This window comes from Hirundo rustica, chromosome 5 (assembly GCF_015227805.2).
Source record: "Hirundo rustica isolate bHirRus1 chromosome 5, bHirRus1.pri.v3, whole genome shotgun sequence".
Lineage (NCBI taxonomy): Eukaryota > Metazoa > Chordata > Aves > Passeriformes > Hirundinidae > Hirundo > Hirundo rustica.
The window spans coordinates 29,864,987-30,009,165 of record NC_053454.1 but is presented as its reverse complement, the minus strand read 5'-3'; the positions used below and the strand labels follow the sequence as shown (position 1 = coordinate 30,009,165).

Genomic DNA, 144,179 nt, shown 5'->3' with positions numbered 1-144,179 from the left:
AAGCCCTGTTAGCACACATACCTCAGTTAAATCAAGTTAGACTAATTTATACAGCTGTGCAGGTCCAGATGTAAAATGAGCAGTGTCCATGAAAGTTGAGACTAGAAACATTCACAACATGTAAAACATAGAAAAAGTATGGTTTTTAACTTCCTTCACAGGTTAGTTTACAACCTTAATCACTCTTTTTGGAGAAAGAAGCACTTTAACAGACCCACTGCAAACTACCACAGGAGAAAATGAGATAGTAACCACAAACACTTCATTCTTTCAGTATCAGCGAAGACCATTTATTTCTAGTGAATGAGTGCAACAGATCTTTGCTGTCTTTCAAAGTACAACACCTTTTAAAATTTAACAAAAGTTTGTTGATTTTTCTCTACTTTATATACTAATGTACATCAACACTGTGGTATCTGAATACGTTCCTCAAAAGCAGGAAAATAGCTACCAGATCCTATTCACCCCAAAATTATGTATAAATATATAGGATTACAAATGTACTGCTTAAGCTTTATGGAACATGAGAAACGCTCCTGAGGCATCCAAATTCACAGTTCCTGAATTAGTTTATTTCTTACCACATCTTGGGAGTATTTGGGACAACACTCGCAGCAACACAACAGGTCATAATCGTAATGAATGGAACATAGAGTCCAATTCCTAGCAATGTAAGCACAAAGATTTTAGCTATTCTTTTTAGAAGAATCAATGATAATTAATGTAGCCATTGCCAGATTTTATTAATCCTCTCCTAGCCGTTGTCTCTCAATATTGAGGAGAACAAAAATTTCTCTCAGTTTCTACTACCCAATATATATTTGCAAAGACATACATAGAAGAATGAGCAGTTGTTAAGAATAACTCCCAATTATCTGCCATTGTATTCTCTCTAGACATATTACTTACCTAAGGGAGTAAAGAGAGCAAAGTGTGAGTTTACTACCTTTAACACTGCTGGTTCCAATTTATACCTGTCAAAGCCCCCTGTATTAATATTATTATAAGGATAGTAAAAGGCAGAGAAAGGATGGAAGCAAATCCTCCCCTCAAAAGTCATAACCAAAAAAAAGATGAAATTGCAAAGAAGGAATGAAGAAAAAACTTATGGGGGATACCCATACAGGGGGGCAGCAGAAAATAAGCAAAAGCAGAAAGAGCAAAAAAGCATCAAGAAAGTATCCATTCTTATGATTCCCATTTAAAAAATCCTGTTCGAGACGTTGTGTAAAGTCCTGATTCCACTTTCATTCATTTGTTCAGTAAGGTCTGTGTTCTGGAGAGTTTTAGGATAGAAAACCCATTACTTCTACCCCCAGGGCTCAGAGGGGCTGAGCTTCAGAATACACATTAATTCTCAGAATATCCTTTCACATAAGCCTGTACTAAGGCCCTTGAATTGGGTTCCTGTCCTTGTATTGGTAACTCCTCATGCATATTTGCCTGGAAAGTATAATGTATATCAACAGCCTTTTGATACACAATTCCATATATTTTTAGATGTTGTTCTATTTAGATATTACTGTATATTACTTAGCATTAAATTGTATATACTGAAACTGCACAAACTACTTAAAAACTCAGACAGCATTAGTCTGGCCTTTACGCTTTTTTGTGCTAATTACCAGACAAACAATACTTTCCCTGCCTAACTATTTTTTGGCATGAGGCAGATATCCAAGACCAAAGTACTTTCTAAATATTAATTGGATATTACAACTACACGACTGCTGTGTGGACAATGAGCAGTGCTTGCTCTTCTTTTGTTAATAATGCTAAGCTCCCAGGAGCTCATTAACAATCTTCATCTAGACAATCATTTAAGGATCATGTCTGATGAACAGGATATGGGTCAGTGAATAACCAAGTAGTCTTTCACTGAGACATCGCTCCATAGCTACAGCATGGCTTGTCAGGCCAAGCCAAAAATGAATGTACACAGATCTTCATTTGCCTCTGGCTCAAAACACAAGTTCTTCCATTTCTTATTTCCAGAATGGCACCATATCCTCCACTCTACTCCATCAGACTCTAGTGCTTCAAAATTTCCCAAAACAGGGAAAAAAAGGATTATACAGCATGCACTTATTAACAGTTTCTGTAAAGAGACCCTTATTTTTCAATCCATACCTAAGATTGTTTCTAATAGGTCTTATCTGACTGTACTGGTTGAAAATCTTGAAATAGCTTTTACAAAAGGAAAGACCATCTTCTTGTTACTTACATTATAATACAAAAGCAGTTCATTAGTACCTAAAGAATTACTTCTCTGCAGGAGATTAATACAATTCTCTTTCTGCTGTAGGCCAGATAATCTTCGCCAGAATTTCAAAGCTCCTCCTAGCATCCTGAAGAGGAAAAAGTTCCTTGTAGGTAAATGGAACTGAGCATTTCTATGTCATTCAACCATTTCCTTTGTTCAGAAATTTAAAAGACATTGCTTTAGACATTAGATAACTTTAGAAAGTTATCTAATAAATCTTTCATTTGCTATATTATGTTCTATATATATAGACTTTATCTTTCATTATGCAGAACTAAAAGGCCAAAAGTACATATTTGTGTGTGCCCATCACCACAGAAGAAAAAAGAACAATGAGGTAACTTTTCCCAGGGGAAAGAACATTGTCAGAGAACATTGTCATCTGCCTTGGAGAAAAACCAAAGGATTTCAAAACCCATCCTAGAGAGCAGTTTAGAGTGCAGACATTGTAACAGATAATTCAGAGGAACTAAACCTGCAACTTTCTGTATATATTTTATTACTATTTTCTGCATCTTGTAAATATTTGATGGTTCACTTAGTATTCTAATGTTATTTGCATCATAAGTGAAAGGGCAGACATATTCTACATTTCAAATTCCCGTGTCTTGAAGATTGCATTGCTTCCAAGGGGTTTAGAGATTCTGAACTCCAAGATAACACATACTGTCCTATTGCAACTGCAATTAGACTGTAAAACAGGAAAGAAATGCTGGTGGAGCCAACTTACCTCTGTTTGAGAAAGGCTTTTTTCTGTCTCTGAGCGCATTACTAAACCAGGCATCAATATGTATTTGTGGGAAGAAGAAGAAGCAGGAGTACCTGTAATTGGACGTAGTGCAGACAACAGATGTTGAGCTAACCAGGAAATAATGCTGGTGATGCAGCAGGTGAAGACAGCCAGAATTTTGATAGCCTTGCCATCAAACACTGAGACAAAACACCCAGCCATGCCAGGCTATGTCAAACAAAGCTTGGACTGAGCCAGTGCAAAGGGGAAAAGATGGTGCAGTAGCTTCACAGTGACACTATGCTACTTACGGTCCTGTGGTTTTATTTCATCTGGTTGAGCCATTATTTTCTTCACCAAACATCTGTTTGTCATCTCTGCCTCTCCTTATGATCTACACTGGTATAGTGCTGATATGGGAGCGCTCAGACCGAAATTAGATACTGAGTTCCTGGATATCCTTCTTAAATAATTTCCTGGCACTACTGCATGAGCTGCCTACAGTACAGATCTAATGCCAAAAGTAGCTACTGCTTTCTGGTTTATATTGCTCTGATAGTTGTCAGGGAACAGAGCAAGCAGATATTAAAGCTGCAGGTAACTACCTTAAATTACTTGCTAGGGAAAAAGGATTAACCACAACTATCCTACAATACAATGACAAGAACCTTGTACATATAAGCCTGCACATCAATACACAGAATGGAAGATTAACCTAAATCTGAAACTTTACTATCTCTATTTCAGTCTTGGGATCTATTCTAGCATTTGCAGGAGAGGGGAGAGGAGAGAGTAAATAAAAGCCTTTGCCCTCCAAAATCATCTTTTACCAAGGGAAAAGAAGGAGAGATTACAGCTGTGGGAATAATTGATCTTGTCAACAAGGGTTCTCAGATAACAGCTTTGGACTTGTTTAAAGTACCATAGATGAGAAACCTGGATGTTTGCATTTCTCTGAGGAAGAAAAAGTAGTAAAGAGAATGGTTTAAGCGTCCCTGACACATAAAACTAAACTCTGCAGTTTAAAGACAGATTGCTTTGATTCCTTGCGGCATCACCCTGCCACTTTTAAAGATCAGAGGAGCTTGTGAAGCTGTGTGGTTGTTGGCATATTCACCACATATGACAACTGACTATTAAGCAACAATAAAGAAGAACACTGATTTATTGAGTGTTATAGGAATACTGGACTGAAGACTGAGAATGGGGAAGTGAACAATAAAAAGCTGATTTCTCATAATTCATACCTCATTTTTTTTTCCCCTACATCCTGCTGGTCCTCTGTTTTTCACCTTCTCATATGATGCCAATCCTTATGCACTCAAAGTATTGAGAAACAGGTGGGAAGAGTAACAAAACATGGGGCAGAATACAAGTCAGGGAGCAGCTAAGAAACCAATGGTAAAAATTGTTTTCAAAACTAGGAATACTACAGGGAAATAGAAGTTCCTCTCAAATTTCTTCTGCAACATCCCATTACCATCTAACTGAAAGTAGATCCAGTGTTATATTTTTATCTACTACTTTTTACCACCAGATTTCTCAATTGTGTAAAAACACCCTCTGAAACCACTGGGTATCCAGTCATTATTTCCCTTTATCTTCATATGTTAGGAAGGAAAATTTTCATATGCTACGAAACATTTCTTTTCCAAGGATAATCAAACACTGAAATGCATTTCCAAGAGAGGTGGTCGATGCCCCAAACCTTGGAAAACACACTTAATGATATGCTTTAAATTCTGTTCATCCCTGAAGTGGTCAGGCAGTTAGACCAGACGACTGTTGTCCCTTCCAACTGTACTATTCCATTCTACTCCAGTCATATTTCAAGGAGCAGACCACATTATACTTTTTATCTTTTCTATCTTCCCTCTGTGCAACTTTTTCTAAGTCAAGCACAGTTACTCTAGGCAAAGAAAATAACCCTTTTGCTTCACTTAAATAAAGTAAATATAGAAAACTGCCTCCCTCTACATGTTTTTCATATGTAATCCTAAATTGGTAAAGAGTTCGCATCAAGTCATGCCCTGCACATATTTACAGGATGTGGATATATCCATGCACTCACAGGCACATTGCTGTACTAATCTGTAAAAGCAGTGCCTCAAGCTAAATTAGAGAATTTAACTTTTGCCTTGTGAGACATAGAATTATACAATGGGTTTGGTTTGGAAAACACTTTTAAAAGTCACGTACTCCAACCCTCCTGCACTGAGTAGGAAAATCTTCCAGTAGACCAGACTGCTTGGAGCCACGCCCAATCTGATCTTCAATGTTTCCAAGGATGGGGCATCCACTGCCTCTTTGGGTAACCTGTTCCAGTGTTTCATCACCCTCATTGTAAAAGTCTTCATCCTTAGATCTAACTTAAATCAACCCTTCTGTTTAAAACTATAACCTTTTTCCCTATTGCAAAATCACCCTGATAAAAAGTTTGTCCTACCTTTCTTATAAGGCCCCTTCAAACACGGAGAGGTTGCAGTTAAATCCCTCCAAAGCCTTCTCTGCTGTAGGCTGCAGAAGGCCAGCTCTTTCAGATTATCTTCATGGGAGAGGTGCTCCATCATTCTGATCATCTCCATGGCCTCCCTCTTAACCCAGCCCAACAGGTCCACACCCTTCCCTTGCGGAGGACTTCACAGCTAGACTCCGTAATCCCGGTGGCATCTCACACCAGTAAAGCAGAGGGGCAGAATCCCCTCCCTCACTCGGCTGCTCACACTGCTTTGGATGCAGCCCAGAACGTGTTTGGCTTCCTGGGCTGCAAGTGCATATAGCTGAGTCATATCCAGCCTCTCATTAACCAGCAGCCCCAAATCCTTCTCAGCAGGGTTGTTCATGATCCATTGGTACCCAAGAGTCAAACAACAAATTATGCCTAAGAGAAAACTAAAGGTGTGTAGGAGCAGACTACTGTGAAAACTAATAAATCAGGAGCAACCACTGCTTTAGTTCAGTTTGTCAAGTACTCTTTTTAAGTGACCTTTGAAAGACTTCGATGGGCTGAATAGCCTGTCTTTGAATGCAGGGGATGAAGCTCAATCTATTTTGCACAAAGTTTAAGTAGCAGAACACCTTCAATGAAGCAAAAGGAGAGGTGTGGAGGACTTGGGATAAAGAGAAGGTCTTCACAGAGCTAGCTGTTATCAGACTGTGATCCATACCATTATCCTTTATATGGGTACTGCTCATTCTCTCATTATCACAGGATAAATTAGTGTGCAGAGTGGGCAACAGCAGCTATGTAGTACCTGTTCATTAACACAGTTGTAACCCAAGATCTATGCTACACAGGTGATCACCTAGTGACAAAATAAAGTTGTCTTACACAAGATTCAAGGTACAATATTAGCAGCTTGTCTGTGTGCCTGCACTTGCAAAATAGTACCCCTTTTCTTGTTTGTTTTCAGAGACAGTCAGCTGTGGAAGCACAGAGTCCAGAGCCCTTCTGTGTCCTATTGCATTGTCTATGCAGTTTCCTCAAATGGCTAAATTATGTAACCTTGGCAGATTTAACATCTATTAACTCAATTTGTTAATTGTTTTAAAAATCCTGCTTGTATTACTGAAAGAGTTTAGAATAATTGTTACTGAATAAATGGTGAGGGTGCATTTTCCAGGCTCTTTTATGCCTGATTCACATCAATCACATCCAAAGACAAATGGACACAAGCACCAGTAACAGAATTGCGACTTGGTGATCAAGTTGAAGTAGTTCATGCATTCAACTCTGAAAACCCTCTTATCAAATACTACCTATTGGCTCAGAGCTGATTACCTAACAAAGCAAGCAGGATTTGGCCCATCATGTGCTCCATTTTAAAAGCACACAGCTGGGACTGCGAGCATAAGCAAATGTTGGCAGTGTTTAACTCTGACAGGAATGCTCTGTTACATATGCTATGGGACTGTCCAAATCCCTGACAGAAAATAAAGTGCAGTGTTTAAATCACCAAATCTTTAAAAAATCCACAATTGTTTATTTTAGAAGCTCTAAGTGTGCTCCCAAGGATAGCTACAGCACTGGAAGAAGGCTGTTCTAAGAATAATCTATTTCCAAAAGAAAAAGTCTTATGAAGTAAAAAGCAACTAGAGAAAATTCTCACATTCCTTGCAAGAATTATCTCTGAACTGAAATTTTTAGTCTTTAAAAGAAATTGCCCTCCATCTAGAGTCCTGGATCTCTTATTTTTACTGAAGACTGTACCATCCTCACTTTATCACCCTAGGTAACTTCTGCTACTGGCTGTAAATCACAAACTCAGAAGAGAAGCTGCATCTATACGAGGTTTACTGTGGCTTGCTTGCCTCCATTTGTTTAAATTGCCTCCTATTACAAATTGGCTGAAATTGGTCCAGGAATGCTGAAGCCTAGCAAATACATATATATCTGACAAATTGGGCTGCAACTAGATAAAAGTTATGAACAAAATTATATTTATCATTTATCTTTCACAAGCTCACATAAACACTCTCCCTTCTTTCTGTACCTTATGATGCTCTGGAACAGAAAAATGTTACAACTGAACCAACCATCAACACTAAAAAAGACATAAAAATCTAAAGTAAATCATAAAATTCTAAAGCAGTATCTGCTAAATCTCGTTTACAATGCATCTCAATATAACTCATTTATCTTCTCATCTAAACTTTCTAACCACACAGTAAATATTTAAAGAAACTTTTTTGTCCTTGTTGCTAAAGCACTTCATACAGTGTTGGATTTCAACTACTAATATCAATAAACCATAACTAATGTTTACCTAAATGCAAGTATCCAAAAGACTGACTTGGAAATGGATGGTCTATTTACTTAACATGTGATGAGTACAAACATTCAATCTTTAAAATTGATTTATTTCTAAACACTCATTCTTCCCCATTTGATTTTCTGACAGAAGTTACCTGTAGGTTAATAGAAAGGTAAAGCTGGAGTAGTCATCTGCAGAATACTGTGCTGCAGGAATTTTACTGTAAATGCAGTTTCAAAGACAAAGTCTTGCACAAGCTCCCTTTTCATTCTTTTCTAACATTTACTTGTCTTCAATTGCTTTCAGCAATATTCCAACATAATGAGTTTTGCTCAACTTATATTCAAGATTTAATACTCACTGAAGAAAAAATTCACAAGAAAGGCAGATAATGCCCCTTCTCCAGCCCGGAACTCCAGCTCAGGAATCATCATGCAGCAGTACGCACAGCTCTAAGGCACATATGTGTCTTGCACAGAACCAAAGCACCCTTTCCCTCTTCAGGGATCCTCTGCAGCACTACAGAAACCCTTTCTTCTCTAGAGATCTACAGTTTTAAACAGAAGATATGGCAAATTTTCTGCCTTTGAAAAGGTGTCACTCAACACTGTGGTCCTCTGATATGGTCAGCAGCAACACCAATGCATGGAATTAACTCAGAACCAGGGACTAGAAGTCCTTAAGTTTCACTTAAAATTAAAGTTCTGACTGCAATTATTCCTAAAGATGGAGATTTAGGAGAAATACCAGACATGGTAACAGCTAGCAATGCTGTGTCAGTCTCAAAAAGCCTTTCTACCTCACCTCATCCCTCTGAGCACATGGGTGGCCTACGGCTGCCTGAAGAGATCAAGGGCTGACCTAGAGTGTGTGCTGACACAACCAACCTATTAAAGACTCAAGATAAAAGTACAATACCAGGGATTGATGACAGAATTTGCTCTAATCACTTCCACCTACCTTGATAAAAGAGAAGAGGAAATACCTCTGTCTCAATCATTCAGTTTGGAGAAACTGACTTGTTGGTGAGAGAAAACCTGCAAAACAATGCTTTAAAATATCTGTTAAGAGCCTCTTAATATATCCATGTACGTCTTCAGTATTTTTACCTGAAGGTTGGAAAGAAGAGTAACCAGCGATTTTTTAGGGTTTGTTGTTGTTGTTGTTGTTTGGGTTTTTTGTTTTGTTTTGGTGGGTTTTTTTGTTTTGTTTTGGTGGTTTTTTGTTTTGTTGGCTTTTTTGTTGTTGTTGTTTTTGTTTGGGGTTTTTTTTGGTTTTTTGGTTTTTTTTTTTTTTTTTTTTTTTTTTTTGTGGTGGTGGTGGTGGGTTTTTTTTGGGGGGGGGTTAATTTTTTTTTATTTATGGTTCAGGTTCACAAATCATTCTGAAAAATAAACTGTTGTCCAAACATTTCAGTTTATTCCCACAACTGAAAAAAACCAGATGTGTCATAACATAGGAGAGAGCTTGAAGAATTTTTGGGGGTAATCCTTTTGAGAATACCAACTATTCCCTTTAGCTGAGAATTTGTATACTTTGTACTACTGCATGAAAAGCAATTTTTAAACTAGAGTTTACTTTAAGTAGATAAGAGACCAAAGCCATGTTTCAAAGTGTTAGGACACATAAGTATGATAACTGCCTTGCCAAACAGAGCTTATCCAAATGACAGTGTTAAATCCTCACTGTTTGCCTGTATTAGTTTTAAGTGCCTTCTAACCCAACTGTCATAAAAACACATATGACCAGAAGGATGAATTTATTTATTTATTTGTTTATTTATTTATTTATTTATTTATTTATTTATTTTAAGATGCGGTATGTTTGGGAAAATACATACTACATATTGTGTTTGTGGTCATATTTGTAGTGGTCTCAGCTGTTTCCCATCTACAAAACAAGTTACCAAGATGGGAATGGAACTTCATTTGCAAAGTAATAGCTTTCAAATTAAGAAAACTCGAGTCCTTCATCTTATTACTATTGCTATATGTTCAAGTGCCACAAACTCTAATAGCACTAGAGAGAGAGATAAAGAGAATATCCTAGACTTGAAGAGACTACAAATCGTGAAGGAATTTCTGAGAGTGTTACATAAAATAAGTCATCAAAACTACTCCTGCGTACGAAAAGAAAAATAAAGTTACCTATTATTTTGCCAGCCAAGAAATGAACTGAAACTGATTAATGCCAAAAACTGTAATAAGGACCAGAAAAAGCATTTAATTTCCTTCTTTTTCTAATAAGGTTCAGTAGTTCAGTTCAGCCTAATTTTTTCAGGCTATTATTCCAAGTTGCTTTGGTTTTATTGCATATGTCAGAGGTTTGAGGAGATGTTCAGTATTGGTTTCACATGGCAAGGGGTGTGAGGAGAAACCAGTGCCAGCTCCAGACCCACTGCAGGACACAGCTGAGGATATCAGGCAAGCTGGGGGCACCGCTGTAATAATTTATTTAAGAAATGATTAAAAAACCATTGCACAGTAATTATGAGACAGAAGTGAGGAAAAAAATCCCACAACCAGGACAGTGGAGAAGTAAGGAAAGGTGCTCCAGAGCTGGAGCAGAAATCTCCCAGCAGCCTGCCCAGAAGACCATATTAAAGTAGAAATTCCCTGCAAACCATGAAAAGCACCAGAGTAAAGCAGGTAGCCTCTACAGCACATGAAAGCCAACTGAACTAAACTGCAGCCCATGGAGAACCCCTGGTGGAGCAAGGTACTGGCAGGAATTGACACCCATGAAGGTCCCAGGCTGGAGCAATCTCTTACTGAAGAACTTTAGCCTGTAGGACAGAAAAGTGTGAGAAGGGAGCAGCAGCAGGGGGTTGGGAGGGGGTGAAGTTGAGCCTGACAAAGAGAGGGAACTGGGGAAGGTGGTGTTATATCTGTCTTTTTTCCAAGCTAAGTCTGTTTTGCCCATGATGGTATTGGGTATGTGGTCCCCAATTTTTATCTCAGCCACAAGCTTTTCCATCTTTTTTAATTCCTCTGTACTAGAATTGAGAATTTAGAGTGCAAGAGCAGCTGGGAGGGCATCTGGAAGTCTCCCAAGGTCACTTTGTCAGATCTTTAAGAACTTTCACAGGCTAGATTTCTTTGGACACTTCACCATCATGGATCCTTCTTTTTGTATTAGCAATAGAGAACAACCCCAAAAATGGCATTTTACTGCATATTCCTTAGACACATCATGACATTTCCTTCACTAAATACTTTCATTTGGAACATATTTAGCATTTACTGTGATTTACATCATTTTACAAACTTTTTTTCTCATGTAGCTTTACCTATAATACACATGCTACACAGGGCTGCATCATTAAACATGTTTATTACATTTACTGCTTACTTTGAGGAGATAAAATAGTGAACATCTGAAATTGCATGCAGATCTTCCAGTAATTTTTGTAGTTGAATACAGGTGATCTATGGATACATAGCATTTTTCTCACGTGCATCAAAACTTTTAGGTGTTTTATATGTACCAAATCCCCATTCCAAGTGTTTATAACTTGGTTATAACCAAGAAAAAAAAAAATCAGAAAAACTCATCTTCCCATTGTCTATTCAAAATTTATTACACAGAAAAACAAGTCATTTAAAATAGTAAATTCTAAATTCAACTAAATTCTTGCTATAGCTATTTTGCTTTCTGAAGAATTCACATGTTATAACATTTTTTAAATCATACATGTAGGTGTTACCAGATCAAAATGATATTGTTGATTAAACTGCGAAAATGATGGAACAAACCTGTAATGCCCAACAGCCTACTTGCCTACTGGTACTGATGTGGAAAACAAAATGAGATATTTCTCTGCCAATATTCTCATCAGAATCATATATGTGAACACAATTGGGTTAAGACTTACCCAGGGTAATTAAGTTCATTCCTTTGATACCATGGGTGTCTCACCCAGGAATGCTTTCTACAAACTCAAACTCCAGCTCAAAGTATGTTAATTTTTCTTCTGATTTCCACTTAATTACATTTCATGTACATTTACAGGCACTGCTATTTAATTTCTAAATTCTCTCCAAGGTGCTTCATCCAGCTAAATACCTATACATTCTCCTAAGTTCTCATTCAAATTCCTGAGCTCTGGAGTTGATTGGCCTGAACAAAAGGAGGCTCAGTAGAACATTATTGTTCACCACCACTACTTGAAAGGAGGTTGTAACAAGGCGGGGGACAGCCTCTTTTCCCAAGTATCAGGTGAGAGGACAACAGAAAGTTGTGCCGGGAGGTTAAGATTGGATATTTGGAAAAATTTCACTGAAAGTATTACTGAGAATTGAAATGGGCTGCCCATCCCCAGAAGTATTTAAAGCAGGTGTAGAGGTGGCACTTGGGGTTTTGTAGGGAACTTGACAAAATTAGGTTTATGGTTTCTCTTGATGAGCTTAAGGGTCTTTTCCAACCTCAATGATTCTATGATTCTACAGCTGAATGTACTATGTATTCTCTCCTGTAATTGATAAAATCACTTATTTTATGATTAATTTAAACTAAATTTACTCATGATAACATGAGCCATAGTTAGGTTTTCTGGCCTCTTGTTTAATAGTCCAAGAATCATTAAATTCTGAAGGGATCTCCTGAGATCCAATCACTTGAGTCCAACCTGCATGCTCAAGAAGGCTGAGCTAGAGCATGTTGCCAGGACCACAGTGGATTCATTCTCAACAAAAACAAGTGGAAATAAAACAATCTCTTCATCTTACAGTGCTATCAGGCAGCAAAATTATCCTAGAATGCAAGTACTAATAAAAGATAATATAAAACTCACTTTAAATAATTTTGTGTTAGTCATAGCTAAAAAAATTCCCAGATTCTGGAGCCTCTAGCCAAACCACTCTACCAATAGCACAGTGAAAAGTATCTGTGCTGAGTCTAAAAACCTATCTGTGTGTTTGGAGCTTTATTAAAGCCCCAAAATCACTGCAAGTCATATCCAGACTAAGTTGCATTTAACTTACTCTCAAATTTATCAGCTTCAGAGATGAGGAAAGTTAGACACAAAAGCAGGCAGATACTCAGACAGTCAACCTGTTAGAAGTTGCAGTCATGGCAGTATGCCTGCTGCAGACAAATGCAGCAATGTAAATTCAATGTCGTCTTAGCATGTACCTGCCTGCTGGAGAGAGCAGAACTGATCAAACGGATGACCACTGCTCAATCTAACGTCACATATGAAGCCAAAACTGCTTTTCAGATATTCCTTCAAAACACACAAACTCCATCTAGTCTTTCTTATTGTAAAGAAAGTCGTACAGACAGGGTTATTTAAGTTTGTGTCAGAGACTGGGTTTTGATTTTTATATTAGGAGTCAGAAACCACATGAAAAACCACCTTTTCTTCATGTTGGTATATTAGTTCTCTAAACCTTAGTTAAAAACAAAGTTTTGATTTTTCTATTTGAAACAGAAGATGGCTTGTAGAGTTCATCTACATGCCTGTCTGTGCACAGAGATGCACACAGCTTCCCTCCGTGAAAGCCTAGCATCACACAGAATACAAGAGAAACTAGAAGGGAAGAAGCCTAAAACTTTCTTCTGCTGCTGTGTTGGCATTGACAGGGTTAAATTGAGTGTCCATTTGTACTGTTGGTTCAGATAAATGGGTTTCATTTTATTGTTCACTTGTACTTGATAAGGTTCTTGGATTGATTCCGGTGGCTCACAATGCCTTCCAGGCACAGGATGTTACTCACAGTACCGAATCCAAAGCCTTTCACAACACAGTTTGCTCTAAGAAAGACGGGCATTACAAAACTAAAATATCAGCAAAATCAGTTTCTCCCTTTTCGTAAAATGAAGAAAATTCTGTGAAATGAAATCAATTTTGTCATAGTACAATAACCATGACAACCAGAAATATCAAGAGAATTGGGAAAAAGAAATTCCCTCTTCCATCAGAATTGGAGAATATTAAAGCAGTGTGGGACCATGATTCACCTTAGTAACCCACAGCTATAAAACTATCTAAACATGTTTCAAATCATAGAAGCTCCTCTTACAGAGCAGGAAAGTATTTTTAACTGAGTCAATTAGCAGCAGCAGCAACTCAGGTTCTTATAATTGAAAAAGTATGTCTCTCTCCTCATTGATCTTCATCTCAAATACAGTTAATAATAATGTCCAATGAACCCCAAAAGGATTTGCATTATTTAGCACTGGGAAGTGAAGTGAATCTGATTACTTCACAGAAGGCTAAATTCAAGAGTTTTTGCATCACTGCCTCACCTCATCACTGACTTGCATAGTCTCAAAATATCTGTACATCTATGTATGCCTTCATTTAATGTACTGTCTGCAATAAGATGTACACTAACATCTAATTACCTAACAAAAATGCCACTAACATTCCTCACTAACAATTAACTATTTTAAGAACCTAATTTTTCAATTAATTCAAAGAAGCCAAAAAAGTCAAAGTAGTTATTTTTTTATTCCCCACACCCCCCCCCCCACCCCGCCCAGGTCTGGTGATTGCATTGAACCTCCAAGGCCCAACATTTTGGAGCACAGAGAAAATTTTTACTACAATAGCAATGTAATGTATTTTTACTATGATCTATTTTTACTTATGATCTTATCAAGAAAATGCAGAGGCCATTAAAATAACTGTGTTAAGTATTTTTCTGCTTTTCATATTAATTTGGAGAATACTTTTACCAACCTGAATTTGCTCGTACATTGCAGAAATAGAGAACCAGCTCTGGTTTTTTTATACATATACTCTGGTCAAAATCTTCTAGGATGATTTTAAACTCCTCCTGACATTTTCTTGAATCTCATCCAGCTCCTTCCTCCGTGTTAGCCTGCTGTGAACTGGAGCTTTGGGACTGGCTGCACATAGGAAATCCAACACATTGCAATAGCAGTTGTCTCAACAACACCTGTCTCACACATTCCCAGGGAATCCTACTCCATGGAAATCATCCAAACACTAACTGCAGAAGTGCTCAACACTGACAGCAGTACCTGTAAGTGGCAGGTCCTTCACCTGTTACACAGCTTACCAATTTTGTGGCTTAGGGAACAGAGCAAATCACGTTATCTCCTCTGCTTTCCTAACTCGGTAGCCTGTAGACTCGCAGGATGTTAAGGAGATGTTTGTCAAAGTCAATATTCTCATCTTTGAGCCATCACTCGCAGCAACTGCTACAGGAACACTACAATAACCACAGCAAGGACGACACAAACCACGAATCAGAACAGAATTCACATCTCTGTATCCTCCATATGTATGTAGAATAGACAGTAGTAACTGGTGTTCCTCAAATCAAATTGCTATTAGTTTTTGTGGGCAATCTGAATAGCATCATATGGAAAAAATTAAAGACCTTCTCAGAGCACTGTTCTCACTAGGACTCAAATCCTGGAACCTGAAGATACATATTTGTGGCGGTGCGAGAATTGTTTTATTAGGTTTTTATAAGAAAGTTTATGTTATGGTTCGGTTCACTGTATCCCCAGTTCTGTAACCCTTTTGTGTTTTCTGTATAATAAGGTGTTTTGTGTCAGTCCTCCCACCCCTCATCTGACTGGGAACATCCCCCCTGCCCCACCTCGCTCTGGGGCAGCCTGTCTATCACTTCAGGACCCCTCCCAGATTGCGAAATCTCAGGGAGAGGGCTTCAGGTGATAGTTCCCCCGGGGGGAATTCTTTTCCTCTGGAGGTGGTTGGTCAGAGGCCTGGAGGTGGGCACACCTTGTTACCCCCTGAATCCCCTGATTTGTTGCCTTGTTGTAACCCCCTTTGAACCCCTCCCCCGCTTATAAGGTGGAGGAGGGAGATTCAAACGCTCTCTGCTCTGCTCTGCTCTCCTCTCTCGCTCTCTGGCCTGAGGTTTGGACCAGCTGCGGACTTCCCGCAGCTGGGCCTGAATAAACACCTTTTAACCTGCTAAGCTGAGAGCCAGACTTTTCGTACTGCCGCTGCTGTCACAACACTATTTGGTCCAGCTGCTGCTGAGAAGCCGAACCAGCAGGTAAAGATAGCCTGCGTACCCATCCGAACTGGGAACATCTGTGGCTGTGCAGAACTGAGCTAGCCGGAGGCCGGCGTCCGCCCGGTGCGGGGACAGAAACAGCTACAAGACATACTCAAAACCAGACAGAGTAGGGTATCAAATCCTGGTCTCTGGCATCCTGGATGATCACTTAAATGGTATGATAAAAAGGTGAAGGATGTTTGAGTCAAAGGATTTATGCCACATGTGCTAGTTTAGAAATATTTAAACAAGAATCTCTTTGCCTTACTGTAGAGCAATATGTTCAGCACCATCTTCTTACGTTCAAGGCCAATTCTCTTACACCCATGAGGAATTTCACACCTGTGCTTGAGCTTTCCTTTCAAATTAGCTGCTCATCAACTCTATTACTAAACAAACATGAAGCAGCTGTAGCTCTCAGACTATGATTAAAATTAAACCCTTCAAATCCAGCCTAGCTTAGAGAACCTCTGTACAGTTGTTCTCCATTGATTAACTCCAACCAGCTCACTACTAAAACTAATCTATTAAGTCTAAAAAAAAGTTTCAAATAAAGCCTTTCACATAAATGGGATCCAAATTATATTTCAAGTAAAACACAAAAAGATGCTGCCACTAAAATGTTTTAATAAAAATAAATAATTTATAGGTTTAAAATGCTTTTTCTTTGCCTTAGTGCAGTTAAACTGTGGATTACTTTATTGATTCAGCATTCATTGTTTTGCTTTGCACAACACTGGAAAAACAGAATAATGCCTTTATTCATCTTCTGAGGGAGGTAATGGAAGATGATAGAACTACAAACCAATCAGCCAACTATCAGCTGCATGCACCACCTGTGGCAAAATACTGAGTGCTTACTAGAGGGCTGTGTTCCAACCAGGCTATAGAATAGGTTTTCGATCTGAACTTCCCAGCATACATACCCTCTCCGTGCAGTCAATGATATACAGGAAAAGACAAATAGGGGTGATCCACAGGTTTGCATTATCCTGTTTAGTCATGATATGGTACATAGAATTAGAAGCTAGAAAGTTACCTACACGATAGGCAAATAAGTCTTCCTAATGAAATCTCAAAACATTTCAGAAAATTGTTCTTCACCCTTATGTTATCATTGTCAAGATGGCCACAGCACCCAAGAGTGCTTCTTTAAAAGCTTCAGGGGGCCTCAAGCGTCAGTACCTTGTTACCTAAAACACCTTCTCTATATTGCAGTCCCGTGTTATTTAAAAAGTCTTCCGTGCCTTTGCTAAGTTGCAGTTCCATGAGTTGCTTCACACAGCTCCAGCTCTTTCTTCTGCACTTTGAGCTCGCTGCTTCCTGTCCCTCACACGGCCACCTAGCCCTTGTACGATGACTTAGCCTTTCTGCCCCACACACGACCTCCTATCCTTTCCTCTTCACAGCACAGCCAGCAAACTCCAACTGAGTCTGACTGGCTCACTCTTATCACCCATAGCTGTGAGGGCAAGGCTGTTCCCACCCTTTGGTAATTAACACATTAGGGGTAAGAGTGCCTTCAGCACTATCTCTGTCTGTTCTCTCACACCTTTACAACTTCTCTTTAAGAGAAAATACATATACAGGGTGCTTTTAAATGAAACTCATAAATATGAGCAATACTAACCCAATCACATTCTGTCCTTTCCTTTGTCTCTATTTTAGGTTGAAACCTTTTGCCTCAAGACCCATGTCATTTTTGCTGGCATGATTAAAGGGCTGAATCCTTTCCATGTAATGTTCCAGTTAAATTACTGGTATTTCACTAGAACCTAAATAGCCCTATAAACATTCCTTCATTAGTATTCTCATGACTCTTTTCTCCACCTGCTTACTGACTTCAGCATTTAAAGTCTGCCAGTATCTTCCCTTCAAGAGGGGGCTGGCTGCTGATTCACTTTGACAGTAACTGCATCTCCACTTGTCCATTACACCCTATGCTACATACAACCTCTCAAAAACTCAAAAGCTCACGATACCATTTAACCATTTTGAGATAATAGCCTGATGAATTGTATGGTCCCAGCACTAGGGATCTGTCTCTGAGTCAGATGCACACATCACATTCTCCAGAAACTGGCACGCAGCTGAGGAAATGCCTGATTCCATTCCCAGGTTTGTAACAGATTTAAAATCTGTGCCAAATTAATGTTAAAACAATTTTAAAAACAAACAAAAAATTAAGATGTCTGTAGCTTTTTGGAACATGTGAATACATAGAAGGCAAAATATTTGAGAGCTTCAGGGATGAATGAAGGCACCATAGAGCATGTAGCCTGTGTAGAGAATCTTACCACATGGCCTTCCTCATGCCAAGAACAGACCACAATCCCAGCAGTAGCCAAAACCACATCATCAATCCAACCAGGATTATTCCCCAGCCTTTCAGTAGAGAGATGCTTTGTGAAGGCATCAGACAACACATGAAATGACATCCAGGTCAAATGAGGGCTCTGTCAGCAATATCAAAGGAGGCATTTGCAAAAATAGCCTTCTCCAGCTGCACCGCCTTCTTCCATTAGCAAGGGACTCACAGGTAATCTTTAAGAAACCCCAGCACTTCCAGGTTACTTTCACCTAAATTGCACTCCCACACTGACATGCCCTTCCATGAACATATCACTGCTACCAAGGCTTAAACATAATTTACTTCCAAGTTCATCAACTCCAGAGAAGAGCAGAGTAAGGTACAAAAGCAGGTGTCAACCTGTTAGAAGTTGTAGTCACAGCAGTAAGTCTGATACAGACAAATTCAGAATTAACACAGGCAGTGTAAATTCGATAGCCAGTCTTACTATATATCTACCTGTTGGGGAGAGCAGAACTAATAAAATGGTTGACTGCTGCTCAATCCAGCATCACATTTGAAGCCATAAATACTTTTTAGATGCTCTTTTAAAAATACACATCACTGGCAACAAGCTGGGGAGTTCTGTCACATGCCCCCACATGCAGGAGAGGAAACAAGAGGTGTCACCTGCAAGCATTCTTAGCATCTCTTATCAGCACCCACACCCTGAGAAGCAGAGGGAGTAAAAAACCTAGCACCTTCCGGTGGGAATGGTGGGATAGTTGCTGGTAAAGAAAGGAAGGGGGTTTCACACCGCAGAGGACTCTTTTCATTTTTATCCTTTAAGTATTGTCACTGTTATTTGGTGGACAAAGGCTCTACTTGCAGGAGGGGGTAGGGAAAAGCGGGGTCTTACACTGCTACAAACCATTGCTTTTTAATAGATGTCATGCCGTGGACTCATTTCGATCCCACAGGGTGCTTTTGTTTCTCATTGCCTTTACCATTTCAGGTCACAATATGATCAGTGTTTGTGTTTGTTGTCTTCCTGTGTGTAATCTGTCTCTGGCCATAACCCAAGCACGACATAGGAGTGCAGCAAGTCTGAACTGATGTTGAAACTTTCCAGACTGTTGCAGTAAACTGCATGAACAGTGTTTGAAACAATATTTGAAAATATTATGTGGTTGTGAATCTTGACTATTCCACACTCCTAGTGAAGGACAAGAAGGACAGTCCTTTACACAGTCTGCCAGTCCCTGAGTAGAAGACTGACCTATACACAACCATCCTCTCTTCTTTTTAATGCCCAGCACAGCAGAAGAGCTTTGAGGAGCTATTAAGCAGCCTGGCTTGCAGGACTCACTCCATGTCTCATACCACAGGACTTCAAATGTTATTTTTACACTACAAACTTGCTCTACTTCAACAACATGACCATGTTCCCTAAATTCCATCACACTGGGAGGGGTGAGGAGGGGACAGGTGAAGGACCCATAGCTCTTTTCTGTTTTCACTAACTTCAACCAGATGCAATTGTTGTCCTCTTGCATCCTGTCCCCAGGTGAGGGGACCTCTGCACTTGCTGGAGAAGGAGGACTGTTCACCTTGCTCAGGGTACAGGGAATCTGTCTTTCTCCCTGTCTCCAGGGGAAAATGAGGAGCAATGCTATGTAGTGCATAACCTACATCTCTGACCACAGATACACAGATTGACTGTTGCTATCGCAGGGCAGAATGTTTTGTTGTTGTTTATTTTAACTAGACTAATTGTGGCTTTCCACTAGATATTGGGGGAAAAAAAAAGAAACATGTCCGTTCATGGGTGTGACAGAGCTAGATATTTTGTACCTCCTAGAAAAGGCAGTTTTGGGCACCTCAGGCAGTGATGAAACCTGAGCTAGAACTTGGCCATCTGCAACAAAGGCAACCGCATCAATGGACATTACTAATGTCGAATTTTTCCCCTGGACCCCATCGTAACCAGAACTGAGAACAGTTATGATCCATCACAGGACTAAACACCTGAACAGGTCAGGGAGAATTTCACATCCAGTGTTCTGGTCCAGTTACAGCAAATCCTCACACATATACTCTCACACTCCTACAGATTCCACCCTCCAAACAGACCTCAACATAGTAAGCATACAGTTCAATACTCTGTTAAGAAGTTAACAGGATAAGTTACACCCCATCTACTGTACATGTCAGAAATCCTTCCTGGATTATTCCCTATTACTCTGGGATGCACTGAAGCACCTTAGCCAGCCTCACAGATTTCACCTTTAAGATCTAAACCAGATCACTCCTTGTCACAACATAGTTTCATGAAGCTGTGACAGCAAAAATATTATTTTTATCTTTGCCAAATTAGAGTTGGGGTTTCCAAAAGCAGTAGCCACCCCTTCAGCAAAATAAAGCTTAATTGGGAAAAAATATCTTGTGCTGCACCACAAGAAAAGCACTGATGTACACCAACAGTATGCTGTGGGAAAACAGCCTGAAAACAGGTGATGCATACTGAAATGTTCCCTTTCCTTTTCTCTCAGGATCAGAACATGGAAACATCAGCACTTTCAACTCCTATTCACTTACCTACTGTGACAAGACAAAAGCCAACAGATGTTGCCAACACAAAGCACTCAAAAATCATTAGTCAGGATCCAAAACTCACAACAATGGCTTTTGATGCAGAATTTAAAAGAAATATAGGTGTGCTCTTCTTTTGTTCTGCCTTTCAAATTTTTAAACCTTTACAATCAGGTTTTATGTCTGATCATATCCATGGGGGACAGGTATTCTAGTTTGCATTGTATTTTTTCAGTGGAAGCTAAAAATTTTACATCATTCCTCCAAGATACTGAAGCTTTAAAAAAGAAAAAGTCAAGCAGCATTAAGATGGTGAATGCTGCCACCTCTGGCTGCTGTATTTCCAAACAGCTCCCATACTGTGTTATGGGTTAGAAACCTTAGTTACCTTATGTCAGAAAAGAGGTGATGACTGCAAACCTGTTTTGTCCTGCTTGTGCTGCTTTTAGAAAGTATAAGACAAAAATCTGGACAAACAAAACTTACTAGATATGTGATGGGCAAAATTAAAAAAAAAAAAAAAATATTACAAGACATTGGCGATAGTCCTGATGAAGGCAAGGACTAGGAAGTTCTACATTTTCCTTTCATCTCTAACTGCCTCATAATCTAATAAACATTGTAAACATTTGGAGGCTCTCTGGATGAGGAAACAAGTAAGAGTCTGAGTCAGACTGAACAAGAGTTAAGTGTATTTATTCACCTTTTATATTTGGCCCAGGAGGGGGAAAAAAACCCCACAAGTGGTTTCATTGTAACTTAGATTTTACACACTTAAAAGGAAGTGAGTGGACAAAGATAATGGATAACTCAGAATTCCCTTCAGAGCAAAAAGCTTTTTCTGTCTTTACCTAGACTATATCTATTCTACATGCAATGGTCTACAGGTCTCCCTTTCACCTCCAAAATTTGTAAGTCCAAAAGCTTTTTTAACAAGATATTCACTGCCACTGCATTAGGAGCAATTTCCTTTTTCTGAAAGAGCGTCTGCATTCAGGACAAATTACACAGAATCAGAAGCTATGGACAATAAGAGAAGAAAATCACTCGTAATAGCTCTTCAAATTCAAATGGGCAATGCAAACAATCATAACAGGTATATGTTCCAGTTAGGGGGGAAAAAAAAGCTGAAAGAAACTATAAGGCAATCCTGAGGGAGAGGAAACATAATTTATAAAGAGAAAGGGTACAGGTTTATGGCTATGAGGATAGCAGCACTGAAAATTAATACTCTGCCACAGGTTCATTCTTCTTTTAAGTCCTGCCAATCCATACCTCCATCAAAATTTTAAAGGACTCCCATGTAGTCTCAGAGGAAACAGAGTAAGAAAAATATATAGCCCAAAAGGAAGCCACATATTATTGTGGAGTTGGGTGGATTACCCTTGGTAAGTCCCTTCTCAGAAGAAATGCTGTGAAGGTGAGTACAACCTGCCCAACTAGTCACAACCACCTGTTTATTTCCTACTAAATCACAAAGTACAAAAAGGAAGGAAACATTTTTTAAACATTGAATTAAATAAATAAAAAATGCACTAGTTAGAAATTATATTTAAATTAAACTTGATTATAGGCTAACAAAGAACAACCACAACAGTGCTATCTTTCCCCATGGATCCTGTGGTTTTCCCGATGGATCCTGTGGCTTTCCTAATGAGATACAAACTCAGCCACATATAACAAGGGAAATAAGGCTCACTGGAGACAAGAAAAAATGTGTTCCAGAGAGGGAACAGTCTGCGTATGAACACATAGCACAAAGCAGGTAACTTGCCACAAAAATTCTGTTATGTTTAATTTATAGTCTGCATTTCACTCTGTTTTCCATACAGTATCAGTGAATAAGAAAAGGAGTTTTCAGCTATATTTGCATCAAACATGCCAGCAATTTGTCAGGAAATGTCAAAAATCATACACTCAACTTACAGAAACAAATTTCCATCCCATAAAAAATGAAATTACAGTACAGAGATATAGGATGCTTTTTTAAGCATTGGGAGTAATGCAGTTTGATTTTTCACTCATTAGTGCCTTAGACTTACTAGGAGTTTTTTTCTCATAGACTCATTTTTGCATGGGTGTTCTCTCCCATCTCTAGTAAGATGGGAATTTATATTGCAACCTTTCCCCTTGTCAGGGAAGTTACAGATCTTTTTCTTACTTATCTAACAATAGTTCAGAACTCACCAGATTTCAACCATTGTACCTGTTAAAAAGGTACAAATCTGGCCAGTCTAAAAAAAATACTGATAAAGAAACAGACTAACAGACGGAGAAAAAAAAAAGTGTTTATATGCATATAAAAATTTTCTTTAGTACATCAGGATAAAACCTAGAGCACTTAGTAGAAAAGAATAACAGAATTTGAAGACGTACACATGCATCATTTGGGATGACAAGCAGAAGCCAGAGGGTCTGAGTTCAAGAAAACACCATAGAGATTTGGCATCTGCATGAAACAACTGTACATTTGTAGTTTTTTTCTCATTTCTCTTTTGCATTCCCTGAGTGTCCAGCAGAAAGGGATTTTGGTGAGTGCTCACTGACACACTGTACAGCAGGATTTCAGTGTCTGGAGAAGCAGATATTGAGGGTCTGGCCAGCTAGAAAAACCTCACTACAAAACTTTACAGAGTGACAGCAGAGGAAAGCAAGGGAGCGATCAGGCAAAGCGGAAGAAGTTGAGAAGCCAGAACCAACACCCATTTTCTGTTCCAGGGATACTGAGGATTGGGGGATCTGAGCTGGGGCTCCACCCCGCCCTGACAGGCTGAGAAACCTTTCTTATTTCCCAAATACTCGGAGTACTGAACCATAACCTGAGTAGGAGAAATGCAATTTTGAAAATATCTATTTACCTGTGCTAAAAATCCAATGCTAACATCTTCAGTTAATATATATATATATATATATATATATATATATATATATATATATATTTCTGGTCACATTTAAAATTTGGAAGTTATAATAAAACCTTTTCCAGCATTCAGTATTAAAAATGCTAAGAATCACATTAGCTTTTTATTTACATCTGTCACGCCACTGTGGTAGGCACAATCATGTCCTGGGGATGCTTCAATGCTGACACAACTGCTGCTGAACATTATGACAAACCACCATAACCTTCCAGAGTACGTATTTTGTCCCACTGGGGAAAAATTAAAATATAGTTGCTCTGGTTCTAACTCACATCAGATTTCACTCCACCTGTAAATGAGTAAACAAAACTATATTGATCTTGGCTGTTACATCAGTCAAAAGCTTTGATATTTCACAAGGGGCCCACACTAATAAACAAAAAAAGAGGAAAAAAGCCATATAATCTGTCAACTTGGCTATCAAGAGAGCTAATTCAAGTTTCTCTGGTTTGGGGTAGTATTTTAACATTTCCTAGCATAACTAAGCATGATGGAAGAAAACTCCAAAGCACCCAAGTTTGGGTCCAGGCTCTTATGATACCAGACTATGTCCATAGATGGTCAATCTCAGCCCTTCACTTCCATCAGTCCTGAGTTTCTATTTCATTTTTGTAATGATCCCCTTCAAACTTGAATGATGAAAGCGCACATTTTGCAAATGACACCTCAGCCAATCTGCCCCATCTGCATGAAAGACGGCAAATGATTTCACTCTTTAGGCATTCAAAATAAAATGCACATGCGGCAAATTCCAAGCTGGCAGGAAAATCCAGTCATTAAAAAAGTGATTTGTTTTCTAGAATTGCAAACACAAAGGCTCCATTTATTTCCAATGCCATAAAGAAAATGAACTGTTATATTTTTTTTAAACAACCACAGCCCAGACATATTGGAAATGTTTTAATTTCGAAAATACTAACTGGCAAGTTAGAGTCTAAATAGCTTTTCTAAAGTGGTACCATTTTAGATACAGTTTTCAGATTGATCTCATCACTTTGCCCTGCAGGAAGAGGTTTTATCATCTTCTGCATAAACTGTAATGATACCTATTTGTTCCTGGTGTCACTAAATTTAAGAAGAAACCTAAGATATGCAAATTTTAAATAAAATTATACTCATTAACAAGAAAATATATCGCACATTATGGGAGCCTGAAAAAAATCTACATTTCTATTAAAATGAGATATTTATTGTCTCTGTCATTCTGTCTTTCCTACTTTCTCTTCATAAAACAGAAGAAGGGAAACAGAACAGCAAATTAAGAAAATAGCAAACATAATTGATATAGCCCCATCCTAAGAAAACTTGCAATCACAATCAACTTTACACTGCTTAATTGGACTCACCAGGACTATTCCCTATACAAAATGTAAGCATATACATAATTCTTTCCAGGATCATGATTATATAAGGTTCATCTGTAATGAAAATAAAACTACCTCCTTTTTTTTTCCTCCAAACTTCTTAATCTGAATTTATTTTTGTGGCTATAGTAACATCTGGTGGACAAATAGCAAAATGCACATCTAGCATATGATAAAAAATATATGTATTTTAAATTCTAAAGTGCTTTAATTGCTCTTGCTTTTTTTAAAGTTTAAAAGAAAATAAACACAACAAAAATCCAGTTTAGATACTCCATCTTAGATAATTCTTAATAACTTTAAAATTATTACAACTCTTAAAAATGCTTTATATTCTTACCTTTTGTTACCTCATTTGACATCTCAGGTAGGTGCTTGTGTACTATGAAGTGCTGGTCATATTCTATCAGTGAACACATGTCCACTTCACAAAAATGTTCAAATACCCCATAAATACTAAGGTTGCCCAGTTAAGCAGTCAAAAAAGAACCTATCGTAAATAAAGCAGTAAAGTTATAGTTAAGAAAACAAAACAAACTCCTGCAGGTTTTCTCTTGACAGAATCAAAGCCTAAGGAGAACTCAGGTCCCCAAAATAACCACTGAAAAGCAAGTTAGCATGCTAGGGTGGCTGACAGACATTCTCTCCTTCTTCACTCATCTCCTCTATGCTTTGTTCTTACTTTGATGTAACTGCTCTCTCCTCTTTCATATTCCTTTTACTAAAATTCCTTTTACTGCCTTATAGGAATATATGTTTAGAACCATCAAAAAAAGTATTTAATGATAAGAGTCAAATAAAGCTGTAAGTGTATTTGCTAAAATTTCTCACGGCTGAAGTTGGCTTGAAGTGAATCCCAAAGGGTTGGAGACATATGAATATATTGGCTAAAATTACAGCTTCCTTCTTCAAGTGAAAGAGGAGCCAGGAAGGAGAGGGGCTATGCTGGATCCTGTTCTCACCAACAAGGGGCTGCTGGGGAACGTGAAGCACAAGGGCAGCTCTGGCTGCAGTGACCATGAAATGGTGGAGTTCAAGATCCTTAGGGCAGCCAGGAGGGTGAACAGCAAGCTGACTTCCCTAGAACTCAGGCAAGAGGATTTACATCTCTTTGTGGATTTGATTGGCAGAGTACCACAGGATAAAGCCCCAGAGGGAAGAGGCACCCAAGAAAGATGGTTAATAGTCAAGGATCACTCCTAAGCTTAGGAGTAATGCATCCCAACAAAGAGGAAGTTGGGCAAAAATGTCAGGATGCCTACATGGATAAGCAGCTCCTGGACAAACTGGAACATAAAAGAGAACCCTGCAGAGGGTAGGTACTTTCCTACTTACGAGCAGGAAAGTAGCATATTCAACATACAACCACACACAAAAACTATTCTGAATTTACATGGACCAGCAGCTTGATTCCAGGTATTGCTTTTGCTGGCAAACTCAATGCCCCCAAAGCTCCAAAATGGGGGACTTGCCAAAACCTCCCTGAAGTTTATTACTTTTGTTTTCATTTTACGTGGCATTTCATTTTACTCCAGCTTCACAAATAACAACAGGAGTGTCATCTTAGGCACACAGAGAGACATTCAAAGCATTTTGGTGAGAAGAGGCAGGGTTCTGGATCCAACCAAAGTATCTGTGGGAGACACCTGCAGTCATCCACCAACTTCAGGGTCATTCACTGGGACACTGTACACACCAAGTTGCTTTATCAACTGGTCATGCTTTCAAAAATTACTTTAAAAGCTTTGACACAAACATGTGTGAGACCCTCATGTCTTACTTGTAGAAGATACCACTGAGGTGCTGAAAACTTGCAAGCATAGATAGGAAATTAACTTGGAAACCAAGAAGCAATCCAATGCAAGCATCTCTGTACCTGTACATGAGACACATACAGCAAACCGTGACAGGTGTGAAAAACGCCAATCACTTGTTTTAAAATTTTAAAAGTTTAATAGTAAATAAGATGGTTATAAAAATAGAATTAGAGTAAAAAATTGAACAATTTTAGAGCTAGGACAATACAAGACAATAAAAAACAAAGTTACAGATGTCTGGGTGCCTCTCCGAGCAAAAAAGCTCCGAAGAAGGACCCCTGTTAACAAAGGATTATCTCTTAAAAGCAATAGCCTGTTGAATATTCATACATTTCATACATGATGTATAAATTCCATTCAAACAAAGAATTGTCTCTGGTTAGTATCACTTTCTTCTTTTAATCTCCATGGAGTCAACAGGGCTGAGCAAGGCAGGAGAAATTGGTCTCTTCTGATAAGGAAGTAGTAAATTCTTTTTTCTCTGAAAGATTTACGTTTTCCTGTGGTTGGTACATAAAAACTACATTTTAACTACAAAACTTCATTTACTATACTATCAAAATATTAATACAACACCAACAATTAACACAACACTACACTTATAGTAAGTATCTTGCGTAGAGCCATATAATATGCACTTTTCACAATAGGGATAGCAATTTTCATTTAACCAGGTAGCATAATCAACAGGCACCTTTTGTTCACAAAGCCCTCCCTCTCATGACTGTGAAGTAGGAACAATTTCTTTGAAGCCTAAGCAAAAATTACTGCTGTAATTGGGATTCTAATTACACTTGTGTTAGTGAGGCTGTTCCCCAAGAAAAGAGTAGTGGTACCTATCTAGAAGGTGATAGGTTAATATGTGAAAGAGGGAAGTATGAGGCAGATTTTATTCTGTGGAATACCAAGTGGCTAACAGGATACGGAAAAAATTGTCACACCTCATTTCACCCCTAGCATGGCTTACTTGTGAGCTGCATTTCCCCCACCAGTCTTCACAGGCGTCCCTGGAAGCTTTTCCTCCTTCACCAGCACATCCACGTGTGCAGCTCCCGTGTAACCCTGCTAGAGGCAAGGCCTGCTGCCCTCACGTCCGAGGGCTCTGCTGACGTCCGTGACGTGTTTTACAATACACGCGCTCAAGCTGTAGAAGCCGTGGGTTCTTCACTCTTTAGCGCTCTTCGCCCGTAGTCTGGCAAAGCGCAGGCACTGCACCCATGGAGCCCAAGCCAGACTTAGAAGGGAAAGGTGGCCAGGGACAGAGCGTTTAACTGCAATTTTAAAGTCCTCTTGTTTAATTTTCCCGCTCAAATTCCGTAAGCGGCACTCCCCACGTGCGGGGTGCTGCCCGCCCACAGCCGGGCGGAAGAAGGGCCGCGGCCTCAGGGCTTCCGCCCGGCCGGGGGCGGGCCCGGCTCCCAGCGCCCGCCCCCCCCGGAGCCCGACATGGCGGAGTATTCCTGCGTCAAATCCACCAAGCTCGTCCTCAAAGGGTCGAAAGAGAAGAGGTGAGCAGCGGGCTGCCCGCCGCGCCGTCCGCGCACCCGCGGCAGGGCCGGTGTGGGAGGCTGGGCAGGCATGAGCCGGGCTGGCAGCCGCCGGCTCCCGCCGGGGTCAGTGACCCGCTCCCGCGGGGCCCGGGCGGGACAGGGGCTGCGCCGGCGGCTCGCTCTCACTTCTTCGCATCTCCCCTTGCAGCAAGAAGAAGCACAAGGAAAAGAAAAGGAAAAGGGAAGAAGATGCGGCAGAGCAGCTCGATATCGTTGGTGAGCTGCTTTTCCGGGAGTTTACGTGACAGTGTGGAAACTGTAGGGGATGTGGTAGAAGCCAAAGAGGGCGTTATAGGGCCTTGTAAAGCAAGTGTACCCCCTGTAGAGATATGTAACTGTTTCTCACAACATGTTATTTGTGTCTTGGGATCTTCCTAGATTACAAACGGAACTTACGACGCCAATGGGATGGATACGGCTTTTTATAAGTAATAATAATAAAGTGTTACTATCTTAATGAGATAGGAAATACTTGTAAGACCGTATGCAAGGAGAAAATTTTACTGTTCAAAAAATGTAAAAGTCATAATTCTAAGTTGTGCACATGGGAAGGGCTACCTTTAACTTTGGTAGAAATGTGTAGGAGTCGAATGTTCAAACCCAGATTGATTTGATCAACTGAGGTCTAAGGATTACAATTCACATATTTAACAGCAAGGTGAAATAGTATCCCTGTTTCTCTTGTGCTGGAGAATCTAATAAATTCGTAGGACCCCAAAACTGCAGGAGACAGATCCAGAAGGAAAAAATATTTTCCTTGTGAGGTGTATCTTTGCTGCATCAGCTGGATGAATCAGCTTGGTCTGTGGACTAACACAAAGGGATAGAACACAGGAACTTGTAACTAAACTAAAAGCAGCAGCACCACCATTAAATTGGCTCTGGACTATAAAATAATGCACAGAGATTGCGAGATAGCTATAGGAATTTTATCTTTAGAATTTAAAATGTCAGAGAAGACACAGAAATAAAACCTCTTGAGCTACTGTAATCAGAAGTTGTGATTACTTTGTTAATAAACTGTCATGGTTTTGTATTACAGGAAACTGGTGGGCTGTCAGTAATTTTGGTGAAATTACAGGAACTATAGCTATAGAAATGGATAAAGGAGCTTACATCCATGCCCTCGACAATGGCTTGTTTACACTTGGAGCACCACATAAAGGTTTGTTCCAGGAAATTTGAAAATAATAGAGTTTAATAATGAAGTGCCTAAAAGCATAGAGCTAACATCACTAACATCAAGCAGTGTTACAACTAAAACCAGTTTACTACAAAAAATGCAATAATTCTAGGCGAAGCATGCAGATGACTTAAAAACTAATGACTAGCAATCAGTTTCACTCACCTGGTTTCATGCTGGCTTATGTGTGCAATAAATTGAACTGCGCTGGAGATGATTACCAATTAAAGGCCATACCACTTGGTGGATATAAAGCAGTATAATATTTATTAAGACCTATAAAATGTTTACGGTGTCACTTGAAGAGTGAAATTCAAGGTAGATGAGTTTTAATGCTTATTGCTGCATCCTTGTCTTAACATACTTGTTTTGTCACTGCACAAGAGGATTACTAAAGTGCTGGGATAATTAGCTTGTTCTTTGAATTTGGGAGCAATGAGTCTGACATGGACTGGTCCAGAACCCTGACAGTGCATGTGTTTCATCTTCAGAGTGAGATCAGAGCAACAGTGGCCATATTCTCTTGGTTTGGTCTTGAGGGATAGTAGCTTTTAGGATACCAAGTTGAGTTAGCATAGCTGAACCATAATGCATTTTGTTATGAAAGAAGTAACATTACAAGGAGATTAAGGTTATCAAAGCCACCAGGAGAATTACAGAACATTCTCAGTTATAAATTTTGTTAAATGAGGATCATCTTTATTTTGTGTCTTGTTTTAAACACTGTGAATAAGGAACATAAATGAGCACCTGCATTGCTTTTTTAGAGGCGAATGCTCAAAAAGGAATTTTTAACGAAATAAATACTTTCCATAGTATTTAGAAATGGTCAGTGTTTAATTGTTTTTTATACTGCAGTATTTATAGGCTAATATATTTTATGTTTATACTTCATACTTAACTAATGGGAAATTGATTCCTCAGGTGATGAAGGCCCTAGTCCTCCTGAGCAGTTTACAGCAGTAAAGTTGTCTGATACAAGGTAATTATTGTAATGTTTCAAGTTTTGATACTTGTTATCTTTGGATTTTGTGAGAGGGCATTTTAATACTCTTGTAAAGTACATTGTCTACTACTAAAAGTGTCTCTGATGTGTTGGATATTGTGGATTGCATAAATTAAAAATACTTCTTATTGTTTTCCTACATTTTCTCTTGGAGGATTGCTCTCAAGTCTGGTTACGGCAAATATCTTGGTATAAATTCAGACGGACTTGTCGTTGGACGTTCTGATGCAATAGGATCAAGAGAGCAATGGGAGCCTGTCTTCCAAGATGTAAGCTGTTTGGAATAGTTTATTTGATGTTCCTAGTGTTTGACTGTATTTTGAGTTAATCTGTGTAGATGGGTTTTGTCTATGAAGTAAAAGCCTTTTGCAGTCTCTTTCATATTGTAACTTATGATTTTCCAACTCCAATGCATTTGCCGTAATTGAAAGTTTTTAAAATACATCAATAGCTGCATTTTGGCAGCTACAGGCATCTCAAAAATGAAGGATCCAGCAGGTCTGCTGCCTAGCTATTAAAGTATCCATACAAAAAAGAATTAAACCCATTTACAGGGACTTTTGGTGTATTGTAGAAGAGAAATATTACAAATCAAGGATTATATACAACCTCATTTTACTTACAGTGTGTGGTATTGTTTCTGCAGAGGAAAATGGCATTACTAGCAGCAAACAGCCGTTTTATTAGATGTAATGAAGAGGGGGACATAGAAGCCAAAAGCAAAACTGCAGAGGAAGAAGAAATGATAAAGGTAATCTATAACTTTTACAATTAATACAGGATTGGCAGGAATACTCAAACAAGCAGGTGTCTGTGTGCTATGATTTTCTTTTAATACAGTTATAATTGCTTCCTATAAGCTGTCAAGTGATCTGGCCAAAAAAAGGTAAGTGAGTTCCAGGGCTGCATAAATTCTCAGTATTTCCTGTAGAGATAAGAAGGTACTTTACTGCTCAGGAGTTCAAAAGTCTGTGTGATCTTCCAGGTAGTTCTAAACAGCTTGGGAGACAGGAGAGGAATTATGACTGAATCAGGGACAGAGAAGCTTTTATCAGAATGATCCAGAATAGGAGGTCTTTTAAGAGAATCTAAAAAGACCATCTTGACTCTATCTGACTATGGAAAATATATGTGTCTCTCCAAGTAGAGATAAGTGTCTTAACAAGTCAGAACAATCGTATTTTTAAGTCAACCTCTGAACTGTCCCTGCCAAAATTAAGAACTGCAATAGTCTCCTTTCAGATGAAGGCAATTATGTCTTACCATAGTATCAAGGATTGCACTTAATGTTCCCCTTATTTCAGGCAGCTTTTACTTATGCATTTGTCTCTGGTTAACCAGTTTGAAATCTGTGAACTTAAAAAGTCACTGTGACTCTCATACTATTATGAAGGATCATCTTGAACCTGTAACTTACAGTTTTTAAAATACAGGTGTTTTCTCTTTGTGTTTTGGTTGTGTTTTCTTTTTGCTTTCAATTATTAGATTCGAACTTGTGCTGAAAGAGAAGCTAAGAAGAAAGATGAAGTTCCACAAGAAGACAAAGGAAACGTTAAGCAGTGTGAAATCAATTATGTGTATGTACTTTAGAGCTGGTAACAGGCTCAAGTATCTTTTTTTGCTTCTAATTGAGGCCATCTCTAGTGGAAGGGCCCAGCTCCCATCCAGCCTTTCATTCACTTTTCATTAGCAGAACAAGGGAAGAAAAAAGGATGAGAAAGTTCATTAGTTGAGATAAAGGCGGGATACTGTGCCAGATACTATCCCAGGGTTAACTGTGAAAATTTTATTTCCTTTAAAATGGGTGTAGATACTGAGAGATAAAAATTAAAAACACCACCTTTCCTTCTCCCATCTCCCAAGCTCAGCTTCACTCTAGACTCTTCTGCCCACTCCTCCAAGCTGGATAGGCTATAGGTCAATATGCAGTGGGTTTTTTTCTGCCACTCCCTTCCTTTCCCACTTTTCCCCTGCTCAGGTATGGTCTTATTCATGGACTGGAAGATAACATTTGCTTCTGTGCCTAAAGCATCTCCTTCCTCTCCTCTGCTTGATGTTCACACTGCCATTTTGCATTTTGAGGTTTTTGGGGTTTTTTTTCCTTCTCTGTCTGTGTGACATTTTGCATTATCTTAAATATGTTTTCATGGGGATGCCACCAGCTTTGCTGGTGGATTTGGCTGTGTCCTGTCGTGGGTGTCTTGAGAGCCAGCTCTGTCCAGCCCCTGGCCTGTTCTCACAGAGAAAGCCCCTACAGCTTCCCTACAGTCAGCACCTTGCAACTACATCCAGTACACTCTTGCTCCCTGATTTCTTATGCTTGTAGTTGAAGAAGGGGCTCTTTAGACATTGTAGCCACTTCATGCTAGTCACATAGGGGTTCATTCCTACTTAGACTGCCAAAAAAATAAAACTGCAGAAGCCTTGGTGTAACCTTAGTACTGGGATGGTTTGCTGGATTTTATTAGGTGAGTTATCTGCTGCTTTAGTAGGAGCTCAGAATCTTACAACAGCTGCTATTGTGTTGGAAAACAAAGTTTTTTAAAAGTTTCAGTTCTTTACTGCTTTTCTTCCCCCTTACAGGAAGAAATTCCAAAGTTTTCAAGACAAAAAGCTTAAAATAAGCAAAGAAGATACAAAAGCCCTTAGAAAAGCCAGGAAAGAAGGCACTTTTCATGAAATGCTACTTGACAGGTACTTCAAAGTGCTAGAAATAATGTATTGATTCAAAAACTACTGGGAAATGGAATTACAGTAAAACCTGGCGTACATAAGGGGGCTAGATTTCAGAAAGATAAGTTCCTGAGCATTTTTGCACTGGTGGGTGTTGTGCCTGAGTCTTGGGGGTTGCCTTTTTTTTTGTTTGTTTGTTTTTTTGTTTTGTGGGGGTTTTGTTGTTGTTGTTGTTGTTTTTTAAATTGATCTTACTTCTAACATTTTTCAATACCTATGGTACCAGAAGATTTTGGAGAAGCAGAAGTTGCATTTTAACAAGAAATCGTGTTTATTAAGGACAGTTCATGTTATCTAGTGGGGATTTTTTTTCCCCCTGAGCTGAGACTAAAGAAACTGTCTTGAATTTTTAAAGCCTTTTATGTTAGTATATAGTATAAATATTTGCATTAATTTAGTGGGTGGAATGCAGAAAACTATTTCTGATAATTGCAAGTGATGTGAGAACACTCCTGGGCTCTCACAGGTGGTCAGCTTCAGATCACAATCTGAATTCCATTCCTCAGAGGAGACAAAACACAATTACGATGATTTGAAAGGAAAATCAAGGTTAACTTTAGACACTGCAGTTCTATCTCCTTAGGAAAACAAAGTTAATTAAGAAATCCAATGTGTTGTTAGGCCTTTAAATGTACTTTGAAGCAAAGTTTAAGAAAAATTGCTTTCAATGCATTCTTAACACTGAGGCAGATAACACACAGTTTTAATTATATCTGGTCTTAATCTAAATCTTTTTTATTCACTCTTTCCATACAGGAGAGCTAAAGTGAAAGCAGATAGATACTGCAAGTGACATCCAGCTGGTCCATTTTCTTCTGCAACTTTGATGGCAGCATCAAATTGAGAAAGAGTAAACTATTTTGTAATTTTTTTTATTTAAGGCATTTTTTAAGTATCTTCAGAATTGTATTAAAATTTTCTCAAATATTAATAACCCAGTTATAAAACCTTGTTAACTGTATCACTTGTGAAGTCTTTGCTTGTATTAAGAGAATGGCTCCAACAAAAATTAAAGGTATATCACTTAACAATGGTGAGCTATTTGCCATGTAACTTAAGCTCTGGGAGACAGACTGTACACTGATGAAGTCCAGAGAGAAAGCTCCCTGGCTTTTAGTTGCCTTTAGGACAAAATCTAGAAATAAACAGATGATTCTTGGCAAATGTTCCTGGCCAGAGTCAGGAATTCTTGGATAAAAATGCAGCATAGCTGTAAGTTCTGCTGTGGAAGAGGAGAAAAGTTAGTAATTTTTATCCAGAGCTCCTTAGTTTGGTCTAGGACTGGGGATCAGGGCTCATTAACCAGTTGTAGGTACCACGCTACATGTCCCTCCCCAGAAATGGAAGTGACTGCTGTACAATGAATCATTGGAGTATCACAGTCCTGCAAGGGATTGCTGCCAAAACTATTCTCTGAAACACAGAGAAAAAGACAGTAGTGCAAGGAGCAGGCTGCAGGCCAGAGTAACTGTTTATTAGAACTTTATTGGAGATGTCATTGATCCACAGTCACTGTGAATCTTAAATACATCTGAAATGAATGCTGATGGTGGAAGTAGGTTGGTATTACAGCTCCTGTTTTTCTTTCAAAAATATATTGTTTGAATAGCAACTTGCCTGTTAGACCCTACAAAAATGATTATTGAAACCTGGAAGTTTTCAATACACCTGGAAGCAGAAATATATTCTCTGGTGGGAAAGGGTGCTGAAAGGACTGCTCAGCAGCAGAAGTAGAGCCTGAGAATTACCCCTGAAAGGGCATTACCCATTTTATATCAGTGTAAATAGGAGAATACAGTGTGTTGCAAGCAGCTGTAAGTGATAGTAAGGGAAAAACGGAACTGCAGGGTTTGTCACAGAGTGGTGAGTTAGTGAAGTAAAAAGCAATGGCAAAGCAAATGAAATGAGACTGTCCCAAGTAGGAGAGGAAGTACTAAAACTGGCAAGGAACTGGCAGCCTTGCAAAGAATAAGGGTATTTTTGTAGCAATGGAGTTGCCCTGTTATGTTGGGAGTAATGCTGCACCAGAGTCTTGAGAAAATGTGTTCTAGGAGAGCACAGAAACACGGATCTGGGGAACTCACTGAAATCTGGTCCTAAGAAAATGAAATCAAAAGTATAAAAAAACCTGTGAAAATCAGTGTCTGTATTTAACTGTTGCTGTAAGGAGTCTTTTTGGATGTTTTCCCAATGGAGGTATTCACGGGGTCATCTTGAAAGTACAACAACCTGGCAGTAGTGTTAAAGTGTTAATACAAGGAGCTTTAATTCAACTGAAACAGAAAAAATGGGGAAGTTATTTCAACAGCATCTGCTTAGAGGGGAAAGAACAGATCTGGAGAGTGGTAATACAGTACTGGATAAATGAGTATGAGAGAGCAGAAGGATGGACATAAGTTCTAAGTATCAGTGAGACCAGCTGTCAGTACAGTTAGCAAGCTAACTGTACATCTTAAGAAGCATTTTCCTTCTTAGATTTTTGAAAACCAACAGAAGAAACCTAGACTAAATGGAGGACCTAAGGTGCTGGTGTGGACCCTGAAGGCAAGGCATTGTGATAGGAACACAGCAGAGCAGCCATAGTCAGAGAAGGTTACTTGTGCTCGAAGAGAAATGTTTCTTAAACTGCAAATTTTTTTACCAGCGAAAGAACTAAACCAGAACCACAAAGAGGCCTCAAAAAGTACACTGTGTAATGTGACAATGGCATCATTTTGTCTTCAGAGCATTTGGAAAGAGTTTTCAAATTTCCAAAGTCATTGTTTATTTTCTCCTGTTAAAAATGTACTAAAGATGGTAAAGCATCTAGACAAAGATAATGAAGTCCCCAACAGCTGTCTTCCCCAGATATAAAAGATGAGCAAAAGGGTTTGCAGATGTTCAGAAAATAACAGGAGCAGCTTAATTAGACTCTTTCTCACCATAGCCCATAATAGTATATTCAGATATCTGGAAGTAAACACAGAATTATTGTCTTACATGTACTTGTTTTTAGCTGAAAATATTTTCCACACCCTATAGAAACTGCCTGGTCTCCTGGTTTTTAAGGACACTCCCATGAAAATCTCAAGGTTTATCCTGTTACATTGTAATTTTCCTCAGTTTCTAAATCCGCAGATTTGGTTCTGTATCTTCTTTCGCCAGTGCTTAATGGTTTTTTGCCTTGGTCTCTAAAGCTCTGTGCAATTCCCACCTTCGGCTCTCAGCTGGCTCCTTCCTACACTGTTGCATGCTCCCCTCCCAAGGCTTTCCCACGCTACAGGACATTTTTTATCCTTTCCTGTTTCCTAATTTTTGCAGTTCCATGCAGCTTTCCAATCAACCTTCTGCCAAGGACTTCCCCTCTTTTTCTTGCCACCCCCACTTGGTTTTGTAAGAGAGTTAATTGCAGAGGCAATTAAGTCATGATGTAAAGACTGCATCACTTCTTTTCTGCATGCCTAAAAACACATGACGTGTCTTAGGCACTGCACAGAGCACGTGAGAAGCTAGAACACAGGCATCCTGGTAGGCTTTGAATACTTTTTCATGGTGCTTCCACCAATGTATGCACTCGTGAAGCATTCATTTGCTCGCACTAAAATGATAATGCTCATACTAAAATGACAGTACACACCTAAATTGGCTGCTGGTTTGTACAACAGCCTGGTCTAGTGGAAGGTGGCCATGCCCATAGCAGAGGGCTTGGAACTAGATGATCTTTAAGGTCCCTTCCAACTCAAACCATTCCCCAATTCTATGAAATAGATACCATTTTAATAATAACTAGAAGGCAGGGTGGTTATAGATGGATGCATCTCATGCCGTGTTTTTCTCATATAGTCTGTCTCCCCAGTTGCCTGTTTTCCTGCGCTCATAAGCCACAAGATGGAGAAAGATCCTTCCTCAAGAGCTTGCCTGCCTGGCAACCTTTCATTACCACTGATGCTCAAAAGATGGGCTGGAAATAAATCCCCATAGACTGGTGTGTGTAGAGCAGGTATTTGTTTATTGCAGTGCTGGTAGTGAGGGGGATTTCTGCACCTTACTCACCCACCTCTGTCGAGTGCTGTGGTCTGTTTATACAGTAAGTATTGCTCAGTATCACTATGTCACTATAGCATCATCACAGATGCACTGCAACTAACTTACATAGTATGGTCTCATGGGTATTAGATGGTTCTTTTGCACTGTGCTTGCGCCTCCCCAATTCAGGGATCATCAGGGGTCTTTGATGAAGGCTTCCAAGGTCATCTTCACATCTGAACTTTTCAACTTTGTCTTTGGAGCATGCCCAGTAACGGTGTTCCTTGGTCTGTCGGGTTCCAACCAGTCTAAATTCTTTGTTTTGTGGCTAATTTGCTTTGCATTTGACAATTTCTCATTAGTACTATACTTATCTATCTCGAAAGCCATCCACCTGGTGGGGTTTTTCTTTTTTTTTTTTGTCTATTCAGCATTAAGCAACTAGTTAACCATAAATTAGCCATTACATTCTATAGGAAGTTATTTATACTAGATTATATAGGTATAAAAAGCTATGATTCAGGTTATATTGATATCTTATAACCCAAGCTATATAAGCACCATGTAACTTTGACCCAAGTTATACTGAGTTTTATAGGCATCATCACACAGCCTGCATAAAATCCCTGCAGGACACAAAGTAATTAAAAATCGCAGTACTGCCAAAGTGAAAACTGGTGCCACGGGTTTTCTGTTAGCGTTGCCAAACAGAGGCGATTTTATTTCAGACTCTCCCGTGCGGAAGTTGCCTTTTGTGGAAGCGCGACTGGAAATGAACTGCTGCGCTTTAGCATAACTGCACCGGCGGGGCGGTGGCGGGAGGGCCGGGCCGAGCCGAGCCGAGCCGAGCCGAGCCGAGCCGAGCCACCGCCCCCGGCGGGCGGGGCGCTGTCATGTGGCCGCCGCTCCGGGAAGCGCCGTTCGGAGCGGAGCGGGGCAGGAGCATGGCGGGCCAGGGCTGGGCGCTGCCGGCGCTGCTCGTCCTGGCGCTGCCCGCCTGGGCGCCGGACCCGGTGAGCCTGGCGGGGGACGGGCCGGGGAGAGCGGGGCCGGCGGGAGCGGATCGCCCCGGGGCTGGCGGGGGGGATGCGGACGCTGCCCTTCCCGACGCGGGAGGCCGGGCGATCCCGCGGATGCCGGGATCTCGCTGCCCCCACGGGCTCCCGATCTCGGGCAGGGCTCCGGCGCGGCGGCGGGAGGGGCCGTGCCGCGGCGCTGCTGGACGCGTCCCTGCTCGCTCCTCCGCTCGGTTTCGTGCGCGTCTGTAATGTCAGTGTTGTCCTGTCACAACCGCAGCAGGGATTTCCAGAAGGAAAGTTAAGAGGGGCTTGCTAAAAAAGCTCACGGTTCGGAATCTGCTGAGCGTGTTTGCTGTCGTTCACCCGAGGGGAGGAGCGTAGAGCAGGTGGACTTGGTGTGTCGTTTTTTGCTCTTTCGGCCGTTTGGTTTTGGTTTGTTTTTGGTTTTTTTTTCCACCGAATAAGTGAAATATTTCCTTTTTAGTGGAATTAGGAAGCTGGGAAGTTGGAGGTAGTCGTTTGGAGCAGGCTGGCTTCCATCTCCGGGCATGTAAACAGTTGCTCTTGCTTTCTGGTGTATTCCTGAAGCAGCAAAGCATTCTTTCAGTCTCTTGAAGTTCCGAAAATTAAATTGTCCTCTCTTAAGAGTACAGGTTTTAAATATCTCTAGATTTCAAAGTATTTTTTGCAATCTATTTTTAAATATTTTAGGAACATACTATCTCTCCTATTCTTTGGTTTGCTCCAGTTTGCTTTTGGTTTTTTAGCGAATTACATTGATTCTGGGAAAACTAGTATGGATTTTGCGAAAGGGAAGAGGTGCAGGAAATTACTGTGGACATCTGGATGGCCAGTGTTCCCTTAGAGTCTTTTCAACACGGAATTGGGCTTTTCTCTCTCCTCTCTCTTCTCTTCTTCCAGTCCCATCCTACCAGCCAGGAGCAGCCTCCTAACACTATAAGCTATTTGCAGCTTAAAACACCTTCAGAATTTTAGCCAAAAGTATCCTGGAGTGTGGAGTCATAGGAGAAAGTGCCAGCTGTCATCAAAGTAGTAGCATTAGAGCTTGATTTGCATTTGATTTCACTTGGTACATCTTTGCACTTTCACAATATCTGCTGTGTATCCAGGCTGCAGGCTGTGCTATGTGCAGCCAGCTGTTAGGCTTCGATATTTTACTTTTGTTTGAGATGCAGGAATGCATCATTTGCTGAAGAATTCTTCCTAAGTGCCGCTGGGCTCATCTCATTAACAAAGGGCACAGAAGATAAATGCCTTGGGTTACATCTCAGAGGGGCAGACTGTCCGTCCCTTTAGCTTTCGTTGAGGCCCCCTCAACCATACTGACCTTGCTGTCCAAACTGTGATTTAAGTTGTATTGCCAGTGTTTCTTCAGTACTGCAAGAGTACTCAACCTGTTCAGGAAGGTGAACAGCACTGGGACTCCTGCAGCACAATAGTGTTGCATTGGCATCATCCCATCAGGAAGTGGAGCAGAGAGAAAAATGTGTCAGATCACAGAGTTCATAGACCAAAAGATCCTGAGTATAACAGATTGACCAAAAATATGGAATTATATTTAATAGCTCAAAGAGATAATTTTCTGTTTGTTTTTACATAGGAAGGTGAAAAATATAAAGTACATTAAGGAGGGATGCCAGAGATGGCCTTCCTGAAAATAAATAAAGAAAGTGCTGGTATTCCTTAGACTGGACAAGGTACATTCAGTCATACATTTCATATTCCTGTAATCAGGCTAGTTGTCAAAATATTTACTCAGCAGTCATTAAACCATGGGTTAATTTTCTGTACTGCAGTCAATAACTGTTAGTACTTGATATTTTTTTACAGTTCACCCAATTAATCTCAACAGCTAGCTAGCTATTTGGTTTCTGTTCCACTTTTCTTTTTTTGATACAGTCAGTCAAAATATTAATCTTCTGTGCTACTTCGACTTTTTATTTCCATCTTTCCCCATACCATGTTCCACTTCTCCTCCACTGTGTTATCTTCCTGTTAGTGTTTCGATCCTGTGCTGCCACACGTTTTTGTGTCATTACATATGTCTCAGTTTGAAAGTTGGCAGTATGTAAGATAATCAAGATATGAAACCTACTGGTAACAGATTTTAAAAAGCAAAACAAAGGGAGCATTAAATCACCAGTCAAGAACAGCTGTATTGCTCTTTCATTGCATGTTTGAAAAGCACATTTATAGTGGTAACCTGCTGTTTGGGTCTAGCTTCCAATAGCTTTTTCTAGGGGATGAACTCTGGCTTGTCACATTAGAAACCGAAGGTGGTTCTGTCATGCTGGAAGGATGTTCTTGCATTTCTTGGACAGCATTTACTGTTCTTCCAGTGTCAAGCCTCTGTAGAGAGGAGAACCCTGCTGACCACTGTAGTAACTTCATAGCTGCTTGTTTTACTCTGGTTGTAAAAAGTGCTTGATATTTTTCTGCTGCTGCCAGAAAATTCTTTAGGTGTCTTTTTTGGTTTTGGTTGTTTTTTGGGTTTTTTTTTTTACCTTCTCAGAAAGCTTTGCAGTTAGCTGGTTGCAAAAGACAACATTTTTTTTGTTCCTTGTTAGAACTTTGTGTAAAAAAACCAAAAAAACCCAAAACAGCCCCCTTCTGGTTTTCTGATTGTCTTGCCATCTATTTAAGTTGCTGCCTGTGTGCCGGGGGAAGCCATACACGAAGCTGTGCAGTCACTGGGTTTGTTCTCATTGGAGAAGAGACCGAGGGGGGACCTCGCTGCAGCCTGCAGCTCCTCTCAAGGGGAAGCGTGGGGCAGGCACTGATCTCTTGTTGCTGATCGACAATAGGACCTGAGGGAATGGCCTGAGGCTGTGTCAGGGGAGCTTCAAACTGGGTATTAGGGAAAGGTTTTTCACCGAGGGTGATGGGACACTGCCTGTCAGAGATCAAGATGCATTTGGACGTGTTCTCAGGCACAGGGTGTCACGTTGGACTTGTCCCATGCAGGGCCAGGAGTTGGACTTGATGATCCTTGTGGGTACCTTCTGACTGGATATTCTGTGTATCCATGATGTAATAGTTAACCTAAAGAAACAGTTAATAAGCTCTAATTTCTTAGATACCTCAATCGGTTTTGAAAGACATACAGATTGTTTTAGGAACTACTGGCTTCTTTACCTTGCTTTATACATAGACAGGTTAGAAATCAAAAAATACTACATGTAAGGAGGGACCATTTTCTCTGTTCTCTCTCCCTTTAACTGTTGCTTTCATCGCTCTATTTTTTGGGTTAGACTTCAAAGCACTGAGAAGATAAAAATAGCTGCAGATAGAGGATTAAAATCTCAGGGGAAGGTGCCAGGAGTGACATAATGTTTAGCACCTTTAGCTTAAAATCCTCTGAAATCAGTTTTGCACAGGTGTCACTGTTTCCTCTGTGACCATGGGCTCTGCTGACAGGGCAACTGAATTCTTATCCACGTTGGATAACTTTTTTTTAGAAGCTTTGTCTGTCAGGAAACATACTTTGATGGAGGTATTTCCTGAAAGTCCAAATCTATACGTCCATTGTAGTAGGATGTATATGTAATGTCACTTTTTTCTGATGGATTTTAGTATTGCAGGATGGAAAATTGCACAAGGCTGTTGCATCAATACTGTTAAACATTTGTCTGTCTTTGCACAAAACCTCTGACTTTTATTGCCTAATTAGTCATCTGATATCCCTCCTACCCTCCTTGTTTTGATACTTCTTCACTTTGAAAATTAAATGGCCTTTTGTGTTTGACTTTTTGTTCCAGCTATGCAAAGGCTGTAACTGCACTGCAGTGAAATCTAGGAAACACAAAGCTGCTGGTGCTATACCTTCACCTCACATGTCGGAAAACCAAATCTCATGCTTTCTCCCACCAACTGGAAACAGTAGAAAGAGATAACATTATAACACACAGAAATCAATTTAGAATTGCTGTTTCCAGTTGTAACAAATTAGGCTAGTGTTTAAAGTCCGTGGCATTGTGTAAGACATTCTGTTTTCTATATTAATGCATTAAAAACAGATAATGAGATTAGCCCAGAGAGAACACTGACATTGGTTAACTTCTTTGTCCCAATTACATAGGTGCTGGAGATGTTGCCACAGTTTTCACTGGAACCAGGATGCATTATAAGGACATGCTTGTAATTTAATTAATGCAGCCTAATAAATACTGGAAATCACTGCGGGGGGGGTGGGGGGGAAGGGAAATGGTGGAAGGATCACTCCATATTTTGTTTATGTTCTGTCTCCCAAACGATTGTGCTTTGGGAGCTTCTCTAAGGGCTCCCAGGACAGCACATGTACCTTTCCTTTTTCTTAGTGAGATATATTATACTCTAAGGAGCTTACTGAACTTCTCACATAGATTCAGGACCAAATCTGGCCTGCTGTCAACTGTCTTGAAGCACAAGTGTGGGTGGCCAGTAGGCATTTGCTTGTATGTCACTGGGTAAAACATAGAATTATAATTGTGGCATGTATATGCATATGTTTATATATTTATATGCATGCTTTATGTAATTGATAGGAAAACAACCTTGCATTCACTTTGAGTATGTAAAGTAGTTCTCAAACTTTCATTTGTAACTAGCCATGCACCCAGGAATGAAGGTATATTTTTTAGTTCCATTCCTGAGTTGCACCCCACATAATGTTTAGCACCACCTCAGCAGCACTTCTCCACACTGAATCCAAAGTTGTGCCGTGTATAGCTCATTCCACCAGCTGAGGGACTGCTCAAAGTTCATGATGCTTTCCCTGCCCCAGCTGCACAGTGCAGCTAAACACTAACCATAATTAGGAATGACCTTATAAAATGCAATTATGAATTGGACAAATGGAACAGACTGGTCCGTACTGAGACCTAAGGTTCCTGAACTTGTATAAAGAATATGCTTTTGAAGTGGCCTTCATTAAATCACATGGAATAAAAATATATACAGTTTGTTTATTTATCATACCCTTGTGCTTGCCCTGGACTACATTGGACAAGTTGTCTAAAGGTCTGTCAGGCAGCACGGAGAAGTTGCTGCTGGTCCCTCCTCTTCTGTTTTCCTCTTTCCAAAGTTCCAGGATTTTGATTTAACTGGCTAGTCCTAAAGGTTTAATTCGAAACTAAGTCTACTAGAATAAGAGTGTTTTAACAACGAAGCTAAATAGTAATGTTTCACTGTCTTTGCAGTATGGAGAAGAGTGCAGGAGTAAAATGTACCCTCCTTCAGGACCAACGTAAGTAATCTGATTGAACTTGTCTAGCAAATTACAGAGAAGTTGTGATTTGCAAGTCTGAACAGGGTTGTTTTTTGGTTTTTGGTTTTGGTTTTTTTTTCAAACTTGTTCCTGTTGCAGGTCTACAAAATGCTAGTTAGAGGTGGGAAGCACCTATTTTGTCAAATGTTTTTTGAGAGCCTTATTTAAAGTTGATCTCTGGTGTTTATCTCTCAGGTTCAAAGGGAATATACCCACATATGTCATAAATCTCGATCTACCTCCCAGCAGAAGGTGGGATGACTTGATGCGTGACAAAAAAACAGAGGTAAGAAATGCAGAGCTTGCTCTGAAGCTTAGCAGATATAAAACTAGCACATAGCCTTTTATTTTGAGAAAAGTTTTTAAAGGAATACATGTGCTAAAAGTACATGTATCTGAAAGGGATAATATTTCCAGTTGACTTTTCTAACTTGATTCCAGTGTAAAATAATTGCTTGGGTAAATGTTTTTTTCTGTTTAACACTTAAGCTAGCAGCGTCAAGTGTAGAGACACTGGTGTTTGGGATGTAGAGTGTAAAAACCAGTGTGCCATAAAGAGGTGTGTGCCATTCCATTTATCAAATCTCCTTAGCTGTGAAGTGGTACAGAATGAAGAGGGAGCAATACACCAAAGGAGCAGCCTTGGCAAACTCAAGTGAAACTGAGGCAGCATCTCTTCTCCCTACTTCTCTCAAAATCCTGCATGAGATGATGAAATGACAAGGGCGAAATTTAGAATTCGTGACTTTTTCAGGAATGCTGGTTGTAGCACTGGTGTTTACATAACACAATTAAAAAAAAAAAAAAAAATGAGCTTATTTAAAACACCTGTTCTGAAGATGGCTAAAAATTCAGTTCAGTAATTTTTAATTTCTCAGACAAGGCCAGGGCTTTTTGCTGTATCTCTTGACTTTGGCCATTCCACTCTGAAAGCCAGACAAATTCTACTTACATGCTAATACTTATTTTAAAAGTCTTATGTAAGCCAGTGGGTGTTGGAAACTTCAGGTTTCACCTTAAATTCTGAAGAGTTTTATCTCTTGTGTACTTTGGAGTTAGATCACATGGAGTGGAACTCCTATTTGCCTGACATTTACCTGTTGCAAATTGAAAACATGTGCTTTAATAAGAAATTTATTGAGTGTTTTAGTCTTCAGTAACATCAATGCTTAAGCAGAGAGCTTGAAATTAACCTTCTGAAGGATAGGAGAGTGCAGAGTATTAAAATGTGTTCAAAGGAGCAGAAGATGAGAATGGCTTTCCTGTAATTTTTTATTTCTGGGAGAGAGACCTTTGGAATTAATCAAAAAAGTTACTTGAAGAAAGCTTGAAGAGTGATTCTAGTGGAGAGTTGGGGGTATTTGTTTCACCAAGAACATGACATTTACCGTTTTATTTAAATATGTGTTTTTCTCAACAAAGTGTTTTTTCTAAAAGTCTGTCAAGGAGTTCTGTTAGTATTCTAGCAATTCTTATGCTTAAGATCTATTCAACAAAAGCTCTTGCTCTTTTTAGCTGAAGACTGTGGTCCAGAATATTAAAGATATAGCAAATACCTTCTTCCCCAGTGGCAAAGTTGTTGACATAGTGGATAACAAAATAGTAAGTATTTTCAGTTTAATTATTTTATTACTGTATGCTCTGACTACAGAATTAAAATGCTTCTTAATCTGGCAGTTAAGAACTTTCAAAGTTATTAATTTATAAGTTCTTAATTCCACTTCCAGAACAGAACAAAAATGCTATTTCAAACAGTCACTCTGAAATTTTGCCTTCTTGTCTACTCTGAATGACTGAAACCATCAAACAAAAAATGCAGGTCTCCTCCTCCCCTAATTTTTCCTAAGATTTCCTTTTCAAGCTTGGATTAGTAACACTAAACAAATATGCAGCAGACTTAGTTACTGTAGCAAAGCACTTGACTGAATTTTTTTACCATGTTCCACTTCTTTTAAACAGTAGAGTAAAATCAGGTTTTGAAAACTGTAATAAATGTCTGATTACAGAGACAACTTTGACCAGGCCTCACCTTAAAAATTAATGTGATTCCAATTAAAGTAAGCTTTGGCATGGAACAGGGGAAAGCAGTGTAGGGTTAGAGACAGCAAAAGGTCAGATCTCTACCCCATCTTTAGTTACAGCTTATGTGCCTGAGTGGAGAGGACATAAGGGCAGCTTTTACAGGTGCCATGTGTGAAAGTCAGGGTTGCCCATAAACACTGACATTGAGCTCCATTGCAGTTGAGCTTTTCATATATATGAGTCCTACTTCACTTTTCTGTCTGTTGGAGCTAAGACAAGCAGTGCTCATGTTCGTTGCTCACGTCAGTGTTTTGGTAGGAGTTTTACTTCCCTTGAGTGTATACTTATCTTCAAAGGGCTCTGCAAACATCCTCAAGTTCTATGGGCTGCAGAAAAGTTAAACACTCAGTAGTTGTGAGAAAAGTTTGCCTGTTGAGGAGACATTTTTATAAGTTACAAAATATTGTTAATTTAAACATTTAGCGTACAAAACTTTTCCTTTCAGGCTCATCTGACTGCCACACTTCCTTATCCTTTCAATGAAGAGCTCCAGGGGATTGCAAATTCATCTGGGATTCCTTTGGGTAACAGTTTCCAACACTTTATTAACATAGTGGAAAGCTAGGAATATAGACTCATTTTAAATTAGTGTGTTTAGTGCAGTTAGTTGTAGACATGTGTGACTTTAACAAATCATTAATTAAGTAGTTAAAGCAATAAATTACATCTCACACTAAACAAAAACAGTGTTTTGGAGGAGGATGGAATAAATCACATAAACCTTTTATCAGGCTGGGTCTTCCCCTCAGAGCTGTAAGTTCTCACTCCTAGATTTTGGGAAGTGGAGCAAGTCTCAGCTCCTGTGCACCAAAATTTGAGGCAATCCTTTATTCTTTTGGTTTTGCACTCTGCTGTGTGTCTGCTGTTGACATAGAAAGATGCCAAAGCTCAGCTTCCTGCTGTGCTTTCTTTCCCCTGTGGTCCTTGCCACGTCCTCCTGCCTTGCCTCTGTACCTCCTGCAAAAGAATGCCATTCTAGGTGAGGAGTAGGCACTGACTTCCTCCAGAGCTGAGACAGAGAAGAACCTCTGCCTATTTGCACTGCTTCCCTCACACAGGAGCAGTACACCTGCTGCTAGCAGCAGCTCTTATGTGGCAGTAGTAGTACATCACATGGCAGCTGTCTTCTGTAAAGTGAATTTTATAGCTTGTTTTCAAGTTCCTGGAGGAGGGGTAGCAATGACTGTCAGCTTTGTGCATGGTATGGCAGAAGGTCAGGGGATTCTGATCCCTCTATTTGCTTTTCAGGAAGCTCTTGATTTTGCTGAACCAGTGATTTTAAAGATCAAAGGAGATTTAAATTGAAATTTTTAACAGAAATATTACAGAATACTGAACTTTGCACTATGCTTTTTTCTAACCTTTTTTTTTTCTGTTCATGGCAAGTTTCAAACTATTGAACTTTGTTTCTTTCTTTTTTTTTTTTTTTTTTTTTTCCTAGGGGAAATCGTTATTTTTAACATCTTTTATGAAATTTTTACTGTATGTACATCAATAGTGGCAGAAGATAAAACAGGTAATGCAATCCAGAATAGTGTTAACAGTTTTCTTTTATGTAGAAGAGGGTCCACCTCAGTTATGGAAATAGAGTCCTCCTCAACTGCAGGCAATAAGGTCCATTAAAGAGATTAAAAGGTAATAATAATGCCTAAGGACTGAAAATAAAAGGTATTCCTTGAGAAAAGGAATAAGAGTTCGTAAGTGTCTTGGGTTTAAAAAAAATGGACAAAAATACTTTCAAAGATAGTTTGGGTTTGGTTTTTTTGGATGGTGAGTGTTTTGTGATTGGTTGGGGGTTTTTAATAGGTGGCGTTTGTTTTTCTCAGGGAAAGAAGCACCAGCTACACACCTGAAACTTTCTCAGTGCCATGCAAGATTTTGCATCTAGTTTCTAGATATTGTATGCATATGCTGGTAGTGAAAACAGACAGTCTCATCTAAGACAAGAGACTCTTTCATTCTCCTACTTAGTTTGCAGTCCTTGTCTGCACCTGTTCCAACTCAGGAAGTTTCTAAAGGATTCTGAGGGTTTACAAACATCTCACTTTTAGAGGGGGCTCAAGGTGTTGCCATTGCATTAAGATAATGTGGAAAGATTAGAGGCTCAGATGGACATCAGTTTGCAAGATTACTTGATTAACGTTGTAGCAGAACACTTCTCTGAACAATAAAAACCCATCATTATATTGTTGTTATGAAAAGGGCAAGTAGAGGATGCTGTTTTCCTTGCCTGCTTTCCCAGATATTTGACTGCTTACTCATTTCTTGGGTTTCTAAGCTGAAATTTGGCTATTTCTTTGGAAAATTGTATTTAATTATTTATTCTTGTATAGGGAAACTGTACCACGCCAGAAACTTGGATTTTGGACTCTTCCTAGGGTAAGTACTTAAGCTTGTGAGTATTTTTTTTTTTAATCCAAAGAAAAAGCAAGCTGAATTTGAAATAGCTACATACATTCTTTGAGTCTTCTTTGGATGTCCATAAGTCTATGACAAGTAATTCTCCATTGTGTGTTGAGAAGAAAGGCTAAAATGAAAAGATCAGGATGTTCTGCTGATCTTATGTCAAACTGCCCCAAGTGCATTAAGAACAGTTGTGTTTTGCTACTTACTTTTTTCTCAGCTCCAGTTCAAACTGTCTCAAACCAAAGAATAGCCCACGTAACCTGATCTCTGAGGCACAGTATAGCTTGTTCTTTACAGGATGGGATGAAGCATCAATTTTAACATATGCACTGAACTGGGGATTGCATTGGGGCTTAGTGTTTTGATGATTTCCTCCCTCTCCTCCTGCAACATTGGCACTTCCTGCCATTCTTCATTTCCATACAAACCTCGTAGTTTGTTGCCCAGCACCCCTTAGCTCTCCTTTCATACCCCAGGATGAGGTAGTTCAGCATTTGCTTTTATTACCCCATTATATTTTGTAACATCACTCATGCAGATGATGCTCAATGCACAATTGACTTAAATGCTCATCTTTATTAAAATTCTTACCTACATATTAAAAACTCACATGTTGTCTACTGTGATTCCACCTGTCCCTTCATTTGGCTTGTTTTGGACTTCTCTCACTTGTCAGAAATACTGTGAACATGCTTCCTGAAAATTAAGGAAACTTTTAAAGCTGCTCCCAGAGTCTGGATTATTTCCAGAGAATTTAACAGTCTGCTAAGTGCTCTTTATCAGCCTTTTGCCTACAAACTGGTCTGGCTTATCATACAAACTCAAATTGGTACTTGCCTTCGTGCAGATCAAATCTATGGTTTCTCTTCTGCCATTGAAAAATAAGAATTTGAGGTTTGGTGTCACAGGCAGTACCTGTGGCTCCCTTTGCCAGCGGGTAGAGAACAAAGTGATGTGTTCAAAACAAACCAGCTGTGATGGTGGCGCTGTTTAATCCAGAGAAATATATTTGCTTTTGGTTCAAACAAAACTTAGTTCTTTTCACTGCCTGCCTGTGCATTTAGACTTCTTAGATGTTCCTTGCCGGTGCTGCTTAGGTAACTACAGAGCAGTGATGTGAGTAAGATCAGAGGACAAGCATCACACACAGGATGTCTGCGTGCTGTGAAGGGAAGCTTTGAAAACTACTGAGAGAGGGAATTTTCAAATGCTGTACTGTCTTCTGCAGGTGGGATGTTAAAAATAATTCCTGGACGTTAACTCGGGAACTGAAGCCTTTAGTGGTACTCTTGGATTTTCAGAGAAACAACAAAACAGTGTTCAAGTCCACAAATTTTGCAGGATACATAGGCATGGTGTCTGGAGTCAAACCAGTAAGTATGGGGATGGGGTTTTGTCAATTTGTTACAAATGCTTCAGACTTTTGTTTAATATTTAAATTTTGTGCTTTCATGCTCTGCCTTGGGATGTTTTCCAATAAATGATCACTTGATTTTTCTGATGCATGGCATAGCTACTTGAAGACAGATAAAATAAAACAATGCTGCACCCTTCCTTGTGAAAGGAGATTGCCTGAATGAAATGGTGTTCAGACAGTTCTTGAAAACAGCATTGAATTTCGTATATGAACAGGCGTGAATACAAAGTGCTGAAGTGGTTGGAGTTTCTCGCTGGCTAATAGCTAATGCTGTAATCCCAGAGATGAAACAGCACACCTGTGCTATTTAATTTTTTCTCCAATCCCTGGAAAAGGCAGTCCTGCATTTTAAGATTTCTTTGTGGGGTTTTTGTTAATTAGGCACCTAAAATCTGGGATTTCTCTACATCTTAAAAACCAGCAGTACAGAACTATATCATTGTCCAACTTAACACAACTTCACCTTTTCTACATGTTCTGTCTTCTACTCTAGGTAGTCTTTCTTCTTGTAGAGCATTTCTGGCATAAATCCCTGCATTTTATGTATTTATTTTTGTCTTTTGCACAAATAAATTGGGAAGATTCCATTCTGAAAATGATTCAGTGTAGCTGAATTCAGCTTTTGTCTGAAACATTAGCTGAAGAAGACTGAGATTTGAGTTTGAATTGTGTGTTCCTAGTAGTATGGACTGCAGTGTGTGCAGCTGCATGCCCATGTGAAAAGCAGTAACATCAGGGTGTGCTTAGCACTGGGACTTAAAAATCTGCCTTCAAACTAGAATAGTACTCAGAGGTCTGAGAAGAAGGTGACATGCAGCAGGGAAAGGAAAACGCTAATTCAGTGATGCAACACAGACCGAGAGGTAAAAATGGCCACAGGCTTGACTTGCTTGGCATAAAAGCATGCCTTGCTGATTGCCTGCCTGGTCAAAAAACTCATTTCTACTTATTCAAACCATGATAAGTTAGGTTCTTTTCTACGTGAGCTTGATCTTGAAGTCTATTACTCAAAGGGGGAGAGTGTAACAAACAAGAAGCTCAATTGACATCTAAATTGCAATGCTGCCTCTTGTTTATTACTGGTACTCGTGGGCTGGCAATGGCTGAGGGTTGGCTTGTTTAATTCTTTTCAGAACTTGTTTACTCTGACAATGAATGAGCGTTTCAGTCTTGATGGTGGTTATGTGGGTGAGTAATGCTCATTTCTTTCATTATTTCTGCACAAGTTTTCCAGACCTTGGGCAAACCAGTAACCTTAATAAACTGGCACACAAATGGTGAAAAGATTGCAGATGAGTAAGATAAAACACAGTTTATTTTAAAACCAGCTGTGAAAGTTTAAATAGCATGAGTGAAGAGTCTGAAAACAAATCATTGTGATATTTTGCAGGAATCTTCGAATGGTTTCTTGGTAGAAGAGATGGTATGTGGATGGGGTTTCTCACAAGAACAGTATTAGAGAATGCTACAAGGTATTCCCTCTCCCTGGAAATATTATGCTCCTTTAATTTGCTTTGCATTCAACTAGCATGGATACTGTAGATGTATGCTTAATAATCCAGTGATATAGATACCTTCCTAGTTGCCTTAACTTTAAATAGTTCTGGTTTTGCTGGTACTCTGGAGCAGGAGGCAAAGCATCACACATGATCCCTCAATTTTTTTTTCTCAGATTTTTTTTTTCCTGATGAACCTGTTGGTAATCTAAATGTGTAACAGCATTCTGCATCAAAGCACATCCAATAGGTACTAGTACATTGTAGGAAGTAAGCAGAAGCAAAGCTGTAATGCAATAAATTAATTCAGTGGGATATGACACAGTATGTCATCATTTTACTCATGTTTAAGTGTAAACAAAGTGCAAAGAGCGTCTCTAAACAATCATAGTTTAAGTACAAAATGAGACAAGAAGCTTTGCTTAAATGTCTTCCTTTATCATCATGTCTTCTCATATGTACATGAAAGGGGAAGAAAGGCTTAACTACCCAAACTTTTCCTGGGTCTGTGAAACTTGTTCTTCAGTACTTGAACCATTTACGGCATTTAATAATCCAATGTGATCTTACCCACAGTTACCAGGATGCAAAAGACAGACTGGCAAAAACAAGACTGCTGGCTCCAGCTTACTTTATTCTGGGTGGAAAAAATTCTGGAGAAGGGTGTGTGATAACTCGATCCAGGACAGCTGCTCTGGATATCTGGGAGTGAGTATGCTTGACATGACACCTGACTCAGCCTTCCAGAGGAGGACAGGTTCCACCAATAATTGTGTGCTCTGTTTCTTGTGACTTCTGTTCTACAAAAACTTCTTTACCATCATTGAAAAATACCACAGCAAGCCTAAAAAAATAATGCATCTGTATGTAGTATATACTGTATAGGTGTACTTACTATATACTTGCAGAAGCAAAACGCAAACTTCGACCTCTTTTCCAGCCTTGATATCAAGAAGGGCACGTGGTACGTGTTAGAAACCAACTACGATCGCTGGAAGCCTCCACTGGTGCTGGATAATCGTAGAGGACCTGCCATGAAATGCCTGAACCAGACAACACAAGAGGTAACCATCCTCCAAATACCTCATATCCTGCTGGTGTGAAACTCCCAAGTTGCACTAGTGACCTGACACAGCCAGGAGCATCCAGGTTATTTTCAAGCACAGCTGTAATGACACAAATGGCTGATGATTTTGTGATAACTTGTCTCTGCTTCTGGGTCAGAAGAAGCTGACCATGGGGGAGGTTTATGGGGTTTTTTTGTTTATTCATTTGTCGATTTGTTTGGGGTTTTTTGATTATTGGTTTGGGTTTGGGTTTTGGTGGTGGTTTTAGGGGGATTGGATTTTCAGGATGCTTTTTTGGTTTGGTTTGTTGGGTTTTTTTGTTTGTTTGTTTTGTTTCTTTCTTTTCATCTAGGTGGGTTTCCTGATGTTTTCAGCAGCTGCATATGCAGGAAGGTACACTCAGGGATACTTTGAGAAAAAACTTGTGGTGTTTTCAGGGTAGTTTTATCAGCTAAATCAAACACACACTCTTGGGCAGCAAACACATTAATGTACCATGCTCTACTAAGATCTGGTCTGGTCAAATTTTTGCACATTCTTCTGATATCAAAGTGCTATGGGTGTCTTGTACTCTTAAAGCTGTATCTTGTTATTTAAGTGAGGTGTAAAAAAGTTCTCAGCATTTACATTAACAGGTTAATGGCCCTTAATACCAGTGTATTATTTTCTTTCAGAATCTCTCCCTACCAGCCATTTATGATGTTCTCTCCACAAAGCCTGTCCTCAATAAGGTAATGCTTCTATTTTTGCAGGAAGTTTAGAATGGGGTGCGAGCCACTAACTACTGTACATCTAAGGAGGAGGCTTCAGGGGTACATTCAGGGCTTTTTAGGTAAAAATATGAATGTAAAAACAAATTTCACATGACTTTTTAAAAGCAATATGTAATTGCTATTAATGCTATGTAATTGGAATAGCTATTTTCCAAAGGGTCTACAGCTTTAAAATTCTCAGTATGAGCCCTTTCCTCATAGCTGGCCCTGATTTGAGGCAGCAGCCTGCAGACATCTTGAGCACCCTTTTAACCAGAATTGATGCATGATCTTTGTCCTTGTAATTCGCATGAAACAAGTTAATATGATTTAGGCATACTACAGGCACATTATTCTTCCAATACAAGAGGTTTTAGTCTGAACTTGAAATTTTGGTGTTTAGGAAAAAAAAAAAAACTGAAGGAAAGAGTGTTTAGGAGTTTTTGAATGATGTAGTTCCTGTATTAAGTGGAGGCAGCATTCTTGACTGAGAACATAGACAATTCTTACTTCCATGTTGTTGACTAAAGGTAAATGCTCATTTTAGTAGAACTGTTCAGCTATATCAGAGAGTTTTTCACTAATTCCTGTAATGTGGTTTATTTTCTTTTTTCTTCATCCTCCCCCCTTACCCATTAGCTGACTGTGTGCACAACGCTGATGGAGGTGTATAATGGCCATACAGAGACTTACCTGCGGGAATGCCCAGATCCCTGTAGTCCTTGGTAGCCCTGTACTTCTCCTGTGTTGGAAGCTGCTTGTCCAGATTGGCACTCCTCCACAAGAAAATGCTTCTGGAAAGAGATTACTCAGTCTAACTCCTTTCTTCAGGAATCTAATGGCTCTATAGAGATGGCAAAGCACTTCTAACAATGAAGGACCCTATCTCACAGCAGACTTTCTTGCTTTGTAACCAGCAGTTCTGCTGACAAGAAATGTATCCTCATGAGTCTGGTGTGATTTCAGCCATTTCTGCTGAAGGAGTTCACCAGTTAGTTCTAGGTGTCTTTAGTCTTGGCAGTATTCTTGGTGTGTTGTTGGTTGGGGGTTTGTTAATTTTTGATTTTTTGGTTTGGTTTATTTAGATTAAAATCCTTCTAAAGAACACAAGTTATAATGGCATCTACCAAGCGTCAAAAAGAATTGTGTATAAAAAGACCATCTGGGACAATACAATTCTGTTATTCTTTCATAAGCACTTAATTGCTATTGTTCTAGTATAATATGAGGATATGTCTGATCTGCCCTTTTATAAAATAACCTACCAAGTGTCATGTTTAGTCACAGAAACAAGGTCTTGGGGAAACATCTCAAACAAGATCTGAGCCAAGAATGTCTTGCTACTGACTTACAGCTCTTTTGCTGAAGCTCTTTCTTGGCCTGTTAACAAAAATGTGGTTTTTTTAGCTCAGGTTTTTCTGTTCTCTCAAAAGAAAAATACTAATACAATAAAGAAAAGATACTTTCTGTGACCAAAGTACACATGTACTGATTTCGTACTTCAGTCTAAGGCACTATGCACGTTAGATACCACACAGCATAAACTGTTTTTATTTCCAAATAGATTGTGTCTGAAAAAGTGTTTTTTTTCTGATTTTGAAAACTGATAGTTAAAGCTATTATCATAATAAGATCCTTGGATTGTGTTGGGAGGATTTTGGTTGGTTGTTTTTTTTTTAAAGTGGGGAAAGGAAACCAGCCAAGTGAGATTACACCATTGTCTGGAATTCAAGTTAAGAAAGAAAGGTCCTTCAGAAAGAAGTAGTAGCACCCTAATATCCTAGGAAGCAGATAATGTAGGAGGCAGTAGTTTTATCTGTGCCACTGGCTGCATTGCTGGGACTAGCTTACAGTTCCAACTCTTGTGATTTCTAACACACAAAGAGAAGACACTGCAGAGTGAGCTTAGGTACTAGTTTGTGTAGTGGTACCCTTGTATTCTTTTCTTAACCTCCTCGGAAAGAGGTGATATTCATATCCTATTGCCAGGAATTTAATTCCCAGGAATTAAAAGTTGCCAGGAGTCTAAGGGAAATGTTTGATCTCTCTTTGGTGTCTACAGAGACAGTATTGCATAAGGCATTCCAGTTAAAACCTACAAGTTCATGACATCCAGTCACAATGGGACTCTTGATTGCCAGGACACGCAGACTACAAACTTCTATTAAAATATACACAATTTTGAATTATTTTTTACTACTGTTTTCACACTGCAACTGAATTCATGGTAATAGATATGCTACAATTAGTTTTAATTACATAACATTAGATTTCTGAAAGTCTTTGTCTGTGTAAGTGTCAAGGCATAGTCCTACCCAGGAGAGAGACTTTTATGTCCCACAGTAAAAATAACATCATTCCCTTTAAATTGAAATCAAACCTACCCATCTAAAGACTTATCATTTGTAAGCCCACATTACCAGTGTAAAGCAGAAGTTGAGAGCACAGTATACTACAGCTTCCTGTTCCAAGCACTGAAAGGTATTAAAATGTTTTTCCCCATAATTAGAAATTTAACACTAAGAAGTCTACAGAAGGGGGAATCAAATGATTGCCCAAAATAATCTCTTCAAGGAAGAAATGGTGGATTCCCTAACACTGGACACTTAAGATTCAGCTGAAGAGTGTGCTGGGCCTTCTTGTCTAGATTGGGCTTTTGCCAAAAAGATTGGACCAGCTGATAAGGCCTTGAGATTCTTTTCAGCTCCATGTTTTATGGTTAAAAGGTAACCTTTAATCATTCCTTGTTTCAGTAGCCAGGCAAACTCAGTTTTCATTAGAGGCTCTCCTTCCAACAGCATTGGAAGAAGTGGGGACAACAGGAGTGCTATTTACCAAATAATTCTAGCAGCTGATAAAGAAACACGGCTTCTGGTTGAAGAAAATGAAGCAGTGTATTCTAGGCCTTAGAATAGTGCCTGTGGTGGCACGGCAAGAAGCAATTCAGGGGGATGTAGCACTGACAAATTGAGAGCACACAGAAATCAACATCCCACTGATTAAACAAGGGCCAGTCTAGTTGTCCATCTAATTTCTTGTTTAATTGAAGCATGCAAGCAGAAGTGTGTTCGTATGGTTGTACTGCCAGGGTCCATTTTTAATCTCAACTATGAATCTATGTAAACCAAATATAACAACACAATTTAAATTAGTGAAAAATGCATGTGTGAAATGCAGCTCCTGGGCCACTTGATTAATACAAAACAATTAAACCAAGTCAGGTGTTGCAGTCTGTACTGCAAAGAGCCCATCACATATTTCTGACTGCACACCTCAGCCTGGTAGGGGATTGTTCGGATTTATGTGCAATGAAGTTGTGTAACAGCCATAATCAAATTACTTTGTAATTTAAAAATCAGTTTACTTGCTTAATTAGTCTTGTCCCACTTTAGCCAAGGCAGTGTAGACTATTCAGTTATTAAGTAATGTCCCTTGTGCAAGACAATCACATTTCCACACTTGAAATTGCTTTACAATTGCAAAAGGACAGCTAAATTCCATGGATGTCTGTCCAGAGCCTGAATGCCTATGCTGCTATTGACTAAAACAAAGCTATTTAAAAACAAAGCTATTTAAAAACAAAATCCCCAACAACTGTCTTACTGTGTCTGCCATAATATTCAAAAAGTGATGAATGTGATTAATTTCTTGTTGATTTAACCTTCACCTGTCAAGTCTGAAAGTTTTCTCAAGCCAGACAAAAAATATTATTTGCTTTTGTTACAGATAGAAATATCTATTTTTAATGTCAGTTTACTGCCTTCCCCCCTGCTGCTGCTCTAGGCACAGTGATGGAAGCTAAGGCCATTTCATTGAAGAAATTTTTGCAGCTACTTGCAGTGTTGGGATTTTATAGCTCCTTTTATTTACATAGACACAATGACAGTGGGTGTGGGTTTTCGTATAAACTTGCTGCACACATATTTGAGATACCTCACAAACACCGAGGGAGTGGTCTGATTCTTTTTCTTAGGTTTATTTTCTTCCCAGGTCAAGTAACCAGCCATATGTATTTTTCTCTTCAAGTTTACGTAAGAGAGATATATGCAGCTTTCCTAATTCTGTTGTGAAAAACAATCAAATTGCTCCAAAAAAAAGTCAATACGTGAGCAACAAGAAAAACACACTGACTTTTTGCATAGCCTAGTTCTAGAAAAACCAGCCTCAGTTTTAGCTTTTAGCAGATTTACTGTTTATATAAATACAAAGAGTTAATCCAGTTTACTGTAAACTAGATTAAATAAGGTACTACAGAAGAGACCAAGCTGTCTGAGTGCTGGCATTTAAATGCAAAAAAAAAAAAAAAAGCGCCAAGAAAATGTTTCACCTTTATGGTTTCAGGAACCAATACAGTGAAGCCCCGTACCATTTCATAGGGAGAAAGAATGTCATCTCCCATGTTAAAAAGCAAAATTCTGGCAGTTAATGCAGACAGGAGAAGGCAGGAATTTGCATCTTATCAAAAGCAATCAGTAGTTCTCGGACAGACATGCAATTGAGTTTGCTTTAGAGTCAATTACAAGTCAAGGCTTTGCTTAGAAGCAAAACTCCAGAGCAGGGCCCATAGATGTTCAGACAAATACTTGCAAGGAAAGCAGCAAGAGCAAATAAAAGATTTTCACTGGAGTGAGCAGGCATGATGAAGAGTGGGATTGACAAGAAGCAGGTGAGAGCTTCAAGGCAGGCTCCACAACTAATAATGAAATACTTCCTCCCAGCACAAACATGTGTCCTGTCACACAGCCAGCTCTTTGGGCTACAAGTGCAAGGAGAAAGAAATGCAAAGGAAAAGCTTGGATTTCACCTCAGTGGCTGGCAACAGCAGCTTATGGCCGGATCCTGCCTATGGCATGGATCATCAGATGAACTCTTCTGCTTTTGAAGGACCAGAACTGTTGGTGAGAAGGGCACACCCAAGCTCTCTGAGCAGTAAAACCTCTAATCCTTTGGACCAGAGGAACAAGATGAGCCAGGAGTAATGCTCAATCAAAGAAGTGGCACAAGCCACAGTTTGCCTTGGGAAGAAAACTGCAGATATTTATGCATTCTGTAAGAAGCTGCCTTTGACACTTAAGAGAGTCTGGAAACTGAACATACCAGTTGGCCAAAGGCTGTGATCTAGAACCAAGCGGACCATGCGGTTGTTCCCCCCAGCTCTGCCTACCCATTTTTAAGACCATTGTAACTTGGCAGAATCAAAGATTTTAAAGGTCCTTTGTCGCTATGTCTGCTCCCACACAGTTACTTACAGGAGACTACAATAATTAAAAAGGATTTAGTCTATTTACATACCAAGAAGCATTATACTCAGGACATTTTCTGATCCACAGTGAATCAGCTCTGAATTACATTAATTGTATATGGGACAATCTCAGTCTAATTTGTTTTGCAAAGTTTGTTCTCCTGGCTCGAGGGTTACACATGAACAATAGGATCCCAGCAGTGAGACTGCCTCTGCTGGAGATTCTGCATTTAAGGTAACTCCAGTCTTTGCTTGATGTTTTGTACTATTAGTCTTGTCTTTCTTTTAAACTTGCTAAGTTTTCTCTATTTGGCAGACACACAGTGTAGAAAAACAAACAAAAAAACACCTGAAGTTTTTCCCTCTTTATATTTCAGTGAAAATGGGTCATCTCAGTAAGAATTTTTTTTATCTGCAGTAAGAAAGGTTAGATCACAAGCACTGAGATGTAGCAAAGTGCTGCATTGCCTTCTTGTTTTAAAGCGGAACTTTAATTCAGGTACCTGGAGGTGCTTGGATTAGACAGTCTTTTCTCAGGCTACACCCACTATCTGAATTGCACCAGTATCTAGACCTTTGAGTAGTGACACGTAATTTGCATCAGCTTAGTTTTCAAAATGCTACATTTACATTCCTGCAAGAAATGTACATGTACCATCCCCTGAGAGGTGGAAACAGTTCTCTTAAGACAGCCATATCCAGCTCCATGAACCTTCATTCCTTCTGTGTGAACCGAGTGGGAAAAGGAAACAAAAGTGACTGGATGGAAAGAAGAAAACAGGGAAGGGGAAAAGAAGAAGAAGAAAAAAAAAAAAAGTGAAAGGAGCAGGAGCCAGTGTCAGGAAATATCAGAGAAAAGAGAAGTGAAACAGCACAAGACAGACAATAGTGCCAGTCTATGAAGATCTAGCAACTGCAGTATGCTCCTCTACTGACCCTTCCTTTGCTGGCCAGTGAATCCCCAACCAAAATGTGCCTCCTCATCTGCAGCAACTGCTGTTATCATATATTTTCAAATTATGCTGAGAGACACTAGATCTAAACTGATTCTTTAAGAAAATAATATTGAAATTAAAAATACATATTATATCAAGCAATTGTCCTTCAGATTTAAAATCAAGATAAGCTGCATTAGAAGTATACTCAGGCTGTGAAATAGCCAGAAGAAGCCACTCATTCCTGCTTGTTTTTGAACGAGATGCAGTCTCTGTATGATCCCAGAATTCCCTTACAGAGATCCCTTGTTTCACTCACAGCACAGAATGGGCTGCGTTCCTGTGAAGAATGAGAGTGGCATAACATAGGAGAAACCTGTTCCAGTTTTCAAGACCTCTCTCTTGCAAGAGAAGAGATGATGTTACAGACCAGGCACATGTCAGTACCTACAGGGTCCACTAAACTGTCACCCCAATTCTGCCAGGTGCTGCACGGGCAGTAGGCTGTGGTTGAGCTGGTACCCAGTCTGTGAAAGCAGGGATTGTGTTTTGGAAGTACTGATCACAAAGGCAGTTAAGACAGCGGGAGCTATGCTGCAATCATATAAAGTACTGTAAAGTGAATCCTAATTTTTTTTAAATGTCAGTTCAGGCTCTCAAAACTGTCCAGCAGTCTTCATTTCATACTCTGTATGTCAGAGCTCCATATGTAACACAGGCACAATATTCCATTGCTTTTCTCATTATCAGGAAGATAAACTAATGCAAAAAGTCTAAAGCTGTCAAAGAAAGTTGATTTAGTTTGATCCCAGCAAGCCTTCAAGGATCATGGAAGGAAGAGCACCATAGGGAGCCTGATAAAGAAGTAATCACTTCAATGCAAGATTTGGATGGTTCACTGAATAAGCAGGGTTCAGAGCCACACGCTGCATGCTGAACACCCCTGTGTTGGCTGAGGCATTGACTTTGTGAAAGGGCCAGCACAGGGAAAATGAGGAGATATGTGACTGTGTGATTAAGAGCCCTGTGAGCACATGGCAGCAGGTTACATACAGGTACTTACTATGATTCTCGCATCTTATTTTGCCATGCTGATTGTCTGAGCTAGACAGCTCGAGATTTTATTTTTTAAACTGAGGGCTGGTATCAACTGATGAGGAGAATGAAGGATACAGCAGACTGTGACTTTCATGTGTCTGTGCGAGAAAGAAAGGGAGACAATAAAGAAACTTGACACAGATCCCATTTTTACTCAAGGTGTGCATCACAGCCTCCCACCACGCCATCTGCACCAGCCTCTGTTCCGCCAATGAGTCAAGCATACCACATTTGCTTTGTGAAGATCTTCCCTATACCTTTTCACCCCAAAGCAGCAACCCACTAATTTTCTCCTCCGACCTCTGATCAGACTCTATATTTATTTCTTCCTCCTGAGACTGCTCAGTTGATTATCTGCTCCTTTCTATCAAGTAGCCTTCAAGTGCAGTGCATGCCCATACCATTCCAGATAAACATTCCAGCCACCCAAATGAGTTTGAAATGCAGCCAAGTGACTTTGCCTATCCCCGTCTCAAGCTCCCACTTTCAATAATGTGTGTTACACAACATCACAACAACTTACCAGTACAAAATCTGCTTCCCACGGGCCTTGGTACCAGGGCTACCTGCAGTTCGAAATACTCCCTCAGACCATACTTTATTTTCTTTCCATTTTTTTTGGCTTGGCTCTGTGTGCGGAGCTGAGCCAGCACCTCTGTCCGCTACATGGGGGTTAGCTGTCCTTGCCAAAGGAGTTATCAGCCACAGCATGACAGGTGACAGCTGTTTCCTGTTTCTGAAAGCAGTGCTACCAGCCACACCATCCCTCTCCTTAATTTAGAAAGCTGCTTTGTTGTCATCTGGTTCTACACTTCCACATGCAGGCTGAGGGCTGTAACAGGAATAACAGCACTGAGGTTGCATGACACTTTCCCTGTTCAAACCAGTGGGCAAGGAAACCCACAGGAATTGTTTATTGTAAACAGACAGATTTCCCACAGACTAAACCCAACAGGTAGCAGCAAGCAGTCTTGCTCCCCTGCATTTTCTAGTGTAACACGATAACAAAGGAGCATGCTCAAGAAGCACTATATGGAATGAGGTATATCTCTTAAATTTTAATCTGTGGACATTCTATGTTTGCAGTTGAAGATTTATGCCAAATATACTTCTTAGCTCTGAGTATCTGCCAAATGGATTCTTATTAATGGAAAAAAAAAAAAAGAGCAATAGAAGAATTTTTCTCAGCATAAGGGATGGAACCAATCTCTGCTACTATAAATTACAAGCAAGACCAGAGCTATTCTCAGGGATTATTTTTACAGCCACCTCTTCTTGCAGTTTCTAAAAAGCATTCTCAAGCCTTTGAATTCCTGAATAAAATTCCTGCTTACAACTGTTAAAATATGAGGGTATTTTCCTGGTATTTCAATTCTCAGAGGCACTGCCTTCTGTAGTGACATTATAGATGCCAGTCCTACAATCTGTCCTATGCAGACAAACACCCACACCTTGAGTCCTCAGTGGACCCACGTGCCTGGTAAGTCAGACAGTCAGAAATCCAGCAGTAACAAAAGCACAACACATGCTGCAACACGTACAGTGGAGATGTAAGTCACGTCACTACAAAACACCATCCTCCACTGTGCATATATTAAAAAAAAAATTCTGAAAGAGGCACAGATTTGAGATGAAATGTGATGATTGCAATCCTAATAGAATTCAGTATTTTAACCCTGCATTGTACAATGTCTGGCAATCTTATTTCAACATAATTTTTTAAAAGAGATATCTAATCCATAAAATAGTACCCATAACTTTGTCTTCTAGAAAAGTACAGTGAAAAATTGCTCTTTCTTTCCTTTTGAACAGATAAACCTACTAAAAGGATTAATAAGTAAAAATATGGGAACTAGTAAACATTCCAGTTTGTCCTTTAAGATATTAAAATTTCCAGTTTGATTTTGTTCTGGTAGCTTCTAAACAAATTATGTAAATTACCTATCCTAAATACTTGGTTCACAACAACAACAAAAGGAGTTAATGATGATGTTACTTTTAGTCTTCCAAAGTTATGCTAATGAAAGCACTAATCAAAGATTGCAGTCACATTTTCGATCCTTGCCTGTTGTAGGTGGACTTCATTGAGCAATAAGATTTATAGCTTCATCATGACACAACATATATAAGGCTGAACTCATTCAGTTGCTAATGAAATGTGATTTGGGGACTCTTGCACCAGCTGGGTGATGATTAGGGCTTATCACAGATAGGTCTAGGAAAAGGCTGGGAAATACTTAAGCTTGTTTTGCAGTTGCTTTGAGCTCTTAGGAAAGGAGCAATTTCTCTACAACACTTGTCTGAAGTTTTCTGCCCAAACAAGAGAGGTAATAAAAAGGTTTTTAACTGATTTGTAAGTGATAGGGTTATATGAAGTCTGGTAAAATCCTACTAAATCTTTCTGGTTTAGTGCCTTTTAAATTGTAAGATGGGTACTTTGTCTTCTCAGTCAGCTGAAAAAAAAATGTTAATTAAGCAACTGGCTTCAGAGAAACCTTGCAAAACTTGCTCTCTGTGATGCCTCTTGACTTGAAATTCTGCTTTTAATAGTTGCCTGCTGGCACCACAAGCAACTCTGCGTAGGTTTCCCACAGCAAAAAGGGGATCTTAAATGTAGTTTCTGCTCATGGGAATGGCTCCATATAAACTATAAGCAGAAGGGCCACTCAAACATCTAAGTTATTGAATAATTTTTAAAATAATCAATGTAATAAGAAGGTAGCTCCTACTCTCATAAAAATAAATACTTTAAAAGCAGTGGAAGTTCAAAGTTGAACTCTGACTTCTAGAATATCTTGTCTATACATGCTATCAGCTGCCAGGGGGGAAGGGGGAAGAATCTACGTGAGTAGTAGAATACCTGTCTCCTTAACACGGACTGTAGCTCAGCTACAGAGCAGATTTCTGTTTAAAGCCCTTCTAGCTGCAGAGGCCTATGCATGTCCTACTCCTTTCCTTGGTAAGGGTAGTCTCCAGCGCCGCTCAAGAGAGAACTACTGCCTGTCAGCTGAAAAGTGCACAGTAACTTCTAAAAAATCAGTAGTTTTCATGAACTGTGAGATTTCAAATTGGGTGATTAAATGACTGACATGTTTTTCAGAGTGGATTGAAGAAATAATCATCAAATATAGCTGAGCACAGTAGAAAAAGCTTTCCTGTTTTAAGTTATTTTTATTAAAAAATACATCCAATTTTGATTCTTTTGTAGCCTAAAGGAAGATTTCTTGAGGGGGTAATTTTTTTTCTATGAATGTCTCTTATTCAGGTCAAATTCAGTTGTTTTTGTAAAAGAAAGCCATTTCATTTTCTATTGAATGAAAGGGTTGCATATTTAAAAAACCCCTGCAAATGGACAGTGGGTTCTCTGATTTGTTTTTGAAAAAAGCTGCTCACTTATATCCCAGAATATGTTCGTGATATTTAAAGTATGTGTTTAGGTACAGCAGGGGGGAAAGTTAGGCTCTGTTGTATGAGTGCTTTCTGGAGTTTGTATGAGTGTTGTGTGGGGTTTTGCGTGTTTGTTTTTTTTTTCTCTCAATGATTATTTTACATGGTTATAAGACTGCACCTGACGAGCTTTCAACATCAAAGTGCTCAGAAACACTTCAGAGTAGTGCTTGCTTTAGAGATACTGCAAGTACACAGTGCTAGTCTGAGATAAGGAGTCATCCTGAGAATTGATGTCAGCAAACCTCCTCCTTACAGTTCAAGTCCTACTTCGTCCCTAATGATGTTACCTAGTTATTACACTCCCTTTGAAATCATTTCATTCTGTCCTTGACTTAGAGTATGAAAAAACATGAGAGCTGTACTTAATACAAGTCCTTTAAGTGTCAGCAAGATTCTGCTCGCATATTAGCCACGAACTAGATGAAGAAACAGTTTTGTTCTTTTGTCTAATACTGCCACGATCCATCAGGAGGCCATATAACACCAACCCATACCGAGGGCACCCTGGCCCTTTGGGAGATATATCAATGCACATGACTGGTAACACTTCCAATAGGGATGCTGGGGCTGCCCTTGGTGCTCCTCAGTGCAGCCAGGCACAGAATCCCATGGTGCTGCTTTCCTTTGGGCCTGTACTGGAGGCTACAGTGCCTCCATTCTCTGGACTCTGCCCAGTGCGGAAGGACAAGGCTCAGTGCTCTCCAGAGCGCTTCCCTGAGGAAACTCAAAGCCACGCTACTCTGGAACTGGCTGAGGACATTGTCCTTTCCTTACTGCTAACTATAAAACACTGCACAGAAAGAAGTTCAAAATTAGGCCAGAAAGAGAAGCATAAATTAGCATATTTTTCTGTGGATTAAATTTGTTAAGCCCCTTTTAAAGATGAGAAGTGAAAGAATAACATAACAACAAAAAACCCAACTTTTTAAAATTGCTTATTCATGAAAGCTTTTGTTGAAAGGCATAGAAATGCTGGTCTTAATCTAAGATTGTCAAGGAACAGACCGACATTGCCAAAGCTTCACTCCTTACTGTTGTTAGCTTTGACTCTCTTGGTACAGAAGAATTAAGGCTAGGAGGAGGATCTGGAAGCCATCTGGTCCCTTGCTCATGGCAAAACTACTCTCAAAGGCAGGTCAGTTTGCCCTGGCTCTTGTCCTGTTGAAGTAGAGAGACTCAGCCTCTTTCCTGGGCAGCCCATTCCAGTGTTCCATCATTTTTCCTGTAGGAAATTTAGGTCAGTGTGCTGTTACCACCTTCAGGGTTTCCAGACTCAGACCAGCAGGTTGTCTTTGTTTTCCATTAGGTGCAACCTGTGAAGCACAAATTTAATTGCGGCTCAAGTCCTAGGCTAGTGTGGTTTTGTTTGTTTAACTGGGATTTCTGATAAAGGTTCCCTGGAAGCTCTGACAACAATATACAGCTTTACAGCTCTGCAGTGGTTGCCAGGGCTGGATGTAGTGTGCCATAACATGCCATCCTCTACCAGCCCAGCTCCTGATCCAGTGGCTACGCCAGCACTCTGGCTGTGCATTGCATGGCTCACTGCAAAGCAATCTGGCAAGACGCAATGGATTCAAATACTACTGTTGGATCTTAACATGCCCTAAAGAAGGGAATTAGGAAGTAGCTTTGTTGAAACATACCTTAATTTTTTTTTCTCCCTTCTTATAAATAAGAAAGTGTTAGGACACTTGGAGTGATTAAAATTAGTTACATTCTCCTTAATGATATTAAGAATATGGCCAGAAGTCCTCCTTCTAGAGGAGAAGAGCACTAAGGGACAAAAATGTGCTACCTCAAATAACCTTTGCTGAGTGAGGGTCAAATAACTTGGAGCATCCTGTGCCCCAGCTTTGCAAAACCTTTGTCTGATCACAGCAGCCAGCAGAAATATCACAAAGAGGGTGTGAACAGGTGCTCAAATGTGTCTTGTGGATTTGCCACTAAGACAGATACAGTTTCAACTAAGATTTCTTGTCATGAGCTTTGTTTATGAAGGCTTTACTTTTAATTCTGGTCTTACCTAGCTGGCTGTGAATGCAAACAGGCAGACCTAGACATGCAAGTTAAATGTGCTGTCTTCTGGGAGGATTATGAACTTTCTGAAACATGTTTTCCTAGATATCTTCTGTGAATTTTTACACAAGAGGATATTACGTTAGTATTTCAGGGATAACCACTGTACTTCAAGATTAGATAATTTCTGATACCGATTAATACCTTCCCCATCCCTACTGCACGTTAAGGATTTTACATGCCTCTGTTCGGTGAAGACTCTTCCAAGAGTGCAGCACAGCAAACAACATGTTTTGCACCTGCCTGTGAGGGCAGGGTTCGCTGCAGCTCACCTCCCTTCTCTTTGTTGTACAGCTCTTCTCCACTGACAGTGGTGCAGCTCCCAATGGAGGAGCAAACCGTTCCCAGCGAGGTGCCGGCAGCCCTAAAGCGCCTGGCCAAATACATAGTGCGTGGTTTCTATGGCGTGGAGTGCTCCCTGGCCCTGGATGCGCTGATCCGCTACCCCTGTGTCAAAGAGGATGACTTGTTACAGCTGCTCAAGTATGAGCGTAAGCAACTGCGCACCGTGCTCAACACGCTCAAGGCGGACAAGCTGGTGAAGCTGCAGATGCGAGTGGAAACAGGGCCTAACGGGAAGAGCATGAGGCACAATTACTATTACATCAATTACAAGGTGCTGGTGGATGTGGTAAAATACAAACTGGATCAGGTACGCCGGAAAATAGAAGCGGATGAGCGGGACTTAACCACCAGATCCTCTTTTAAATGTCCATCCTGCTCTAGCACGTACACGGACCTTGAAGTCAATCAGCTCTTTGATGCATTTACAGGTGTGTTACTTATATTACTTACGTGCTGTTACCTTAAAGAACAACCCTGATAGCACAGAATTGTTTCTTGAGTGAACTTTGCAATAAATGCGTGTTTGTTAGCTTCTTGTTTGCAGGGGGATGAAGGTCTGGAACGGGAGATGCTGGGAGGGTAAGAGAAGTCCTGCCTCTCTAGAACAGGCCAAACAAAAGGAAGATTAATCTTGAATGTATGAGCTGGGATTGAGAATCAGATTCCAGGCCTCAGCTTTGCCTTGAATCTGGTTGAGTAATTTTAACTCATCCAAGTCTTGTGATTCTCACTTCCTCATATGGAAATATGAACACAGTACTGTCTTTACTCTGTTTTGAACCTCTCAGTTAATCCATTTGTGTGGTCAGTCCTTCTGATGGAAGACTTGGACAAGATGGGTAAAACTGTTTGCAGTCACCTACTGTAATAAGCACGTTGCAGCTCAGTGGCACCAGAGCAGAGCTGTTCTGTCACTCCTGGGCTGGGGAAGTTCAGGCTCCTCACGGGTCAGCACGACACATCCACAGCAGAAGTGGTGTCAGAGCTTGTGGATTTTTCTTCTCTAAAACCAAAATAACTAGAGCATTATTTCAAAATGAGTCAAAATGGCATCATATGATATGCAATACATTATTCATTACTCAGAGCACAGCTGTTGTGCTGACAGTTGGGTCATGGGATCTGCAAAGGATGCCAGAGCCAGGCAGAATGAGCTTTATATATGACTAACCTGAAAATGCCATTTGTGAAATTTGTGTTCTGCCAGTTAGCAAAATCATCTCTTCTGAATGGAGGGACTCTGTTGAGTTACTGAAATGCAAACATTGAGGCTGGTGATATTATTTTCACAGAATAAGCTTGAAGTTTTGTTTTGTTTTCCTGAAGCCATAAATACGGGGTTTTAGCATTTCACCTTGACTCTGACTCTGAAACAACTAAAACCAGATGCTACTTATGCTTGGAAATGTATTTTTTTTCCTTACATTAAGAACTGAGAAGATGAGGCTGGAGAAGAGAAAAATAAACTGATAGTACATGTCTATCCAGCTTAAATTTTTCTCCTGAGACATTTCGCACTTGCATAACAAGTGTATAATACCAGTCTGTCTCAACTTTGCCTGTAGAACTGAGTTCCTGAGTTCCCTTGGTTTACATTAACAAACGGATGAAACCAGAATGTCTGTGTAAATGTCCAGGCTGCGGGCTGCTTAACAAGGTACCGCTGATCTTTTTGCATTCTATGAACGTGGTAATTCCCACTTTGGAAAATCTTGCAGAAACTTTCCACTGCACTTACTGCAACACTGAAGTAGAGGAAGATGGCTCAGCATTTCCAAAGCACGATGCTCGAACCTTGCTGGCCAAGTTCAACGAGCAGATCGAGCCTGTCTTTGTGCTGCTGCGTGAGACTGAAGATATTGTGCTGCCCTATGACTTGCTGGAGCCTCAGCCAACAGAAATACCAGAATTATCAGAAAGGTATGACTATCACCCTAGAACTTCTGATCAATGCAAATACCCACCACAACTTTACAGCTGTAAAATCTTTGAAATACTAAACTTGCAGCCTATGTACTCCATTCTGCTTTGTTCAGTACATTCTGCTGTTTAATGAAGTCTGTAATATCTAAGGCATCCTAAATTATTGCTATACCTTTTGTTTTTTGATGTATTTTTATAAGTAATTTATTTCCCAAATTACTCCTTCAGCTGGTGTTCATAGCCCTTTCTATAAGAAAGTAATGTTTCTCTAGCAGTGTGCTTCATCCAGAGATGCACTACTGAAGAGACCTTGCAAAAATCAATGGTTCAGAACCACTTGCCTCTGAGAGAGGTAATAGGGAATGTAAATTATTAGAGCACTTGTTAAAAAAGCCAGTCTACTGACAAAACATGTTTTGGGGGTTTGTTTGTGCTTTTTGTTCAGGTTTTGTTGTTGTTGTTTGTTTTTGTGTTTGGTTTTTTTTTTAATGGGAACTGGGTGGGGGGGTGGTTCTTGCCTGAATTCTACCTTTTCACAATGTGACACCTCATTCAGCTTTGATCCAAAGTTGGGCTCAAGTGTGCTGGAATCCTGCAGCCGCCCTGAAAAATGGGCACACAGAAGTTCTGCTTTTGGCCTTACATACACCCAAAAGTTAACTATTGATGTCCAAGATTCAAAGCACAAGAAGAAAAGAAGAGAAAAAGCAACTGAAAAGCAACCTATCTGGTTGTCACAGAGCACTGTGGAAGGAACAGCAACACTCACGAACAATAGAAGTGGTAAGTTTAGCGAATTCACAAATTCAGCAGCCTTAGTGCAGTTAAATACAGCTTTCCCACTGAAAATGTAGTGAGCTTGGTTTAGAAGATAATGTTTCAATTCTGTGTCAGTGGTTATCAGACCTTAGTTTTTTAAATCTAGTTTTATGAATAACTGAGGTTATATTCCTAAAGCCAGAGGGTCAGGTGGGTCCTGAAACTTCTGGCTTTATCCATGCAGTAATATCAGTGGTAATCTTCACAGTGGAAAACTCTCAGAAATGTCTGTACTTTCAAGAGAATTCTAGTGTGGGTAAAAAAGAGCCAGAGTAGAAAAAAAATCATCTAGGTAGGATGCCTGTGGTAACTGTAAAGACTGAGCCCTCTAACACTTAGTATTGTGTATTAGGAGTAAATGCTTCTGAAGAAACTGAAGAAACTATTAAAGAAACTGTCACTGATAATGAAATCATCAAGACTCTTCTGATCCACGAATCCAAGTCATCTTCTAGCACAGATCAGGCTCCTATTGTCAAATGCAAACTCCATGGATCACACAGCAGTAACAGTGAGTTTGAAGAGGATGCAAAGCACTCAAGAGGTGCAGAAATGAAAGCAGCAGGCAGCAACTTTGAACAAGAGGAGGAACAGGAAACTCTGGGTCCTATTTTAATGGTAGCTGGCCAGCCCTGTTCATATAGTGACATTAGTGAAAACCCAGAGCTTGTGTCTCTCATGACAAAGGAAGAGAGAGATGTTTATATAAAAGTAGGACAAGAAATGTTCCAGTCTGTCTTTGAGTAACTACTACTGTAGGAATAGGCAACCTTGCATAGAATGGATGAAGACTTCTGATTTATGTTCTTCAAAGTTTACTACTGAAGGGTTTTGTTTGAACTTGCTCTTAAGCAAGATGGTAATCCTGTAGTAGGTAACTACAGTTCAAATATTATCACTGCAGCCACAGCAAGTGTTGTTTGTTGTTGTAATGCTTAGACTTTGTGGATGATGTAATTAGTTTTGGAGCATGAATCATTTCAGGATACGTTTGGATCTGATTAAAATAACATTTGAAAAGCAGTGATGAAATCTATAGTAAGAAATAAATTATTCCACCTTCCTCCCAGAAGTAACAGTTACTTCCAATAGTGAAAATAGTTCCAAATCCAGTATGACTTGGTTTCATTCCATACACATGTTCCACTGGTTCATTAGGTCACTCACTATAAGACAGTAAGTAAAGGACAGGTGTCACAAGCAACCTCATCCTAAGGGAAGAGTTGTTACTAAATTGCATTAGCAACAGATGAGAAGCAGCTCTGGCCTCTGAAGTTTCATCCTAAGAATAATTTTTCCAATTTTTTGTACTCAGGGCACTACAGAACCATCTTAAGTGGTGAACTATGCAAGAGGCATTGGACAGTAAAATGTAACATTTCATTTTGGTCCAATCAGTAAGGGAGTAAGCTACGTATCAAGCACAAGACACTGCTTCTCCCAGCTCACTTCCATATTCCCCAGTGTTCTCTTTAAGCAAGAAAAAAATTCTGCTTGAAATAAACTACATGAGTAAAAGGACTGGCATTAGGCATTAAGTGAGAATTTAACTTCTTCAGCAGTTCTACTACTTGAGCAAGGGATAATGAAAGTAGACTAGAAGGGCACAAAACAAACCGCAGGAACGTTAGGAAACACTCCACTGTATGAGTGACAAACACTTGCACAGGTTGCCCAGAGTGGTGGTAGTCTCCCACCAGGAAGATACCCAAAAGCCACCTGAGCAAACAGCTCTGAGCGGCCCTGCTGGCACAAGATGACCTCAAGAAGTCCCTGCTGACCATTCCATGGTTAAACAGTAGAGAGCAGGTATGACCAAAGAAATACAGGCATTTTTCATGTACACATACTGTTGGTTTTGACAGGTAATTTTCTTTTCAGTAGCTGGTGTGGGGCTGTTGTGAATCTGTGCTGAAAATAAATGTGGGTAACACAGAGATATTTTCATTACTGCTGAACAGCACTTGCAGAGTCCAGACTTTCCAGCTCAGCAGCCTGTGCCCCCAAGTGAGAAGGCTGGGGATGCACAGTCAAGAGAGGACACTGTTAGTACAGCTGCCCCACAGTGACCAAAGCGCTACTCCACACCCTAGGGTATCATGCCCAGCATACAGAGCTCAAAGAAGATGGAACAGGGGACAGCTGGAGTAATGACATTCATCCTCCCAAGTCTTTGTTATGCATCATGAAGCCCTGTTTTCCTGGAGATAGCTAACACCTGCTTGCCATTTTGCTTTGCTTGCATGTGTAGCTTTTGCTTTACCTATTAATCTTTCTTTCACCTATGAATTATTTTGTTTTTACTATTCCACTTCTCTTCTCTGATCCCCCTGGTTGAGGAGTAAGCAACCAGCTGCTTGGTGCTCAGTTCCTGGCTGGGGTTAAACCCACCATTCCAGGGCAAGAATGGGGTGTGCTCAGGCTCGCTCTTAATCTTAAACTTAATGATTCAACATATAAACTAGCCTTACTTCAAATCAGCACCCATAATCTCACTCTACTTTAAAAAAAATCCTCTTTTAGGACTGAGTGAGTCTTGGGCTAAATTTGTAATTAGAACTTTGATTGTGTCAGTTTCACAAGTTTGCCTTTGTCACAATGTAGTTCCTTGGTCCTCAAAATGGTAGTTCTTTTCCGCCCACAGTAATATCACCAGTTTAAAGCCTACAGAGTAACTAAATTGTCTTCAAACCTTTGCTAATTTTCTTTCATCCTTGGACATGAGAGGCAGGTGACCATACTCTGCCAATTCAAAATTTATTCATGAGATTATTTTTTCTAGTTAGACATTCCAAACAAACTAGGAAAAAATCACAGAAGAATTGCATTCTCATTTTATTTAGACTTCAAGCATATTTAGCCTTCACCATCACTATACTGTCTCCCAAAGTATATAGCCATATTTTCATACTAACCTCAAAAGCAACACCTGAATTAAAGATGACCAGTGCTTTTTAACTACTTTTAGAAAAGCCTTGTGTTTAAGGTAAACAGGATCCTTATAATGCAGCAGGTCTGCTGAATAAGCTTCTTCTAGCTCAGTTTTATGACTCAGTGTTATTAGTAACTCTGATCTGAAAAGCTAAACAAAGTTTTCCAATCTACTTTTCTGTAATTCTAATTCCACCTTTACCATGAGACTCCAAAGGTGCTGACTTCAACTGTTTTTTAAAAACATTAACTTTAATTGTAGTTTCCCAAATTTCATTACAAAGTCAAACACTTCAGAACAGATTCTTCAGACCTTCAATTGCAGCAATTTTAAGTGTTAGCTATGAAAAGATACTAACATTTTTCAGACATGTTTAATCCTTTGAATATCAAAAGGATTCAGCAAATGCAGAAAAATACAGCTGGTTTCTGCAGTTAACTACAAACCTGAGGTATGCAACTTCACCTCAGATAAACGTGCTGATAGAAAGGAATCCCACAGGACATGAACAGGAACTTTTTTGGTTACAAACAAGTTACACTCTAGGCTATAAAGACAATATGTAGGTATGTACTGTGTCTATACCTTGTATTTTGAGAAGATACAAGAAACTTGGAAAATTTCTTGTCCCAGGAAAATTTGCAGTGTTTCTTTTAAGAGAAGAGCAAACTGCTACAAGCATGCCAGAAAGTCAATTAACTTCTGGCAACAAACTCAGAATACCAGTTTGTAAGCCAAAGAAAGTTTTTCAAAAGAGAAAATTTACAGACAAATCCAAACTTTATTTAAAACTACCATCTTGAACAATTTTAAAATTACCAAACAAGTCACAATAAAAAATAAAAAATTAAGACAGAAAAAGAACAGTGCAGCAAAACTGAATAGAAGTGGATTCAGTTCCAGCTGTTTAAACTGCCATAGGCAGATGATCACATACCTATCCTAAGAGGCAGCGTGTTAAAAATCTTACATTTTTATACACTTCCAGAATTCTGGGAAATTAGTGCTGATCTTCCATATGCATTTGTATATGTAGAGTTTATAAATGCAGACATCTTCAGGTTATTCTTATGCATTTTGAGCTCCAAAAGTTTCTGTAAAATAAGAATAAAATCACTGTCTAATATCTACAACGCATCAAACAGCTCATGACCACATTTCAACTGCTAATTCATCCTCACAAGCATTTTGAGCTATGGCTTACGTGAAGAGCTACAGCCATCCCCCCATACACAGCTTAAGAATGGCTTAGAGCAAGCTACAACTTTGGTGTGGCACTATATGCTTCATCAGACTGGTCCCACAGCAGGCCTGGGCATCAGTATCCACCACATGGGCACAACAGGCTTGTGCTGGCAGAGCTGAGACAAGCAGAATGCTGACAGGAAGTGACCGAAATGAAAGGCAAGATGCACCTTCCCTCACACTTTGTTCTGGAAAACATCTGTGCTGCCACTACAAATGATTAAATAAAAAGCAGGTTCATCAGCTTATACTATTCAAAGAAGAGGAAGGAGGCACACTAGCAAAAAACTGCTCTGATCAGAATACCCAGTTCATGTCCTTATATATGCCATTACTGTACACTCCACTGGAGAATTACAAGTCTAACAATAAAACAGAAGTCTATAATAATGTAATTTTGTCACAATAGTATAGGAAAAAAAAAACCCAACCTGCATTATCATTAAGTTTTTGTATCTGCATAAAAAGATTTCATGAAACTGAATATCATACACACTGGAACTTTTTACTACCATGTGGTATATTTCATATGAAAAATAATTTCTTTCTCCCTGAGGAGGTATTTTACTATTCTGAAAAGTCTCTTGAATGTTTCTATCACAAAAACACTGAGCAGTCTGTCAGGAAATTATACTGAGTGTTATTAAATCAGGTAACAGCAATTAGAATTTACAATATTATTAAACCCAAGCTTGTGTAACAAGAAACAAAAATACCACTCCATTTGAATAAGTTTCAAAACCATTATGTTGTGACACGCACTTTAAACGTTACTTTTTATTACTTTATCAGCCACAGAATCTAAAAAAGTATATAGAATGAGATGGACAGCAAGATAAAATCCCTTCATCTCAATATAACATTTTCAAATGTATGATAACAAAACCCAGTATTTTTACAGCACCACAAAAACTGCTGACTTCAATCAGCGATATTGAAATTCTAGCATTCCAGAGTGTTTTCCCAATATGTGTGCAGAATACAGAAAATAATTACCAGGTTCTTTCAATGTTTGGGCATCTCCTACTAATTCCTGATCTTGAGCTCCACTTCCATCCAGTAATTCATCAGACAAACTCTTGGTTTGGGCCTCTGTTTCCATTTTCTTCATTAAATCTGCCTTTGTAACAAAAAAAGCAAATCTCAAAATTCTGGATAATTCTTACTGCTGTCTGGGTAACACAGACATTTAGGGTATGCACTTCTAAACAACAATCCCACAAATAATATCAAAATACCTCTGAATACACTGCAAGTTTGAGGGGCAAGTCTTCTACTTTCACAAAGTCATCTTCATCAGATTTTTGACTTACATTTCCAGAACCAGGTTCCTGTTAATAAAAATTGTGGTATTTAAGAAGTGTTCTTTTGTTTTCTTTTCACTCTAAAACTATTAAAGTACATAAAAAAAACAGTGCGCCTATCAAATTTGCAGACAGAAACAAAGCAAGACTGCAAACCAGAAATAACTGTAATAGAAAAAGGCTTGTAATTTCTCTTGGATGTATCTTAACTGAATTATACACACATATTCGTTCACTAGCACAGGTGACTCTGTATCAGGGCTGCCAGCCATGGAGCTTGAAGAGCTTGCACCGGATTTGTTTTCTGCACATGTGGTACCCGGTGTTTGAGTTTCATTCACTGCTAAAGATGAGCTTGATCCTTCTGTTTTCACAGTGGCTGTTAGAAAGGATTCTGGGGTATTGACTGTTAAAGCTGGTGTATTCTCCACGACACTGAGGTAATGAGGCACGACTGTAGCCACATCTTGTTCACCTAAAACCACAGAATTACATTTCAACTAGGCACAGATAGTAAAATATTCTGAACATACAAAAATGCCAGATTATTATTATCCTTTTAAAAATTATGATCCAAAGCTCCAAATGAGCACTGAAAGTGAATTATAATCTCTTAGGCCAACACAAAGCTCACTGAAGTAAAACATCAGTTATTTGTACCCTTACACACTTAAGTATAAGCATAAATAAGATATATTTATCACATGAGAGTACATGCCTTGATTTCTGACTCAAAAAAGTTCTTAAAAAAACCCACAAAAAGCAACAACTTCCAGAACTAAGTGACCTACTATAAAATATTTATTCTAGGCATGAGGAGATATAATACAGAACAGTAAATTCCTTAATATTTTGCCACTCTATTTTTAGTCTACAAAAAAAGGCCAAGAACAAAACTAGTGTTTGCAACAGAAAAACACAGGGAAGGTGGTAATTAACAACAGTTACACTAGAAATAACATTCATACAACCCAGTAATGTTTCCTTCTTTTGATGGAAAATAATTTCTTCACTCTTAATCAGTTACAACATTACTCACAGAAAAAAACCCCTAAAATATGAAGTGATTTCATTAACTAGTAAAATGGTAGTAGCAGGAAAAACAAGGATAAGACAAATCTAAACATCAAAACATGGCAACACATGTTAATTCTGATAGAGTTGTGTCCCAATAGCTGCAGCAATCAGCTAAAATTCTCGCTCATCTCAAGCATCAAAACCACATTTACCTAAGTAAGATTATTCTGTGTTCCCTCTTTAAGAGGTTTGTTGTGTCAGTATCAATAGAGGTATATCCAGGCAACTGATACAGTTCCATGAAAAAGACAGTACACTTGATCTTTATCTTAATTACATGTATCACACTGTCCAAGACAATTCTCACCATAAGCAAATTCATATGGAAGTGTTAGTCTCTCAACTCCTGCATACAGGGCTTACCTTTAGCATTAACAGATTCTTGTTCTGATGACAAAATCTCACTGCTTTTTGCCTTGCTCAATTCTTGGTTCAAAGTCTATTCGGGAAGGTAAAAATGAGTTAGAACAAAATTTTACTGATTAGCTTTATAGCTTATTGGCAAATTTACCAACCAGAAACACCTGCTCCATGAATTTCTCTTTCCACTAGTTTGAAATAAAGACAGCAGGTTCTTATTTCCCAGCTAGTCAGCAACAGTTTACAAAGCCGTTAACACTGATAGGCATGTTCTATCTGAACATTTTCTTTTCGCTACAGTAGTTTCCAGGTAAACTCTTCGGTTCCACTTAAAAGATCTACTGTTTTAGCCTTTAAAGTAAAATGTTCCCATTACATCCTTGCCTAATGTAAGTACCTGTTTCAACAGATTTTCAATCTCATTTGATATGCAAAGAACTGACAATTCTCCAAAACCAGGTCACACATATTTATATGTTTTTAAGAAAACTAACAATGAAATGACAATCATACCCAGTAACATTTCACCACTGGTTCCAGAAATAATTATCACATACTGAAGGAAAGACAAACAAAGACATGATAGAATACAAGAGTGAATTACTCCCAATTAGAACTTGATCTCAGCAAACACAGAGAAAGGACTACCTTAACGGTTTAAAATTACGCTTTTTTGAAAGTTTAACTTCTCACTTGCAGCTTAACATTTTTTCCTCTCTCATAGCAGATGTAAACATTAGTTTTGTCTCTGTCCATCCATCCACCTTGGCATCAGCTATAACAAACTCAGGTGAAGAATGCTACATTTTGCACGTAGCAGCTACTGGTATCATATAATTTCTTGTATTATTCCTTTACTTTCAATAGTATGAAAACAGCGCAACAAGAAAAAACAAGGTACATATAAATATGTACTGAAAACCTGTGCACTGGCACAGGTTTGTTCTGCTTTTACAATTTCGATGATACCTGTTCATTTTCAGTTATTTCACTGCTGGCTTGTAGTGATGTTTGCACATCAACAGGTCCTTCCTCAAATTCTATTTCTTCATCTTCATTCTCATCTTCTCCACTGCCATAGTTAGTCAGAGCTTGGGTTTCTGCTTTTGATAAACCTAAAGGCAAATCAGTGTAAAACCACCTTTGAATTGCCAAATCCTGTTGGGGAATTTAATGCAATGAATATTTTACTTCAAAACATTCTTTATGATTAAGATACAGTAATGACTTAACTTTCAAAGATCTGTATGTTTCACATCAGCTAACAAACACCCCTATGTTGGTGTAAAAAATGTAAATGGTAAAGGAATCCAAGCCAGAAGTAGTTGGTGTAAGACAAAAAAACAGGACAAAAAATAAATACATGTTTGCAAGCTTTACTTTAAAGTAAAAGCATATTTTAAAAAGCCACATTATTTAAATGAAAAACTGTGTAGAATTTGCACAGCTCTCACATCATTCAAGTTAAAGGCTGGAAAACTTTAAGCTGAGACGGGATATATAACGTAATGAATTTGTTTCTAATATATTTTTACATATCTACTGATCATGAAAAAAAAATAGCTCCTCTAACTGGAATATTGAACCCTTTATATGACTAGGAAATACAGTACTGCAAAACTTTCACTGACAAAGGACTAACAGTAAAATCTGTGAGAGAAGGTGTTACACAGCACTACTTCATGCAAATCCTGTTGTAAAATTAGCTGGTCAAAACTACAGTGGAAGCACGGAATAATGAACTATATAAAAGTGCCTTACTTATTGCCACTGGACCTCTTTCACTTTCCTCATCTTCCTCTTGATCAGATGCATCAGATCGAATACTTTCAGGTGCTCCATTACCAGCACACACTCCTGAGTTCGGTACTTGTTTAGCAGTTTCAGTCTCATCCTTGTCCTAGGAAAACATGGAATACTGTGCAATTTCATGTTTGTCTAAGGATTACACTAAGGTTTCTGCCCTACAGGAGTTGTTTCTCAAAAGTTAAAAAGTAGTTATTAAAAATCTGTTTAAGTAGTCCTTACAGCCTTGAAATGCATACAGCAGAACAATACTCCTTAAAGACAGCATCAGAACTTCCTGAAGAGATCATTTAACTTTTCTCGTAACTACTATGACATTATCTGAAAAGGTTGGCATTGATCAGCATGCTAGGTTAAAAAAACCCCTCAGATTAGATTTATCAAGAAAACAGACACACCTGCATTATTACCTTCCAGCAATTTCCCTGCTCCTCCTAAATGAGGGGTAAAAATATTCCTCCTAACTGCAGCTTCTCATTTCTTTAGCAGTACCTCTGCTGAATGACTTGCTAAATATGCTGAGTGAGAAAATTCTGCTCTTCCTATATGAATTTCAAGTAAAGCCTTGAGCTTGGCTCCAAGTCTTGAAAGAGCTCTTCTACACTACAGCAACCATAGCAAGTGATGTATCGCTTCCCACTTTTACTTCCAAAGCAGTGCGACAGAAGCTCTAAGCCCTGGAAGAACGCACTGACTCCACTCCCACACATGCCTGCTCCTATACCTATATCCATTTAGGAAAGCAATTAACATTCTACTTGGTGTGTACACCTGTATCATTCCCTTGGCTGGAGAAAGCTGAACATTGCAGCAGACTATTTAAAACTTCATACCCAACAAATTCCCCCAATGGTATCCGTGGTTTTCGAAAGAAACTTAAAAAGAATAGGGACAAAATCTGAACACTAACATCTCAGAGCACAGCCAGACTTAGACTCTGAGACCTCAAATACCACGTGTTTCAGTTCAGAATATCTACCTTCCTTCAAAGATGGAAAGTAAATCAATTCATTCCATACCATTAAAAGAGAAAATGCTAACTGCTAAAAATAGTTAAGCTGTCCATAGAAATGGAAATTATAATTTACTTTGTTACTTTGATAAAGTAAGTCACTGAAAATAACAGAAAGGAGATTGATAAATTTCTAAAGGCTGGAAAATGGGCTGATTACAGACACTTGATTCTATGACAAACAACAGTAAGACTAAGTGACCTTTGAAATTATCTGAGGAATAAAAGAGAGTTGAAAGGCATACACATACTTTGTCCTCATCGACATCTTCAACAGAAGAACAAACATCCAGCTGGAGACCTTTTTTTACCTAGGAGAAACACAAACTGTCTTCAATTCTAAGGTGAAATAGCTTGGAAATACTGAATCAAACTAGGTCTTCATGAAAGCCAGGCTGAAATGCTAAATCCTACTAAGAACTGCTATCTTAAAACAGCAAGAAGCCACAGGGACTTTTGTACACACAGATGTCTTCAAGATTTCAGAGTCACAAAGCATTAAAAAAAATCTGTGCTAACCCTTCTTATTTAAACAATTTTGTTTATATTGTGCTAATCCTACAGTCTCTGGTTGAATCATATCTAGCATATAGAATTAGATACATCATGGCAGGTGGGTTGAAACTAGATGATCTTTAAGGTCCTTTCCAACTCAAACCACTTCATGATTTAACTCTGATCAAGACAAAGAGCTGTGTTTTCAGCAGTTAATTTACTGGACTCAAGAGAGCCAGAAAATTGAGCAAGATCAAATATGTCTGCATCAGGATTCCAGAGCTGAGGGCTGCCAGAAGACCATAGAGAGATAATTGCGCAGGTTTGTACAAAGTAACCAGGACCTACGACCTCTGGCTCATCTCCGGCTCTGATAATCTGAACCTCTGCCACAGCAATGAAGCAAATACTGATCTTAACACTATTTCTGTCTTCCAGGAGAGAAGAAATGCTGACTAAGCTGGCTCCATGCTTTCTCATAGCAGATATAAACCAGCTCTTTATGTAACAAAGGCCCAGTGGGGAACTTCAGATAAAAGAGGAAGTCATGTCTAAATCTTTCTGGATTCAGAGTGTTCCTCTGGCCTCTTTACAAGGCTCCCCACTCATACCAGCCATGCTATTGATATATCTAAATTATCTGGAAATATTGCTGGTGGTATACCTGAAAATACTTGTAGGACTTTATAACAGGTTCAAAAAATATAATCTGCTGACATTTAAAAATGAATTAAGGGTTTGCTTTGGTATTTGTGTTTCTAGAAGAAAACTGAAAGAATACTGAAATCATAAATACATGGAACATGATCTGTTTTACCATTCATTTTTTAAAGAGCTCATATAACTTAAAGCAGCTACGCTCCCAATAAAAGCAATACTGAAATTAATAATGTTAATGGTGTGAAATCTAGCCAAAGCTTGCTTTTCAGAGCAAGAATATGTCCTACACTCAAATATTTCTGAAAGTTTATATGTATTTTACACATCAAGTCCAGAAACTGATTCTTTCTGCATATGCCAACAAACCAACCACATGACAACTTCAGAGGATTTACTCCAGTTTGTTAAAGATGATGCCTAACTAAGCTACTGCAAGGAAACCAGCTGGCAAACCTTAAGATATAATGAACTGGGACCTCCAACATGTCAAAACACTTAGCTGGGTGTAGTGGGGCCATGCACAACCTGGCCCTGGCACTAGGATACAGTAAAACTTCTTCACAGTAGATAGTATGAGGCCATGCTTTCAATTTGTGCTGAACACAGGGTTGATAGCACAGGGATGTTTTCACTTCTGCCAAGCAGCATTCCATAGAGTCAAGACCTTCACTGCTCCTCACACCACCCCAAAAGCAAGAGGTCGGAGAGTACACAGCTCTTGGAAGAGGACAGACAGAGAAGATGTTCCTCATTAATCCAATGGATGGTCCACACCACATGGCATCATGCTGAGCGTATAAAGCTAGGCAAAGAGAAAGGGCCTTCCGTTTCAAAAAGTGATCCAAAGTGATGGCACTTGACTTCCCAAGTCACCATTACATGTGATGGAGCCTCTCCTAGAGGAGGCTGAACACCTGCTTGCCTATGGGAAGTGGTGAATGAATTCCTTGTTTTGCTCTGCTTGCATGTGCAGCTTTTGCTTTACCAATTCAAATGTCTTTATCTCAACCCACGAGCTTTTTCCATTTTACCCTTCTGATTGTCTCCCCATCCCACAGGGAGGATTGAGTAGCTCTGAGAGGCTCAGTTGCCTGCTGGGGTGAAATTACTCAATGGCCCCCAGTGCTAAAACTATTTCAACACTTGTTTATTCCTTTCTATGCTTACATATAACCATTAGAACATTTCCTCTGAATTACCAACAAACTATACAGACAGATATCTGTAACAGATACTCATCTGTAACAAAGGACTTGCCCTTACTGAGGGAAACCAGTTCACACTCCTACACAAGCAATACTGTGATTACACAGCAACTGGTAAAATAAATAAATAAACGTAGATAAGGTATAAAATAAGGTAATCACACTAGTTTAGAAAATACCATCTCAGAAAAGCTACATTTTTCAAAAATAAAATAAAACAAACCTCTTTAGCGTAAGACTGCGCTACTTCAGTAGTTTCTGTTTTTCGTTTACATCTCTGCTTTACAGATATACTGTTGTTGTCCAAGTCTTGCATGAGTTTAAAAAAGGCTAATTCATTGAATAACACTTCAGAGATCTCCACAAGAAGATCCTCCCCACAATCTTTTAATTTTCTACCAGCAAATTTTGCCAGTGAATCCTGTGAAGAGAAATAATTCTTCAGTTTCTGAAACAGGCTTTCAAGTTTTAAAGACTAAGTATTCTTCCTATTTCTAGTAACTCAAAATTCATTATATACGTATTAGCTCATATTTTTTTAAAAAAAGTTTTAGTGTCTTAAACAGATTTTACATGGAATATCCAGTCACATAACACAGAACTTAATATGCTCATGATTTAAACTCCATGCTTGTAGGGAAAAAAAAAAATAAAAGTGTAGATTACAGATTTTCAGGAATTTACACAAGATATCCATGAAAAGCATCACTGGAGCTCTACTTGAAGACAGCCACAGGCCAGAGATACACCTCTCGCTACCTGGCTGTGACAGAAAAGATGTTCTGTGTGCAGTAAATCATTAGTTTAGGAGCAAAGGTAATACCTCATCACTGAATCAAAGCTGAGGGAGAACAGCAGCTATGTTATTCAAGGTGTAAAATACAACCTCAGAGAAGCTGGTTTTGCTTCAGCCAACTTGAGTGTTGCAAAACAACACTGAAATTCTACTAACCTGAAGTATACTGCCAAGCTGCTTATGAAAGAACTTCACAAATTCTTTACTTTCATCATTTTGTTGCGTAAGAGTCAAGACCATACGTCTTACTGCTGTCAGTAATTGAGAAGAGCACACTTCATCCATGTGTTCCTAACAAGTATCACAGAATGAGCTTTGTTAGCACTTCAAAGGAAAAACTAGCCACCAACCCAAATACAGAAACTTATAAAAAAACCCACCTGTCCACTGAAGGAACAGCACACCACAAAAAAGTCCTAATCAATCTCACAAACACCATACTTCATGAATGCCTGATTGTTAACAACACAAAGATTTATCTGTTTTCCAGTACATGAGTACTTGGCATCTTATAGTATTTGGACAAACTAAGAAGCTTCATATATTGTGGCTGTGTACATAAGTGTATTAAAGTGAGTATTACTGTTATATGCAGTCTTAAAACTGTAAATAAAAAACAAGTCTTCAGGAACTCTGACTCTGGCTTGTCAACAATATACAGTTTTTAAACTTAGTTTCAACCAAATACCTTATCAGACAAACCTAAGCTTATACACTGTGCATACTATAAAAAGGAACAGGGACAGCATCTTACAACTCAATCTTCTCTGCTCTCCAACCTTGCAAAGGATGAACTGTGACTATTTCTCCTTCTTTAAAGAAGAACATTTCTTTGTAATCACAGAAGTGATTACAGTTAAAAAGCTCTCAACAACTTTAAAGATATTTGTAATCAGGAGAAAATGATGCTAAAATTCCACTCCTCAGAGTTATTCTTCAAAAAATACCTTATTACTGTATATGTAAGTTTTAATCAGTGATCTCAATTCTGCCTGCTAAAAGGCACCAAATATTTCAGAAGTACATTCTCAAACATTCCTCTATTTAATTTTGTCAGTTCCAAAGCAAGCAACCTCTATTCTTTTTGGTGTCAAGTCCACCTGCCCTATGAAATCTAGAAACCTCACCATTTATTTCTTCTGTTAAAAACTACACAGAATCTTTCTGCAGGAACATCTAATTCTTACTTCATCTTCAGCAGAATGTGCCACTGAACATATATTTATTGGCCGTTGTTTCTAAGAGGCAAGTTTTAGATTTTAAATAATGTTCTTCTGTGCAATTATACAAGTGCATCTCTCATTCTTCTAGTTCACACGAGATTCTAAAGACCCCTTACCTTCAGAAAAGGAATGACCTCTTTCATAATTGCTTTAATCTGCCGGTCAAGCTGCTGAGTATCTATACGAGGACATGGAACTGCAGAAACATCACCTGACTGCGGCACAGACTGACATTCACTGGTACCTGGACCTCATTTCAATGACAAAAAATATTAAAAAGCAGTGCATTTAGCATACTCAACGTTGCTATTAAAGAAATATCACTTTCAAGAACTAATTTTCTATTTTAAAAAAGAAATCTTATTTCCTTAATTATGTAAACGTTCTTTCAAACTTTGCTAAGTTTTCAATATAAATAAAGAGGAAAGAAATTTAGCTTGACAGCTACTATCATTCTTTTCGAAAACTAAACAAAATATATGTATATGTGCATACCTTCTAATTTAGCAGTAGAAGCACCCTGAAAATTACTAGAGCAGCCCTCAGAGTCAAGGGTACTTTCAGCTTCAACTTTCATACGCTCATATTCCCTCATCCAAGACAAAGCTTTATCTAAGTGAATCACTGTGTTGCCTATATTTAGAATAAAAACACTTTTTAATCTAAATATAAAATTTTCAATTGATAGACAAATAAACAATGACAAAAATTACTTTAAGGCCCCAAGTTTTGAAATCTACATATATCTAGATATAATATTTTATTACACATTTTGATAAACTCAGTGTTTCACAATTAGCTAACTTAATTATGTTTTGTAGGACAAAACGTGATTACACACTAAAAATCAAATAACAGTGTACTAAAGTGCAGATAATTGCAGGTATTTATGGAGGGAGGGAGTAACACTAAGTCACATCATTCTCACCAAGGTCATCAGTGGCAAAGGGTTCAAAATTCGAAGAAGTAGACATAATACTCCCATTGTCTACATCAGGCTGTTCACAATCTTGACATGCTTCTGTAGAAAAGTTCTTGCCAAAAGTTTCCTAAAAAATACCAGACAACTGAATACAAAGAAGGAACACACTGTACTCACAGATGTGGGAATAAGCCTACAATTCTTTTCAGTGACTTGCTGTGGTATCAGACTGCCTGACTGGAGAAGGACCCTACTTTCAGGATATAAATCCATCAGGTGAATCTAACATGCTTGCTTCAAATACTCCAAGTACAAAATATGTAAGAAACTACAGTTTCAGAGGTGTAAGTGATTTTCACATACAAAAAAGCAAAAATTTTTGGAGAATCATGTGATCAGTACTTGCTCTGACTTCACTCAGAAGAGGACTTTGGCCCTTTCTTGATGTATCAGTTTCCAATTTACATCCCTCTCTATGTTTCATTCATTCCCGACATATCACTCATTTGCAGTACTGAGAATCCTACCATATTTTATCACTTTTGCATTGATTCTCTTTCCACTAGTTGTTTAGAAAAGTCTGTGTAAGTCAATACTAATTTGAACAACATACAATCCCTAGCATATTTCAGTTGACAAGCATACATGTGTGCAAACTGAAATATAGGAAATTTGAAAACTTACATCATCTGTAGAGGCAAGGCTCTCACTAGGAGTGAGTTCAGAATTTGATGCAACCCATGTTGCAGAATTCAGTGATTTTGCACACTTCCCTTTTTCATTTTTCTCAGATAAATGCCTGGTCACTATATCCTGGAAAAGAATCTATGCTGTAAAAAAAGATCTAATGTTTGCCCAATTCATATAGAAAATCAAAAATTCTGTGCATACCTGTAAGGCATATAGAGCCCTTTGCCTCAGATAATCTGTATTTAGCAGCTGAAGCTCATGGAAAAGTTCAATAAGAAAGTGGGGACGAGACTCGTTTTGAGAAATAAGAGTTGCCACTTCAGAATAAATTGTGTCTCGCAAAGCTTCAAACATAGAAAGATCACTACCAGTTTCTGTAGAAAAAAATAAAGGAACTTGTTAAATCCTTGACAGGAATCCATTTAACAGAAAACTGCCTATCAGGTATGCAAGTTACAGGTATATAAATTACATCTCAATCATTGCAGATTCCCTAATAGCTCCTTCCATAAAGCTTATTAATTTCCTGAAGGGCAAACAGTCTTAAATTATCCCTTATGCAATCTTTAATATATGAAATACAATATAGAGCAATCATAAAAATAATTTTCTTTACATTTCTGAACAATACCTTTACAAAGTATTCTTTATAGAAGAGAATATTGCACACACCACAATGATGCTTTCAGAATAGGTATTAAAACACTGAAAATGGAGTTTTAAAACATTTCAAGAAAGACAGCGAAAGGTCTCAAGTTTATATAATACAAGCAGTCCACACTTGTGCAGCACAAGCAGCACTAAGAAAGCTTTAGACTGAACTCAAGAAAGCCACTCTTTCCCAACATAAATACTACATTCTCATACATGTCTAGTATCACTCCCAAGTTCACAAAAAAACTCCTACACTTAAACCTATTACACATGTACGAGAAGATGTTCCCTACTAAATCTCCCATTCATTCAAAAATTAAGGATTATCCTTTCATCACAACAATCAAATTACTACATACATTATTGGGAAGTGCTGAATGAAAACACAGTTAAATTTGGAAAACTCAGTTTAACAGATGCATAATTGTTAGTATTCGAGTTAATGAAGTTATCAGCAATAAAGCAAACATTACTGTGCAATTTGATTATCTACAAATAGTTAACCAATTTTTTTATGCACAGGCAAGCTTTTTCCATCTTTGAAAAGCTACCACAAATTGCAACCCTGCCCCATTATTAATATGTAATAGCAGCTTTTAAACACACTAAAAATGCCTACTGAAATTAGTTTTCTGATGTAGTATCTACCTCTGTATTTTCTATTTGTATTTGTTACTAATCAAGAACATGGTAACCACGTTCTCCTCAACTGTAATCCCAAGCAGTTTGTAACACTGCATTTCATGTAAGGCTGCTTCTCTTGGTTATAGAGAAGGTGCTGCAATAGCACTCATCTTGAACATCTGCTAAACAGTGAGTTACAGGACCAAAGATAAGGTAAGAAAAAAAAAGTAATAGGACATTGTTGAAGCTAAGCAGTGAATGCATTACCTGGCGCTTCAATGCATGCATTTCTGTTAGACTGCTGCAGAATTCTCCTAGCATGCGCTGTAGGAAAGTGGGGATAGACAGTGATAAACACAAAAATGCGCACCAGAAATAAAGACAGGGTCTATACAAAACAGCAGGAGGAAGACTGCTCAGTTATCCAAACCACATCAGAGCTGCTTATCGTGAGAATGAGAACTTGCCCAGTGAAGTGTATTACAAACACTAATAAACAGCTCTTAGTGTGGACACAGCTATGCTGGCAAAGCTTTATATTGTGCTACAACAACTAAAATTTCCACATCTCCCAAACAAAACAGAAATACTGGCAGAACCAAAAAAGGCACAGGAGAGAATTTTTATGATCTAGATACAAGAAAAGCAGTGCAGATGGCAAAAACGTAAGGGTTTATGTGATGTTATAAGACTGAATTTGAATGATATTTGATGGAGCTCATTTAAGCATGAATAGGAAGAAGCCATGTATGCAGTACAGGATGTAATTTAAACACTATGCAGTTTCATCAGTTTTGCAGTTACTTCTCATAAAATAACCGACAAATGGGTGAGATTGGCTACATTTTTGCTTCTTGTACTAATTTCCTTTAATCTGTACTAATTTACTTTAATCAAGTACTTAATATACAGAAAACACCCAAAAGCAATTAATATCCAACTTTTTACAAATTTACACTTACAGCATCCTTAAAAATTAAAATGCAAAATCCACATGCTAAATATACAGTCCTGTCTTCCTGTCAAAATGCACTGCATTTAAATAACACACTAGAGACTAAGGTCCCTTACTCACAGAAGCTGACAAAATAATTAAACATTTAGAAAAGAGTACCTGAGGACATTTCTGTAGATCTACTGTATTTAATTATTTTTTCCAATTGTTCCTGATTCCTTTTGCTGAACACCTTTGCATGAACCACATCCTCAGAGTGTCTGCTTTTATTGTTCCTGCAGGGTTCACACGCACTAGAAGCACTTGCACTTTCATAACCTAATGGGAGGAAATGAAAAGGAAGAAATAAAGAAACAGTTTACAAAATGTCTTTTATTACTTTAAAAAAAAAAGTTCAAAGGCACTCTTAAAGATGCAAAATACTAATGATGCTTCCTAGACGAAAGCCTTCCTCTGTACCGTCAAGCCATACAGTAGTACTAAATCCTTGGCAACCCCAGTAGTACTACTATACTAACTGGTAGGGTCCCTCTCTTCTCAGAATTTTAATGAAGCATATTTTTCAGCAAATAACCCAGTCTGAACATGAAGACAATGAAGAAGATTCTCCTTGTTATTTCAAATCTGCACATACCTGCAACCATGATCCTTTTAAATCATGGTATCTCAATTTATTCTCTCCTTACTGAAATCCTAAAAAACAGTTGTATTATGCAAAATGAAGTCATTTCAATAACTTATTTTCATTATTATAGGTACCATTTATGGAGAATAAATTCTCTGGAATGTAATGATTATAATCCAAGCCAAGTTTGCCACAGTATCCAGGATTACTTTACAACCTACCAGTATTTTTAATTCTGCCTTTTAACTGAGAAGAACTCTTCCTCTTATTCTTTGATTTGGGTGTCTTATCTTTTGATGCCAGGCTTGCTTGCGCTGATGCTTTTCTAGATCTAAATGTCTTTGTCACAGTAGTTGGGTCTATTGGATCAGGCATGCTACTGAAACTTCCCAAAGACTCTTCATCAAACTCTCTTCTCCGGTTCAGATCACACTGATTTTTATGACCAGAAGCAATGTTTTGTACTGAAACTGTAAAACCTGCTTTCAGCTGAGACTGATCATCTTTCTTCATTTCTTGGCTATCATCAAGCCAAGCTGATCTTTTTTCCATTTCCTCTTCAAGTTGTCTATGATTCCTTCTATCAGGAAAAAAAAAAAGACTAATAGACCAACCTCAGTATACCATAACCTAATCTCTCAGATAGAAACACCATGTATTACCAGGCAAACAGTTTATCCGTAATGCAAATTATCTGCCCTTGTTACTTAGACATCAAATGAATATTGAAAAATCAATAATTCCAGAGAACCCTTCCAAATGGAAAGGACTTCCCATCTATCACTGGTTTCAGCGTGAAATGTATTAATGCAGCTGCTGCTGTGTTCAAATAGTACCAGAGGTCAAAGCATTTCTTAAAACAACATTCAGTACAATCTACAGCAGCACAAAAAAATAAGCATTCACTGAAATTATATCCTCTACTTATTCAAACAACTCAGTTTCAAAACAATCCCATAGAAACAAAATCTTCCTCCACTTACAGAAAGTGTTAAAAACAAATGCAATCTATGAGTGGTTTTGTAAAATGTTCATGAAATGATACATAATTAATATATAGAAAAGTAGAACACTACTGAAAAAATGAAAAAAATTAAACTAGAAGTTACATAAGTAAAGCTCATATTGTAATTCTATGACAATAAATTCCCTTAATGAATGATGAATTCCCACAAGCCCCAGAAAAGGGAGGAGAAATTATTAAAGGAGAACTGCACTTTGACATTAAATACCTTTGCTTTTCTGCTCCATTAGAGGAACTGCTTTCAAAGGGTTTGGGGAATGCCATATACTCAGTCTTCCCAGAAGTATTATGATCCAGAGGATGTTGTTGCTCCTGCTGCCCACTGCTGTGTGGAGAACTATTATGTGCCAAATCTCCAAAACCAGATGGGAACACTGGATTATAGTTAATACCTACAAAGTAAACAAGAGAGTCAGAAGATCCTACCTCATTTGTTTGTGTAATAAAATTCAAATCTGAGACACGCTGTGTGGCAGCATGAAATTATGAAGCAAAAATACACTGAGGAAGCAAGCAAGAACTGTTTTCATCCTGAAAACACTGTAAACAATCAGGATTTATCTTTAGTGCAGGTTTCTAACATTACTGGATACCACAATTCCATCAGTGGAGATAAGGTCCTTCAAGAAATCCCAGTAAAGAGCTCCTAAAAGTCGAAGTAAAAATAACAACAGTTCCAGAAAAAGGCAGAATTCTGTCTGCCTGAAGACCTTATCAGTACTTCAACCACCATTAAACTGATAAGAAAATTCCAGTGGTTCAAGTACTTACAGATCCAAAGAAGTCATAGATTCATACTACTTCGGTTTTAACATCAGAATCTTTATGGAAGTGGCAAACTAAATGTAAGTATTCTTTTGGGCAGGTTCCATGTAATTTTAAAAACATTCTCAAACAGAAAACAGACTTTGCAATTTGAAAGTTCTAATCCAGGTCTGTGCCTATTTCCTGATTTCCTAATAAGACTGAAATCTATTAAGACAGTTTTGTTTACTTTGTATTATACAGTAAAATACCTACACTCTTTTCCTCCAAATTCAACAGCAAAAGAAGATTAGAGAAAGAGATTAGGAATACTGTAACCAAGTCAACAGTTATTGTGTAACTCCAATGAGAACAAAAATTGGTTAACATGCTCCATTTACAGGCATTTACAACAAACATGAGTGTCTGAAGTTCTAAGAAAACCAGAAATAATCACCTTTCAATTGCATGGTTCACTGAGAACACAATTTCAACTATGAAATTTGCTATTTCATATCAACTATGATTGCTGAAGGTATGTAAAGGCTTCAAATGTTGCTTTTCACATGTTGGATGAAGAATATTTGAAACGTTACATGGAGTGAGTATTTTTAAGTATAACTAACTTCATACTTGAAGAGAGTCTATGAAGAGTCCTGCTCTTCATACTGAAGTAAAAATATACAATTGTTCAGCAACAAATAGTAAACTCCTGCTTAAGACCGTTTCAATATAAAGGAAAAGTGACAGAGTTTCACTAAGTTCACATTACAATTTCAATTAAATGAGAAATGTCAGTTTTTGAAATTCATGTTACTTCTCACACCAATAGTAATACTCACCTGGAGCAAAGGAAGAAAAATTAGTAAATCCTGGAATGCTAAAGAGGTTCACAGGTTGTGGAGGGAAGTTGAACGGACAGAAAACAGGAGATGGAGGTGGTGGTGCACAACTGCCTCTCTCCTTTCTTGATGGTTTCTCTTGACACTGTTGCTCCTGTTGCTGCATAAGATCACTTAACATTTGTTTCAACCTTGAAAATAAGAAAAAAATAACAACTTGGAGAAAAAATAATATGGGAAAATGTAAATTTATACTCATGTAATTCGAGCTTCATATTATTTCACCTACACCATATAATGTATGTAAAGAAGTGCTTTATTTAGCTAATTAAAAAAAAACTCATGACAAAAATTAATTTTATTTAATCCTGAGTTGGTTTAAAACCAACTGCTCAGTACTAGTGGTCATGTATACACAGTTACATATACAGGTTAAACATCCCTGCAGGAACAAAAAAACCTAAAGAAATAAGCAAGCTGCAAACTTCAATAGAAGCAATCAAATATACAAAGTATTTACAGGACCGAGGCTGAAATTAATTTTAAAAATTATGTATGAGGACAGCACCTATATACCACATACCAAACACAAACCAGAGATGAAGACCTTAAACTTTCATGCAATGAATCAAAATAACTGTAACACCTTTTTTCAAAAAGGCAAACGTAGTACATCCAAATGGCATGTAAGAAGCGTAAATTCTATCTGAAAACACTAAGAAAGGACAAAAATCTTTTTTGCTGTGTATTACCATTGGAATCCAGAATCTTGACAGGTAGTCTAGTGAAGACTACAGACACAAAAGCATATTAAAAAATAACTACTGCAGCAGATTTTTGCCAACTTTTGGTTCTCTTCAATGAAGATTACTAGAGAAGTACTTTTAAAGGTGTTAAAGAGGTGGTGGGAAGAAAAAAACAAAGACAACCAGAAATAATGCATACAATTTCAAAAGCTTGTAATAAACTCAGAAGTCAAGAGTCTCATATCTAACCATTATCTGTAATCTTTTACTCATATAACCATTCTTCAATGTACTGAAGCATTTCAAATTCCATAGTTAAACACTAATACAGTCAACACACCTTTGGACATTGTTCTGCTGCCAAGTCAGTTGAGTGTAACACTGGTTTAATTGATGCATAATAAGATGTATTTGTGAAGATGCAACATTATGGGGCATCATACTGTAGGGGCCTGTAAGCAAAGCCTGTAGAAGGCAAGACAGGGTCTGTAGAAAGAAAATATGTAACAGTGACCAAATTACAAAAACCAGAAGCCATTGCTAGAAAGAGTTAGAAAGAGAATAAAAAGCAAATAAGAACAGCAAAAGAACCATTCTTCCTATCTACCTGCTGATCCTGCATCAAAGTTTGACAAATACTGACACTAAATTCATGCTGTTTCTTCAACTGGTTGATCTGCTCTTGCCACTGTTCCTTTTCTTCCACATAGGAAAGCTCAGACATCCACCGAAAATTTTCTTGACGTCGCATACTTATGTTTTGCTGTTGCCTGGCCTTGGACACTGGACGGTAATTTCCATCTGCTGAAAGGGGACGGCAATTTTTCCACCTGGGTTGGGAAAAATTGAAGAATGAGGACAAAATCAAACAATTCAAACAACTAATGGTACTTCCATTCATATTATGTTTAAGTTGTACATCAAAAACTCACGTGGCACAGGCCAGCTTATCATACGTGCTATTTTGTCAATCCAACATTATCCTAAACAAATGGAAAACAGGAGCCCCCTACCTGACTATGACTGTCAAAAAGTCCAACCTAATACACTTACAGGTCCAGTCCCTGATTAGCCCACTGCCTACTAAAATCATTTTGGCATGCAAACCAGTAGAAATAACTGCAGATATATACATTATTTTTAATATGGCATTTTCATTTAATCATACAAAGGTCAATCAGGTAAACAAGAGTTAAAATTATTCACAATAATTAAGAAATAGTTTTCACAACTACAGAAACCAGCAATTTAGAAGCAAAAATTTCAGAGCTGGCTTAATTCTCTGAACTACTATTTTTGAAGGGACTGATCTTTATCATAGCAAAAATTTCACCCAGATTGATTATCTTTTAAGCTGACTAAAAACAAACAGGAACATCAGGAGCCACTGCCAGCCAGCTGGAGAGCTCAATGGCAGACTTTTAACAGGACTGAAAACAAAAGAAATCACCAAATCAGTTATATGCATTGCAGCTACAAAGACCCAGACAAGAAACTGCCACTAAACACAACTCCCTAACAAACAGAAAGACCATTTTTCCTTTGCTGTGAGGATGCCTTGTAGTTAATGCAATGCTTCTTCCACCCTCTTCCAAATACACTTGGACAAGCATTAAACCAACAAATAACACTACTAACCTATCTTTGTTTCCTTTAACAAAATAGGTGTTTTCTGACATGTTGTTATTGGGATAAACAGAGAAACTGTCATTCAAACTTGAAGCATCTTCTTCCTCTTCTTCTGCCTGACCACCTCCATCAGAGAGATAACCATCTTCATCTCCATTTTCTTCCTCTAGCGCACACTGGGTAGAACCTCCCCAGGTAGCCATTGTCCTAGTGAACATTGCAAGGTCAGGGAGAAAATGGGTGTTTGGAAAAAAGAGTATTTTTTTTTTTCAAGTTTATGGTGAATTACCGAAACAATCTGTTGACAACTGCCAAGTCTACCTGCAACTAATCAAGCTGCACCAGAAAGAATTAAACCGTCCTGAACATGAGCCAGCAGAGTGCCCACATGGCCAAGAAGGCCAACAGCAACCTTGACTGCATCAGGAATGGTGTGGCCAGCAAGACCAGGAAGGTCATTCTTCCCCTGTACTTGGCACTGGTGAGGCTGCACCTTGAGTGCTGTGTCCAGTCCTGGACCCCTCAATTTAGGAAGGATGTTGAGATGCTGGAGCCATGTCCAGAGAAGAGCAACAAGGCTGGTGAAGGGTCTGGAACACAAGTCCTCTGAGGATGGCAGAGGGAGCTGGAGTTGTTTAGCCTGGAATAGTGTTAGGGGAGACCATAGTGTTGTCTCCAGCTGCCTGAAAGGAGGGTGTAGCCATGTGGGGGTCAGCCTCATCTCCCAGGCAACCAGTGGCAGGACATGAGGACAAGCTTAAACTGAGTCAGGGGATGTTTAGGCTGGACATTAGGAAGAAGCTCTTCACAGAGTGATTGGGCACTGGAATGGGCTGTCCAGGGAGGGGGTGGAGTCACCATCCCTGGTGGCATTTAAGTAAAGACTGGATGTGGCACTCAGTGCCGTGGTCTCGTTGGCAAGGTGGTGTCAGGTCATAGGTTTGACTCGATCTTCAAGGTCTTTTCCAACCCAGTTGATTCTGAGTCTCACCAATGCAAACTTGCATTCTGTTTCTAATACCAGGACAGATAAACGAAATTACTTTCTGTTTTGGAAATGTATTACTTTACTATGCTATAAAATGGGGAAAGATGAAAAAAATTTACTCTGATCATTTGGCATTTTTCATGCATTTTCTTCTCCTTAGGTGATTCTTTCCCCCACTGGTAAAACAGGAGAGACTAAATATGCTGGGAAAACCCATAAAATTGTCAAGTTGCTAAATAACAGTCACTTCACAAGCCAAGAAATTAACTTCCTGCTCTGTTAAATCATCACACTGAGTGCTCAGATGAACAGAGGAAACTGCCCCCAACACTGACATCCCACTAAACAATGGAAGTACCCACTGATTAATACAGAATAACTTGTGCTCATACCTTTCAGTCCTGCTCTGCTGTGGAGTACACTGAGCTTCTGACCCTTCACTTTTAACAGATGCAGCAACAGTGGATATTGTTTCTGCGAGCTCTCTTCTTCTCTGATCTTCAGCCATTAAAGCTTCAAGTTGCTTTCTTCTCTGTCGCAATTCTTCTCTTAATATCTCATGTCTTCTCATCTCAGACCATAACTGCTTGTAGTAAAATGGAATAATCAGAATATAACACTAGCGTAATCTCCAGAAAGAGTAAGTAATATCCAGATCATTATTAAAGACAATTTCAGGGGAAAAGGTGAAGGAAGACGCAAAAATAAATCAGGCTACAACAAATACTTTCATCATTTTCTCCAAGGATGACCTGCCTATAGTATACATTATCTTGGTTCATGGCAAAAATTCAAAATTAATTCAACTTTCACATTAATATTTGGTAACAAGTGCTGTATTTGCGGGAAAATGTTTTGTCAGTTCAAGTCACTATTTCCTTCTTTCCAGAAATGAAATAAGGAAGCCTTTAAACACGCTTTGTTAAAATAGCTACCACTCCAGTCCCCAGGCCAGCATCTTAAAATGTGTCCAAGCCACCTGAATCTTCTCCTTTCTAAACCCGTTTAAAGTCACTGTATATAAAGTATGAAATACCTCATTGCCTACTGGTACAGATTCATCACACTCAAATAAAGGCTTGCTTGCTGTGTTACACTCATTTGCGGCTGGAGTTGATGTTGCTTGTGAAGTCTGTCTGTTTGCTGGGCAGTTACCCAGGCCAGCTGACAACTGAAAGAGAAAGCAAAATGGCAAAATAGAGTGTAATAGCTTTCTAAAACTTACCTGCAGTTAAAACTCAACACAGTTAAGGCTTTATGAGGCTAGAAAGTCAGTATCTTGGGAAAAGGATTTTTGAATCAAGGCTAAACATTTATTTCAAAACTTACCTAGAAATCAACAAAACTTATATTGCATATTATTATATAATGTTCTAAATGCACAGTATTGATAATTTATTGCTCACTTCACAAAAAGAAGTTAATCTTCGAAGAGCACAAAAAACAGTAAAGCCCTGTACAGTTAAGTGCAATGAAGCGTTGATTGTGCTTACAAGACACAGCATTGCTCCAAAAATACCAGCAAATGACTACTAAGAGAAGTAAAGAAGCAGTGAGTGACCGGGATGGATAGACCAATTTCAGACTAGAAGAAAGACAGAAGGTTCTGTCTAGCCTCTATCAAGGCTTTTGAAGGCAAACTACAGTGAAATTAAGATATACCAACCAGTGAACAAGAACCATAGAATAACATAAGCAGAACTCTAGGTTTAAAAGTCCACCTGCTTAGAGTATTACAAGTTTTAAGTATTTTCCAATTTTCATAGGGAAAAAATGGTGAGCAAGATATTTTATGTTTCTTTGCTCAACACCTTAAAGACAGCAAACAAATACATTCTACCTACTTGAAGGTCAGGACAAGCTTTCTGTAACACTTGAATTTTTTCCTGGATTTCAAGCAGTTTTCTTCTTTCTTCTTGTAACTGCTTAAGCTCCCGTTGCTGCTGCTGAAGTTTAGCTTCATAGAACTTCTCTCTGTGTAAGTAAGTTATCCACATGTCAGTTGGCAAGAAGTTGCCTGAAGCACAGCTCTACCATCTTTTGACAAAGGTTTACCTTGCTTTTTCATTTAGTCGCACATCTTTTTTTAACTTGTTGGAACTTGCTCGGACATTGTTTGGTTGTTGCTTTGTCTCTCCCATCTCACCCAACAAGTCACCAATATTAGAAGCACTTGCAATTGTTCCTTGAGGTTCAGGATCATCATCCTAAAAAGATGTCAGAAAGGCAGTTAGACTATTTTCAAGTTAATACAAAAAAAAAGGTAACAAATCTAGTTTGTCAAGTTTGTCTAGTTTGATTTTTTTCAAAACTGATCAGTCTGAATAGCTTTATCTTTAGTACAAATCAAGAATTGAGAAGTCATTATCACCATGGCATCATGACTTTAAGATACATTGAGTTAATGAGAGAATTTAAAGTTATTTAGCTCAACCTCAACTACTGAAACTTCCACTATAAATGTAAATGATTTGTCTCATTCTGGAAGCATAAACCACTTGCCTGTGACTCAGTGGACAGGACCATGCAAGCATGTGTGGAAGAGGGAACAGGAGACTGAGGTGAACAAGACTGCTTCTTTACTGCAGTCAGTGAAGTTAAATATTATTATTTTATTAATAATTAATATTAATAATATTAATATAATTATATTATTAATATTATTATTATTATTATTAACAACTTAGTGACAAAACTACTCTTGAAAACTAGATCAAAATATTTTGGAGAAAGTCCTACTGGTCTTCTATTTTTTTTATAATTTCTGTATTTTCAGTTCTCAAATTGAAAATAAGAAAGCTGTAGCCACTGCTCCTTTCATTTTCCAATGTGATCATTGTTCATAAAGACTCTGCTGAAGAGATCACTGGTGACCAAGAATGACATAGTTCACAGAACTACTGTATCTTTTCTGAGTACATACACATAACAAGCCTTGGAAACCCAATTGAAGATATGCCATTAATTAGGTTATTTATTAAGGAAGCTGCTGAATCATCTCTAATTCCAATTTATACCACTGCACAGTAAGCATCTCTATAGTGATGATAAAAAACAACACTGATATAGATGCTGAGAAATTTCTGATAGAAATATTATCTTGAAATAACAATATTGTGTTTATACTGTTAATATTGTAAAACACGGGTTCCAACTGAGCTTGATTTTAAAGTTCTCACACAGAGCCTTTTCATTTCTGACACACCTGTGTGTATCCAGTATGCAGAGGTGGTGCTCAAATGTGACCTTTTGAAGGGACATCAGATCCATGACATTGTGCTACTAACATCACTAAATTAGCGAGATATTGAATATTCTCACTAAATTAGTGAGACATGTTAAATTAAAAACACTTCCAATTTATAGCTGGCCCTCAAAACTCTTGAAATAAATAAAAGCACTGCCTTCAAACCAAAATGCTGCAAGTCCAACATGTTACAATATCCAAAGATTTTGATGAAAAACGGTCTTCACTGATTGAATGACATCATAAAAACTATAGTTCAAAAACCTAAATGTGCTGAATGTTCACTATAATCTTAAAAATGTCTAATATTTTTAAAAATAATACTGATCTACTTCTTGGTTTTTATTTTATATTTTATATTGTATGTCCAGTGCTAAGGTTAAATATTAAGACCACTGTTCTCTTAGGCTAGCACCCTCCAAGAAAAATCCCTGAATTGAATTCTAGAAGTAGCACCCTTGAATTCAGAAAAATCAAACAGTATCCCTTTTTCCCTAGCCTAAAAAAAAGCATTTTAAATGTTGCATTAAGCAGTCTTTCCCTATCAAAAGTTACACATTACATGAAATAATGAATGCTAAATTTTTGTGCACAAGTTTATATTTATATCATACCTGCACCATAGCAGCAAGGTTTTGTAACTGTCTAAGCTTCTGTTTTGCAGCTATAAGTCTATTGATCTTCTGCTCAAACTCAGCATCTCCAGCAACATCACCCAGGCTACTTCTGTGAGTAGACAAGGAATCTTCACTAACTCTATCTTCTTCCACTTCATCATCTTCACCTTGGGGTAGATCCAGGTGTTTGTCATTTTCCCTATTATGACAGTCTAGAAACAGGGAGAGGCGGAAACAAAACAACACCAAAGACACATTATTGAACTTCTGAAGTCCACTGTAATTACTGGACATTAGAAATATTTTAACTTAAATGATCAGGCTCTTGAATATTCTGCTCATCAAACAAGAATCTCCCAAACTCTGTGCAGCTATCAGTGTTATTTGAGCTAAGAAGTAAAATTACTGGAAGAATTTAGAACATACCTAAAGTAGAAGACATTTTTAGAGTCCTTATATTAGCAGCAGATCGGTTGTTTATTTCACAGTCTGTATTAAGATGTCTTCCATCTCTGTTATTAGTTCCACACTGTACATTTGAGTTGCTATTTATTTCACTCCAACTACTGATTCCCTGAGGGTTTCTAGGGTAAAATAAATTACTCATATTAACTTTTTAAAAACTGACAGGGATACAATTTTACTTTATCCTTTTTAGGAATGGGTGTTCTGACCCCTCCCCCTAAAGAAACCAACAAACCACCCGAAACAAAAAAAACAAACAAACTACAACTCCATATAAAATCAGTCCAGACATTGGGAGTTTTTCCACATTCTCCAACAGATTTTTTTTTTAAACAATCAAAGAAGCTTTAAATTATCCCCTGCTAGATCTGCAACAATACATTAGGCCTTACAGGTATAAGTCTACGTTATAAAAGCTTATACACAAAGGTGCCAGACTGTAGCTGTAAATGCCTCTGTAAACGGAAAGGTTTTTTTACTCCAATTCTTTAGTCTAAGACTAATCATCCAGTGAAATTCCATATACATAATTCAGTACTTAAACCAAAAGAATTACAGATTTTTGAAGTCTTATAGCGATTTTCTAAATGTTCATGCTAATCTAAATAAAGAAGACACTAAGGATTAGATAATTACTAAATATCTGTGTAACAGCTACCTCAAATTAAAAAATGCAATTTTGTTAATGTAATAAGCATAGATTTTTTAGTAACTTCTGGTTGACTCAATAATGTATTGCAGGTTTCTTGAAGCAACAACTCAGCTACAAAGACTTTGGATAACAAAAAATACAACAACCTAATATTTGTAACAGGCTGTGGATCCTCATGTTCAGAATCACTTTCTGATTCTTCTGTTTCTTCCTCCTCCTTAGTGTTTTCATTCACAGCATCTGTCATCATATCAGATGTCTGCTCATAGTAGTGAACCAATTCACGTAACTCATTCAGCCTCTTACGAACCTCATTTAGCTTCCTGAGGAGGAAAAAAAGAGTATTTAATCTGTTTTGGCATATTAACCAAGTCTATGTAGAGTTAAAAAGAATATATATAAAGTTCTTAAGAGTTTACTGCCAGTTTTTAAACTATAAGAACTTTCCACTTAAAGCTCTGAATTCAGTTAACTGTATTAGATTGTTTACTAAGTAGTCTGTAATACTAAATTAGGTAGATCAAAAAATGGAAATAGTTACTTAGCACAAAACTTATTAAAAAAGTAACACTCCAAATTACTAAATCAAATGGTGAAAATAAAAGAACTTTTACTGAAGCTTTTCTGTTGGATTTAGATTTTCATCCTCTTCACTCTCATTTTGAGAAACCAGGGAATCAGGAGGATAGGGAGCAGATGCTAGAGTATTTGATTCACCGTTGACAACAGTTATTATGCCTACAGGACCAGAAGCAGCTGAAGTTGTACTTCTTTGGTCAATACTCCTTTGAGGAGAACCTGAAGCAGAAAAAACTACAGAAAAGAAATACAGCTTATGTGAACAATTTGTCATAAGGAATCTGTTTAACTGAATTATATTAAAATAACGACAGAAAATATTACCAACAGGCAAAAGAGTGGTTAATAACTTCTTTCCTTAGCAAAACAAAAGTTTTTTCTTAAGTTTTGTTGCAACCAATGTCAACAGGCAGTGAGTAATAAGGTAGCTTTTGTAAAAAAGATTTCTGTTATTCCCTTTTAGATTTATCGAATGTTAGAAGTAGAAGCTTTCATGCTGTAATTCTGCCCATAGTTTTTTTAAGGGTTTACTTAAGGCTGCATTGCTTCTTTATAAAAATGTAATATTTTAGAATTTTGATTAAAAGAAAATCCCGAGCAAATTTTTCACCTCCGCTGAACTCTTTTGTCCATTTCCTGGATGTTTGCTTCTTCCAGCTATGTGAAATCATATCCAAATATGTTCATATTGTATGCATTAAAAACATATAGAAAAATTGGGGTATAGTAACGTAACTATTAAATCAGCATGTCCTTCTCCAAGTGCATGCCTCAAGACCTCATTTCTCACAGAATATGCTATGATCACCCCTCACAAGTTCCCAGCTACAGGACAAAATTCACCAGTACAAATGCATTGCTAGAAACAAAGAGCAAGGGCAGCAAGTGGATAGGCCTGCATCAATAAAGAGAGCACAAAGCCATTAGAAGAAAAGGCCAAAGCTCTAGTCCAGTCAGACAGGTAAGGCTCTCTAGAATAGCCTGTGATTGAAGTCCCTGCCACAAGTGCACATGAAAGCCTTTTGACAGAGAGGGAGCAAAGCCCTATTGCCATAAAGCTACAAATGCATGAAGTGCCAAGTACACAAATGCAGATGTACTGTGATAAAAACACACAAAGCTCAAGTTCATATGGCGCTTTTTTTCACAAGCCAGATGTGTCACAAACAAGCCTTGAAGAAAAAAATCCATCACATTCTCACATTAGTCAATTTCAATGTTATAAAACAAAGTGCTAATAGACAATTATCATCACTTGTAGAGTTCTTCATTAAGACAGAAACTTATACAGCATTAAAACCCATTTACATTAATACTGGCCCAGCACAGCTCTTACCACCAGCATTTTATTGACCAATTACAATCTGAAAGAAAATGTTACTGACATGCACATTAAAACCATTGTATTAATGAAAAAAATGCAATTCTGCCTAGATTGACTTACAGGAAGAGTTATTTAGATGTTGGTCACGAAGTGTATGAAGTTCTCCTAATAGTTTGTCCATTTTTTGCTTTTTACCCTGCAACATTCGCATCTTATTAAAAAGCTGTGCCTTCTCATCTGACTGGTGTTCAGACATGGAAGAGTTTCTGCTTTGTGAAATCTCTCTGGTAAGTGAAAGGCTTTCTGCTTGCCTTCTGTTGTCAGGCACAGACTGCGTCTAAAAAGAGTAATTCCATTTTATTCAAAGTACTACCAAAAAAGGAAAATGAACTGTGAGAAACAAAAAGTTTTCTTATGGGCCTTCCATATGCAACACCAAAATCAATACCAAAACCAAGAATATTATAAAGGGAAATATACTGAAAACACTCTAATGACATCCCAATTATGAACTGAGTTAATAATAAAATTGCAATAAAGAAACTACTCCTCTAGACTTTCATGGAAACCCATGAGACAGAAACAAAGCATAGATCAGTCAGCTAATAACCTTAAGAATTTTCAAGTTCGCTGAGTTTTCAAGCGTGGGCGGAATGCTGCTAGTTTCACTAGCAAATGCACACAGATGAGCAAGACAAACATTTAACTACATTGTTAAACAGTATAAAAACTGATAATGGCAAAATCTATACAGTACAATCTCAGGACTGACCTGAGAATCATGAAGTTGGTTGTGAAAGCGTTGAATTAAGTCATTCAATTCTTCATTCAATTCTGATGTAAGACTCACTCCTGAAACACTACCTGTAGTTTCTGTTACAACTGGGCATACAGAAAAAGGGGAAAATTAAGTATTTTTCCACAGCAATGAAATAAAAGCTATTTAAATAAAAATGTGTCGTTTAACAACACTATCAATATACTGACCCTCTAAAAATACATCATGTATTTTTAATTTTGTGTCCTTTCCACCAGCTTTACTCTTGAAAGATAACTTCTGCTACAAAAATACTAACAAGACAACTCAGAACTGCTTTGTAAAGAACCATACAAAAGAACTTTAGGCTTGTTCTGTGTTTTGCTAAAAAGGTCAGAGCAAAATGAACGCAACCACTTTGTCTAAGGCTGTAGAAACTTATTAGAAATAAAACTGCAATTATTTAATATAGCTAAACTAAAAACTGTGCATGTAATTTCACTTTCTCAAAAGAATACATTAACAGGACACCAAGCTTTCATGGTAGTGTAAGTTGCAATATTTACATCTGCAAATGGAATCTTGGTGGTTTGATGGTCAAAAAGCTTTATGAGAGAAATAAATTTGCAAGAAAGCTTTTTTCCCCTACCTCAAAGTTCATATACAAACAGTACTAAATATGCAGTTGAAAAACACAAATAATTCTTATTTCTCCCCAAATACAAACCAACAGTTCATAAGAAAAATCAAGCACAAATATTATTAATTTTCACCAAAGATTATGACTTTATTACCCACATAGTAAAGTTTCACTGTTTTCAAATTTTGAAAGCATTTACTTTGCCGCAAGTTGAATTTGAATCTTAACATTGGGTAGACCAATTCTTAGGAGAAAACCCCACTCTTTTAGGATTTTAGAGGTAAACCACAGTAATCAGCTCTGGGTTTTTAACTGACATATCATTTTATAATGTTACATTGTCCACTCTTCAGAAGCAGAGGCTTTGCAGTAATAAAAGCCTTTTCAATGTGTATCTCACAATTCCAGCTTTAATCATTCAGTCAGCATGCCAACATGATGTAAGAGACACCACCATTCCACATACCAGAATCATCCAGGACAGCAATGGCTTGCTCTGCTTTATGTTGCAAAGCAAGAAGAGCTGCCTGTCTTCCTTGAAGAGCCTTTAATTGCTCCTGCTGTTGTAGCATCCTTTTCAATAAATCATGCTGTTTCTTCAAGTTCTCCAACTCCTCTTTAGCTTCCTGTTGAGGATCTCTGGCCTGCAAGAGATGGAGCAACATTACCATAACTACAACCATTTATCTGTTGAGAAAGAGTAAAATTAGCATCAAAAAAAGCATAACTTGCCTATAAATGAACAGTCCGGTTAACAGAAAAAAGTAAAAATGAAACAGCTTCACCTTTCTGATAGTCCTTTACTTAAAATAAAAATTCAGACATCCCATAGGAAGAAGCTTGTACCACCCAGACATGCTTATAGCTCCTGAGGGTTTAAGTTTTCTACCATGACCCAAAGACTAGCCCAAGCCTCCCTCTGTCTTCTAAACTATAACAGTGGATATTAAGCTTTAAGACTGCTAAAGGTAAGCGAGATAAGGCATTGTATCATGAACTATACAAAACACAAGATCTGAATTGATTTACGGCCCTAAAATCTCTTAAGTTTTCAGCAGAATGCTTTAGGCAGTAACTCTTCAAATATATGTGTTCTGTGTGCTGTATTTATGGCATTAATACTAGAATATGCCAGGTTTGGGTCAACCAATTTCATAACAAAAACACACACAGAATCCTCTCTACATTGTTTTCAAACAATATTTTGAGATAGTTCTGAAAGAATGAAAGCATGCTGAGCAGTTAAAATATATTAAAACTCAAGTTATTTTCCTCATCCTATGCTAATCAGGACTTGGAGAGGTGCATCAAAACTTTTATTCAAATTAAGTATTTTAGTAAGACATCCACAGTTAAGATCCTGATCCTGTCTGAAGCTGCATTACTGCACTTTGCAGATGAAATCACAGAAAATAACAAGCATTTAAGAAGAACACTACTAACTTGAAAGCATAATCTTCTATCCACGTAGTATTAAGCTACTAAAGTAGAAAATTCCGTCCAAATGCTCTGCATCAAATGTCAGAATATAAGCCAGTATCATATTAACTAGTTCTGGTTACTAAGGAATGTTCAGCTTTCCAGCAGAGAAAGCTGAAAACATCCAGAATTCTAAACTCCTGGAAGTGTCACTAAAAGATGCACTGCAACTCACACTGATGATTGCTGTTAAACTCTCACCTCTCATATAAACAGCACAGTAGAGTCAAAATAGATCACACACTGAAATCAGCACAGGGAGGAACAAGGGGAAGAAAGGAATCAAGGGTGTATGTTTCAACCCACCCACCTATGAAATAATCCAAACATTATCTTAAGTACCATATTTGCTTGAGTTCATGAAAGTTGCATTAACAAATTTTTCAAACTTAGTTCTGCATTTAGACTACTAAGCTTGACAAAACATTAAATTCTTCTATTAAGTCTTATTTTAGGGGAAAAATGATTGAATTTAAGACTTGTTAAAAATTCAATCACAGGAATGACAATGATATAGAAAGGCTCATAATGGATAAAAAAAGACGTTTTAGACACTGTGCCCCTTCAAAGTCTTCCCCCCTTCCAACCAAATATTCCTACCAACAGCTATACAAAAACACTTGTGGAACAAGTTAAGGCTACTAATTTCTAATTAATTTCCTGTATTTGGTATTAGTTTAAATGTGCATTGGCAGACTATTAATGTAACCATGACAAGTGTCTGAAAGTCACATTTACAGCATGTTTTCCCAAGAAGGGTACAACAAAACTTAGAAGGATATTTTACATAAAATCACAACACCTGCTGTACAGTTATATCAATGCTAACAATTCAGAAGAAAAGGCTGTGAAACATTTCTATTCAAAGAAAAAATATTCTAGACAAAGAAGATTAATTCAGTGAAAAGACAACTGGATACAGATAAGCAATCCAGCGGGAACATTCACTGTAAGTAACAAGTACATTTGAAGCAATTAATAAGGGAGATGGGGGGATGGGGAAGACTAGCCTGTATAAACCCTATTTGAGGCTAAAGTAACATTTTGAAGTGTACCTTTGAAAGCAATCCATGATCCTGGCTATTAATCCCACAAGGCCAGATTTCCCTGTCATTCAGAGCAGCTCTTTCACTTTTCCCTTTAGGGCTTGGTGTAACATCAATGTCTGTAACCTGTTCTCGTGAAGCTGAATTCCCTAGTTTGTCCTCAATGCGGGGCCGACAACTCAAACTAAAAGATACCTCCTATATTGAATAGTTTAGTAAGTTAGATTTTGAAAATGTGCTCCAACTTAGCATGCATTTTTAAGTTACAAACCTACCCACTTCATCCTGTCAAATAATGAAAACTAATATCTAAAAACATTTACTAAAGATGAAGACATTTTTAGTCATTCTTAGAATTTGTGTAACAATAAAGCTCCATATAGCAATCAACATTATATGACCAGAAGTATGCGCTCTGCACGTAAAATATTCAAGCTGCATGTAAAGAGAGCTTAGATGCAAAATTAAGAGCCAAACAAAAAAACTTAAGTGCAAATTTTGCAAATATTAAGACAAATGCAAGTTTACATCGATACTTCTTAAAAAACAAACCTGCCGTTTTCTGCATTTTCCAAACTTAAATTTTTTAAGGTAAAAGTGCATCTTCCATGTCTATCATTTTATTTCTTTACAGGGATAGAGTTCTTATAAAGCTAATAATAATTACAAAAGCTTCTTAATGTTTTAACCGTTTTATTTCCAAGCAGGTAAATTCGCCTCATCCATAGGACATTCAGTGTGCAACCTGGCCAGAAAGAGTACCTGCTCTCTGGTACTTTCTTCAGCGTAATAGAACAGAAGACACTGAAGTTATTAAAATGCTTTTGTATCTACTACAAGATATGTTTACCATGTTAAAAAAAAAAAAAAAAAGTTTTTATAAATAAAAAGGAAGATTGGACTGTTTATCTCAGCACTAAATTCAGAACACAATTTCTAAAGACATGCCCATCTTTCCAAGAAAGGAGAGAAACTTATGTATTAGGTCAATATGTCTATTGTATCACTAAGATGCTCGGACAACGGCCCACTAATGACAGATTTCTAACCCTTCCCTCATCCAACATCCCAAAATTTTCCCCACTAACAGAAACAAACCTAGAGATGAAAAATGGTATAGAAAGGTATTTCTTCCTACATCAAGTCAGTGAATTCTCTGCCAAAGTACACATTTAAGTCTTCACTGTACTTCAAAGAAAAGAATGAAAATTTAAAAGATTCTGCTGTTATGACAGAATTGTTACTTTTTTTCTTGTATTAAAAAAAATAAACCCACACATGCATGGACACCTCCTGAATGGAGTGCCTGGGAATTTACTATTTTTTAACTGAACTGCAGATTATTACACTAGCATAAGACTCATTAAAAAAAAAAAACAAAACAAAATAAAGCCCTCATTTCTAACTTAATTACTAAAAGGCAGCTTACCGTGGTATCTGAAGCCTCAGACTGCACATCAATGTTTAGCGATGTGCTCTCACCTACAGAACCAGATCCCACAGCTGAATCTATAGTCCGAACATCATCCTCCTCATTTTCTCTAGCCTGAAATATTTCATTGGCACAAATCAAAAGCTATATAAGGGGGCAGTAAAAATGAATTATGGAAGGTACTACATACCGAAATCAACACCCTCAGTATCACCATCAAAACATAAAAGGTCAACTCCTAAAGAAAGCTTACAGTGCAGAAACAAACATATTATGTTCTCAAACTTACAAGCATCTTTTGCAAAAATTTCAGATAGGATTTCTCCTGCTCTTTAAGGTCATCTATAAGGTGTGATAAACGCTCAACATTGGCCGATCTTTCATTTTTCTCTACAAGATCATCCCGCATGGAGCTGGCCTTAGCAATATAGTCGCGAATCTGAACTAGTCTGCTCACAATCTGCAAAGACACTGAAGTTACTGAATGCATTCAGCTCCGACTGCAATGTATTCAACGCACAAGACACAGTGATAGCAGCAGCAAAGGAGTAATGAAAGGGGGACATGTTAGTATGTTCACTCCTATGAGCACTCTTCCACAAGTGGTTAAAAGTCAGCAACCTTTGTAAAGATAGATTTATGCATGCGGGAAATTGCAAGGCTGAAGCACAGGGCTTCTGGTCAACACAGGCTAAAACACAACTGAGCTCATCAACATAGGAAAAAAGTCAACTTGCGAGAGCACTTTCTGGAACCATGTGAAAGGCAACCAACCTCTAAAACGAAAATTATTATTACTTCTGTTACCAACAAGTAGATTTCTAAAGAATAGTAGATGATTAAGTTCAGTTTCACATTTTCAAGTTTCAGAAGAGGAGGAAGTTAAATATTTCCAGTAAAGATCTATACTTTGAAGAAATTTAGAAAGCAGCACTCAAGATTAAGAGTCAATATTCTGCAGACTTTATAGGCTGGGTAAATACCTGGCTACTATCCATTGTTTGTTCTCCCCTTCCATCTTCTTGAGCAGACACTTGACAGTTTTGCAGGAAATCCTTGCTTACAGCAGCTCCAAACAACTCTTTACACTGTGCTGATACCCCACTCTCCTTTTTTTGGGAACCTGAGGCAGGATCTTTGCTTTTGTTAGTGTTAATCTGCAGTGACAGGAAGTTGAATGGTTTTTTGTTTTCATTAAGTTGACGTTTGTTATTAGCAGCCGTTGCCCTGCCTTGAGAATCACTTCCAATGCTTCTCTATATACAAACAAAAGAAAGAACAATTGCTTTATTTTTTCATCCAATATGTTCTCAACACAGCTTTGTTTCCCTGCTCATATTACTATTTCTACAGTATTATTAGACTGATTTTGAAGTTATCTAATTAATCACCAACTGGCCAAAAGTTAGCTGAATACAGCGTCAATGATTTTTTGCCATGAAGTTTTCAGAAAGCAAATCCATCCTCCCAGAACAATGAGAAGCAAAAACGTTCTGTAGTTTCTCAGAATTTAGCTCCTCATTTTTGCAGCGACGTCAACCTTTACTGTAGCAAAAGGCATTCTACTTCTCCAGGTACATTTGAGAAAAGAACAGTAATAAAAGTGCAACATATTCCTGTGCAGAATATAATACCTCAGAACTTCAACTTCTCTTTAAAACCTTGCGAATAGCAATTTGTTGCCCTAATATACATTTGAGGAGGAAGTTATGCCCAGCCCTTAACACAATATGTAAGTCAGCACAATGAATCACACTGGAAAGACTCCTCACAAGTGAAGAAGTTAGCAACAACCTTTGGTAAAGATGAACTAGCCTCTGTTCTGAAACTGTTAACACAAATTTATGCCTTGTTCCAAAAGAATGAATCCCTCATACTTTTCCTTAGTTTTGGACACAGGAAGGATGAATGTGCTTGTATTTCCAAAAGAGTAGTTACAGCTCAAGAATTTGTGCCATAAAATTCTCTACTGATGAGCAGTTTTTAATGATACTCCTCTGCTTAATCCACAAGGGTAACAATGTTCAGGATCACGAACTGGCAGTTCAAGAACAGACTTTCAAAATAAGGTAACAGCTATTTTCAAGAAGCACGCAAGTTCAATGAGTAAGAAATACTGCTCCGAGGATACAGGAATTTGTTAATGGTTGAGAGCAAGAAAGTGAAGACAGCTAGCACAGAGAGAAACGCCATGGTCCTAAACTTTCCCTTATTTTCCGAAGGTCAAAACTAGCATTTTGATTTAGTTGTCATGGTGCCTGTAAGGGTGTTTTTTAACCTTGATCACTTATGAAAGTATTCTTTACTCGTCTGTCAGTTCATTAAGAGATAACTGAATACATTTGGGAGTCACATTTCTAGTGGGAGCTAGTATTCGCACAAACCTGATCCAGATCACTGAAGTTTATTCTTTGTTTAAGCCTTTCTAGTTCAGCCTGCTCTGGAACAGACATCTGAGTCATGTATCGAGCATGAGGAAAACTATGAGAAGTTCTGGTCTTCCGTCGCTCCATTCCAGGTGAAGATTCTGGAGATATGTCATTAGTAAGTCTTGTTTCACCTTCCCCACTAAGCTTTTTCTTGTTCTTTTCTGAAGATCTGTTTGCTTTCTTCTGTTGACCTCCCCAGTCCTTAAGGGGAAGGAGAGAGAATAAAAAATCGTATTTGTTACCCACACAGACAAAAACCAAATGTTTGCGTTCTGTGAGAGAGTTTATTTCCATTTTAGAAGCAAAGACAGCTAGCCACATTGAAATATGCAGTAAGTTTTCTACAGCACACGACACTTCACAAGATAAAATTTTCTCCACTGCATAATTAAAACTAGCTTGTCAGGAAATCCTAAATGCATTTCATCCAAAATGCATTAAATTAATCTCAAATGAAGCTCAAGATGTATTTTTCTTCTTTGCTGGGAACTCTCACTTTCAGGAGTTCAGAACTTTTTAAATTATAGCTTTCACTTTCATGTCGCCTACAATGCTTTTGCGTCTAGCTACTTTATTTACCCAAAACGCTTGCCAGAAATACCTCTATAGACCTCACAATCTCAGAATTATATCCACTGCTTGCTTACATCTGCCTCAGGTTTTCCAAGTAAAGCTGTACTGGATGCAAAGCCCTGCATGATGAGGCTTAGGGGTTTGCATTGTTACCTGCCACAAACAGAATCCAACTGGTAATTCTAAGGTACAGCACCAAATGGTAACAGAAAGAAAAGAGTAATTTTACCGTGTTGTTCAGCCGGTCATCAAGGCTCTCATTGCTCCAGCTGGGCAAGTCCTGATCATTCATGCCTTCTTCAAAGGGCCCACCTCCTGCTGCCATGACAAGCGATCAGTAAAAGCAATCTAGAAGAAGGAGTTGAAGGAATTGCACTGTATTAGAAGCAGTTTACATAGAATATTTTAAAGATTCATGATCTGAGATGACAACTACATATTCATTATAATATGTAAACACAAAGCTGTTTAGGAAACTAAACTCCCCATTTACTATCTTATGTTCCTAGAAAAGTATCAGTGAGAAGAACACGGAAACTGGCATTAAAAAATAAAGAAATAGTAGTTGTGAGTTTGGGTCTTTTAATTTCTGATCTATGAAAGAAAGTTTTTATTTTTTTGAGGCTTTCAATTATCCTCACTTTAAAACAAACTGTACAATGCTCAGAAAGGCTGCTTTGTAATTCATACAGCCTACACTTTCAAGACCAGGGTGATGTCTATTCAATACAGTAAGTGACTTTGTAGACCAAGTATGTCAAAATTTCACATTCATTTTAATACTGAGATGCTGACAACAGAGTACTGAATGACACTCTTGAAAAAATACAGGGAAAATAGACATAAGTAAGAGGATTTTTACTTTCATACCACATGTTAAGCTATTTAAGCAGTGAATGACCTGCCACTTACCTTACAGTTTCTACCAAAACCAAATAAAATAATGTGGGTTTCCACAGAGCTCTGCTGCTCTCCATCAGTGTCACTCTGTGCAGTATAAAGCAACTTAAATGTTTGAAGTTTTCACTTTCACTTCATATTTTGACATTAGGAAAAAAAAAAAAGTTAAAAGTATTCCTTTGTGAGAGTAAAATTAGATTAGCCTGTTCCAAAAGGTGAAGAAATACATAACTATATTTGCTAAGTGCTGCTGGCATGAATCTACTGCAGAAAGGCACAAACTTTCCGTAAGAACTGTCACAGATGCAGAAGAAAAGCAGTCTTGCAGAGATTTACTTTTTCTAGCTCATTTCCACTGCTATGTTAGGACATAATCCTAAGCTTAATTGAAAAAATAAAAATATTGAAAGTGATAGGAACCACTTCTTCAACATTTTACTGCAACTATCTACCTCTAATTTTCAGAGAATGCAGGTGAAAAAATCACCCAAAACTAAAGATTAGGAAGTATTTAGGAGTTTGTTGGGCTTTTATTAACAGCGGTTCCAGAAAAGAAAACAGATTAATCTTGACCTAAGTTTAAAAGCCATCCTAGTACACCTATCTTGCTTAGGTATAGGATTCAATCAAAATCCCACAGTAGAGCCCTCTCAGTGGACACACTTGCACAAAGCAGTATTCCTACGCAAAAACAGGCTATTACTAAAGCATAAAGGAAATGGGATGTACCAGGCATGCTGCTTACACCATAACCACATCTCCACTGGGCAGTGTGCCCGCCTTGGTCATGGTAACACAGTCAGGAGTCATTCCGCTCCTGCCTCTCACAACCACCATCAAAACACAAGCAGAACAGGTGGAAGTGCCTGCTGCTTTGGGAACTTTGCCCTACTGTCCCTACACAGGAACTCATACTCCCTTCTTCATCCCAACAGAACTGCCCACTGGTACATGCAGCCAGAGGGAACCAACTGTGAACCAGATGGCCAACAAAAAATAACAGAAATAATAATAAAAAATTATTTAAAAACCCCAGACACGTTTAGAACCGGATAACTTCCTGACGTGCCTAACTTTATGACTATACAAAACTCATATGTTCCTTCTGTGCAGCTTTCAGGTAATCTGACTTATTCAGTTAAAAAATTAGAACACAATGTCCTTTCACCTTTTGTTTATTTTAATGTAAAAACACAAGCATCCTATAAAAAGTTCACAGGGAAGCTCATGCTAAAGTGTTCAAAACAAATGCATAGTTATCAGTTTAAAACCAGCCATGATTCTAAAGAACTTTCTTTAGTTAAACTGTTCAGCTTTGTAGATGTGCAAGACCCAACATTTCAACAGGCACTGTATCCTGACCTGTCTCACTGAGCATAACGATGAAGATTAGAGGCCATCTGGGTTTACAGTCCAATTCTGTAAGCCGTTTCCTCATCATGTTATATAATTGTACTAAAACCATAGCAAAAGTCGTTTTCCCTACCTTCCACTGTAAAAACAAGTGGCAGTATTCATCTTTACATACACAAGTAACTAATCACACTTATTTCTTTTAAAACTTTCACAAAACCTGCTCTCAGCTATCTTTGCTGTAGGAGACTCTCATTACCTCTGAAGTAAATTCACTGCCCAAGATGGAATATTCTGAATAACAGGATGCTTAAACAAGGAGACTGAGCATACACCAACAATGCCCTGATAAATAGAGCCCAAAAATAACAGTACCTTCATTATTTCCAGCAAGCGGGTTTTGAAGTGTTCTAACAGAACTGTGTCTTTTCCAAAAAGAAAGTTTCTAAACATTCCTATTATAGCCTTTGATGGCTGCAAATGAATTGCAATCAAGCAAGTTCAAAATCAGAAAGCTCTGATGGTATTTTACGTCTTTAACTCAGTTGAAAAACACAAAGAGGTTCAGCTAGGTTTTTTTTTCTTTCACATAAACTTGTGCTTTCCACCTCCACATATACATTTCAACAATAGGCATTTTTCTTTGTTTTCATTTTATCAGCTATTTCTATTAAAAATCCTCTTCTAAAAGCTTTGCTACCTTCTCACTATCCACTTGTCTATCTATGTACAGCAACCCATTGCCAATTTCAGGTTCCTGCAAGTCATAGGATCTGTACAAAAGCTTTTGTGTATGTGCCTACTGCCTTATGACATTTACCAGGGATCTGAGGGAAAAAAAAGAAGACTTTCAAGTATACTTTCTACAGAAATACTAACCTCAGGTAACATGCAGGATTATAGGCAAAACATGTAAGATTAGAGTCAAAACATATTCTGCACATGTAACAGCAATACATACGTAGATCACACAGAAACACTATTTAACATGCAACCAAAACAGAGGTATGTAGTTCAAAAGGCTTTTTTCCTACAGTAAAGATGCTCTTGAGAATTCGTCCTATAGCATTCATGCGAATCCAAGAGCTGTCTAGAGCACCTAATACTGCTAAGAGAAAACTTCTGACAATTAAAAAAAAAATTAAACGGAAAACAGAAAGTCGCAAAAAGCCATCACAAAACCATAAACGCTGAAAAGGGGGCCAAACATTTCTTTTAAAGTTTAGCTTTTTAAGACACGCGCTCCTCACTGGGCATTAACTCCTTAAAAGCAAACCATACAGTATCAGCACGCAAGAGCAGCGAACAGAGCAAATCCTCTCCTGCCGCACCGGGCAGCGCTCACACTCACACACCCTGGCTAGGGGCGGTGTGCCCGGCGCTTCCAGCTTCCAGGGCCGGGGCCTTCCCAGAGCCCGCAGGCTCTGCCGTCCCGACCTGCTCCGATCCCACGGCGGGCCCAAGCTCGGCGGGTCCCGTCGCCGCCAACAGGGCCGGCGGAAAGAGCGACGGCCCGGCGGCTCTGCCGGCCGCACCGCTCGCTGCCTGAGGCGGGCGAGGCGCTCCCGGCCCGGGGGCGGAGATCCCGCTCCTTCTCGGCGCCAAACCCCGGGCGCCGCGGGCTGCGTGGGTAGGCGGGTTCTGCTCAAGGCGCCTCCACTGCCGCGAATGCGGCGACGGCGTCTCCTTGGAGAGCGGGTAACGCGCCCTGCCCAGTGCGAGGGGTGCGGCCCGCACAGCCCGCTGCCACCGCACGGCTTCCCCGCCGCCTCGGACCGGCCTCCGAGCCCACTGCCTGCTGCTCGCCCCCACCCCGACGGGCCGCCGCCCTCCCTCACCGCACCAGCGCGGCCCCGCCGCCACCAGGGGAAAGGGACGGGGAAGAGACAACGCGCCGCGCGAGGGGCAGGAGAACGCGGCTCACCCCGCGCCGGAGGGGAGGTCACCCAGCCTTGCTCCTCCTCCGGCGCCGGCCGCCACTCGCGGGGCCCGGGCTGCCCGGACGAATGTTTCGCTTTCGGGCAGCGGAGGAGCGGCGCGGCCTCGCTTCGCCCGACGCGGCGGGACCGGGCTGGCGGAGGCGCTCACGGCGCTCCTTCCTCAGCCACCGCCGCCATCTTGACCGCCACTCCGCCGGGGGGCGTGGGGGCGGTCCCTGGCGGAGGGATACAGACACAGACAGACAGACACACAGACACACAGACACTCACCGTTACGTGGTAACCTCCACCCGCCCCGGCCCTTGCGCACTGCGCGCGCCCCGCCCGACCCGGACGCCTGAGGGGCGCCCGAGGATCCCCGGCGCAACCGCCGGGCCGTGGGGAGAAGAGCGGTGGGCGAAGAAACTCCAACTCCCAACGTGCATTGTGCGGGGGCGCGGTGCCCCCCCCAGAGCCGGTGGCGATGCCTCCTGGGAGTGGTAGTTTTCCACTCAGGGCACCGTCCCGCCCCATGACGGGACTGGTGCGCATCCATCGCAGTTGTGCCGCCGGCAGAGAATCGCTGAGTGTGTTTTTCTTACAAAATAAAATACGAAAATTATTAGCTAACATGGCTGTGAATTCTGTAAAAGCTTTTGCCTGACTGGAAGACTAGTAAAATCACGTCGAAATCTTAATCATGAACAAGAGCTCTTGCCCTCGTTTGGAGCAGCATCGAACACTGTTCCTGACACCCTTCGGCTTGTTTTGCTCCTTGATTTGTGGCATGGAGTGTACGCATCTAGGTTCTTTATACATTCCTTTGGGGAAAAAGAAAGTATAAGTAGAGGGTAAAAAAACAATAGTTGTGCGTAAAAACTTGTATGCTGTGCTTGGTATTTAACCAAAGTTGTTTTTGGAATCACAGAATATCCTGAATAGGAAGCGAGCCTTTAAGATCCAACACCGGCCCTGCACAGGACGCTCCAAGAGCCACACCATGGACCTGAGAACATTGTCCAAACGCTTCTTGAGCTCTGTCAGGCTGGTGCTGTGACCACTTCCCTGGGGACCCTGTTCCAGTGGCCAACCACCCTCTGGATAAAAAACTTTTCCTAATATCCGACCTAAAACTCCCCTGACGCAACTTCAGGCCATTGCGTCTGGTGCTGTCACTGGTCACCACAGGGTGCCCCTCCTCTTCCCCTCATGAGGAGGCTGTTGCTCCTTCAGGGGACTGGGCTTGGATAACGCACTCAGGATATCTGTTTCAATGAAGCTGGTATCGTTTCTATGACTTTCATTTGGGGAGGATGGTCCCTTGTCAAAATGAAAAAACCCAGCATTTTCAGCATTTACATGACACTGAGTTTCTGAAGCAAAAGCATTTAGCATTCACATAGGCGTCATAATTGATCCTGCTAGAGAAACATTCTACCGGAACAACATGGAAATGTAGCTAGTCCCCATCTCTCCCATATTAGGACTTATACTAATGTATTTTGCTAAAGAAAGAAAGAAAAAGAAAGGATACATTAATTCTTTTCAATGACCCATTAATCTATCTGTAATCTAGAAAAGGAGCTAAATAATTAGAAGAGTCAAAATAAAGATGTTTCAATAAAAGTAATTTCGTTATTCCCCCCTATTGAAGAAATAGTTCTGGCAATACTCGAGTGAGTGGAAGAAGTGAGTGTAAGAATGCCTGTTAGGGCAGAATCTTTCTCTCATTTCTACCACGAGCTACTTGACTGCATAGCCACAAATTAAATCACTTTGAAAACAATCTACAACAGTTTGATGGAAGCTCTCTGTGATGAATATATATTATCAATTTCTACTGCAGTTCTGCAGCTAATAAAGAAATTAGTTTATCAGCATTTTTATTATATTTTTAGGTAATGTCCTATTTTTGTGAACTCTGGTATCATGCCTGGATATTCATCTCAGCACTGGCAGTGTTGCTGTTGACAAGATGCTTTCTATTGTCGCAGTGCCAAATCTCCCGTAGCATGGCAGGTGGAGGCAGAACTTAAAGAAAATACTGCCCTTACTATAATTACTGTTGTGTTGTTGTTGTGTTGTTTTTTTTTTGTTTTGGTTTTTTTTTTTTTTTTTTTTTTTTTGCTGTGCCTTATTCTTGAAATACAGCTCCCTCCTTCCTGTTTCATCTTCCAGGGGAAAAAAACAAACAAACAAACAAACAAAAAACCAAACCAACAAACAAAAAAACCAACAACAAAAAAAACCCCCTTACATAAAAAAGTAATGCTTTGTTCCTTCTTGACATTTGGAGGATGATTTTTCTCTTATTTTCTGCCTCTGTTCTTGAATTGGCTGCAAACTTGTTTGTGTGGGTTTTTTTCCTTTTGTTTGTTCATTTTAGAAATTATTCCTCAGAACCATTTTTCATTTGGGATGGAGAATTTGAAAAGATACAACAGGCACAAAAGAATCGTGGATTGCACTGCAAGAAGCATTATTTCCAGTAGGTGGTTCTCCACCACTGTTGTAAAATAACATCTCAGTACTTGGGAATGATTATGAGGCAAAACTCTTATGGCTTTAAGAATGTCTTGTTAATTAAATAAAATAAATATTTGGGGGGGAAGTCCTATATCAGTGCTAATGAGGTTCTGGACAGACAGAAAATAAACCCCTCTACAAAGATCTCTGTTTTAAGCACTTCCCTCAGCAGACATGCTAATGAGTGCATCCTCACAGAAACTGAATGGATTACCTTTGAGATAGCCCAGTTTAATTAGGATTGAAAGCCATGTCAGAAAAGTAATTCTATTTTCCTTACACAACTGATGGCTGTATCTTGCTAATTTTACTTTATCATTCCAAAGTGAAAGAAAGCAAACAAAATACAGGTATGTAAGGACTGGAGACAAGAAGAAGTGAAAGATTAATGTTTTACTGAGACAGAGGAGATGTGAGAAGCATCTGGGAGAGCGATTTTGAAAGGCCAAAACAAATATACTAATTAATTGAACATCTGGTTCAAGCAGTAGTTGTCCATTTTTTTCCTGATTTTATGACAAAGAGGTTTTTGCTCCAAAATTTAGCTAAAAATTATCATTCCACCATAATATGGTTACACACTGACTGCCAAGCTATTATACTTAAAGGTATTTTTTCTTTCTTTGCATAGATTTAGATTGGAAATATCTTTTAAGGCATTAACAAAGAGTTTCAAATTGATTTATATAGGAAGATGAAGTGTCCACTTGTCCCTATGAGATCTGATAACAAGTTAAACAGGTGTAAGGGGAGAGGCACAGGTTTAGGCTGGTCAAGATTCACCAATTTCATATTAGTGAAGAAACTAGGACAAAAAGGGAAAACATTTTTGATGATCCACTCAAGCAAAACAGCAATCAGAAACAATAAAGGAAAGAGGAATTATTGGAATGACTGGTATTAGCTAACTTAATCAGATCCCAGAAAAAATCTCAGATGAAGAATGGATGGGATCCCCATTGTAAACCTTTTCCACATCCTTAAGGGTGCAGAAAGTAATCCTCTTGATGCTGCTATTATCTCACCAATCTGTAACATTTGCTGTTACATGCACTCCAGGTATTACATTCTAGTAAAATATTAGTGACTGGAGTCAGACCAAGTGATAAAGTGATGGAAGGACCCACAAGACATAACCAATTTTGTTTTATTAAATACACTTATTTCACACAACTAGAGCACATCAGGATCACCAATGCTGCCCTACCTAGAAGCTCTAAGACCGCATTTTTTCTCATTGCCCTCTTTGAAGTCAGACTCCATTAAAACCTATTTTTAAAACTTTTAAAAGAGGTCTATATAGCACAGAAGTTGGCAAGGTTATGATTATTATTTCATTCTTTAGAAATAAAATTTCACAAACATCATGCAAATATGGGGTTTAATCTGGATGTACCTCCATGTTTTTTAATTCAACATTATATTTGATACACTAATTACATAGTCTAATCTCCTTTTTTTTTTTCTTTTTTTTCCCCCTATTTGTAGCCATTAGCATCTTCAGTTTATTCCTTGGCCAACAAAGATAATCCAAGAAGGAACAAAATACTTCAGTTGTTCTGAAATGACAGATTTGACTTAATCAGGTGTATCTGCAGATTCTTCAGAAAAGTGAGTAGGAAGAACCTTTAATTCACAATATCTTTGGTGGTTGCTTTATATGAAGATGTTGTCTAGCCACTTCCACATTATTTAGATTTCTGGAGTCACAACATAAATATGTGTTACATTGAACAAATAAGTAAATTAAACAGTTAACAGGAAAAAGAGAAAACTATGATACAGCTTAAAAAGGCCACATTTTTATCGCTGAATTGATTCAAAGAACAAGAATATGAAAGAAATAAGCAACCCCTCCACACACAGAGAAATTATCAGAATCAAGAATTCTCATTTGCAAATTAAAATTCTAAGGGGAAAAGGTTCTTCCTTTTTTTTTGCTTCGTAGCTGGCAATCTGCAATTTATTTGATATCAGTCACTCCTGTATATTCATAACTAAGTGCTTTCTCTGCACTGTATATCTTCAGTTATATTGAAGAGTAACCAGCATTAAAATAGTTAGCATATAAATGCTGCAGTGAATTCTTCAAAGCCACCTAATATTTTTTTTTATATATATTTATATTTCTTTAAATGGGAAGAAATCTGCTGAAGTTGTGGGTCATTTTACAGCCACTAAGCAGTTTGTTAGTGAACATCCAACCCACAAAAAGAAAAAATTCCAAATAATTATGTGGCCTTTTGTTCATAATCAATTGTGCTGACTTCTAATAAAAAAAGTTATAAGGAGTTCCACTGTAGCTATACAGAGTTGATTAATTTTATGATGTTCTGCATTTTATCCTCTGGCAATTATGCTTTTGAAATACATACTTGCTTTTGTGATGCTGGTTTTGCAAGTATAGAAGTAACCAAGTATGATGGTCTTGCATGTCCAATGACTATATACACACATACTTATATATATGCAAGGATTTGAATCAGAGTAATTTTGAAAGGTTTTAAATAAATTTTTAATGTAAATATTTCTGTGACATTCCTAATTAAATTACTTTCCTTGTTCCTTTCTTTTTCTGGTGGTAGAGATTTGGTGCTATGTGGTTCCAATTATACTGTTGATTGGGGCTGGTACAGATGGACAGCAGCACTACATTGATCAATACCAAGGCAGAGGGATTAATCGGTGCACCTTTCCAAAGACATTCCATACTTTTCAAAAAATAGAATATAGGAGAAAGATGTCTTTGAAGAGGGCAAAAGGAGAACTGAGGCCAGCAGGAAGGTTCCTGCGTAAAGAAGGCAGGAGAAGGCAGGATATGTAAGCTGTTCTTCTAAATAAGGCAGAAGATTATGGGTCATGTTCTTTTCTTGGCACTCACACTAAGATCTTGAGCAGGTCACTTTGCCAGATTTCCTCACAACATAGTTTAATTTGTATTTGTTATTATTTTGAGGGTGATGAATAGAAGACAAACACAAGCAAAGGAACTTACTGTGATAATTTTGGTTTTTTTAGAATTACTCGGGGCCACCTCTGAGTCCACTGTTTCTCTGTTTTCTTCAAAGATATGTACAGACCTAGATGTTTGTTAGGTTTTCACCTCTGTGTATTCCATCTATGCTAGTTACACTGTCTTGCTACTGCCTATTGAAAAAGATGGAGGGGATTGCTTATTTTGTATTTCTAATAAGAATTGGTGATCTTTTTCCCATATTTGGTCCGTGATAAAATAATTCAAATATGTTGAATATGTGTGGGTGGTCTTATTAACCATGATAGTGATATGTTGATGGTTTCTGTATTACATATCAAAAATGACAGATTATTAAATTACTAAATTATGCACCTATTTCTTAGAACGCTGCACAAAAATTAGGTAAATTATTTAAAATTTGGGATTTTTTTTTGGTATATTTTATCCATACATCAGAAAATAAGGTGCCTTCATTCTGTTTCTCCAGAATAGGTAAGCTATCTCTAAAAGAGATAAGCTTTTTTTCTGCTTATCTCTTGTTCTCATTAGGGAATTGCATTTATTGATGTAACATTTCAAATTGATCATGTGATTATGTAACTTCTAGAGATCACATACTTTAGAGAACACATGCACATGTTGTGGTAATAGGCCCTGGTCACTGTGTGCAGTATGTTTGGTGAATATCTATAAATATGGCAAAATTTTCATAAGTTTATAGATAGATTGCTGTATTTCTACTACTGCTTTCATTAGGATTGTGACATTTTGAAGACAGCATGCTAAGAAATGAAGAAATTCACATAAATTTTGTGAAGCTTCTTTATTTGTCCAAAAGTAAGCAGTGGCTTGTAGTACTCTGAGTCATCTGACATTGAAAAAGTAAAATATTACTAATAATCAACACAATGAAAGAAGCAGAAGATGAAATACAGGAAGAAGGCAACAATGTCGCAGACCGAGACAAAAATTCAGTAACCCTCAGCAAATGGTAATAACTAAGTGGAGAACTGGAATAGAACATCTCATGAACTTTATGGATTTGTACTGCCAAGAGCATGTCATTCTAAATTTGATCTTGTTTCGTAGCTGTTCTAATGCTCTGGTACAAGATTCTTGTAGATAAATGAGACAGTACACAACAGAAGATTGCTGTCATTTGACTCAGTAGGACTCCACTAAACTGATATGGATTATTGCAAAGGAATAGTGAAATTCCAAATTGCTTTAGTAAGAAGAAATCCAAAGAATCTATTTGGGCAGAAGTATGATAGGGTCTAGTTTTTGTTAGGTGTCTCCAAAGAAACATAAAATATTAACTGTTAATAACTATATTTAACTTTTAAAAGCTTAGTGGATTTTTTTTTTTTTTCCCCAGCAGTCCAAACTGGTGATTAAATCCTTTGTAGCTTTTTATCATTTTATTATCTTGGATATGTGGATCATCTCTTATGTAAATAGAGTTGAAGTGAACTGTTGAACAATTTAAAGTAACTCCACTTAAGCAGATAGAATTGTACTCACTTTCATCAGTAGCCTGCTGTTTAAAGGCGCTTAACATCCATCAGCTGTGCAAACCTCCACAGCATTATGTGTGAGAATCTCATACACAATGCTTTTATTTGTAGAATACACATAAAAAGGGAAGATATAATAGCATCTGGTAAATGGGCACATTGTAAATTATTAAAACTAGTTACCTGGATTTCCTTGCAAAACAACATGCAATTCTTAAGTCAGTCTATTAAAAAATATACACTTTTGGAAAGAAGGATGCCTTTAAAAAATTAACATGCAGTGGTTTTTAGTCATAACACTGAGTTTGGCTTATCTTTTCTTTCAGCTTTGTTCTGTTTCAGAAACAAAATATTGCTGTGGGAGTACCCACATCGTTACTATTTCATATAAAAAACCCTGCAAAGTTAAATTTACTCAGACATCATGGTTTTGATAGAACTGGTCAGGATGGGTTTTGGGGTTGTTTTTTTTTGTTTGTTTGTTTACTTGCTTTTACCCCCCAGGAAAAAAAAAAAAAAAAAAAAAAAGCAGCCTAGCATCAAAGTTATGAAACCAAACTTAGTATTCCATTTTAAAGTATTTTCAATTTATTATTGTAACCATTTAGCATATGTGAAATACCATTTCATTATGGTGGATGCACAGTGTTGGATGCACATTTTCAAATATATTATCTCAGCCAATCCTAGAATGAAACACATTACATATTCTCTATTTTGTCCTTAGCATTACACAAATGAAAACAATGCAGAGAATTGGAGTAGAGGGGCAGAATCACCTCCCTTGACCTTCCAGCTATGCGTCTCTTGATGCTGCTTGGGATTCAATTTGTTTTCTAGGCTGCAAGGACATGTTACTGGCTCATGTTTAGTTTTTCATCCACTAAGCCCGTATCTTAAGATCTGCTCTCGATCCACCCATCACCAGCTGGTATCCATATCTGGGATTGCCCTAAGTTGTTAAACTTCTGCCAGAGTGAAATACCTGGAGAGGTACTCAACTGCAAGTGCTAATGGAAAAAAAAGATCACTGATTTCTTATGCTAGCTACTTCTTTTAAACATCCAAAGCAAGGTATACAGTGGATATAATACAACTGAATGTTTTTACCTTTCTTGGAGGAAGTCTAAACATCTTGATTTAGTAGAAGTGAAAAACAGCATTTTATCCTTTATATATACTCTATGAAAAAAATTATAGAAGGGTTATTAATGATCCTTGCAATGTTTCCTTCACTTCTATGAAAACTCTTCAAAGAACAGCAAATATGAATATTTGTGTGAACATCCATTATTTACTGTCCACATTAAGATCTCAGACATTGTAGAGCCTCAGATCTCCCTCGGTGAATTTCCTAAAAGGGGCAAAGATTCTTTTATGTACCCTGAGTCAGATGTGTTGCAGAAAGTATGAGGAAGATATTCTTCAAGAGGTCAAAACAACAGAAACTTTACTGTCAAACTTCAGAAAACCAGGGAACTTTGGCAAAAGTTGAAAACAACATTCAATCAACATAAAACATTTCATAAAGCAGTAACTTAGCAAACTCTAAGCCCATTCAACCAAGCACTCCAGCCCACCTGATTTTATGTAACTGAAACTTTGAGAAGAGGGAATTAGGGGAAGAAGAAATCAAAAGGGAGAAGAGATACAGAAAAGAACAAAAATAGCTACTGCTGCTGGTTCAAGCAGTGTTTCAGCTGATCAAAACCCAAGGGAGGTAGGGTCAAGGCAATATGTGTGCCTTGTGCTCTGGCTTAAGAACACTTTGTCTTTCCCGAGCCCTTTCCCCAGGTGGGACTTCTGAACTGGTTGCCACTCAGAAGCTGGGTTAGGGGCTCCAGGGGCAGGGTGTGCAGCATGGCCTCTGGTGTGCCAGGGACTGGCAGCCCTTGTGGGGGCTTGGATACAGCCCCAGGGATGGGGTGTGTGGAGCAGAGTGTTGCCTTGCCAGGGAAAGACTTGGTCTGCCCCTTTCCCCACACATTAGTCTGAAATATTTCGAGGCAGCCATCTCCTCCAGTCTCTCACAAATATTTGCAAGTTTTCAGTGTTGGATGTATTCAACAGCTTTAAAAAGACATTTATCTCTTAATTTTGTGCTTACATGACTTGCATTTGTATATTCTTTGAAAGTCTTGTATTTAGCATGGTAATTTTTACAAAACCATTCTGATTATGGGTAGTATATAGACTTCTTGAATATTACAAGTCTCTGACTTGACACTGTGTACTGACTTGACACTATATTCTTGTTTAACTATACCATAATCATGGTTTTTAGCCATCTAGTCTTTGTTTAAAGCCCTCAAGTGATGAGCAATCTACTTATAACCCTTAATAAATAGTTTACTTTACTTTCCTTCTTTAGTTTATTTATTGTTAATAAATCCAACTTTAAAATGCCGTGCCTTTTTTCCACTTTCTAAGTTCAGAGCCTACCCACTGAGAAACTATTTTTTAGGAATCATACTATGAATAGATATGTCCCTCCTTGAAATAGTCATTACTCATAGTAAAATTCTCAATAAAAATTATTTGCTGAATGATTTTGAATTTTTGAATTATTCTTACTGTAGGTTCCTCAGGAGTAATTTACTGTAATTACTAAAGATTTGAAACTCAGAACATGAATTTAATTAGTAGATGTAATGTGTAAAGAGAATTACTGCCAGGTAACCAGATTCAAAATAGTACACGAGAAATTATTCTGAGGAAGTTGGCAACAGGTACTAATCTTCAATAGGAGGTAAATGAAGAGCAATAAAAGACCCTGAGATTATCTCAGTTTGTCTGAGTGTGGGTGCTAATAATGCCATGGTTGCAGGTTGATGCCTGTATGGGCCATTCACTTAAGAGCTGGACTCGATGATCCTTGTGGGTCCCTTCCAACTCAGAACATTCTGTGATTCTGAAAAAAAAGGAGAGAGACCACTTACAAGAGCATGTAGTGACAGGACAAGGGGGAAGGACTTTAAACTGGGAGAGAGTAGGTTTAGATCAGATATTTAAAAGAAATTCTTTTCTGTGAGGCTGGTGGAACAGAAAAATTATCGATGCCCCATCCCTGGGAATGTTTGAGGCCAGGCTGGATGTGGCTTTGAGCAACCTGGTCTGGTGGAGGGTGTCCCTGCCCACAGCAGGGGGTTTGGAACTAGGTAACCTTTAAGGTCCCTTCCAACCCAGGGCTTTCTATGATTCTGTATTTATATTGTGGAATGTAAAGCTCATTTTATTGCTATTGTTCAGTATTTCCTTAAGACTTCTTCCAGCACATTCCTTTAAGCATACTTACTTATTGAACTCTTTGGGAAGAGTCAGCATAGAAGGGCAAACACTCAAAGCAGATTGTATTTTAAAACATTCTTTGTTATATTCATTTGGCTCTAAAAAGCTTGTCTAGAAAATATTTTGTCTGATGAAATCACCGAGATGCTGTGCTTCTGAGTGCCTTGACTAAAAATCACATCAGACAAGATTTTTTTGGTACTTTTTTCTTCTTCCCTTCAGCCTTTATCTGTACTATGTTTGTTACTTTGGGTTAGGCTTTATTTAGAATATTTCTTTTCTCGTTACACTTCTGAAATGTAACGTCTAGTCTGAGTGATTACTGGCTTTTTTCTCAAATCCGTTGAGTCTGTTATGCTCTCTATGCATCTCTGAAGCCTAAGAGATTTAGGCTGTGACTATGGAAAGGACTGGAGTATAAAGCTGAGTATGATAGAGAAAGCAATTTCCTGTATCACATCAGTGAAAGGGAATAGATGATCCTTTGTTATTTTTTTGGTTTATTTTTGTTTCAGAAGTGTTGTGTTAGGCACAGAATTACCGTCATCTCCTTCTTATGTTGCAATTTAGTCTTGATAACTGCAGCTTCTCAGCAGCATTCCAGCCTGGTGACTCACAGCAGATGTAAGCCTCAACTCTGTAGAATTTAATAGCAAAAACAGTCACAGCTTGGGAAGGGCCCTGGAATTATTTGCATCAGCTTAAGAAGATTTAACAACTTTGAGTTCTGTCCAGAAGTTAAAGGTAAACATTTAAGGTACCTATGAGGGAAGAAGGAGGACATTTGGCTAATTTCTATAGTTATGATTTAAAAGCAGTTTGGTTTTGAAGGCCATATAACTGGTTGTTGATAATGATGTATAAATGTTTTACCAGGATCTAGCTATTCTCCTGTATTTCTAGGTAGTTGATAAACCCAGTATTTGAATCTGCAGTTTCTAAATTTGTATTACTACAGGCTAAAATGAACAAGGCTGCTTTTAGAACCTAAAAGTAAATCAAATGATGAATTATTTTTTAGATGAGAAAAATGGCAATTTTTGTAACACCACCAAATTTAAACAAAACAGAATCTATTCATGAGTTTAATAATATGAATTTTAAGAAAGCAAACAAAAAACTTTTCAGTAATTTTCTATCCTTTTGGCAGATTCTTACTATTATTGTATTTATTAGCAGTGCAAAGTCTTACTGATACTGTGCCAACAGAAACAGGCATCGGTATTCCATCTAGTTTGCTGTCTCTTAAATTCAAAAAAACATAAGAACATTCTAATGGTTCAAACTTTTCATAGCACAGAGCTTCTTTAAGGTCATCAAATTTATTTAGTAATTTGTTATTTAAAGACTGGGAAAAAACCATCAGATTCAGGGGAAATTTGAATATAGGAGTGACTGTGTGTGTATCCTTTAAAGAAAGCCTAGGCACAGAGAAGAAAAAAGATGTCTTTCTAGAATTTTGATTCCATAACTTTGGAAAAAAAATTCTACCCAACTATACAATGCATTTTCCAGGTGTAATCTTGGAATAGTAAATGAGTAACCCCTGGGATAACGTTTCAAGGTTTCATAAGAATTGCACTTAAACTTCATCTCTTTAAAACAGAAGTTGTGGTTTTTTTTCCCAGCTGATATTAAGGGCTTGTGTTTCAACTTGAAAATACAACACCAAGTGTTTCTCACTCTAGCATGAAGCGTGATAATTAATCCACTAGTCTACTGTCTGATACTAAGATTTTCCTGGAAACGGATAGCCCCTGTACAGATTTGTGGTGCATCTTTTATTTGTTTGTTTGTTGGGGGGCGTGGGGGGTGTTTGTATGTTTGGTGGGTTTTTGTTTGTTTGTTTGTTGGTTTGGTTTGGTTTGGTTTGGGGATTTTTTTGGTGGTGGTAGTGGTGTTTTGGTTTTTGTTAAATCAACTCAGGTGTTATAGAAAAGTTCTTGGAAGTGTCTCAACACATTAATTCTCTGGGTTCCTCTGAGACAGATTAAAATTTGTAATTTTTTTACAGGTTTTTTGAGTGAAGGATTTTATTCAATTGTGTATTGTCAGAAAAGAGCTATATAACAAGGATAAATATGTAAAGGACTAGAAATTAAGAAAATGGCTTTCAAAGGAGTCTTCCTAGAGCAAGATGTTAAGCTTCCCTTGAACAGAAATTTAGGTTTCCATGTTCCTGTAGACCATGGATGTGCACCTTCAGAGAACTCTTATTAATACAACCTCTACTGAAACTTTTTTTAGAAATGTGCGTAACTAAATAAAAAGTTACTGCCATTAATTCCACATCTGAACCTGATGATTTAGGTAGTGTGTAAAAGTGCTTTGAACATGGAAGGGGCTTGAGCTTATTTACTACTTTTCTTGTCACTGGAAGGTTGACCATTCAGTGAATCTCATGTCACTGCAACTGTGAGATAGACAAACTGCAGGAGTTTATGACTGTGGAGAGACTGGCTTAAAGGTGCAAGGTCCAGGACCAGCACTGCTGATTGTCCTCTGCCTCATTTGGGTCTACCTGCTGGGCAGTGGCAGAAGCAGAGAAATGCCTTTAAGTCACCCATTTCCTTTCAGAGCTTGAGTTTAGGTCTCTTCCTAGTCTTTTTGACCTTCTCCCTTTTTTTTTGGAGGACAGCAGCACAAATATTTTGGTTCCCGCTACCCTACTAGAGGTCCCTCTATGATTTTTTTACCTGTGTCCCCTCTGTTTCAGTCTTCCCTGTTTCTGACTGGTAGATCTGCCAAATGGAGCTCTCAGATTCTCCCTCTTTATAAGCCTCTTACATCCATAGTGAGCTTATATTGCAAATGGCTAAAGGATGAGTACTCCATCTTGTTTACTTGTTTACTTGCTTTCCTAAAAATGAAGCTCCGGGATTCAAATATCTTCATCGATTTATTTAAATCATCAAATTTAGAAATTTATGACATTATTATATTATTATTATATTTTACTCTATGTCTTTTGAGCATGTTTTAGTTCAGCACTAAAGCTGACATGCTAAGTTGTCTCTCAAGTGCAGCCCTTATGAAGTTTCCCACAGAAGGAACATTCTATAGAAAGAGGCATCCTTAAATAGAAAGGTGACCATCTAAAGATGATAAACTAAACCAACTGCACACACTCTGCACTCCTCAACTATTCATTCTTTTTGTGCAGCTTGCTTGTAGCAGCTCATACATGCTGTGAGGCACTTACCTGCCTTGATTGTGCCTCATAGTCTTCTATTGTTTGTTTTTTTGCTAACATAAATTTCTCTGAACAGTATGCAAGATTTAATTGATAGTCCTTTTTAAAAAAAAATAGTGTAGTTGTGAGGTTGTGCAATCAATTTAAGATTGGGGTTTTTTAAAGATTGATTGTGATATACAGACATTCACAGTGAAATCATGATAGAACAGTTTGAATAATGAGACTAATGTGCGAGAGGATTCTGTGGTTTCATAATTAAAATAACAGGGATGAAGTAGAGTATACGAAATATGAATCTTCCAGTGAGGAAAACAGAGTCCCTTCTCTCTTAGAAAATGTGTTTAAAGTATGCAAGGAGTCAGGACAGCAGTTAGCAGAGAGAGATCATTTGCAGGCTGTCCAGATAGCTAATGTACTTTTTGGTCACTACTGTCACAGACAGTGTCATCCCAACAGATGGCAACAGCTGCTTTCAAAACAGAAATTACTGTAATATCTGTAATTACCAATGTTGTCAGGCAAAAGTGTTTTTATCTTGTTTTACCATGTTTTATCATGACAGAAACCTCTGACTTTTAAATAACCAATTCATTGCCAGGCAGTTCTTGCAGATTCCTCACATACCACCACACCCATTTTTTAAGCCTGTAGTTCATAGGATTTATCTCTTCAAACAAAATCAGAACTTGTTCTGAATTCTAGTAAGGTTTGTAATTCAAATAGTAAAACATTTATTTGGTTGGCATGAAGAACAACTTACAGTTTTAAATTCAGAAAGTTTATGGCATTGTAAATAGCTTAAGTTTTTAACTTCACACTTTTACTTAATAAACATTTTTAATGGATTCCTTTGGACTCTTCAGAGATAGACAACAGCTTAGCATAGTGCTTTGCAGCTGAATGATAGATGTATATCCAAAATGCTTAAAAAGACTTCTGAGCTCTGTAACATGGGTCAGTGGGTACAGAGGACCCTCAACGCCTTGTGTCTGCGTCAATCCTGTGCAAGAGATGGGATGAGCTTTATACAGATACACTTAGGCCTCAAAGCTCCATGCTTTCAGATATGATGCTTTCAAAACAGCAAACCTCAGAGGTAAAAAAAACCTAACACCAAATCAATGTTACTTACTTAAATAACTGTAATTTTAAAAAGCATCATAAGTATTTTATAGGTAAGAGATGAAATCTGAGATTTGTCTAGGCTGTAATTTCTGGTCTTGTATGAAGTTTTCAGAAACTGATGAAAATACAGTTGGACTTGTCCAATTTTGTACTAACCTAACAACATACTTCTCATAAGCATCTTGCTTATCTTTGTACTGTAGAAAGCAGAGTCTGCCAAAGTTCCACTCATGTTTTATATGAATTCCTGTAGAGACATGAGTGGAAATTTTCGTAAAGTTGGTGTTTCAGTAAACACATGCTGGTATTGAATCATTAATCCCAATTATAAGTCTTATATTTTGTCTAACCGCAAATGCTTTAACGTGTCACCATCCCTGGAAGCATTCAAAAAATGTGTATGTGGTGTTTAGGGACATGCTTTAGTGGTGGACCTGTCAGTATTAAGTTAATGGTTCAACTTGATGATCCTAGAGATCTTTTCCTTAATAACTCTATGGTAGGAAAAGCAGAGTAGACACATATCCATGTTTAATTAGGTGTTAGAATATTTTGTAGTTACAAAAGGAAACAAAAGATTCCTCAGGTGATAGTTTGCAGAAGTTTAAGTAATTAATTCAGAATAGTTTATGTGTAATCTATGTCAATATTTTACTGATTGGAGGCCTTGGTTTCTTCTCTGTGAAAAGCACAGGTGTGTCTTAAAAAAAAAATTTTGAAGTTCTATCAGCTAACATTTGCAAGGCAAGACACACTGTTACAAGTGGTGATTGGTTTGGCCTATAAAATAATTTTCATATGAAAAAATGGGGTTTAAAATGCTATGGGTCATACAGTACAAAGTATCCATAGTTATCAGTTTAAAGATGTCGTCCTTGTTAGCATTAATATAAAAGCTGATAACTATTTTGGATTTTTACCCCAAATTACTTTGTGACAGTAAAATTATCTTGACCCTCTCCTGGTGCACAAAATTTGCACAAATCTTTAGAGCAAGGACAGCTATCCCAATTCAGATTTTAATTACTTGTCTATGACAGAGAGGTTTCTCACAAATTTAAAGGACCAACAAGGAATATTTTCCTGGTTTTCAGCTTGTTTAATATGTTTTCGCTTTTGTCTTGAAAATAAAATGTGTGAGTTTGAATCTTGAATAGCTGTCCTAAAATACATGGAGAGCTCTAATATGAAGTGGCCTAAAAGGATAAGTTCTTATTCCACTGGTTTCTGGAGTTGTATTTTATCAGACTGTTTAGACATTTGTAATGAATCCTGCATGTACATTATATTTACAATTTGCAAGAAAAGAATTATAGGTTAAATAGACTCTTTTGAGTAAGAGTTAAGATGTCAAGTGAAAATTTTAGTTATGTTTAAGTTAACTAGTGTTTCCTTTGTTCCTCTGCTTCACAGCTTCCAAAATGAAGATTTTGATAATGATTGATTTTGTCCTTGCAGCTAGCTTGATGGATGCCATTGGCAGCTCTGTAAGTTCTAATAATGAAATTTTTATATAGAGTTTCTTCTAAGTACTGCACACCTTATCCTCCGTAGTGCTCACAATGCCCATTCCCTCCATAGTGCTCACAATCTCTACACACAATGGCAGAACCTTTGATGGAAAAGATTAGAATTTATTAAAAAATGAAAGAATGAGGAAACATTAAAGAATGGGGACAAGTGTCCAATAAAGAAAGAGGAAACAAATGCAGTAATTTACAGTGGAAGATAAATCACTAGGCAATGGCACCAAAGAAAGAAACCCAGTCAGCTTGTGACTGGATCTGATATGAAAGAGAAGACAATTTGTTTCCTAAAACAGATACCATATGGTGCATGGAGGCACATTGTACAGAAGGCACACAAGATGGTTATACTACCATTCAGGGGTGGTGCTAACTCAGAATAACACTGAAAACACTGTCGTTTTGAGCAGCATACTTAGAGAAAGGCAAAGCGCAGGAAATCCTAAAGCAGTGGCTGCAGCAATGGTATTTCTGGTCACTGACACCTGGTGTGCAGATTGTTTCCATCCTTTCCCACCTTATCCACTTGCCATGCAACTTTTTCTCAAACGAGATCCATAGCTTCATATTCTCCCTTGTTTCCGTGTTACTACATTATAGTTCACACTCAGAAACGATGATCAAAGCTCCTTCACTTGAAGCTTCCCCAAACCTCTCCTATATATTCTGCTTCTCCAACAAGAACCCTAATAAAATCACAGTTACTCCAGAGTTTACAATACCTCTAGCCTCACCAATCCTGCACTGCGTGTCATGGCTGCCCTTACTAGTTTTATATTCAGCTCCTAAATATCAGAGACCTAAAGGGATTGAATTCTTGATTCATAATTGCCTAGGTGGAAGTGGTTGCTGAGTTTACAACTACTGTTTGGGGCTTACATTACTTTATGGAAAACTTTTGTTCAGGTAAGTAGCTTTATAGAGGCAGAATGGGAAGCACCTGACTAATCACTTCTGCTTAGTGGAGAAAAGTATTACTAATTTCTGCAGAGGCCTACGAGAAAAACAGGCATCACAGTTAAATGCATTTATATATATATATTTTCTTTTTTTTTCCATTTAGAATATTGTGGACTTTAGCTGACCTTCTGAGTAAAAACTGTGAATATTCAGAACTTCATCTCAAAGTTTCTCCTTTTAATCTCATTAAAATACTAATCTCAATATAGAGATATTTTGGAGTTAATTTATATTATAAAAAGTATAGAAAAGAGCATCACAGGTAAAAACTTTGTATTTTTATAGTTTTCATGAAGTATTCTGAGTCTAATTTGTAGCATTAATTTTAATGGAAGGTCACTGGCTCCTAAACAACTCACACAATAATGAAAATGAATGCACATTAATTGCAGCAGGTGGTTAAATGTGGGACTGTGTGCCCAAGAGCAGAGCTGTCAGCAGTTGTTAGATAATTGCTTTTCAATGTGTAGTGCAAATAGTTGCATCAAAAACAGACAGAACAGAATTGTGTTCAGTCTGGTTTCAGTTGGTGGGCACCACTGTCCACTGAAGACAGTCACAATAAAATCCACATTCTGTTGAGTATTTCAACATTGTAATGGTTTAACTTTGGTCCATATCTAACAAATATGTTGTAGCTCCTGACTTAGAACCCTAATTTACCTTTTGCTTCTTTACTACTCCAGCTGTGCATTGGTTTAACTCTAATGGTTTTTAAAGGATTATCCTGTGGAAAAAAAGTGTAGCAGCACATTGAAAGAATAGTCTGGTAAACTGAAGATCTAAAAGCCACATTGATACAATTGAAGTTACAGTTACCTTGTGATTGTCCCATGGAATTCCAAATATGAGAACTGTGGTTTTGCTGTTCAGCAGCAAAGTCTAATGGGATTTTTCTGGAGTTGACAGAGAGAGACATCAATGGCTGAAGTCAGGGAGAGAAGAGAAAGTATCAGATACCAGTACTTTTCATATGTAGGTTACTTTTAAACTTTATTTCTGCTCGAGCCTTTTTTTTTTTTTTTTTTTTTTTAACTTATGCTTTAATTATTCAGTATGGCTAGTCATGTCTTGATTGTCACTTCTAATTTACTGTCACTTCCTAAGTGTTATGAGCTTAAAACCTTTTAAATCAGGAAATTGCTATGTGTAGTATAGATATATCACTGTTCACCCCATCGTGAGTATATTCTCTGTAAAGCAGATGAGAATTAGCTCATAGTTAGTTTTAAATTTTTTACTGATTTTTAAAATAAATTTCTATTCATTCTTTCATATTTTTAAAGCAAAGTAACAAAAGATGGATTTTAAGTGCAAGTTTAAGAGTAATATTTTGAGGCACATCCTGCTGCAGAGTTGTGTTTAATTTGGTTCAAAAGAAAAGACCTTTTATTGTGGTATATGAAGTAGTGTCATACTGAATTTAGATACCAAGTTTTTCTAAGGTAAGATAATATTTTTTTCAGAAGTTCTATACTTGTACTATATAATTTTATCACAGCAGGAGAATGGCTTTTAGCAGTACGAAAGGAGAACTGACAGAGGCATTTATTTCACCTGAAAGAAACACATGTGGCTGCCTGTAGCTGCCTCTCCTCGAATGCACTGTCCCTTGCTCTTTCCAGAATGGAAGGTAGTCCTTTGTGGCTCAGATCTTGCCACGTGTCAGAGAGGTTACCCACCTGAAGTCTTGTCTATGAAATTGCAAAGGCCTGGGAATGGGGGCCACCATTTCCAGGTCCCTCCTATTGCATTTTGCCATGTTCTCCAAGATTGTGAGGACTGAGTTAAGACTGATACAGGCTGACCTTCTCAGTAAAACTGGCAACTGTGCCATGGTGACTTCTTTATCTCTCTTGACTTAGTATGATCAGAATAAATATTTGTTCTGACTGGGAACATGGGATTTTTTGGACAGCTTTTCTTTTATAGTTAGCATTAGCTCATCAGGGTGAGGATGGAAATATTTTTTCAATACTTTTAAAATTTATTCACTCTTTTCAATCCACCTGTGAATCTCTTTGTCTCTAAAGCTCTGCAGTCCTATGAAATTTTCTTTATTCACACAGGACTAGACTGACAATTTGCAGACACCTGTCAAGGAAGCCTCTTCTGAATCTCCCATTGAATTAGTTCCCACTGAATAGAAAATTCAGCTTTTGTGAAGGGTTTGTATGAAGCTGCAGATACAGTTGAGATAACCACCCCGGAAAGGCTGCACAATAAATAGTGCATCTTTTCTTTGTAATATGCAACACGTCCCACATTAACCACTGCATACAGTCAAATAACGTAAGCCACTGTAGCAACTTTGTCTCAGTATGTCCATATATTTTAACTATTTTCTTCTCTTGTTTGGTGCTAGAAGAAAAGGATGATATGCTAGGCATCTCGTACAGCTATCAACAACCGAGAAAAGACTTTCAAGCGAGGGTTCTTGAATAAGATAGGGCTTTCGGGATAATACTGGGTCATTGGCGGCTGCGTACCTCTGAAGGAGGCGTTCGGGCAATGTGCCTCTGGCCTTACAGCGTCCCCTTGTGGCCAAGCATCGCCACGGTGCCCCGGCAGCTCCTCGGCCGGCGCAAGGCAGAGCGGGCCGAGCCCCCGACGAGGGCAGCCCGAACGCAGGCTGCCGAGCCTTTCCCTCTCCAACACGTCGCTGACCAGCCGCCGAGTTATGCCACATATGGGTATATATAATTTCCCATTCTTTTATTTCACCGTGCATTTTATATTGCAGTTAAGTATGAATTAAAGCAAGTCTCTGATACTTTTCAGCAACACTTAAGGCAGAAGGATTGTTCTGCACAGTCTTATGATCAAAATTGTCAGTGTAACTAAATATTGCAGACAAATGGAGCAATTCGTTGGAAGTGTTCATGGACAATGGGTGAAGCCCGGGCTCGATGCAAACGAAAGTATGCAGATACCACTGAGGTGCACCTCACTATGCACAGCAGTATACTATTGCAGACATTTCTACAGTTTGGTGACAGGGCAACGTTCTGAGATATCAAGTCTTCCATATGGATGGCAAATATTGCAGGTCTACTTGTAAATAATGTTCCCTATGAATAAGGTAGCGCCAGTTTAGAACTACTGCAAATTTGTTCTTACATGTCAGATTTCGAGAAAGTTACCTTTTGATTTTGCCTTTACAGTGCTAATTGCACTCTTTTACAAGCTACCGAACTCTACTCATATAAAATTTCAGTGTTACTGATATAAAACATGCATCATGTTTCCAAAGGCTTTTCTCCCTTACACTGAAATCAAATTTATTTAATACGTACTTTAAACCATACAGACTGTTTTAATTTAAGTTCTCCAGATCAAATTCGGTTCACTTTGGTTATTTTACCACAGTCTTTAGTCTAAAACCAATTATTTATTTTTCAGCATGCATTCAGCATGTCAGAATTTGGCACAGCTATTCCATCTCTTGAGGGTCAAGTGAATGCTGGGTAACACTGTATCAGAATTGCCACATTTCTCACCCACTCTGGAAGGCACAATTAAGTACACAAGTCACAGCACAACATTGACTTTAACTTTTGTTTTAACTTTTATTTTTCATGTGTATTCACGGCTTCTTAGGGACTATTTTAGCATGCCAAAAAAGAGCTTAAAACTTAACAATATTTATCTTGGCAATGTAGGATTCTTATATAAGAAATATGTAATTTAAAAGCATTCAAAAATGCACTATGAAGTTGAAAACATATCCATGTGGATTGCATTTCTTTAAAACTCTTTAGAACCTTCACAATGTTAGTAGCAGGCTTCACTGGACAGAAAATCTCTGTGCATGGAAGATAACAGAGATAGGGCCTCCTTATGATAGGTCCTGTACTATAGAGTTTTTCCCCCAAAGTCCTTGCTGCATGTTTGCAGTTAGAGATGGTAGCACTAAAGAGAAAGTCTCTTTGCAAAGTGTTCATAATATGTATGTTTTATATATTACATGCAGTAACATATGAAATAATTTTAAACAATATAGCAAGAGAGATGGAAGTCAACAGAGCGTCTATGGGAAATTGTGACCAAAATGTTTTATTCAAGTTTGATATTATTTATGGTTTGGTTGGTTGGCTCTTTGTGTCACATGTTAAATATCACCAAAAAAAAATGTTGATTTTACAATAAGATATGCTTTCCTCTTTAGGATTTACAGAAATGTTTTCAAGAGCAGATTCGACTTCAGGGCCAGGTGAGGCTTCTGGAACATCGTGTGAAACAGCAGCAGTTAAAAATCATACAGCTCTTAGAGAAGAAAGAGATTCAGTACAGTGACAAAGAAGATGAAAACAGTGTAATTGACTTGGGAGGAAAAAGACAGTATTCAGGTTAGAAATGCTATTCTTTTCATTTCCATTCATTGTCATGGTACCCAGAAGCTTTAGCACAATTGGCCCTATTGAGTTATTGTTTTAAAAACTCATTGCAGAATGTTTGTTTAAAACACAGTGCTCAGCTTTTACCTGGACCTGCTGTGCAGGGAAAAAAAATGTTAATGTCTGATGGTAGAAATCGAATCAGGATTTAAGAAGTTTACTGATTCATTGATAGTGCATAATTAAAAAACAATCAGTGGACAACAAATGAAGCCTAAATATCAGCAATACAGCAAATAACAGCAAAATGGAGAAAAGTCAATAGACATTTACAAAATGTTAATCAGGAGTTACAGATTTCTAAACACTATTCTTTGGCTAATGTCAGAAGTTCTAACAATTTCAAAAAGAACTAACAGGGTTAGTTCACATTCATACATTCAAATGGTTGCCTGGGTTACAAGCAACTGACTTTGTTCCAATCTGTAAAGTCCCTGAGACATCCATATTTACACACATTAGCCTGGCATAATGACATCTGCATCTCACTTTAATGCCATTTTCACTGAGTTGCATTCAGCGTATGACATCACAGCTTTTAAAATACTGGTTTATAGTTGTTTTTCTAATTTCACCAGCATTCTGGTGGTGATTCACTCCTTCTGCAGTGGAAGGCTTGCAGTGAGGCCCAAACTCTTGATATAATAAAACACCATCCAAAACAATAGTTGGATTGAAAATACAATTTAGGAGTCTGACTTCTTGATGGTGCTTGTTTCTAGCTGTGCTGGAAAGTCTTAACTATTACTATTTTTAATAGCCTGGTTTGAATATGCTTGTAGTGCTTAGGCTGCTGGAAGAAATAACAATATATATAACATTTGATCCCAAGGCATCAAATACAATAAAAGACTATTAAAATAAAATTAAAAGCAGTTGTAAATCTTAAATTTTATCTGTGTATTTATGTACTCAGCATCCTGGATCACTTTAGTATCAGGGCTGACTCATTTGTTACTGGAAGAGATTATTAAAGCCACATTTCTCTGAAAGGTATTTGTCCTTTCTTTGCATATGCCTCAATTTATTCTTTTACAATGTTATTCTAAAAAACAGATCTAACTTGTTCCCTTTTCTGATTTTTTTTCCCCCCATTATTTTTTCACTTTCTTTACAGCTTGGAAAATGCCTTTCCCTGTTCATACTGCATTATTTTCCCAAACTGCTGTAGCATTTTAATATCAACAGAGCTGGATAATTTGAGTTAGTGAGGGCGAAATTCCATACTATATACACCTGCTAAAAATTAAGATATGCTTTTGTTTTGCTAACCTGCTAATAAATTAATGGACAAGAAAAGCTATTTTCTCTCAGCCAATCACACTTTCTCTATAAAGACAACTTAGCTGTTATTTAAATCATGTTTTCTATTAGAGTTTATCCAAATTCTGGCATAGCTATTTGTTTTCAGTATAAAGTATTTACTTTCTATGTCTAATCTTCACTGACACTTTGACTGAAAAGAAATATAATAGTCCATAAAGTTCCAACCAGGCCTGGAAGTTCAGCCAGCTCAGAGAATTCCTTAAAGTTAACCAGCTCTACCTTAGCCAGGAAAAACAGAAATGCTGAAAATTATATGTATGACTTTTCTGTATGACTGCTTGATGGTAGATTACATATAAAGAAAGAACTCTTTTCATTTCTTAATTTCTAGAGGAAAAAATACAAGATTATACAATTACATTGCTGTAATATTTCCATGAGCTCTGAATTTTGTTACTGTTGTAAATTATGTACATCAACAGCAATACAAAGCAGACTGTGAATGGTCCCAAGTCAAAGTGGTATCATTTTACACATACACTGCACTTTTTGGATATAGTCTTCTGTATACTTTTGCATCTATTTGGTAGAAGGGACAGGAGAATCAGGCCTCGCAATTGTTTCCATTTTCAACACTGGAGATTCCATACTTTTTTTTTTTGGCCCTTCTGCAGACTTTCTGGACATAGAAGTACATGTTTGTTTTTAAAGGTTACTGTGTGTCTTACACGTAATTTTATGGTTGTGACAGGATTCTAATGTGGATGGTACCACTGTAAATTAAAAGTGACAGCACTTAAAACACAGGAATTATTTTGCTAGTCAAGTAGAAACAAAAATTATATTTCATGGTGGAAAGATATTATTTCAAAGATATATCAAAATAATTACAGCCCAGCAAAGCTTTAAAGCAACACAAGCACAAAAAAGTACCCAAAAGTCAAAGAAGTGTGTTTGCAGAGACATTTAATTTTATTAGTGTGGTTCATATGTGACTTCTACATAACATGACTTGATTTCTGTTATTGACTTGATTTTTGATTTTGCCAGTTAAGTACAGAACTAAAAATGTTGTGTCCAATTAACATTGTGTGAACAGATTGTGCAGAAATCTACAATGAAGGCCATAAGCAAAATGGATTTTATAAAATAAAACCAATCCAGAGTCCTAGAGAGTTCCTTGCGTTCTGTGACATGTCTGAAGGAGGTGGCTGGACTGTGTTTCAGAGACGTTCTGATGGCAGCCAGAATTTTGATAGGTAGGTACTAGACTTGATAATTAAAACTGGAAACAAAGTGAAGAAACATTAAACCAGATGGAGCTAAGTTAAATCTGAACTTTAGAAGTACATAAGTAAGTTGTTATCCCAGATAAAAGGAAAGAATGGTTATTCTGTGGCACAGCCTCCAGATGAGATACCACTTCTGGCTCTGGCTGTCTTCTGTGAGACATCCATTCTAATCTTTTTCTGACAACTTGTGCATTTGACATGAAGATGCTTCAATGTCAAATGCATTAACAACTGTTGGAGCAAGGACTCTTAATGATGAGGAAAAGACTAGATTCTCTTCTGCAATTAATAAAAATCTAAAAAATAATAAAAAAATGTAAGCAATCTGAGAGCTCTTTGAGCAAAAATGTTCTTCACAGAGGTATCTAGTGGGAGGATGACAAACAAAGTACCTAAGTTGAAACAAGAGAGGTTCAGACTGGATATAAGAAGAAACTTTTTCACCAGGAAAAGTCAGCAGGTTGCCCAAAAAGAATGTGCCGTCTCCATTCTTGGAAGATTGCAAGATCTGAACAGAGCAGCCCTGAACAACCTGGTCTGATCTCATGGCTGATTCTGGCTTGAGACTGACACTGGACTAGCTTGCCTTTTGAGGTTCCTCTAGTTTGAGTTATTCTGTGATCTAAAACTGTATTATAAAACATCTGAACAAACTTGCTTTTTTGAGAAATTAGTAATTTATACCCTTTTCAGAGTCTGGGCTGACTATGAAGAAGGCTTTGGAAATTTTGTTTTGAAAAATGGTGAATTTTGGCTTGGAAACAAAAATCTTCATTATTTGACTAATCAAGGTAAGATTTGTATTGCAACAGTAGTCTTATTGTTTCTGTTTCTTTACTCTTTCCAGATAATTTTTTCATTTTCCCTTTTTGTTACCATAAATCCTGGGCTCAGTTCTTAGTCTGCATGGACTTCTCTAAGTGTCAGAAAAAAACCACATTTGAATATGTTTTCTAACAAAAGGTTCAAAACTGTCTTTAGCCCCCTGGCATATTGAGAGCCCCTGTGAAACAGGGAACAGGAGACAGGAGTCTACCTTAAATGAATTGTCTCTATCCGTTTTCCATAAGCATCACTAGCAATCCAGAGACAGATGTATGCTGTACCAAGACACTTAGTCAGGGCTTTTTAGCTGTGTGGGCTATTACATGGAAGGAATTCTAATCCAGTCCTGTTGATTAGGCCAGTAGTAGAAAGTTATTTCCGTCTTTCTAACAGTCACTCAATGTAAACTAACTTCTGCTTTGTTGTAGAATGCTGCAGACGCAAAACTTATCCACTGGCTTAGCCAGCTAAATCATATGGAAATCAGTGCCACCAGGATGTGATCCTAGTATAACTTTTACTTTCAGAGTATAAAAATCTTATTTTTATGGGTGAACATTTATTGATCAATTTTCACTATGATATCACTTCAAATATCATACCAAAATGTAAAACCTGTAAGGCCATCTTTTTTTATTTTTTTTTCCTACATTTGAAAATTTGTATTGGAATAATTCTAAAATTTTCTAAGACTCAGGTGAATAAAGGCAAAGAATAGCAATATATGCTTTAGTATGCATAAAGAAAGAAGATAAACCCCATAAAATATGCTGAGGTGATAGAGATTCATGATAAAAACATTTTCTCTTCATCTTCTACTGTAATGCCCAGTTCTGAAAAGCAGTGAGATAGGCTAGTTTAACTAAAATAATTTGTAATTTTTTTTAAGGAAATTATACTTTAAGGATTGATCTAACTGATTTTGAAGGAGAACGGCGTTTTGCACAGTATGCAAGCTTCAGAGTTGCAGGAGAAGAGGTAATAAAATATTAAATGACTAAAGGTTTTAATTGAAATGTCGATTCTGTAGACAAACAATAAACATACAGTTCCCTAATTTCCATAAAGATTTGTGTAGAACCCTAATACCATACTTCTTTCTTACATATGCTTATAATTTTGAAATACCTAATAAAACTTGTTTACTCTGATAGATTAATTTCACACTTTCTGTAAGAGATATGACTAATTTGGTTTAGCAGACCTGGATAAAAGGATTTTTTCTATTTTTGTTGATATTATCAACAATGATGGTACAAGAAGTTCTGATTTGCTAATGTACACTGCAAACTAGCCCTAATGGTGTTTTTTTACATCATTTATACATAAGGGTAATGATAAGTTTTATCCCTGTTAAGCATCTCTACAGCCTGTCAGTATTAAATACATAGTGTTTAAGTGGCATGACATTTCTTAATATAAAAATGGCAGCAAATGGAACAGATTAGGTTCATCTTTGTGGTTTCACTCTCTGACATGCTAAGAGCTAAAGACATATTGGAATTTTTTTTTTTTTTCCTTTTTTCACGTTTTTATTAGCGTTCTTATGAGATGAGTTGTGGTGAATATTCTGGTACAGCTGGTGATTCCCTTACTGGTGGATTTCATCCTGAAGTAAAATGGTGGGCTGATCATCGAGGAATGAAGTTCAGTACTAGAGACAGGGATAATGACAACTATGAAGGGAACTGTGCTGAAGAGGAAAAGGCTGGCTGGTGGTTTAACAGGTACTTTGATTTGATATGGGTACTGTCAACTATTCTGCTCCTTGTGTATTCATAAAATAATAACATATGGTAGAAGATAGATTGGGATTGTTCATTTATTTGCAATGTGCCCTTGTCTCCTAGCAGAGATCTCAGTGCTGGTAAGACTGAAGCTCACCTTGGAAGGGACAGCACCTACTGGGCAGCTCAGGCTGGTCTGTGATAATGGCATTTGCCACAGGTTGTCTTTGTTATCAGGCAGTGAGGAGGAGATAATTCTGCCCCTCCGAGATAACCAGTTTTTACACAAGTAGGTCATGTAGAGTTTGCAGATATATCCCTGCTGTACTTCACTCTTGCATTTTTCTTGTGTTGTACTAGACCAAATGTGGCAGCACTGCAAATATCTGACAAGCTAAACTAGTGCCAGGTTATCAAGACTCATTTTTTTCACCTCACTTCACAGAATCTCACTCTTCTTATTCTTTCCAAATGGAGATGGTAACATGTCCACTCAGTTTTTGTCAGTGTGCATCTCTGGACCAAGTGAAAGATTTTTTTAAATAGGATTCAATAAAAGAATTTAAAACTTCTACTTACATGCAATAAACCAAATCAAAAAGAAAGGATAAAACTTGTACTTAGCCTGTACAGATCAGCTGTGTTCTTTCCTGTAATTAATTAGATAAATATAGCCATGAAGAGAAACTCTGCAACCTAGCTGTGTAATAGAGAGGTTTAAAATACAGCTCAGAGAGGCTTACTACTCTCTCACTGTGATCTCAGTTCACTTGGCAAGAGGTGCCAGGCTGGATCAACTCCATTGTTTCTGTTGTGTCATCCTTTGTTTCTCTTTTTAACTCCTCATTTGCCAATTTCTGTTTTCATAACTAGTCTGTGACCACCTTAGCTGAAATTATGCATCTATTAACTCAGCATTTCACAATTAACTACTTCTTTTAATACATTTTGATGTATTTGCATGGATAGCCAGTCAGCAGGATGTTTGAGACTTGGAAAAACTCACATGTAGACAAAGTTTCTTTGCATTTCTCAGGAAAGCTAAGATATAAAAGGGAAAGGCAACTATGTTGGAGCTTCTTTTCCCATGCAATCAAAACTTTTGTAGATTTAAAGGAGCAACTGGACCTCAAATCACATAAAGCTAATATTGTGCAATGGATTTCATTGATTGAATTACTAATCACTTTTAGACCACTGAACACATTTTTGCCTTTTTTAAAATATTGTATTGATCTAGACAAAAGAATGACCATTTTGCAAAAGTAGCTGCACAGCAGAACTTGACAGTTATTTATACCTTGTAGTTGGTGCTACATAACTTCTAAAGATAGCTGACTCCTACTAGGCTAGCTCTTATTTTGGTTGTGTAGCTCATGGTCTTAAAGAGACAGTCGAGCTTGATAATAAAAATGAGTTACTAATAGTGTTATTTCACTGCTTTGTTATTGACATTTTAATGTTAAGCCTAACAGAAAACTGAAAATTATAAAATACTAGAAAATGTCAGTATCATTAAGTCCTACTCAAAAGAACGGTACTGGCAGAGAAAGGAAAGCACTCAGAAACACATATTTGTCATGCACAGATTAGCAAATATAGAAGGAATTAGTGCTCTCGGCTGGCTTGCACAAGAGATTCCAGCTATGAAGGACTTGTTTATAGCCCGCTCTATGCTATCAGGACTAATGAAATACAGAAAAGCCCAGATAATATGAAAACCAAGAGATGTGACACAAGCGAGGCCACATGGAAGTAGCTCAGTACTAGTTTAAAGCCAAAGTCTTGCTCCAGCTCAGCATTTGTTGTCCTGGACTACTGCAGAAAAATGGCCCCTTTTGTAAGCAAAGCTCCAGCAGAGATTTTTATCTTGAATGCAAATCCAGAGCTGGGTTCACTCTGGTACTGCCTGCAGATCATAAGCTTTCCAGCACTCAGGGCATTGCAAAGCTCAGTAGGTTCATAAGCAGTGAGACTGAACAATTCCAGTTGGACATCAGCTTATTCTCTCCCAGCACTCTCATTTTTAGTTATACCATGTATGGATGGTAACAGGGATCTGTTAGGCAGCAGCATGGGGCCAGATAGCACTAACTCAAGCTTCCTGCCTCACCAGTCATCCCAGAGACTGCATAACTACGTTCATGTGGGGTCAGTGGAGCCACTAAATCCAGACAGAATTTGAAGGGTTCTTCAGGGAACCAACTCCCATCTCTCCACATCTGTCACACAGTTAGTACATTATTCAGATAAAATATCCATGGACAGTTGAAAGTTGGCTGTACTTTTGAAACTATTGCAGTGTAGTTTTTAACTTTCTAATAGCCTATTGGAAAGATAGGAGGAACACAGGCTAACTTTAAGGTATTTATTGACTCGTGAATAATGAACATTTTTTCGCAATCTCATATCAATAATCACATTCCAGTTGTTAATTTAGTATGTACAGTTACTTCAGACAGCATCTAGTAGGATACTGAATACTGTAATTTTCACTATTCATGCTTCCCAGCAGTAATTAAGACTTTTTACTGGCTCATATTGTTGTTGGCAAAATTACTGTGTGCCTTCTTATGATTCTTTTAATGAAATCTGTGTTTTGATTCAAAGTAGGCAGAGTGCCTGGTCATTGCAGAATTTGTATGATTAGAAAGATTATGTCAGCTCTGATACAAGTTTGTCATTTTCAAAAACAAACTCACTTTCGATGTCCACAATTTATAAGCTTTCAATTAACATATTATCAAAACTGACTTTAAAAGTTGTAAGCAATAAGTAAAGATATATAGATGATAATTTTCCTATGAAGTTTTTATCATAGTTTTTATCTCAGTTCTCAAAAACTTCATTAATGAAGTGCAAGCAAAGCCAAAAAGACTAAGATTTGCCAGTAACAAAACTCATAAGGTTTATTTGGAATGTTTTCTGTTTGCATATTTTCTGAAGTCTGCTTTTGGAATCCATCAGGGAGTTCAACAGCTATATATTAACAGTATTTATAATGAGATACTGAATTGGCAGATAAACCAAGCTGATTCATCACATGTGCTGCAAAAGGAACAGCCAGTTTGCTCCCCATGTGGTCACATAAAGATCTAAACTTGTTTCTCTCAGACACCAGCCAACTATCAAGGTTGTGCTCTTTCCTTTTCAAGCCTTTTGGGTTTTGTTAGGGATTTTTTGTTTGTTTTAACCACTGTATTTAATAAACTACAACTGCATTTCTGCCTCGGTCTGTTAAAAAACAACAAAACCCCCTCAACTTTGCATAGTCAAATAAAATCCCAGCTCCGGTGATCCAGTGAATTGGTACATGTGTGTAATTAGCTGCCAGAACTCATCTATTTGTAAATAGAAGTCCACAGGTGCAGAGGAAAACTGATGGTGGTATTCAGGTTTTGTCATATAAAATACCATGTGGTGTAACTGGAAAGCTTCAAGGGGGTTACTCTGGAACTACAGAAAAACACAACAGTATTTCTTTCCCAGAGTATGCTGTATGCCCTGCCTGTCATCCATGCTGAACAGCTCTGGAAGAATCTTCCACTGAAACAAATTAGCAGGAAAAAATCCAAGAGCTAGTAATGTCAGAAAACATGGAAAGAACAAGCAGCACGTTTGGTTAAAAAAAAGCAAAAACCATTTGCAGTTCTTCCCTAATTAAACCACTGTTGTTTATGTGCATAGATTCCAAAAATGCAAATTTATGCAGCTGTCAAACTAGGCTGGCATCACCATGGCAAATTTTTTGACTTGCAGAGAAAAAAATAAATGCTTGAAACTTTTCAGCAGGGAGGCCTTATTGCTGTTTCCCTTTACTTTCCCACCAGGTGTCACTCTGCCAACCTGAATGGTGTGTACTACAGAGGTGCCTACACTGCCAAGACAGACAACGGGATTGTTTGGTACACCTGGCATGGGTGGTGGTATTCCCTAAAATCTGTTGTCATGAAAGTCAGACCTGCAGACTTTGAACATAATATTGTTTAAATATTCACGATTCGCCCGATTAATCTTTTAGGAAATTCATTCCAAATTAAAATGGGCAGATTTTTATTTCTCAATCTATGCATGTATAAATTTGGAATAATTCCTCTGCAACCAGTAGCTGTATGCAACCAGTAGTTGTATGCAACCTTTTATGAGATATAAGTGTAAAGATAAGCTAGTCTGTGAATCTTTAGATACAAATATTAATGCTAATGGGTCCACTTTCTTTTTAAAAAGGCAAGTATACACCTAGGAATAAGGACATCTTCATTAAGATAGAGAATTTTTGGTTTTAGAGTAACTCCAAATACTTTCGCCCTTAAAACCAAAAGTATTGTCACTGTGCTCTCTCAAAAATGAAAATTAATTGTACTTACACTATTTAAAAAACCCCACTCAAATAGATGCATAAGGTTTACTCAGCGGATGGAACATATCTACATAGGAAAGGTTCAAGACTTCAGAAATTACTTTCCTGTCGATCCTTCTGATGTAATGGTTGCATGTGTTGTGTACATAGCATAAAAGGTTTAAAGAATGAGGCAGGGAACTGAAGAAAGAGAAGGGGTGCTACCAGGGTACAAACAATTGAATCCAGCATAGGATTGTTGTTTGCTGAAGCATTTCTACGGCTGGTCACAACATTTCAAACTAACAATTTTAGATGGCTGGCAATTATGCTTTTCTCCTTGATCACTTGATTTCTTTTTCTTTTTCTTTTTCTTTTTCTTTTTCTTTTTCTTTTTCTTTTTCTTTTTCTTTTTCTTTTTCTTTTTCTTTTTCTTTTTCTTTTTCTTTTTCTTTTTCTTTTTCTTTTTCTTTTTTTCTTTTTCTTTTTTCTTTTTCTTTCTCTTTTTTGCTTTTTCTTTTTTCTTTTTCTTTCTTTTGTTTAAAATGACTTTAATATATTGACATTTGGAGTTTTAACAAAAGCTGCAACTAATTTGTGAGTTAGGCTTTGAACAGAAGGCATGTGTAGAGGGAAGTGTA

The 144,179-nt window shown here is 38.1% G+C and overlaps 5 protein-coding genes across 21 annotated transcripts; 4 read left to right on the top strand and 1 right to left on the bottom strand.

The window, feature by feature from the left end:
• The first annotated feature begins 28,108 nt into the window (after positions 1-28,108).
• On the top strand, positions 28,109-34,137 carry FRG1 (FSHD region gene 1). Its single transcript, XM_040065658.2, has 9 exons — positions 28,109-28,242; positions 28,433-28,500; positions 29,327-29,449; positions 30,392-30,449; positions 30,628-30,742; positions 31,120-31,224; positions 31,959-32,050; positions 33,057-33,167; positions 33,963-34,137. The coding sequence occupies exons 1-9, from the start codon at positions 28,181-28,183 to the stop codon at positions 33,997-33,999; spliced, it is 771 nt and encodes a 256-aa protein (XP_039921592.1). The 5' UTR covers positions 28,109-28,180; the 3' UTR covers positions 34,000-34,137.
• A 3,973-nt stretch (positions 34,138-38,110) lies between these two features.
• On the top strand, positions 38,111-54,196 carry ASAH1 (N-acylsphingosine amidohydrolase 1). Its single transcript, XM_040065366.2, has 14 exons — positions 38,111-38,224; positions 43,429-43,475; positions 43,692-43,782; positions 45,012-45,098; positions 46,024-46,102; positions 47,020-47,094; positions 47,912-47,957; positions 49,213-49,357; positions 50,535-50,589; positions 50,792-50,873; positions 51,474-51,605; positions 51,838-51,961; positions 52,639-52,695; positions 53,356-54,196. Exons 1-14 carry the CDS (start codon positions 38,156-38,158, stop codon positions 53,443-53,445), a joined length of 1,179 nt encoding a protein of 392 aa, XP_039921300.2. The 5' UTR covers positions 38,111-38,155; the 3' UTR covers positions 53,446-54,196.
• Positions 54,197-62,256: 8,060 nt separating this feature from the next.
• On the top strand, positions 62,257-70,747 carry LOC120752943 (general transcription factor IIE subunit 1-like). Its single transcript, XM_040064777.2, has 5 exons — positions 62,257-62,318; positions 65,815-66,293; positions 67,584-67,785; positions 68,345-68,571; positions 68,960-70,747. Exons 2-5 carry the CDS (start codon positions 65,846-65,848, stop codon positions 69,352-69,354), a joined length of 1,272 nt encoding a protein of 423 aa, XP_039920711.1. The 5' UTR covers positions 62,257-62,318; positions 65,815-65,845; the 3' UTR covers positions 69,355-70,747.
• A 1,024-nt stretch (positions 70,748-71,771) lies between these two features.
• PCM1 (pericentriolar material 1) lies at positions 71,772-112,791 on the bottom strand. 17 transcript variants are annotated; one of them, XM_058420533.1, is made up of 40 exons: positions 112,583-112,790; positions 108,635-108,753; positions 107,788-108,033; positions 106,387-106,659; positions 105,693-105,863; positions 105,401-105,517; positions 101,913-102,090; positions 100,822-100,931; positions 100,170-100,386; positions 98,761-98,959; positions 98,293-98,469; positions 97,456-97,613; positions 97,027-97,241; positions 95,221-95,372; positions 95,010-95,139; positions 94,202-94,336; positions 93,558-93,751; positions 92,187-92,384; positions 91,156-91,378; positions 90,889-91,034; positions 89,803-89,993; positions 88,425-88,608; positions 87,414-87,772; positions 86,727-86,885; positions 85,880-85,936; positions 84,536-84,708; positions 84,329-84,457; positions 83,651-83,771; positions 83,218-83,355; positions 82,839-82,966; positions 81,656-81,790; positions 80,927-81,124; positions 78,595-78,654; positions 77,287-77,425; positions 76,495-76,640; positions 75,529-75,604; positions 74,313-74,563; positions 74,023-74,115; positions 73,781-73,904; positions 71,772-72,633 (listed from the first exon to the last, which is right to left on the bottom strand). In XM_058420533.1, the coding sequence occupies exons 2-40, from the start codon at positions 108,728-108,730 to the stop codon at positions 72,608-72,610; spliced, it is 6,222 nt and encodes a 2,073-aa protein (XP_058276516.1). In that variant the 5' UTR covers positions 108,731-108,753; positions 112,583-112,790; the 3' UTR covers positions 71,772-72,607. The 17 variants fall into 17 exon arrangements, 16 of the variants coding, with proteins under 16 accessions (XP_058276516.1, XP_058276515.1, XP_039919768.1 ...); XM_058420532.1 differs by having other exon boundaries at positions 82,839-82,972; positions 87,414-87,769; XM_040063834.2 differs by having other exon boundaries at positions 82,839-82,972; positions 112,583-112,789.
• A 10,675-nt stretch (positions 112,792-123,466) lies between these two features.
• FGL1 (fibrinogen like 1) lies at positions 123,467-143,741 on the top strand. The gene is made up of 8 exons (XM_040065468.2): positions 123,467-123,629; positions 128,620-128,693; positions 133,861-134,041; positions 136,455-136,614; positions 137,341-137,438; positions 138,362-138,450; positions 139,012-139,199; positions 143,030-143,741. Exons 2-8 carry the CDS (start codon positions 128,628-128,630, stop codon positions 143,187-143,189), a joined length of 942 nt encoding a protein of 313 aa, XP_039921402.1. The 5' UTR covers positions 123,467-123,629; positions 128,620-128,627; the 3' UTR covers positions 143,190-143,741.
• Positions 143,742-144,179: the final 438 nt, after the last annotated feature.

Bases quoted from the DNA above. Each gene is read 5' to 3' on its own strand.
- LOC120752943 (XM_040064777.2), top strand. From the start codon at position 65,846: ATGGAGGAGCAAACCGTTCCCAGCGAGGTGCCGGCAGCCCTAAAGCGC. The intron at 66,294-67,583 runs GTGTGTTACTTA...AAAATCTTGCAG, and splicing joins GCTCTTTGATGCATTTACAG to AAACTTTCCACTGCACTTAC. The intron at 68,572-68,959 runs GTAAGTTTAGCG...ATTGTGTATTAG, and splicing joins ACTCACGAACAATAGAAGTG to GAGTAAATGCTTCTGAAGAA.
- ASAH1 (XM_040065366.2), top strand. From the start codon at position 38,156: ATGGCGGGCCAGGGCTGGGCGCTGCCGGCGCTGCTCGTCCTGGCGCTG. The intron at 45,099-46,023 runs GTAAGTATTTTC...TTTTCCTTTCAG, and splicing joins ACATAGTGGATAACAAAATA to GCTCATCTGACTGCCACACT. The intron at 52,696-53,355 runs GTAATGCTTCTA...CTTACCCATTAG, and splicing joins CAAAGCCTGTCCTCAATAAG to CTGACTGTGTGCACAACGCT.
- FRG1 (XM_040065658.2), top strand. From the start codon at position 28,181: ATGGCGGAGTATTCCTGCGTCAAATCCACCAAGCTCGTCCTCAAAGGG. The intron at 31,225-31,958 runs GTAATCTATAAC...TTCAATTATTAG, and splicing joins AGGAAGAAGAAATGATAAAG to ATTCGAACTTGTGCTGAAAG. The intron at 33,168-33,962 runs GTACTTCAAAGT...CTTTCCATACAG, and splicing joins CATGAAATGCTACTTGACAG to GAGAGCTAAAGTGAAAGCAG.
- PCM1 (XM_040063834.2), bottom strand. From the start codon at position 108,730: ATGGCAGCAGGAGGTGGGCCCTTTGAAGAAGGCATGAATGATCAGGAC. The intron at 97,614-98,292 runs GTTGTTGTATTT...ATTTTACCCTAG, and splicing joins CAGCCTGTTACAAATATTAG to AAACCCTCAGGGAATCAGTA. The intron at 93,752-94,201 runs GTATTTCATACT...TTTTACTACAAG, and splicing joins CTGTACCAGTAGGCAATGAG to CAGTTATGGTCTGAGATGAG.
- FGL1 (XM_040065468.2), top strand. From the start codon at position 128,628: ATGAAGATTTTGATAATGATTGATTTTGTCCTTGCAGCTAGCTTGATG. The intron at 128,694-133,860 runs GTAAGTTCTAAT...TTTCCTCTTTAG, and splicing joins TGGATGCCATTGGCAGCTCT to GATTTACAGAAATGTTTTCA. The intron at 137,439-138,361 runs GTAAGATTTGTA...ATTTTTTTTAAG, and splicing joins TCATTATTTGACTAATCAAG to GAAATTATACTTTAAGGATT.